Raw genomic sequence first — 144179 nt, 5'->3', positions numbered from 1 at the left:
ATAGAGAGGGGTCACACATAGTGATATAGAGGGGGTCACACATAGTGATATAGAGGGGGGTCACACATAGTGATATAGAGAGGGGTCACACATAGTGATATAGAGAGGGGTCACACATAGTGATATAGAGAGGTCACACATAGTGATATAGAGAGGGGTCACACATAGTGATATAGAGAGGTCACACATAGTGATATAGAGAGGTATAGTCTGGGCTGGGGGTATATACACCGGGTATAGTCTGGGCTGGGGGTATATACTCTGTTACACCGGGTATAGTCTGGGCTGGGGGTATATACACCGGGTATAGTCTGGGCTGGGGGTATATACACCGGGTATAGTCTGGGCTGGGGGTATATACTCTGTTACACCGGGTATAGTCTGGGCTGGGGGTATATACACTGGGTATAGTCTGGGCTGGGGGTATATACTCTGTTACACCGGGTATAGTCTGGGCTGGGGGTATATACTCTGTTACACCGGGTATAGTCTGGGCTGGGGGTATATACTCTGTTACACCGGGTATAGTCTGGGCTGGGGGTATATACACCGGGTATAGTCTGGGCTGGGGGTGTATACTCTGTTACACCGGGTATAGTCTGGGCTGGGGGTATATACTCTGTTACACCGGGTATAGTCTGGGCTGGGGGTATATACACCGGGTATAGTCTGGGCTGGGGGTGTATACTCTGTTACACTGGGTATAGTCTGGGCTGGGGGTATATACTCTGTTACACCGGGTATAGTCTGGGCTGGGGGTATATACTCTGTTACACCGGGTATAGTCTGGGCTGGGGGTATATACACCGGGTATAGTCTGGGCTGGGGGTATATACTCTGTTACACCGGGTATAGTCTGGGCTGGGGGTATATACTCTGTTACACCGGGTATAGTCTGGGCTGGGGGTATATACACCGGGTATAGTCTGGGCTGGGGGTATATACTCTGTTACACCGGGTGTAGTCTGGGCGGGGGGTATATACTCTGTTACACCGGGTATAGTCTGGGCTGGGGGTATATACTCTGTTACACCGGGTATAGTCTGGGCTGGGGGTATATACTCTGTTACACCGGGTATAGTCTGGGCTGGGGGTATATACACCGGGTATAGTCTGGGCTGGGGGTGTATACTCTGTTACACCGGGTATAGTCTGGGCTGGGGGTATATACACCGGGTATAGTCTGTGCTGGGGGTATATACACCAGGTATAGTTTGGGCTGGGGGTATATACTCTGTTACACCGGGTATAATCTGGGCTGGGGGTATATACTCTGTTACACCGGGTATAGTCTGGGCTGGGGGTATATACTCTGTTACACCGGGTATAGTCTGGGCTGGGGGTATATACACCGGGTATAGTCTGGGCTGGGGGTATATACTCTGTTACACCGGGTATAGTCTGGGCTGGGGGTATATACACCGGGTATAGTGTGGGCTGGGGGTATATACTCTGTTACACCGGGTATAGTCTGGGCTGGGGGTATATACTCTGTTACACCGGGTATAGTCTGGGCTGGGGGTATATACTCTGTTACACCGGGTATAGTCTGGGCTGGGGGTATATACTCTGTTACACCGGGTATAGTCTGGGCTGGGGGTATATACACCGGGTATAGTCTGGGCTGGGGGTATATACTCTGTTACACCGGGTATAGTCTGGGCTGGGGGTATATACTCTGTTACACCGGGTATAGTCTGGGCTGGGGGTATATACACCGGGTATAGTCTGGGCTGGGGGTATATACTCTGTTACACGGGTGTAGTCTGGGCGGGGGGTATATACTCTGTTACACCGGGTATAGTCTGGGCTGGGGGTATATACTCTGTTACACCGGGTATAGTCTGGGCTGGGGGTATATACTCTGTTACACCGGGTATAGTCTGGGCTGGGGGTATATACACCGGGTATAGTCTGGGCTGGGGGTATATACACCGGGTATAGTCTGGGCTGGGGGTATATACACTGGGTATAGTCTGGGCTGGGGGTATATACTCTGTTACACCGGGTATAGTCTGGGCTGGGGGTATATACTCTGTTACACCGGGTATAGTCTGGGCTGGGGGTATATACTCTGTTACATCGGGTATAGTCTGGGCTGGGGGTATATACTCTGTTACACCGGGTATAGTCTGGGCTGGGGGTATATACTCTATTACATCCGGTATAGTCTGGGCTGGGGGTATATACACCGGGTATAGTCTGGGCTGGGGGTATATACTCTGTTACATCGGGTATAGTCTGGGCTGGGGGTATATACACCGGGTATAGTCTGGGCTGGGGGTATATACACCGGGTATAGTCTGGGCTGGGGGTATATACTCTGTTACACCGGGTATAGTCTGGGCTGGGGGTATATACTCTGTTACACCGGGTATAGTCTGGACTGGGGGTATATACACCGGGTATAGTCTGGGCTGGGGGTATATACACCGGGTATAGTCTGGGCTGGGGGTATATACACCGGGTATAGTCTGGGCTGGGGGTATATACACCGGGTATAGTCTGGGCTGGGAGTATATACTCTGTTACACCGGGTATAGTCTGGGCTGGGGTATATACTCTGTTACACTGGGTATAGTCTGGGCTGGGGGTATATACACCGGGTATAGTCTGGGCTGGGGGTATATACACCGGGTATAGTCTGGGCTGGGAGTATATACTCTGTTACACCGGGTATAGTCTGGGCTGGGGGTATATACACCGGGTATAGTCTGGGCTGGGGGTATATACTCTGTTACACCGGGTATAGTCTGGGCTGGGGGTATATTCTCTGTTACACCGGGTATAGTTTGGGCTGGGGGTATATACTCTGTTACACCGGGTATAGTCTGGGCTGGGGGTATATACTCTGTTACACCGGGTATAGTCTGGGCTGGGGGTATATACACCGGGTATAGTCTGGGCTGGGGGTATATACTCTGTTACACCGGGTATAGTCTGGGCTGGGGGTATATACTCTGTTACACCGGGTATAGTCTGGGCTGGGGGTATATACTCTGTTACACCGGGTATAGTCTGGGCTGGGGGTATATACTCTGTTACACCGGGTATAGTCTGGGCTGGGGCTATATACTCTGTTACACCGGGTATAGTCTGGGCTGGGGGTATATACTCTGTTACACCGGGTATAGTCTGGGCTGGGGGTATATACCCCCGGTATAGTCTGGGCTGGGGGTATATACTCTGTTACACCGGGTATAGTCTGGGCTGGGGGTATATACTCTGTTACACCGGGTATAGTCTGGGCTGGGGGTATATACTCTGTTACACCGAGTATAGTCTGGGCTGGGGGTATATACTCTGTTACACTGGGTATAGTCTGGGCTGGGGATATATACTCTGTTACACCGGGTATAGTCTAGGCTGGGGGTATATACTCTGTTACACCGGGTATAGTCTGGGCTGGGGGTATATACTCTGTTACACCGGGTATAGTCTAGGCTGGGGGTATATACTCTGTTACACCGGGTATAGTCTGGGCTGGGGGTATATACTCTGTTACACCGGGTATAGTCTGGGCTGGGGGTATATACATCGGGTATAGTCTGGGCTGGGGATATATACTCTGTTACACCGGGTATAGTCTGGGCTGGGGGTATATACACCGGGTATAGTCTAGGCTGGGGGTATATACTCTGTTACACCGGGTATAGTCTGGGCTGGGGGTATATACACCGGGTATAGTCTGGGCTGGGGGTATATACCCCCGGTATAGTCTGGGCTGGGGGTATATACTCTGTTACACCGGGTATAGTCTGGGCTGGGGGTATATACCCCCGGTATAGTCTGGGCTGGGGGTATATACTCTGTTACACCGGGTATAGTCTGGGCTGGGGGTATATACTCTGTTACACCGGGTATAGTCTGGGCTGGGGGTATATACTCTGTTACACCGGGTATAGTCTGGGCTGGGGGTATATACACCGGGTATAGTCTGGGCTGGGGGTATATACTCTGTTACATCGGGTATAGTCTGGGCTGGGGGTATATACACCGGGTATAGTCTGAGCTGGGGGTATATACACCGGGTATAGTCTGGGCTGGGGGTATATACTCTGTTACACCGGGTATAGTCTGGGCCGGGGGTATATACTCTGTTACACCGGGTATAGTCTGGGCTGGGGGTATATACACCGGGTATAGTCTAGGCTGGGGGTATATACTCTGTTACACCGGTATAGTCTGGGCTGGGGGTATATACACCGGGTATAGTCTGGGCTGGGGGTATATACTCTGTTACACCGGGCATAGTCTGGGCTGGGGGTATATACTCTGTTACACCGGGTATAGTCTGGGCTGGGGGTATATACACCGGGTATAGTCTGGGCTGGGGGTATATACTCTGTTACACCCGGTATAGTCTGGGCTGGGGGTATATACTCTGTTACACCGGGTATAGTCCGGGCTGGGGGTATATACTCTGTTATACCGGGTATAGTCTGGGCTGGGGGTATATACTCTGTTACACCGGGTATAGTCTGGGCTGGGGGTATATACTCTGTTACACCGGGTATAGTCTGGGCTGGGGGTATATACTCTGTTACACTGGGTATAGTCAGGGCTGGGGATATATACTCTGTTACACCGGGTATAGTCTGGGCTGGGGGTATATTCTCTGTTACACCGGGTATAGTCTGGGCTGGGGGTATATACACCGGGTATAGTCTGGGCTGGGGGTATATACTCTGTTACACCGGGTATAGTTTGGGCTGGGGGTATATACTCTGTTACACCGGGTATAGTCTGGGCTGGGGGTATATACACTGGGTATAGTCTGGGCTGGGGGTATATACTCTGTTACACCGGGTATAGTCTGGGCTGGGGGTATATACATCGGGTATAGTCTGGGCTGGGGGTATATACTCTGTTACACCGGGTATAGTCTGGGCTGGGGGTATATACACCGGGTATAGTCTGGGCTGGGGGTATATACACCGGGTATAGTCTGGGCTGGGGGTATATACTCTGTTACACCGGGTATAGTCTGGGCTGGGGGTATATACACCGGGTATAGTCTGGGCTGTGGGTATATACTCTGTTACACCAGGTATAGTCTGGGCTGGGGGTATATACACCGGGTATAGTCTGGGCTGGGGGTATATACACCGGGTATAGTCTGGGCTGGGGGTATATACTCTGTTACACCGGGTATAGTCTGGGCTGGGGGTATATACACCGGGTATAGTCTGGGCTGGGGGTATATACTCTGTTACACCGGGTATAGTCCGGGCTGGGGGTATATACACCGGGTATAGTCTGGGCTGGGGGTATATACTCTGTTACACCGGGTATAGTCTAGGCTGGGGGTATATACTCTGTTACACCGGTATAGTCTGGGCTGGGGGTATATACTCTGTTACACCGGGTATAGTCTGGGCTGGGGGTATATACTCTGTTACACCGGGTACAGTCTGGGCTGGGGGTATATACTCTGTTACACCGGGTATAGTCTGGGCTGGGGGTATATACACCGGGTATAGTCTGGGCTGGGGGTATATACTCTGTTACACCGGGTATAGTCTGGGCTGGTGGTATATACTCTGTTACACCGGGTATAGTCTGGGCTGGGGGTATATACTCTGTTACACCGGGTATAGTCTGGGCTGGGGTTATATACACCGGGTATAGTCTGGGCTGGGGGTATATACTCTGTTACACCGGGTATAGTCTGGGCTGGGGGTATATACTATGTTACACCGGGTATAGTCTGGGCTGGTGGTATATACTCTGTTACACCGGGTATAGTCTGGGCTGGGGGTATATACACCGGGTATAGTCTGGGCTGGGGGTATATACTCTGTTACACCGGGTATAGTCTGGGCTGGGGGTATTTACACCGGGTATAGTCTGGGCTGGGGGTATATACACCGGGTATAGTCTGGGCTGGGGATATATACTCTGTTACACCGGGTATACTCTGGGCTGGGGATATATACTCTGTTACACCGGGTATAGTCTGGGCTGGAGGTATATACACCGGGTATAGTCTGGGCTGGGGGTATATACTCTGTTACACCGGGTATAGTCTGGGCTGGGGGTATATACACCGGGTATAGTCTGGGCTGGGGGTATATACTCTGTTACACCAGGTATAGTCTGGGCTGGGGGTATATACACCGGGTATAGTCTGGGCTGGGGTATATACTCTGTTACACCGGGTATAGTCTGGGCTGGGGGTATATACTCTGTTACACCGGGTATAGTCTGGGCTGGGGGTATATACTCTGTTACACCGGGTATAGTCCGGGCTGGGGGTATATACACCGGGTATAGTCTGGGCTGGGGGTATATACTCTGTTACACCGGGTATAGTCTAGGCTGGGGGTATATACTCTGTTACACCGGTATAGTCTGGGCTGGGGGTATATACTCTGTTACACCGGGTATCGTCTGGGCTGGGGGTATATACTCTGTTACACCGGGTATAGTCTGGGCTGGGGGTATATACACCGGGTATAGTCTGGGCTGGGGGTATATACTCTGTTACACCGGGTATAGTCTGGGCTGGGGGTATATACACCGGGTATAGTCTGGGCTGGGGGTATATACTCTGTTACACCGGGTATAGTCTGGGCTGGTGGTATATACTCTGTTACACCGGGTATAGTCTGGGCTGGGGGTATATACTCTGTTACACCGGGTATAGTCTGGGCTGGGGGTATATACACCGGGTATAGTCTGGGCTGGGGGTATATACACCGGGTATAGTCTGGGCTGGGGGTATATACTCTGTTACACCGGGTATAGTCTGGGCTGGGGGTATATACTCTGTTACACCGGGTATAGTCCGGGCTGGGGGTATATACACCGGGTATAGTCTGGGCTGGGGGTATATACTCTGTTACACCGGGTATAGTCTAGGCTGGGGGTATATACTCTGTTACACCGGTATAGTCTGGGCTGGGGGTATATACTCTGTTACACCGGGTATAGTCTGGGCTGGGGGTATATACTCTGTTACACCGGGTATAGTCTGGGCTGGGGGTATATACACCGGGTATAGTCTGGGCTGGGGGTATATACTCTGTTACACCGGGTATAGTCTGGGCTGGTGGTATATACTCTGTTACACCGGGTATAGTCTGGGCTGGGGGTATATACTCTGTTACACCGGGTATAGTCTGGGCTGGGGTTATATACACCGGGTATAGTCTGGGCTGGGGGTATATACTCTGTTACACCGGGTATAGTCTGGGCTGGGGGTATATACTATGTTACACCGGGTATAGTCTGGGCTGGTGGTATATACTCTGTTACACCGGGTATAGTCTGGGCTGGGGGTATATACACCGGGTATAGTCTGGGCTGGGGGTATATACTCTGTTACACCGGGTATAGTCTGGGCTGGGGGTATATACACCGGGTATAGTCTGGGCTGGGGGTATATACACCGGGTATAGTCTGGGCTGGGGATATATACTCTGTTACACCGGGTATACTCTGGGCTGGGGATATATACTCTGTTACACCGGGTATAGTCTGGGCTGGAGGTATATACACCGGGTATAGTCTGGGCTGGGGGTATATACTCTGTTACACCGGGTATAGTCTGGGCTGGGGGTATATACTCTGTTACACCGGGTATAGTCTGGGCTGGGGGTATATACTCTGTTACACCGGGTATAGTTTGGGCTGGGGGTATATACTCTGTTACACCGGGTATAGTCTGGGCTGGGGGTATATACACCGGGTATAGTCTGGGCTGGGGGTATATACTCTGTTACACCGGGTATAGTCTGGGCTGGGGGTATATACACCGGGTATAGTCTGGGCTGGGGGTATATACACCGGGTATAGTCTGGGCTGGGGGTATATACTCTGTTACACTGGGTATAGTCTGGGCTGGGGGTATATACTCTGTTACACCGGGTATAGTCTGGGCTGGGGGTATATACTCTGTTACACCGGGTATAGTCTGGGCTGGGGGTATATACTCTGTTACACCGGGTATAGTCTGGCCTGGGGGTATATACTCTATTACACCGGGTATAGTCTGGGCTGGGGGTATATACTCTGTTACACCGGGTATAGTCTGGGCTGTGGGTATATACACCGGGTATAGTCTGTGCTGGGGGTATATACTCTGTTACAGCGGGTATAGTCTGGGCTGGGGGTATATACTCTGTTACACCGGGTATAGTCTGGGCTGGGGGTATATACACCGGGTATAGTCTGGGCTGGGGGTATATACTCTGTTACACCGGGTATAGTCTGGGCTGGGGGTATATACTCTGTTACACCGGGTATAGTCTGGGCTGGGGGTATATACTCTGTTACACCGGGTATAGTCTGGGCTGGGGGTATATACTCTGTTACACCGGGTATAGTCTGGGCTGGGGGTATATACACCGGGTATAGTCTGGGCTGGGGGTATATACACCGGGTATAGTCTGGGCTGGGGGTATATACATCGGGTATAGTCTGGGCTGGGGGTATATACTCTATTACACCGGGTATAGTCTGGGCTGGGGGTAAATACACCGGGTATAGTCCGGGCTGGGGGTATATACACCGGGTATAGTCTGGGCTGGGGATATATACTCTGTTACACCGGGTATAGTCTGGGCTGGGGATATATACTCTGTTACACCGGGTATAGTCTGGGCTGGGGGTATATACTCTGTTACACCGGTATAGTCTGGGCTGGGGGTATATACTCTGTTACACCCGGTATAGTCTGGGCTGGGGGTATATACTCTGTTACACCCGGTATAGTCTGGGCTGGGGGTATATACTCTGTTACACCGGGTATAGTCTGGGCTGGGGGTATATACTCTGTTACACCGGTATAGTCTGGGCTGGGGGTATATACTCTGTTACACCCGGTATAGTCTGGGCTGGGGGTATATACTCTGTTACACCGGGTATAGTCTGGGCTGGGGGTATATACACCGGGTATAGTCTGGGCTGGGGGTATATACTCTGTTACACCAGGTATAGTCTGGGCTGGGGGTATATACTCTGTTACACTGGGTATAGTCTGGGCTGGGGGTATATACACCGGGTATAGTCTGGGCTGGGGGTATATACTCTGTTACACCGGGTATAGTCTAGGCTGGGGGTATATACTCTGTTACACCGGGTATAGTCTGGGCTGGGGGTATATACACCGGGTATAGTCTAGGCTGGGGGTATATACTCTGTTACATCGGGTATAGTCTGGGCTGGGGGTATATACTCTGTTACACTGGGTATAGTCTGGGCTGGGGGTATATACTCTGTTACACCGGGTATAGTCTGGGCTGGGGGTATATACTCTGTTACACCGGGTATAGTCTGGGCTGGGGGTATATACTCTGTTACACCGGGTATAGTCCGGGCTGGGGGTATATAGTCCGGGCTGGGAGTATATAGTCCGGGCTGGGGGTATATAGTCCGGGCTGGGGGTATGTAGTCCGGGCTGGGGGTATGTAGTCCGGGCTGGGGGTATGTAGTCCGGGCTGGGGGTATGTAGTCCGGGCTGGGGGTATGTAGTCCGGGCTGGGGGTATGTAGTCCGGGCTGGGGGTATATAGTCCGGGCTGGGGGTATGTAGTCCGGGCTGGGGGTATATAGTCCGGGCTGGGGGTATATAGTCCGGGCTGGGGGTATATAGTCCGGGCTGGGGGTATATAGTCCGGGCTGGGGGTATATAGTCCGGGCTGGGGGTATATAGTCCGGGCTGGGGGTATATAGTCCGGGCTGGGGGTATATAGTCCGGGCTGGGGGTATATACACCGGGTATAGTCTGGGCTGGGGGTATATACACCGGGTATAGTCTGGGCTGGGGGTATATACTCTGTTACACCGGGTATAGTCTGGGCTGGGGGTATATACTCTGTTACACCGGGTATAGTCTGGGCTGGGGGTATATACACCGGGTATAGTCTGGGCTGGGGGTATATACTCTGTTACACCGGGTATAGTCTGGGCTGGGGGTATATACTCTGTTACACCGGGTATAGTCTGGGCTGGGGGTATATACACCGGGTATAGTCTGGGCTGGGGGTATATACACCGGGTATAGTCTGGGCTGGGGGTATATACTCTGTTACACCGGGTATAGTCTGGGCTGGGGGTATATACTCTGTTACACCGGGTATAGTCTGGGCTGGGGGTATATACTCTGTTACACCGGGTATAGTCTGGGCTGGGGGTATATACTCTGTTACACCGGGTATAGTCTGGGCTGGGGGTATATACACCGGGTATAGTCTGGGCTGGGGGTATATACACCGGGTATAGTCTGGGCTGGGGGTATATACACCGGGTATAGTCTGGGCTGGGGGTATATACTCTGTTACACCTGGTATAGTCTGGGCTGGGGGTATATACTCTGTTACACCGGGTATAGTCTGGGCTGGGGGTATATACTCTGTTACACCCGGTATAGTCTGGGCTGGGGGTATATACTCTGTTACACCGGGTATAGTCTGGGCTGGGGGTATATACTCTGTTACACCGGGTATAGTGTGGGCTGGGGGTATATACTATGTTACACCGGGTATAGTCTGGGCTGGGGGTATATACACCGGGTATAGTCTGGGCTGGGGGTATATAGTCCGGGCTGGGGGTATGTAGTCCGGGCTGGGGGTATATAGTCCGGGCTGGGGGTATATAGTCCGGGCTGGGGGTATATAGTCCGGGCTGGGGGTATATAGTCCGGGCTGGGGGTATATAGTCCGGGCTGGGGGTATATAGTCCGGGCTGGGGGTATATAGTTCTCCTCTCAACAGCTGAATTCTCACCTAATTTGTCCCTCACCGCTCGCAGTAGAGAACATTATTTCGTTCATATCTACCCGTCCTCTCCCCTCATACCTCACACTATGAACGTCCTCTCCCCTCATACCTCACACTATGAACGTCCTCTACTCTCATACCTCACACTATGAACGTCCTCTCCCCTCATACCTCACACTGTGAACGTCCTCTCCCCTCATACCTCACACTATGAACGTCCTCTACTCTCATACCTCACACTATGAACGTCCTCTCCCCTCATACCTCACACTGTGAACGTCCTCTCCCCTACCTCACACTATGAACGTCCTCTTCTCTCATACCTCACACTGTGAACGTCCTCTCCCCTCATACCTCACACTATGAACGTCCTCTACTCTCATACCTCACACTGTGAACGTCCTCTCCCCTCATACCTCACACTGTGAACGTCCTCTCCCCTCATACCTCACACTATGAACGTCCTCTCCCCTCATACCTCACACTATGAACGTCCTCTACTCTCATACCTCACACCGCACACTATGAACGTCCTCTCCCCTCATACCTCACACTGTGAACGTCCTCTCCCCTCATACCTCACACTATGAACGTCCTCTACTCTCATACCTCACACTATGAACGTCCTCTCCCCTCATACCTCACACTGTGAACGTCCTCTCCCCTCATACCTCACACCGCACAGTATGAACGTCCTCTCCCCTCATACCTCACACTATGAACGTCCTCTCCCCTCATACCTTACACCGCACACTATGAACGTCCTCTACCCTCATACCTTACACCGCACAGTATGAACGTCCTCTCCCCTCATACCTCACACTATGAACGTCCTCTCCCCTCATACCTCACACTATGAACGTCCTCTCCCCTCATACCTCACACCGCACAGTATGAACGTCCTCTCCCCTCATACCTCACACTGTGAACGTCCTCTCCCCTACCTCACACTATGAACGTCCTCTTCTCTCATACCTCACACTGTGAACGTCCTCTCCCCTCATACCTCACACTATGAACGTCCTCTACTCTCATACCTCACACTGTGAACGTCCTCTCCCCTCATACCTCACACTGTGAACGTCCTCTCCCCTCATACCTCACACTATGAACGTCCTCTCCCCTCATACCTCACACTATGAACGTCCTCTACTCTCATACCTCACACTATGAACGTCCTCTCCCCTCATACCTCACACTATGAACGTCCTCTACTCTCATACCTCACACTGTGAACATCCTCTCACCTCATACCTCACACTATGAACGTCCTCTCCCCTCATACCTCACACTATGAATGTCCTCTCCCCTCATACCTCACACTGTGAACGTCCTCTCCCCTCATACCTCACACTATGAACGTCCTCTACTCTCATACCTCACACTATGAACGTCCTCTCCCCTCATACCTCACACTGTGAACGTCCTCTCCCCTCATACCTCACACTATGAACGTCCTCTACTCTCATACCTCACACTATGAACGTCCTCTCCCCTCATACCTCACACTGTGAACGTCCTCTCCCCTCATACCTCACACCGCACAGTATGAACGTCCTCTCCCCTCATACCTCACACTATGAACGTCCTCTCCCCTCATACCTTACACCGCACACTATGAACGTCCTCTACCCTCATACCTTACACCGCACAGTATGAACGTCCTCTCCCCTCATACCTCACACTATGAACGTCCTCTCCCCTCATACCTCACACTATGAACGTCCTCTCCCCTCATACCTCACACCGCACAGTATGAACGTCCTCTCCCCTCATACCTTACACCGCACACTATGAACGTCTTCTCCCCTCATACCTTACACCGCACAGTATGAACGTCCTCTCCCCTCGTACCTTACATGGCACACTATGAACGTCCTCCAACCTCATACCTCACACCGCACAGTATGAACGTCCTCTCCCCTCATACCTTACACCGCACACTATGAACGTCCTCTCCCCTCATACCTTACACCGCACACTATGAACGTCCTCTCCCCTCATACTATGAACGTCCTCTCCCCTCATACCTCACACTGCACACTATGACACCGCACACTGTGAACGTCCTCTCACCTCACCTCACACTCTGAACGTCCTCTCCCCTCATACCTTACACCGCACAGTATGAACGTCCTCTCCCCTCATACCTTACACCGCACACTATGAACGTCCTCCACCCTCATACCTCACACCGCACAGTATGAACGTCCTCTACTCTCATACCTTACACCGCACATTATGAACGTCCTCTCCCCTCATACCTCACACTATGAACGTCCTCTCCCCTCATACCTCACACTGTGAACGTCCTCTCCCCTCATACCTCACACTATGAACATCCTCTCCCCTCATACCTCACACTATGAACATCCTCTTCCCTCATACCTCACACTATGAACATCCTCTCCCTTCATACCTCACACTATGAACGTCCTCTCCCCTCATACCTCACACTATGAACACCCTCTCCCCTCATACCTCACACCGCACACTATGAACGTCCTCTCCCCTCATACCTTACACCGCACACTATGAACGTCCTCTCCCCTCATACCTCACACTATGAACGTCCTCTCCCCTCATACCTTACACCGCACACTATGAACGTCCTCTCCCCTCATACCTTACACCGCACAGTATGAACGTCCTCTCCCCTCATACCTTACACCGCACACTATGAACGTCCTCTCCCCTCATACCTCACAGTATGAACGTCCTCTCCCCTCATACCTCACACCGCACACTATGAACGTCCTCTACTCTCATACCTTACACCGCACACTATGAACGTCCTCTCCCCTCATACCTCACACCGCACACTATGAACGTCCTCTCCCCTCATACCTCACACATACACAGCTCTCTCCTGCCCTGTCTTGGCTACTGATCCATGATCTGATGTCATCATTACCTTGTACATATTTTCACGAGACTTTCCCGGTGAGGTATCAGTATCATTGTTTTCCTTCTCATACACAGGGCAGAGAGAGGAGCAGGGGATGGGCCTAGACAGAAGAATGCGGCTTCATTCCAGGGGCTGTGAGTCACAGCGAGAGTCCCACACCTTGCCCAGGTATGTCATACCTGTCTGACACAGTCATTGTCTGTGGGGAACAACACCGCTCCAGAACCCGCACCAGGCAGAGTCCTCTGCATCCACCGCTCCAGAACCCACACCAAGCAGAGTCCTCTGCATCCACCGCTCCAGAACCCGCACCAAGCAGAGTCCTCTGCATCCACCGCTCCAGAACCCACACCAGGCAGAGTCCTCTGCATCCACCGCTCCAGGACCCACACCAAGCAGAGTCCTCTGCATCCACCGCTCCAGAACCCGCACCAAGCAGAGTCCTCTGCATCCACCGCTCCAGGACCCACACCAAGCAGAGTCCTCTGCATCCACCGCTCCAGAACCCACACCAGGCAGAGACCTCTGCATCCACCGCTCCAGAACCCGCACCAAGCAGAGTCCTCTGCATCCACCGGCTCCAGAACCCACACCAAGCAGAGTCCTCTGCATCCACCGCTCCAGGACCCACACCAAGCAGAGTCCTCTGCATCCACCGGCTCCAGAACCCGCACCAAGCAGAGTCCTCTGCATCCACCGCTCTGCACCTGCAGGATGAGAGAACATGACTGAGGCACAGGAGCCAAAGGTACGGGGGGCAGGGATGTCGCCTGTACTATACCTTCTCCTATCAGGCTGGAGTGCGGCACCACTGGCTATAAGGCAGGATTCTCACCCGGAGAAGGGGCACACGTACCTGGCTCAGGTATTTTATGATAGGAGGATGGGGAGCCGGCCCGGGTGCAGCATTGTCGGCTCTTGTTGTGGGGGTAGATGGGGAGCCGGCACGGGGTGCAGCATTGTCGGCTCTTGTTGTGGGGGTAGATGGGGAGCCGGCCCGGGTGCAGCATTGTCGGCTCTTGTTGTGGGGGTAGATGGGGAGCCTGCCCGGGGTGCAGCATTGTCGGCTCTTGTTGTGGGGGTAGATGGGGAGCCGGCCCGGGTGCAGCATTGTCGGCTCTTGTTGTGGGGGTAGATGGGGAGCCTGCCCGGGGTGCAGCATTGTCGGCTCTTGTTGTGGGGGTAGATGGGGAGCCTGCCCGGGGTGCAGCATTGTCGGCTCTTGTTGTGGGGGTAGATGGGGAGGCGGCCCGGGGTGCAGCATTGTCGGCTCTTGTTGTGGGGGTAGATGGGGAGCCTGCCCGGGGTGCTGCAATATCAGCTCTTGTTGTGGGGGTAGATGGGGAGGCGGCCCGGGGTGCAGCATTGTCGGCTCTTGTTGTGGGGGTAGATGGGGAGCCTGCCCGGGGTGCAGCATTGTCGGCTCTTGTTGTGGGGGTAGATGGGGAGCCGGCCCGGGGTGCAGCATTGTCGGCTCTTGTTGTGGGGGTAGATGGGGAGCCTGCCCGGGGTGCTGCATTGTCGGCTCTTGTTGTGGGGGTAGATGGGGAGCCTGCCCGGGGTGCTGCATTGTCGGCTCTTGTTGTGGGGGTAGATGGGGAGCCTGCCCGGGGTGCAGCATTGTCGGCTCTTGTTGTGGGGGTAGATGGGGAGCCGGCCCGGGTGCAGCATTGTCGGCTCTTGTTGTGGGGGTAGATGGGGAGCCTGCCCGGGGTGCAGCATTGTCGGCTCTTGTTGTGGGGGTAGATGGGGAGGCGGCCCGGGGTGCAGCATTGTCGGCTCTTGTTGTGGGGGTAGATGGGGAGCCTGCCCGGGGTGCAGCATTGTCGGCTCTTGTTGTGGGGGTAGATGGGGAGCCTGCCCGGGGTGCAGCATTTTTGGCTCTTGTTGTGGGGGTAGATGGGGAGCCGGCCCGGGGTGCAGCATTGTCGACTCTTGTTGTGGGGGTAGATGGGGAGCCTGCCCGGGTGCAGCATTGTCGGCTCTTGTTGTGGGGGTAGATGGGGAGCCGGCACGGGGTGCTGCATTGTCGGCTCTTGTTGTGGGGGTAGATGGGGAGCCTGCCCGGGGTGCTGCAATATCAGCTCTTGTTACAATGTAATTTGTAGTGGAACGTGTCCTGGAATCCTACATTTTGCCCTCTGGTCCCATCACAGGATCGGCCAATCTCTACTGAGGAGAAACTTAAAAATGGAGCAAAAGAGGAGGAATTCAAGGTCCTGGTCAGCGCCCCCCTGCGCCCCCCAAACTCCAAGCACAACAGAAGGAAGGACTGTGGGTTTTTCCCCTCCTGCAGCCTGCGGAGATTGGCCATAGTGAGCATCGTGTGTGGAGTCTCCTGTGTGGGGATCAAGGCTCTAATCCTGGCTCTGCAGGTAAGTGCTGACCCCCAAGGTCTGTCCTCTGCCCCTCGCTCTCGCTCTGTCCCGCGCCCACCCCTCTGTCGATCTGTCCCGCGCCCACCCCACTGTCGATCTGTCCCGCGCCCACCCCTCTGTCGATCTGTCCCGCGCCTACCCCACTGTCGATCTGTCCCGCGCCCACCCCACTGTCTATCTGTCCCGCGCCCACACCTCTCTCAATCTCACTCTCCCGCGCCCATCCCTCTCTCGATCTCTGTCCCGTGCCCACACCTCTCGATCTCACTGTCCCGCGCCCACCCCTCTCGCTCTCTCTCTGTCCCGTGCCCACACCTCTCTCGATCTCACTGTCCCGCGCCCACCCCTCTCGCTCTCTCTCTGTCCCGTGCCCACACCTCTCTCGATCTCACTGTCCCGCGCCTACCCCTCTCGATCTCTATCCCGTGCCCACACCTCTCTCGATCTCTGTCCCGTGCCCACACCTCTCGATCTCACTGTCCCGCGCCCACCCCTCTCTCTCTGTCCCGTGCCCACACCTCTCTCGATCTCACTGTCCCGCACCCACCCCTCTCGATCTCTATCCCGTGCCCACACCTCTCTCGATCTCTGTCCCGTGCCCACACCTCTCGATCTCACTGTCCCGCGCCCACCCCTCTCTCTCTGTCCCGTGCCCACCCCTCTCGATCTCTATCCCGTGCCCACACCTCTCTCGATCTCTGTCCCGTGCCCACACCTCTCGATCTCACTGTCCCGCGCCCACCCCTCTCTCTCTGTCCCGTGCCCACACCTCTCTCGATCTGTCCTGTGCCCACACCTCTCGATATCACTGTCCCGCGCCCACCCCTCTCTCGATCTCACTGTCCCGCGCCCATCCCTCTCACTCTCTCTCTGTCCCGTGCCCACCCCTCTCTCTCTGTCCCGTGCCCACACCTCTCTCGATCTCACTGTCCCGCGCCTACCCCTCGATCTCTGTCCCGTGCCCACACCTCTCTCTATCTCTGTCCCGTGCCCACGCCTCTCTCGATCTCACTGTCCCGCGCCTACCCCTCGATCTCTGTCCCGTGCCCACACCTCTCTCTATCTCTGTCCCGTGCCCACACCTCTCTAGTTCTCACTGTCCCGCGCCTACCCCTCTCGATCTCTGTCTCGTGCCCACACCTCTCTCTATCTCTGTCCCGTGCCCACGCCTCTCTCGATCTCACTGTCCCGCGCCTACCCCTCGATCTCTGTCCCGTGCCCACACCTCTCTCTATCTCTGTCCCGTGCCCACACCTCTCTCGTTCTCACTGTCCCGCGCCTACCCCTCTCGATCTTATTGGCATAACAAGTGCAGTATGTACAGGAGACAGAGATACGGCCGGCGAGCCTCAGCCGGCAGCTTCACAGTATCTAGAGGAGCGCATCACAGGAATGGTGAGTTCGGTTATAAGGACAAGTCATATGACTTGTCCTTAAAACCGAACTCACCATTCCTGTGATGCGCTCCTCTAGATACTGTGAAGCTGCCGGCTGAGGCTCGCCGGCCGTATCTCTGTCTCCTGTACATACTGCACTTGTTATGCCAATAAAATAGCAGAAACCTACCTGATGTGTGCCGGGATTGACTCTCTCACCTATACTTGGGATAACTCCTACCACGTGCACCATCGCTACCACAGAGTGCCGTCTTCTATCAATACACCGTACCCCTCTCGATCTGTCCCGTCCCCACACCTCTCGATCTCACTGTCCCGCGCCCACCCCTCTCTCGATCTCACTGTCCCGCGCCCACCCCTCTCGCTCTCTCTCTGTCCCGTGCCCACACCTCTCTCGATCTCACTGTCCCGCGCCTACCTCTCTCGATCTCTGTCCCGTGCCCACACCTCTCTCGATCTCACTATCCCGCGCCCACACCTCTCGCTCTCTCTCTGTCCCGTGCCCACCCCTCTCGCTTTCTGTCTTGCACCCTCCCCTCTGGCTCTCTCTCTCTTTCTGTGTTCAGCACTCACCCCTCCTAACCAATGTTTTGTCCGGCAGGCAGAGCAGGCATGTGACCAGGAGTTGAGGGGCACCCTCTCTCGCCGCTCTCGGAGATTCTCCATCCTGAGTATCCTGTTGTTCGTGGGCGTTCTGGTGTCTCTGCCCGTTCTTCTGGTTCTGGCATCATATGTGATGACTCTGATAGAGTGATGTCATTAGTGGAAGATCTCCCCCGCCGCTCTATATACAATGTTTTATACTGATGTCTATTTAACCCTTTGAGGACCAGGCCCAAAATGACCCAGTGGACCGCGCAAATTTTGATCTTAGTGTTTCCGTTTTTCCTTCCTCCCCTTCTAAGAGCTCCAGCACTCTCAGTTTTCTATCTACAAGCCATGTAAGTGCTTATTTGTTACAGGAATAGTTGTACTGTGTAATGGCGTCATTCATTCTACCGTAACATGTATGATGGAAGCCCAAATATATTATTTATGATGGAACCCCAAATATATTATGTATGATGGAACCCCAAATATATTATGTATGATGGAACCCCAAATATATTATGTATGATGGAACCCCAAATATATTATGTATGATGGAACCCCAAATATATTATGTATGATGAAACCCCCCAAATATATTATGTATGACGGAACCCCAAATATATTATGTATGATGGAACCCCCCAAATATATTATGTATGACGGAACCCCAAATATATTATGTATGATGGAACCCCAAATATATTATGTATGATGGAATTCCAAATATATTATGTATGATGGAACCCCCCAAATATATTATGTATGAAGATATAAATAGGTGAAATCGTAAAAAAGAGCAATATGGTAACGTTTGGGGGGTTCCTGTGTCTACGTAATGCACTATATGGTAACAGCGACATGATACCATTACTCTATAGGTCAGTCTGAACACATCCATATGCAGGTTACACAGATTCTCTAATGTTATATATGTATTTTTTTGGGCAATTAAATATTAATAAAATGGGCCTATTGTGACGCTTATAACGGTTTTATTTTTTCACCTACGGGGCTGTATGGGGTGTCATTTTTCCCGCCATGATCTCTAGTTTTTATTAATACCATATTTGTGAAGATCGGACATTTTGATCACTTTTTATTAATTTTTTTTTCTATATAATGTAACATAAAATCGGTAATCCGCGCACTTTTCCCCCTCTTTTCGTGTACGCCGTTTACCGATCACAATGACGCTTGTTATATTTTAATAGATCGGACAATTACGCACGCTACGGTATATTATATGTTTATCTATTTATTTTTATATGTTTTATTTATATAATAGGAAAGGGGGGTGATTTAGACTTTTATTGGGGGAGGGGCTTTGGGGTAGTGTAATAGTGTTTTGAACTTTTTTTTTTTTTTACACATTTGAAGTCCCTTTGGGGGACTTGTACATAGACTAGTTTGATTTCTACACTGATGAATGCTATGCCATAGGCATAGCATTGATCAGTGTTATCGGCGATCTGCTCATTGAGCCGGCCTGTGCAGGCTCAGTGTAGCAGATCGCCGATCGGACCGCACGGAGGCAGGTGAGAGACCTCCGGCGGCCCGTTTGAACGATCGGGACCCCCGCAGTCCCGATCAGTAAGTGACCGCGGCATTTAAGGGGTTAATGACACGTGGCAGCGCAATCGCTGCAGCGTGTCATTACCAGTGGGGTCCCGGCTGCTGATTGCAGCCGGCCCCCACCTCCTATGAGGCGCGCTCTGCTCCGGAGCGCGCTTCATAGCGGGAGAAACACCCAGGGCGTAGAGTTACGTCATGGGTCGTCTGGGGGTTAATAAAGTGAAACGAACTGGAAAAAAAAGACACAATGTAATGTAAGCAGAACGTGAGACGCTGCTGACTGCACGAGGCTGCCGACCAGCCAGTGACCACTGACCGCCTGAGGATAATGACTGCCAGTGACTACTGACCGCCAGTGACTGGCAATCCCTTCTCCTGGGCTAACAATAAAGCCCCTATTACACAGGGCAATGCAGTGGAGCTGTCAGCGCTCACTTGTTCCTCGTTCCATATTACACGTGTCAGCAGCAAGTGGGTAAAAGCCAGGGGAGCTGCCCGGGTGATCACTAGAACGTCCGGGCAGAACATTGAAGATAGCCACGGTCTGCTGAAGTCCTTTTTCTTTTAACATGTTGAAAGATAACGACAGACAACGATCAGAACATCGTTCGTGTCAGCTAATTGTTGTCTTCTATTACACCAGACACATGGACATAGGAGCCAAATCTCTATTTATAGCACCCGCAAGACATGGCGGTGGAGTGCAAGCCAACAGGAGCCAGACCCCACCCCCCTTCATACACCAGGAGGAGGCCGCATCCCCCCCCCACACACACACACACACCAGATGGTGGACACACCCCTCACATATACCAGGAGGCGCCCCCCCCAATGCATACACGAGCAGGAAGCCAGCCCCCCACATAAATCAGGAGGAGCCCCCCCCCCGCAGTAATGTAGAAGAAGCCATCGGTAAGAGGAGAGGACTGGGCTTGTGGATGTCAGTGATGGAGGAGAAGCCATCGCTCAGAGGAGAGGACTGGGCTTGTGGGTGTCAGTGATGGATGAGAAGCCATCGCTCAGAGGAGGAGAGGAGAGGACTGGGCTTGTGGATGTCAGTGATGGAGGAGAAGCCATCGCTCAGAGGAGGAGAGGAGAGGACTGGTCTTGTGGGTGTCAGTGATGGAGGAGAAGCCATCGCTCAGAGGAGGAGAGGAGAGGACTGGGCTTGTGGGTGTCAGTGATGGAGGAGAAGCCATCGCTCAGAGGAGGAGAGGACTGGGCTTGTGGATGTCAGTGATGGAGGAGAAGCCATCGCTCAGAGGAGAGGAGAGGACTGGGCTTGTGGGTGTCAGTGATGGAGGAGAAGCCATCGCTGAGAGGAGGAGAGGAGAGGACTGGGCTTGTGGGTGTCAGTGATGGAGGAGAAGCCATCGCTCAGAGGAGGAGAGGAGAGGAGAGGACTGGGCTTGTGGGTGTCAGTGATGGAGGAGAAGCCATCGCTCAGAGGAGAGGAGAGGACTGGTCTTGTGGGTGTCAGTGATGGAGGAGAGGAGAGGACTGGGCTTGTGGATGTCAGTGATGGAGGAGAAGCCATCGCTCAGAGGAGGAGAGGAGAGGACTGGGCTTGTGGGTGTCAGTGATGGAGGAGAAGCCATCGCTCAGAGGAGGAGAGGAGAGGACTGGGCTTGTGGATGTCAGTGATGGAGGAGAAGCCATCGATCAGAGGAGAGGACTGGGCTTGTGGGTGTCAGTGATGGAGGAGAAGCCATCGCTCAGAGGAGAGGAGAGGACTGGGCTTGTGGATGTCAGTGATGGAGGAGAAGCCATCGCTCAGAGGAGAGGACTGGGCTTGTGGATGTCAGTGATGGAGGAGAAGCCATCGCTCAGAGGAGAGGAGAGGACTGGGCTTGTGGATGTCAGTGATGGAGGAGAAGCCATCGCTCAGAGGAGAGGACTGGGCTTGTGGGTGTCAGTGATGGAGGAGAAGCCATCGCTCAGAGGAGGAGAGGAGAGGACTGGTCTTGTGGGTGTCAGTGATGGAGGAGAAGCCATCGCTCAGAGGAGGAGAGGAGAGGACTGGGCTTGTGGGTGTCAGTGATGGAGGAGAAGCCATCGCTCAGAGGAGGAGAGGAGAGGACTGGTCTTGTGGGTGTCAGTGATGGAGGAGAAGCCATCGCTCAGAGGAGGAGAGGAGAGGACTGGGCTTGTGGGTGTCAGTGATGGAGGAGAAGCCATCGCTCAGAGGAGGAGAGGACTGGGCTTGTGGATGTCAGTGATGGAGGAGAAGCCATCGCTCAGAGGAGAGGAGAGGACTGGGCTTGTGGGTGTCAGTGATGGAGGAGAAGCCATCGCTGAGAGGAGGAGAGGAGAGGACTGGGCTTGTGGGTGTCAGTGATGGAGGAGAAGCCATCGCTCAGAGGAGGAGAGGAGAGGAGAGGACTGGGCTTGTGGGTGTCAGTGATGGAGGAGAAGCCATCGCTCAGAGGAGAGGAGACGACTGGGCTTGTGGATGTCAGTGATGGAGGAGAGGAGAGGACTGGGCTTGTGGATGTCAGTGATGGAGGAGAAGCCATCGCTCAGAGGAGGAGAGGAGAGGACTGGGCTTGTGGGTGTCAGTGATGGAGGAGAAGCCATCGCTCAGAGGAGGAGAGGAGAGGACTGGGCTTGTGGATGTCAGTGATGGAGGAGAAGCCATCGATCAGAGGAGAGGACTGGGCTTGTGGGTGTCAGTGATGGAGGAGAAGCCATCGCTCAGAGGAGAGGAGAGGACTGGGCTTGTGGATGTCAGTGATGGAGGAGAAGCCATCGCTCAGAGGAGAGGACTGGGCTTGTGGATGTCAGTGATGGAGGAGAAGCCATCGCTCAGAGGAGAGGAGAGGACTGGGCTTGTGGATGTCAGTGATGGAGGAGAAGCCATCGCTGAGAGGAGGAGAGAACAGGACTGGGCTTGTGGATGTCAGTGATGGAGGAGAAGCCATCGCTCAGAGGAGAGGAGAGGACTGGGCTTGTGGATGTCAGTGATGGAGGAGAAGCCATCGCTCAGAGGAGAGGAGAGGACTGGGCTTGTGGATGTCAGTGATGGAGGAGAAGCCATAGCTCAGAGGAGGAGAGGAGAGGACTGGGCTTGTGGATGTCAGTGATGGAGGAGAAGCCATCGCTCAGAGGAGGAGAGGAGAGGACTAGGCTTGTGGATCTCAGTGATGGAGGAGAAGCCATCGCTCAGAGGAGGAGAGGACTGGGCTTGTGGATGTCAGTGATGGAGGAGAAGCCATCGCTCAGAGGAGAGGAGAGGACTGGGCTTGTGGGTGTCAGTGATGGAGGAGAAGCCATCGCTCAGAGGAGAGGAGAGGACTGGGCTTGTGGATCTCAGTGATGGAGGAGAAGCCATCGCTCAGAGGAGGAGAGGAGAGGACTGGGCTTGTGGGTGTCAGTGATGGAGGAGAAGCCATCGCTCAGAGGAGAGGAGAGGAGAGGAGAGGAGAGGACTGGGCTTGTGGATCTCAGTGATGGAGGAGAAGCCATCGCTCAGAGGAGAGGAGAGGAGAGGAGAGGACTGGGCTTGTGGATCTCAGTGATGGAGGAGAAGCCATCGCTCAGAGGAGAGGACTGGGCTTGTGGATGTCAGTGATGGAGGAGAAGCCATCGCTCAGAGGAGAGGAGAGGACTGGGCTTGTGGGTGTCAGTGATGGAGGAGAAGCCATCGCTCAGAGGAGAGGAGAGGACTGGGCTTGTGGGTGTCAGTGATGGAGGAGAAGCCATCGCTCAGAGGAGAGGAGAGGACTGGGCTTGTGGGTCTCAGTGATGGAGGAGAAGCCATCGCTCAGAGAAGAGGAGAGGAGAGGACTGGGCTTGTGGATGTCAGTGATGGAGGAGAAGCCATCGCTCAGAGGAGAGGAGAGGACTGGGCTTGTGGATGTCAGTGATGGAGGAGAAGCCATCGCTCAGAGGAGAGGAGAGGACTGGGCTTGTGGGTGTCAGTGATGGAGGAGAAGCCATCGCTCAGAGGAGAGGAGAGGACTGGGCTTGTGGATGTCAGTGATGGAGGAGAAGCCATCGCTCAGAGGAGGAGAGGAGAGGAGAGGACTGGGCTTGTGGATGTCAGTGATGGAGGAGAAGCCATCGCTCAGAGGAGAGGAGAGGACTGGGCTTGTGGGTGTCAGTGATGGAGGAGAAGCCATCGCTCAGAGGAGAGGAGAGGACTGGGCTTGTGGATCTCAGTGATGGAGGAGAAGCCATCGCTCAGAGGAGGAGAGGACTGGGCTTGTGGGTGTCAGTGATGGAGGAGAAGCCATCGCTCAGAGGAGAGGAGAGGACTGGGCTTGTGGGTGTCAGTGATGGAGGAGAGGAGAGGACTGGGCTTGTGGGTGTCAGTGATGGAGGAGAAGCCATCGCTCAGAGGAGGAGAGGAGAGGACTGGGCTTGTGGGTGTCAGTGATGGAGGAGAAGCCATCGCTCAGAGGAGGAGAGGAGAGGACTGGGCTTGTGGGTGTCAGTGATGGAGGAGAAGCCATCGCTCAGAGGAGGAGAGGACTGGGCTTGTGGGTGTCAGTGATGGAGGAGAAGCCATCGCTCAGAGGAGAGGAGAGGACTGGGCTTGTGGGTGTCAGTGATGGAGGAGAAGCCATCGCTCAGAGGAGAGGAGAGGACTGGGCTTGTGGGTGTCAGTGATGGAGGAGAAGCCATCGCTCAGAGGAGAGGAGAGGACTGGGCTTGTGGGTGTCAGTGATGGAGGCAGTGGCGTCGCTAGGCATTAAGATTCGGGGCCAGTGCCCCGGCTAGGAAGATCACTGCCCCGAATCTTTTGCCTCATGACATCAAGCTACCCGGTGCAGGGCCGTTTCTAGGAGCTCCCCCGCACTCAGCGCATCACCCATCTCCCTCCCCCTATCCCCTCTCTCCCCCGAGGCTGGACCCCAACGCACGCTGGGGACACGCTGCTGTGACGTCGTCCGGCCCTTCATTCATTGGACGGACGTCCGCAGCGGCTCCACACTCCTGCGGCGCCTCTCTCCTGCTTCCACACAGGCAGCCACAGAGGTTAAAATGACATCCCCCGGCGGTTGTTCAAGTCGCCGCCTGTGTAGCTGCCTGTGTGGAAGCAGGGGAGAGGCGCCGCAGGAGTGTGGAGCCGCTGCGGACGTCCGTCCAATGAATGAAGGGCCGGACGACGTCACAGCAGCGTGTCCCCAGCGTGCGTTGGGGTCCAGCCTCGGGGGAGAGAGGGGATAGGGGGAGGGAGATGGGTGATGCGCTGAGTGCGGGGGAGCTCCTAGAAACGGCCCTGCACCGGGTAGCTTGATAAAGATACCGGCACCCATCTGGTGAGTATGTAAACCGGGCTGGTGCGGCCAGTATGTGGGATGGGGGCCAGGTGGGGCAGTGAGTGTGTGTATGGGTCAGGTGGGATAGAGTGTGTGTGTGTGTGGGGGGGGGGGAGTCAGGTGGGATATAGTGTGTCTAGGGGTAGTCAGGTGGGATATAGTGTGTCTAGGGGTAGTCAGGTGGGATATAGTGTGTCTAGGGGTAGTCAGGTGGGATATAGTGTGTCTAGGGGTAGTCAGGTGGGATATAGTGTGTCTAGGGAAAGTCAGGTGGGATATAGTGTGTCTAGGGGTAGTCAGGTGGGATATAGTGTGTCTAGGGGTAGTCAGGTGGGATATAGTGTGTCTAGGGGTAGTCAGGTGGGATATAGTGCGTCTAGGGGTAGTCAGGTGGGATATAGTGCGTCTAGGGGGAGTCAGGTGGGATATAGTGCGTCTAGGGGGAGTCAGGTGGGATATAGTGCGTCTAGGGGGAGTCAGGTGGGATATAGTGCGTCTGAGGGGAGTCAGGTGGGATATAGTGTGTCTAGGGAAAGTCAGGTGGGATATAGTGTGTCTAGGGGTAGTCAGGTGGGATATAGTGTGTCTAGGGATAGTCAGGTGGGATATAGTGTGTCTAGGGGTAGTCAGGTAGGATATAGTGTGTCTAGGGGTAGTCAGGTGGGATATAGTATGTCTAGGCGTAGTCAGGTGGGATATAGTGTGTCTAGGGGTAGTCAGGTGGGATATAGTGTGTCTAGGGGTAGTCAGGTGGGATATAGTGTGTCTAGGGGTAGTCAGGTGGGATATAGTGTGTCTAGGGAAAGTCAGGTGGGATATAGTGTGTCTAGGGGGGGGTCAGGTGGGATATAGTGTGTGTAGGGGTAGTCAGGTGGGATATAGTGTGTCTGGGGGGAGTCAAGTGGAATATAGTGTGTCTAGGGGGAGTCAGGTGGGATATAGTGTGTGTAGGAGGGGTCAGGTTTATTGCAGGCAGAAGGGGGAATTTTATTACTATGGTGGGTACAGCAACCACATTATTATTATATAGGAGGCACAGCAGGTACATTATTACTATATAAGAGGATCAGCAGGGGGCATTTTTACTATAGGGGGCACAGTAGGGGCATTTTATAATGTGGAGTAGCACAGCATGGGGCATTATTACTATATGAGGCACAGCAGGAGACATTATTACTATATGGGGGTACAGCAGGAGGCATTATTACTTATATGGGGGCACAGCAGGAGGCATTATTACTATATGAGACCATAGCAAGGGACATGATTACTATATGGAGGGCACAGCAGATAACATTATTACTATATTGAGGGCACAGCAGTGACATTATTACTATATGGAGGGCACAGCAGTGACATTATTACTATATGGGGGGCACAGCAGGGGACATTATTACTATATGGGGGACACAGCAGGGGACATTATTACTATATGGAGGCACAGTAGGAGACATTGTTACTATATGGGGCCACAGCAAGGGACATTATTACTATATGGAGGGCACAGCAGTGACATTATTACTATATGGGGGGCACAGCAGGGGACATTATTACTATATGGGGGACACAGCAGGGGACATTATTACTATATGGAGGCACAGTAGGAGACATTGTTACTATATGGGGCCACAGCAAGGGACATTATTACTATATGGAGGGCACAGCAGAGGAGATTATTACTATATAGAGGGCACAGCATGGCCATTATTACTATATGGGGGACACAGCAGGGGACATTATTACAATATGGGTGCACAGCAGGGGACATTATTACTATATGGGGCCATAGTAAGGGACATTATTACTATATGGAGGGCACAGCAAAGGACATTACTACTATATTTGGCTGCCCAGCAGGAGGTATTCTATATGAGAATGCTGCACAACAGGGGGGATATGCTATATGGGGATGCTGCACAGCAGGAGGGGCTGTTCTATATGGTGATGCTGCACAGCTGGGGGGGATATTTTATATTGGGATGCTGCACAGAAGAGGGGGCATATACTATATGTGGTTTGATGCACGGGGGGCATATACTATACAGGGTGTGTTGAACAGGTGGCCATATATTACATAAGGACTGCTGCATAGGGACATATACTATATGGAGGCACAGACACAGAGGGAAGGGGGGCTACTACTATGTGGGGATAGAGAGAAGGCCTATACTATATGGGAGCACAGATAGGACACAGAGGAGACCTAATTACTGTGTGTGCTGGAGCAAGGAGCCTAAAATGTTTTTCCTGGCAGATTCTGAAGAGAGAGAAGGCTTATGGCTTGGACCGAATGGAAAAGAGAAAAGTGAGCGACTCTGATCAGAGGAGACGTCAACTGTGAGTCACAAGTCACTATTTCAAATGCTAGCCTATATGACCATCTGTTTAAAAATATATATATACATATATATTTATATACGCACACACACACACACATAATATAAAGTGTGTGTAACCGTCAGTGCAGAAGTCAGCTCAGGGGGCCCGTGCCCCGGATGTTTTAGGACCCTAGCAACGCCCCTGGATGGAGGAGAAGCCATCGCTCAGAGGAGAGGAGAGGACTGGGCTTGTGGATCTCAGTGATGGAGGAGAAGCCATCGCTCAGAGGAGAGGAGAGGAGAGGAGAGGACTGGGCTTGTGGATGTCAGTGATGGAGGAGAAGCCATCGCTCAGAGGAGAGGAGAGGACTGGGCTTGTGGATGTCAGTGATGGAGGAGAAGCCATCGCTCAGAGGAGAGGAGAGGACTGGGCTTGTGGATGTCAGTGATGGAGGAGAAGCCATCGCTCAGAGGAGAGGAGAGGACTGGGCTTGTGGATGTCAGTGATGGAGGAGAAGCCATCGCTCAGAGGAGAGGAGAGGACTGGGCTTGTGGATGTCAGTGATGGAGGAGAAGCCATCGCTCAGAGGAGAGGAGAGGACTGGGCTTGGAGATCTCAATGAGGATATGACAATCTAAGCTCTTATAGGACCCCAGGGCTGATAGACTGTGGAGTTGGATCACTGGGTGGTGCCCCAGACGTTCTTTTTCTGCTTGTTATTGTTAAATTTAATAAATTTTATTCCTTTTTAATAAGTTGCTTCATCCCTGTGTGTTCTGTGATAATTGCCCCGTCCCAGAGAGATATATACAACAGGGTATATACAGGTATCAAGCAGAGTATACAGAGGGGTATATACAGGTAATGAGTGGGATGAAAATATATATATATGAAAGAGAGTCAGTGAGGTATACTCACCGGCCACTTTATTAGGTACACCATGCTAGTAACGGGTTGGACCCCCTTTTGCCTTCAGAACTGCCCCAATTCTTGGTGGCATAGATACAACAAGGTGCTGGAAGCTTCCTCAGAGATTTTGGTCCATAGTGACATGATGGCATCACACAGTTGCCGCAGATTTGTCGGCTGCACATCCATGATGCCAATCTCCCGTTCCACCACATCCCAAAGATGCTCTATTGGATTGAGATCTGGTGACTGTGGAGGCCATTGGAGTACAGTGACCTCATTGTCATGTTCAAGAAACCAGTCTGAGATGATTCTAGCTTTATGACATGGCGCATTATCCTGCTGAAAGTCGCCATCAGATGTTGGGTCCATTGTGGTCATAAAGGGATGGACATGGTCAGCAACAATACTCAGGTAGGCTGTGGCGTGGCAACCATGCTCAATTGGTACCAAGGGGCCCAAAGAGTGCCAAGAAAATATTCCCCACACCATGACACCACCACCACCAGCCTGAACCGTTGATACAAGGCAGGATGGATCCATGCTTTCATGTTGTTGACGCCAAATTCTGACCCTACCATCCGAATGTCGCAGCAGAAATCGAGACTCATCAGACCAGGCAACGTTTTTCCAATCTTCTACTGTCCAATTTCGATGAGCTTGTGCAAATTGTAGCCTCAGTTTCCTGTTCTTAGCTGAGCGGAGTGGCACCCGGTGTGGTCTTCTGCTGCTGTAGCCCATCTGCCTCAGAGTTGGCCGTACTGTGCGCTCAGAGATGCTCTTCTGCCTACCTTGGCTGTAACGGTTGGCTATTTGAGTCACTGTTGCCTTTCTATCAGCTGGAACCAGTCTGCCCATTCTCCTCTGACCTCTGGCATCAACAAGGCATTTCCGCCCACAGAACGGCCGCTCACTGGATGGTTTTTCTTTTTCGGACCATTCTCTGTAAACCCTAGAGATGGTTGTGCGTGAAAATCCCAGTAGATCAGCAGTTTCTGAAATACTCAGACCAGCCCTTCTGGCACCAACAACCATGCCACGTTCAAAGGCCTCACATCACCTTTCTTCCCCATACTGATGCTCGGTTTGAACTGCAGGAGATTGTCTTGACCATGTGTATATAGTCAGTGCTGGCCAAAAGTATTGGCCCGCCTGCAATTCTGTCAGATAATACTCAATATCTTCCAGAAAATGATTGCAATCACAACTACTTTGGTAATAATCTCTTCATTTAATTTGTCTTCAATGGAAAACCACAAAAAGAATTGTCAAAAAGCCAAATTGGATATAATTCCACACCAATCATAAAAAGGGGGTGGACATAAGTATTGGCTCCCCTAGAAAACCCCTGTGCTGCCTCTGTAATGTGTGTAATTCCCAGCAGCTGTTACTTCCCTGCGGCACATACCAGGTGGTGGCAATAACTAATCCCACTCGCCGCCACCTCTGTCCTGACCACATGGAGCATGGAGAGAAGGAAGAAGCCAAAGAGCTGAGGACGTGTGAGGAAGCAGGAACAATCTCACGGCCACACGTCCATCTCCAAAGAGCTGAATGTTCCTCTATCTACCATGCGCAGTGTTATATATATATATACACACACACACAGGTAGTGAGGTGTGTATATATATTATATATATATATAATATATATATAGAAACAAGACAAAAATAAGCGGCACTGCTCTTCAAACACATTGGGTGCCAGCGGTCCAAGTCCTGATCAGGACCGATATAAATAGCAGAAGATAGTCCACGGCACACCAAGTAGCGGTAAAAAAGAGTTCAGTGTTTATTCAAAGCAAATTCATGTTACAGCACTCCAGTGACGCGACGTTTCAGCAGCCTCGCGCTGCCTTTTTCGAGCATGAAATGTGAAACTTATTCAGAGACTAAATACATCTTAGTGACAAAGTGATTGGTTGCAACAAATTACAAATTAATTACACATGTGTTACAAAGTGATGATGTCAGTGTTGTTGGGAAAGCACTGCCCACACATGGGCGTGTATACTCCGATGCATGTGATAAGTCATGTGAACACCTCAGTTCCACCCACTGTGTTTTGGAAAATCTGTGTATCCCAGTGTCCGTGTTCAATTAAAGGTTTCTATATACAAAGTCCACTTGAACAAGGATGGCGCTTCTGTATAGTCCTTTTACAGTAATATATGTCAACAAAAATCATAAAATTTGTATTTCATGCTATAGCCGGATTCGGTTCCAACATTCCACTCGATAAGATGCAGTCAGTCGGCACATGCGTAAAAAACATGGCACCCACGTCCTGTGTTGTCATGGCGAATGAGCTCTGCGCGCAACTGGAGGATCACCGCTTGGTTATTAACCTGCAAGTTTGCACATGGATTGAGCACGGCCCCGGGATGTCACTTACCCCGTCAGGTTATGTATCATCCCGTGTCATCTGGAAGGGACGTCCAGCTCGATCAGGAAGTTATCCCAATCAAAAGTCCATCCCCTATCCTTCAGACCAGGCCAGTGTTCACGGACCTCTCCAGGTCCATTTTTGGAACGCACCATTACTGCTGCATGTGAAAACCTCCCAACAGAAACTTCTCGCTCCACAGGTACCATTGGGTCCACGGAAAGAAAGAAAGCCGACTGTTTGAGTGTGCAGTATGTTGGAAACCGTCCGGCAGCAGGATATGTAATCTGAAATAAGCAGAAAGGATGGTAAGTATATAAAATTGGTATGTATATTGTTTCACTAATTGCCAAACTGTACCAAGTGTGGACATGACTAGGCACGTGTATGACTAGCTCATCTCAGCATCTCATTGCTGACTTTAAAATCTACAGATGTGGTGCTGTGGTCGTCATGGACAAGTCTGTATACTTACAGGAAATACAGCGTCAATTGAGTGATGAGGAGGTATATAGGGTAGCCCCTTCAGATCCAAAACCCATGATTATGAGAAGACTAAAATTACTTGTTGATGATGCATTTGCCAGTGATGTGATCGATGAGGGTCTACATGATTTCCTATTGCCTGATTACCCTATTACACCCCTGATATACTGCTTGCCTAAAATCCATAAATCGTTGGAGAAACCCCCAGGTCGGCCCATTGTCTCCGGTACCTATTCGATTTTTAATCCAGCTGCTGTACTCATAGACAAGGTCCTTAGACAATATGCGGTGGGGGCCAGATCATATATACGTGACACATCAGACTTTTTACAGAGGATCAAACAAATGGAGGTCCCTAGTGATGTACTGTTGGCATCGTTTGATGTCACCAGTTTATACACATGTATTGACCATGAACGTGGGCTTAACAGTGTAAGAAAAGTGTTGACAGACTCCCCATACACTATGGAATGTAAGGAATTTTTGGTCAGTTTACTTGAAGTTTTACTCACATGTAACTACTTTTTGTTTAATGACAAATTCTATATCCAATCGAAGGGAACAGCGATGGGGTCCAATATGGCGCCCACGTATGCAAACATTGTTATGGCCGACTTTGAGGAGACGGTCGTCTATGTGTCCCACCACTACAGCAAGGTGCTGGGGTGGTGGAGATACATAGACGACGTCTTTCTCATTTGGCAGGGGACACAGACAGAGTTGGAGGACTTTTTTCAATTTTTAAATCAGAGTGACAGGGATATCAAGTTCACAATGACATGCTCTGACACTGGTGTACAGTTTCTGGACACATGGGTGTATATTCAGAATGGGAGACTGAGGTCTGATATTTACTTAAAACCTGCTGATAAAAATAACCTACTACGGTATGATAGCCTACACCCTAGAAAGATGGTGGAATCACTACCATATAGCCAGCTATTACGTGTTAAACGTATTGTTGATGATCCCATACTATATGAGAAACGACTTGAGGAGATGGGTGACAAGTTCAGAAAGAGAGGATATGCGAATAGACTGGTTAAGAGGAGTGTAGATAGGGTGGAAGGTAATGTTACTGAACGGGTTAACAAGGGAATGACAAGTAATGAGAGGATACCATTTGTATCCCGACATTGCAGCCATTGTCAGAAAACACTGGGGTATCCTTGCACGATACTATCCTGAGATACCATTACTACAATCTCCTCCTCTGTTCTCGTATAAAAGAGCCCCATCATTACGAGATAAATTGGTACATGCTGACTGCTCCTCCAAGAAATTGGATTTGGCGTCTTCCTTGAAGCCAGGTAGCTATCCATGTGGGAGATGTGAAAACTGTGAGCGGATGGTGAAAGGGGATACCTTTATACACCCCAACACACAGAAACGGTATAAATGACAATTTCATCTAACATGTAAATCTGACCATATCATTTATGTATTACAGTGCCCCTTCATTTATGTAGGACAAGATTAAATAATCACAAGTCATCGATTAGAACAGAGAAGTGTGAACTACCCGTACCCCGTCATTTCAAAAGCTGTAAACACACTGTTCAACAAATGAGATTCTGCATTGTAGACCATGTCCCCCCCCCCCCCTCCGTAGGGGAGGCGATCGTCAGAAAATGCTCAAAAGACGTGAAGCCCAGTGGTTAAATAAATTAAATTCACTACACCCCAATGGGCTAAATATTGATTTTTCTTTGAGGGCCTTTATGTAATCTGTACCCCAACCCCCGCCGGGGATGTACCCGCCTCCATCCTGGGTGACAGGTTTTTGATCTGAATATATTTGTACATAATTTCTTTATTTAGCACTTTTTTTGTGACGGCTGTAGCCAAGATGTATTTGAGTAATTTTCATTCTCTTATTTCAGATCTTGGTTGATGGAGCGGAGTTTGACATACTCACCCTTTAGTTAGAACCATGCTTTTTTATATGGGAAGGATCTATGGAGGCATCTCGAAATATGACCGTACCGGTACCGCATCGGAACCACAAGGCTTCCACGGAGAGTGCAGGAGCAGAGATGGGTAATTTCTGACGGGGGACGACAGGGGATCGAGATCACCATTGGCGGAATGAACTGCAGAGATTGGAAGACCCCGACCGGGATGGCTGTGCTATGCTATAGTATAGGCTGGGAGTCGACCTGTCCAACTGTGCCCTGAGTGACACCGGCTGGGTGCTGGGCTACACAGTGGGACATCCTGCATTATTTCTGCAACTAGGCACAAGCTCTCTATATCCCCGACAGCCTCCCTGATATACCCACTGCCGTCCTTGTTGCTCCGGACAACCTGCAGAGGTACAGTACGATGAGGGCAAACTTTACCTCTTTTAAGATGGCACCCGTGGAGCCTGATGGACCAAGATCCGGATCCTATGACGCCACCAGATCTGACCCACTCTATGTGCGTTCACCTCACGCATGCTCTGTGCAGTTGTTTACAAACACCGTTACGGCATGGACTGGAGAGAGTGAACAGCTGATTGGTAGAACTCTGGGTGAGTGGCGATCCGCCTCCATTAACCTTTGATTAACTGGACTTTATATTTGGTTATGATTTGGACTTTATACTATCCGGATTGACGATCAGCCTCACTTTATCACTTGAATGGGGTATACTTATCTGTATCACGCCTATATTTCACTAATTTATATTGTGTTTAATATGAAAAGAGTTTGTTTATATATGCAGAACAGAATGATATCACTAATTTGGGGGCGTGTAGTGGGAGGATCTTGTTATATACCCGCCATGTATTATGTTGTATTACTGCTTGAAAAAGATCTCATGGAGTAGATCGAAACGTCGCAACTGATGGGTGAATAAAACACTTTGCTTTTTCACTTTAACCCTGGAGTGCCGTCTCATTACAAGTTTTTCTGTGAATTTCGGGAGCCTTGGATCTGGCAACCTGGGACTTGTGCACCCACCTGAGCCTTGAGCCACACAGTGCCGTTCAGCAACCCACCATTCTACATGTACTGTATAGATGGAGTAGGGGGCCCTGTATACATGTACTGTATAGATGGAGTAGGGGGCCCTGTATACATGTACTGTATAGATGGAGTAGGGGGCCCTGTATACATGTACTGTATAGATGGAGTAGGGGGCCCTGTATATACATGTACTGTATAGATGGAGTAGGGGGCCCTGTATACATGTACTGTATAGATGGAGTAGGGGGCCCTGTATACATGTACTGTATAGATGGAGTAGGGGGCCCTGTATACATGTACTGTATAGATGGAGTAGGGGGTCCTGTATATACTTGTACTGTATAGATGGAGTAGGGGGTCCTGTATATACATGTACTGTAAGGATGGAGTAGGGGGCCCTGTATAACTGTACTGTATAGATGGAGTAGGGGGTCCTGTATACATGTACTGTATACATGGAGTAGGGGGTCCTGTATACCTGTACTGTATAGATGGAGTAGGGGGTCCTGTATACACATGTACTGTATAGATGGAGTAGGAGGTCCTGTATATACATGTACTGTATAGATGGAGTAGGGGGCCCTGTATATACATGTACTGTATAGATGGAGTAGGGGGTCCTGTATATACATGTACTGTATAGATGGAGTGGGGGGCCCTCTATACATGTACTGTACAGATGGAGTAGGAGGTCCTGTATATACATGTACTGTATAGATAGAGTAGGGGGCCCTGTATATACATGTACTGTATAGATGGAGTAGGGGGCCCTGTATACATGTACTGTATAGATGGAGTAGAAGGCCTTGTATACATGTACTGTATAGATGGAGTAGGGGGTCCTGTATACATGTACTGTATAGATGGAGTAGGGGGTCCTGTATATACATGTACTGTATAGATGGAGTAGGGGGTCCTGTATGCATGTACTGTATAGATGGAGTAGGGGGGTCCTGTATACATGTACTGTATAGATGGAGTAGGGGGTCCTGTATACATGTACTGTATAGATGGAGTAGGGGGCCCTGTATATACATGTACTGTATAGATGGAGTAGGGGGTCCTGTATACATGTACTGTATAGTTGGAGTATGGGGTCCTGTATATACATGTACTGTATAGATGGAGTAGGGGGCCCTGTATATACATGTACTGTATAGTTGGAGTAGGGGGTCCTGTATACATGTACTGTATAGATGGAGTAGGGGGTCCTGTATACCTGTACTGTATAGATGGAGTAGGGGGTCTACCAGTTATTACTGTGGATGTTGTGAGGCAGCTTCCCTAGCAACCATTGCTCCCTGTGAAAATGAAAGCAGTAATCCTATTGGTTGCTAAGGCTCCAACTGCCGTGTCTGCTGCAGCTAATTATATCACCTGTGTGTGCAGTGAGGAGATTTTCCCATTCATCTCTATGGGGCGCCGCTCTTCCCCTCCCCCTCACCTCCTGTACATCTGGTGGGGACGGGACCTTCGCAATAACCTTCCCGGGCACCCAATGTATCTGTGTGCCAAATTTGGGGTCAAACGGTTCAGGCGTTTGGAAGTCTATAGAGGACAGACGGACAGACAGACAGAAGGACAGACAGACAGACTTTGATTTTTATTATATAGATATATATATACAGGTAGTGAGGTATATATACAGGTAGGGTGATATATATATACAGGTAGGGTGATATATATATATACAGGTAGTGAGGTATATATACAGGTAGGGTGATATATATACATACAGGTAGTGAGGTATATATACAGGAAGGGTGATATATATATATATATACAGGTAGTGAGGTATATATACAGGTAGGGTGATATATATATATACAGGTAGTGAGGTATATATAAAGGTAGGGTGATATATATATATACAGGTAGTGAGGTATATATATACAGGTAGTGAGGTATATATACAGGTAGGGTGATATATATATACAGGTAGTGAGGTATATATACAGGTAGGGTGATATATATATATATATACACAGGTAGTGAGGTATATATACAGGTAGTGAGATATATATATACAGGTAGTGAGGTATATATACAGGTAGGGTGATATATATATATATATATATATATATATATACAGGTAGTGAGGTATATATACAGGTAGGGTGATATATATATATAGAGAGGTAGTGAGGTATATATACAGGTAGTGAGGTATATATACAGGTAGGGTGATATATATATATTTATATACAGGTAGTGAGGTATATATACAGGTAGGGTGATATATATACAGGTAGGGTGATATATATATATATATATATATATATACAGGTAGTGAGGTATATTTACAGGTAGTGAGGTATATATACAGTTAGTGAGATATATATACAGGTAGTGAGGTATATATACAGGTAGGGTGATATATATATATATATATATATATACACACAGGTAGTGAGGTATATATACAGGTAGGGTGATATATATATATATACAGGTAGTGAGGTATATATACAGGTAGGGTGATATATATATATATATATACAGGTAGTGAGGTATATATATACAGGTAGTGAGGTATATATACAGGTAGGGTGATATATATATATATATATATATATATATACAGGTAGTGAGGTATATATAAAGGTAGGGTGATATATATATATATATATATACAGGTAGGGTGATATATATATATACAGGTAGTGAGGTATATATACAGGTAGGGTGATATATATATATATATATATATATATACACACAGGTAGTGAGGTATATATACAGGTAGGGTGATATATATATATATACAGGTAGTGAGGTATATATACAGGTAGGGTGATATATATATATATATATATACAGGTAGTGAGGTATATATATACAGGTAGTGAGGTATATATACAGGTAGGGTGATATATATATATATATATATATATATATACAGGTAGTGAGGTATATATAAAGGTAGGGTGATATATATATATATATATATATCACCCTACCTTTATATATACCTCACTACCTGTATATATATATATATATATATATATCACCCTACCTGTATATATACCTCACTACCTGTATATATATACCTCACTACCTGTATATATATATATATATATATCACCCTACCTGTATATATACCTCACTACCTGTATATATATATATATCACCCTACCTGTATATATACCTCACTACCTGTGTGTATATATATATATATATATATATATCACCCTACCTGTATATATACCTCACTACCTCTATATATATATATATATATATCACCCTACCTGTATATATACCTCACTACCTGTATAAATATATATATATATATATATCACCCTACCTTTATATATACCTCACTACCTGTATATATATATATATATAATATATATATATATATATATTATACAGGTAGTGAGGTATATATACAGGTAGTGAGATATATATATACAGGTAGTGAGGTATATATACAGGTAGGGTGATATATATATACAGGTAGTGAGGTATATATACAGGTAGGGTGATATATATATAGAGAGAGGTAGTGAGGTATATATACAGGTAGTGAGGTATATATACAGGTAGGGTGATATATATATATATTTATATACAGGTAGTGAGGTATATATACAGGTAGGGTGATATATATACAGGTAGGGTGATATATATATATATATATATATATATATATACAGGTAGTGAGGTATATATACAGGTAGGGTGATATATATACAGGTAGTGAGGTATATTTACAGGTAGTGAGGTATATATACAGTTAGTGAGATATATATACAGGTAGTGAGGTATATATACAGGTAGGGTGATATATATATATATATATATATATATATATATATACACAGGTAGTGAGGTATATATACAGTTAGTGAGATATATATACAGGTAGTGAGGTATATATACAGGTAGGGTGATATATATATATATACAGGTAGGGTGATATATATATATATATATATATATATATATACAGGTAGTGAGGTATATATAAAGGTAGGGTGATATATATATATATATATATACAGGTAGGGTGATATATATATATACAGGTAGTGAGGTGTATATATACAGGTAGTGAGGTATATATAAAGGTAGTGAGGTATATATACAGGTAGTGAGATATATATACAGGTAGTGAGGTATATATATACAGGTAGTGAGGTATATATACAGGTAGGGTGATATATATATATATATATATATATATATATACAGGTAGTGAGGTATATATAAAGGTAGGGTGATATATATATATATCACCCTACCTTTATATATACCTCACTACCTGTATATATATATATTATATATATATCACCCTACCTGTATATATACCTCACTACCTGTATATATATACCTCACTACCTGTATATATATCTCACTACCTGTATATATACCTCACTACCTTTATATATACCTCACTACCTGTATATATACACCTCACTACCTGTATATATATATATATCACCCTACCTGTATATATATATATATATATATCACCCTACCTGTATATATACCTCACTACCTTTATATATACCTCACTACCTGTATATATATATATATATATATATATATATATCACCCTACCTGTATATATACCTCACTACCTTTATATATACCTCACTACCTGTATATATATATATCACCCTACCTGTATATATACCTCACTACCTGTATATATATATATATATATCACCCTACCTGTGTATATATATATATACAGGTAGTGAGGTATATATACAGGTAGGGTGATATATATATACAGGTAGTGAGGTATATATATATATATATATATATATATATATATATATACAGGTAGTGAGGTATATATACAGGTAGGGTGATATATATATATACAGGTAGTGAGGTATATATACAGGTAGGGTGATATATATATATACACAGGTAGTGAGGTATATATACAGGTAGTGAGGTATATATACAGGTAGGGTGATATATATATACAGGTAGTGAGGTATATATACAGGTAGGGTGATATATATATATATATATACAGGTAGTGAGGTATATATACAGGTAGGGTGATATATATATATATACACAGGTAGTGAGGTATATATACAGGTAGGGTGATATATATATATATACAGGTAGTGAGGTATATATACAGGTAGGGTGATATATATATACAGGTAGTGAGGTATATATACAGGTAGGGTGATATATATATATATATATACAGGTAGTGAGGTATATATACAGGTAGTGAGGTATATATACAGGTAGTGAGGTATATATACAGGTAGGGTGATATATATACATACAGGTAGTGAGGTATATATACAGGTAGTGAGGTATATATATATATATATATATATATATATATATATATATATACAGGTAGTGAGGTATATATACAGGTAGGGTGATATATATATATATATACAGGTAGTGAGGTATATATACAGGTAGGGTGATATATATATATATATATATATATATATACAGGTAGTGAGGTATATATACAGGTAGGGTGATATATATATACAGGTAGGGTGATATATATATATACAGGTAGGGTGATATATATATACAGGTAGTGAGGTATATATAAAGGTAGGGTGATATATATATACAGGTAGTGAGGTATATATACAGGTAGGGTGATATATATATACAGGTAGTGAGGTATATATAAAGGTAGGGTAATATATATATACAGGTAGTGAGGTATATATACAGGTAGGGTGATATATATATATATATATATACAGGTAGTGAGGTATATATACAGGTAGTGAGGTATATATAAAGGTAGGGTGATATATATATACAGGTAGTGAGGTATATATACAGGTAGGGTGATATATATATACAGGTAGTGAGGTATATATAAAGGTAGGGTGATATATATATACAGGTAGTGAGGTATATATACAGGTAGTGAGGTATATATAAAGGTAGGGTGATATATATATACAGGTAGTGAGGTATATATACAGGTAGGGTGATATATATATATACAGGTAGTGAGGTATATATACAGGTAGTGTGATATATATATATATATATATACAGGTAGTGAGGTATATATACAGGTAGGGTGATATATATATATATACAGGTAGTGAGGTATATATACAGGTAGGGTGATATATATATATACAGGTAGGGTGATATATATATACAGGTAGTGAGGTATATATACAGGTAGTGAGATATATATATACAGGTAGGGTGATATATATACAGGTAGGGTGATATATATATATACAGGTAGTGAGGTATATATACAGGTAGGGTGATATATATATATACAGGTAGTGAGGTATATATACAGGTAGTGAGGTATATATACAGGTAGTGAGGTATATATACAGGTAGTGAGGTATATATACAGGTAGGGTGATATATATATATACAGGTAGTGAGGTATATATACAGGTAGGGTGATATATATATATACAGGTAGTGAGGTATATATACAGGTAGGGTGATATATATATACAGGTAGTGAGGTATATATACAGGTAGGGTGATATATATACATACAGGTAGTGAGGTATATATACAGGTAGGGTGATATATATATATATATATATATACACAGGTAGTGAGGTATATATACAGGCAGGGTGATCTATATATATACAGGTAGTGAGGTATATATACAGGTAGGGTGATATATATATATATATATAGAGGTAGTGAGGTATATATACAGGTAGGGTGATATATATAGTATATATATATTATATATAAGAGGTAGTGAGGTATATATACAGGTAGGGGGATATAATATATCTATATATATAGAGGTAGTGAGGTATATATACAGGTAGGGTGATATATATATATATACAGGTAGTGAGGTATATATACAGGTAGGGTGATATATATATATATATATATTTATACAGGTAGTGAGGTATATATACAGTTAGGGTGATATATATATATATATATATATATATATAGAGGTAGTGAGGTATATATACAGGTAGGGTGATATATATACATACAGGTAGTGAGGTATATATACAGGTAGGGTGATATATATATATATACACAGGTAGTGAGGTATATATACAGGCAGGGTGATCTATATATATATACACAGGTAGTGAGGTATATATACAGGTAGGGTGATATATATATATACAGGTAGTGTGATATATACAGGTAGTGAGATATATATATACAGGTAGTGAGGTATATATACAGGTAGGGTGATATATATATACAGGTAGTGAGGTATATATACAGGTAGGGTGATATATATATAAAGGTAGGGTGATATATATATATACAGGTAGGGTGATATATATATATATATATATATACAGGTAGTAAGGTATATATACAGGTAGGGTGATAAGTATATATATACAGGTAGTGAGGTATATATACAGGTAGTGAGGTATATATACAGGTAGGGTGATAAGTATATATATACAGGTAGTGAGGTATATATACAGGTAGTGAGGTATATATACAGGTAGTGAGGTATATATACAGGTAGGGTGATATATATATATACAGGTAGTGAGGTATATACAGGTTAGGGTGATATATATATATCTATATATATATATACAGGTAGTGAGGTATATATACAGGTAGGGTGATATATATATACAGGTAGTGAGGTATATATACAGGTAGGGTGATATATATATCATACAGGTAGTGCGGTATATATCCAGGTAGGGTGATTCTATATATACAGGTAGTGAGGTATATATCAGGTAGGGTGATATATATATATACAGGTAGTGAGGTATATATACAGGTAGGGTGATATATATAGAGGTAGTGAGGTTATATACAGGTAGGGAGATATATATATACACAGGTAGTGAGGTATTATACAGGTAGGGTGATATATATATACCAGGTAGTGCGGTATATATACAGGTAGGGTGATATATATTATATATATATATACAGGTAGTGAGGTATATATACAGGTAGGGGTGATATATATATATATATATACAGGTAGTGAGGTATATATACAGGTAGGGTGATATATATATATACAGGTAGTGAGGTATATATACAGGTAGGGTGAGATATATATATATATATATATATATATATATATAGAGGTAGTGAGGTATATATACAGGTAGGGTGATATATATATATATATATATATATATATATACACGTAGTGAGGTATATATACAGTAGGGTGATATATATATAGAGGTAGTGAGGGTATATACAGGTAGGGTGATATATATCTACAGGTAGTGAGGTATATATACAGGTAGGGGTGATATATATATATACAGGTAGTGAGGTATATATACAGGTAGGGTGATATATATATATACAGGTAGTGAGGTATATACAGGTAGGGTGATATATATATAGATGTAGTGAGGTAGATATACAGGTAGGGAGATATATATATAACACAGGTATGAGGTATATATACAGGTAGGGTGATATATTATATCAGGTAGTGAGGTATATAATACAGGTAGGGTGATATATATATTATATATATATATCTATATATATATATACACAGGTAGTGAGGTATAATACAGTAGGGTGATATATATATATACAGGGTAGTGAGTATATATACAGTAGGGTGATATATTATTATTATATATATATAGAGGTAGTGAGGTATATATACAGATAGGGTGATATATATATACAGGTAGTGAGGTATATATACAGGTAGGGTGATATATATATATATACAGGTAGTGAGGTATATATACAGGTAGGGTGATATATATATATACACAGGTAGTGAGGTATACATACAGGTAGGGTGATATATATATATATACAGGTAGTGAGGTATATATACAGGTAGGGTGATATATATATACAGGTAGTGAGGTATATATACAGGTAGGGTGATATATATATATATATATATATATATAGAGGTAGTGAGGTATATATACAGATAGGGTGATATATATATACAGGTAGTGAGGTATATATACAGGTAGGGTGATATATATATATATACAGGTAGTGAGGTATATATACAGGTAGGGTGATATATATATATACAGGTAGGGTGATATATATATACAGGTAGTGAGGTATATATACAGGTAGGGTGATATATATATAGAGGTAGTGAGGTATATAAACAGGTAGGGTGATATATATATACAGGTAGTGAGGTATATATACAGGTAGGGTGATATATATATACAGGTAGTGAGGTATATATACAGGTAGGGTGATATATATATATACAGGTAGTGAGGTATATATACAGGTAGGGTGATATATATATACAGGTAGTGAGGTATATATACAGGTAGGGTGATATATATATAAACAGGTAGTGAGGTATATATACAGGTAGGGTGATATATATATACAGGTAGTGAGGTATATATACAGGTAGTGAGGTATATATACAGGTAGGGTGATATATATATACAGGTAGTGAGGTATATATACAGGTAGGGTGATATATATACAGGTAGTGAGGTATATATACAGGTAGGGTGATATATATATACACAGGTAGTGAGGTATATATATAGGTAGTGAGGTATATATACAGGTAGGGTGATATATATACAGGTAGTGAGGTATATATACAGGTAGTGAGGTATATATACAGGTAGGGTGATATATATATATATATATACAGGTAGTGAGGTATATATACAGGTAGGGTGATATATATATATACAGGTAGTGAGGTATATATACAGGTAGGGTGATATATATATACACAGGTAGTGAGGTATATATATAGGTAGTGAGGTATATATACAGGTAGGGTGATATATATACAGGTAGGGTGATATATATATATATATATATACAGGTAGTGAGGTATATATACAGGTAGGGTGATATATATACAGGTAGGGTGATATATATATATACAGGTAGTGAGGTATATATACAGGTAGGGTGATATATATACAGGTAGGGTGATATATATATATACAGGTAGTGAGGTATATATACAGGTAGGGTGATATATATATACACAGGTAGTGAGGTATATATATAGGTAGTGAGGTATATATACAGGTAGGGTGATATATATATATATACAGGTAGTGAGGTATATATATAGGTAGTGAGGTATATATACAGGTAGGGTGATATATATATACACAGGTAGTGAGGTATATATACAGGTAGTGAGGTATATATACAGGTAGGGTGATATATATATATATACAGGTAGTGAGGTATATATACAGGTAGGGTGATATATATATATACAGGTAGTGAGGTATATATACAGGTAGGGTGATATATATATACAGGTAGTGAGGTATATATATAGGTAGTGAGGTATATATACAGGTAGGGTGATATATATACAGGTAGGGTGATATATATATATATATATACAGGTAGTGAGGTATATATACAGGTAGGGTGATATATATACAGGTAGGGTGATATATATATATATACAGGTAGTGAGGTATATATACAGGTAGGGTGATATATATACAGGTAGGGTGATATATATATATACAGGTAGTGAGGTATATATACAGGTAGGGTGATATATATATACACAGGTAGTGAGGTATATATACAGGTAGGGTGATATATATATATACAGGTAGTGAGGTATATATATAGGTAGTGAGGTATATATACAGGTAGGGTGATATATATATATACAGGTAGTGAGGTATATATACAGGTAGGGTGATATATATACAGGTAGGGTGATATATATATATACAGGTAGTGAGGTATATATACAGGTAGGGTGATATATATATACACAGGTAGTGAGGTATATATACAGGTAGGGTGATATATATATATACAGGTAGTGAGGTATATATATAGGTAGTGAGGTATATATACAGGTAGGGTGATATATATATATATATATATATATATATACAATTTTTTTGACTACATTAATTCCATTGATTCAGATATCAAATTCACAATGGTCAGCTCGACTGTAGGTGTCCAATTTTTGGATACATGGGTCTATGCAGAGGGAGATGTGCTCCGGACTGACATTTACCTTAAGCCAACTGACCGAAACAATTTGTTAAGGTTCAATAGTATGCATCCCAGGAGGATGGTTGAGTCACTCCCCCGTAGTCAATTATTGAGGGTCCACAGAATTGTAGACGATGTGTCCAAACTTGATCACAGATTGCAAGAAATGGGACACCGTTTTGTACAACGGGGATACCCCAAGAAACTTGTCCTTAAAAGCATCACTGAGGTTCGATCACAACGGGATTCCCCCATGGTAGTAAAGAAAAAAACACTTGAAAGAATTCCATTCATTACAACCTTTAATGAGCAGAGCCAACATATAGCTCAGATAATCCGTCGCCATTGGAATATTGTAGCTGACTTCCATAACAATGTTCCTGTATTAAACACTTTACCTCTCTTTTCATATAGGAGGTCAACTAGTATCAGAGATAAACTAGTACGTGCAGAGTGTCAAAAAAAGAAGCTTGATCTTCCCTCATCACTTAAACCAGGCAGTTACCCATGTCTAGGTTGCGAGAGTTGTGGTCTAATGATGAAGGGTGATGTATTTTGCCATCCAACTACTGATCGCAGATATAAACTGAGGTATTATGCGACTTGCAGGACTGACCATGTAATTTATGTCTTGCAGTGTCCCTGTCCTTATATTTATGTTGGCAAGACCACTAATGAGTGCCGTATACGGCTTAATAACCACAAGTCCTCCATTCGTAGATCTCCCTGTTTCCAGACATTTTGTAGAGGCGGGGCACACTGTCCAACAATTGAGATTTATGGTTATTGATCATATACCAGTACCACGCCGAGGTGGTAACAGACAGAAAATGCTAAAACAAAGAGAAGCACAATGGATCACTCGCCTTAATGCCTTACAGCCATTAGGGCTTAATGTGGATTTTTCACTGAAAGCCTTCTTATGAGCATTACCGCTGTGCTACCTACTTGTTGCTGCTGTTAGAAAAGAGTACTAAGTTTTATTGTATATAAATTTATCACACTTCACCAATATCTAATTTGTCCCTTTTTTCTCTATTATTTTAGATGGAGCAAGGACTGATACTCACCTAACCCGTTGAACCCTGTCTAAATCCGCTTAATCCTACTCAATATTCTATCCTGATACAACCGTTATTCAATCTTTTGGTGAAGCAATCGATGTCAATCTGAGGGGAAGAGAGACAGATGTGCCCCAGAGAATGGTCATATTAGGCGTCTGGCAGCTAAGATGACAAGGACGGAGTCCGATGCTCATGAAGAGTGAAAGTTCACCAAATAAGAGTGGGACTACGTCTATGCTGCTGTGTACGCTCCGTGTGACAATCTCAGAAACTGGGAGGCACGTCCTGCTTTATCTCTCATTCCCTCTAGTCTTTTCCATTATTCACCTTTACCCAGTTCGGGCACCGGAGAGTTTTTCCCTACTCCAAGATGGCGCTCCGGCAGGGGATGATGTTATAGCGCATGCGCGCAGTGTGTCACGGGATCGCAAATGGTCACGTGGAGCCGTAACATTGCGTACATCCTGTTCTGCGCACTTCGCTTGTTTACACGCTGAATGAAGCATGGCCACGGCTGAATAGGATTGGCGGCACAGGAGGGTGGTGAGTTTAGTCCGACCTCCGGATTAACCATTACTAAGATGGACAATTGCTATTTTTGTATATTTGAGGACTTTGAAGGGATTTTCTATGCACAATGGATTTCTCACTAGGATCGCTATGTAACATAATGTATACTTATGCATATATTTTTCACGTGATTGCACTAGATGAGTGTATTTATGTATATAATTTTCCATTGTTTATGTATGACATCATTGATTGAGAGACATACCCCTCTGGGTGTTACCTTTTGTATAAATACCACATGTATGACACTTTGTACTTGCTTGAGAAAGACTCAACTGGTGAGTCGAAACGTCGCTGTACGTATACGGGTGAATAAACCTGCACTTATTTACTTTATTGGAGTGCCGTCTACCTTCTTCATTTTATTGCATTATCTGTGGAGTCGGGGGTCGACTGCCAAGGACGTGCACCCATCGGCTGGAAGCCATTTGACTTTAAGTCTGCACAGTGCCGTTCAACCCAATCATTTTTTTATATATATATACAGGTAGTGAGGTATATATACAGGTAGGGTGATATATATATATATATACAGGTAGTGAGGTATATATACAGGTAGGGTGATATATATATATATATATACAGGTAGTGAGGTATATATACAGGTAGTGAGGTATATATACAGGTAGTGAGGTATATATACAGGTAGGGTGATATATATATATATATATACAGGTAGTGAGGTATATATACAGGTAGGGTGATATATATATATATACAGGTAGTGAGGTATATATACAGGTAGGGTGATATATATATATACAGGTAGTGAGGTATATATACAGGTAGGGTGATATATATATATATATATATATATATACAGGTAGTGAGGTATATATACAGGTAGGGTGATATATATATATACAGGTAGTGAGGTATATATACAGGTAGTGAGGTATATATACAGGTAGTGAGGTATATATACAGGTAGGGTGATATATATATATACAGGTAGTGAGGTATATATACAGGTAGTGAGGTATATATATATACAGGTAGTGAGGTATATATACAGGTAGGGTGATATATATATATATACAGGTAGTGATATATATATACAGGTAGGGTGATATATATATATATACAGGTAGTGAGGTATATATACAGGTAGTGAGGTATATATACAGGTAGGGTGATATATATATATATATACAGGTAGTGAGGTATATATACAGGTAGGGTGATATATATATACAGGTAGGGTGATATATATATATATACAGGTAGTGAGGTATATATACAGGTAGGGTGATATATATATACAGGTAGGGTGATATATATATATATACAGGTAGTGAGGTATATATACAGATAGGGTGATATATATATATACAGGTAGTGAGGTATATATACAGGTAGGGTGATATATATATATATATACAGGTAGTGAGGTATATACAGGTAGGGTGATATATATATATATACAGGTAGTGAGGTATATATACAGGTAGGGTGATATATATATATATACACAGGTAGTGAGGTATATATACAGGTAGGGTGATATATATATATATATATACAGGTAGTGAGGTATATATACAGGTAGGGTGATATATATATACAGGTAGTGAGGTATATATACAGGTAGGGTGATATATATATACAGGTAGTGAGGTATATACAGGTAGTGTGATATATATATATATACAGGTAGTGAGGTATATATACAGGTAGGGTGATATATATATATATATATATAGAGGTAGTGAGGTATATATACAGGTAGGGTGATATATATATATATATATACAGGTAGTGAGGTATATATACAGGTAGGGTGATATATATATATATATATACAGGTAGTGAGGTATATATACAGGTAGGGTGATATATATATATATATACAGGTAGTGAGGTATATATACAGGTAGGGTGATATATATATACAGGTAGTGAGGTATATATACAGGTAGGGTGATATATATATATACAGGTAGTGAGGTATATATACAGGTAGGGTGATATATATATATATATATATACAGGTAGTGAGGTATATATACAGGTAGGGTGATATATATATATATATATATATATATACAGGTAGTGAGGTATATATACAGGTAGTGAGATATATATATACAGGTAGTGAGGTATATATACAGGTAGGGTGATATATATATACAGGTAGTGAGGTATATATACAGGTAGGGTGATATATATATATATATACAGGTAGTGAGGTATATATAAAGGTAGGGTGATATATATATATATATACAGGTAGGGTGATATATATATACAGGTAGTGAGGTATATATACAGGTAGGGTGATATATATATATATAGAGGTAGTGAGGTATATATACAGGTAGGGTGATATATATATATATATATATAGAGGTAGTGAGGTATATATACAGGTAGGGTGATATATATATAGAGGTAGTGAGGTATATATACAGGTAGGGTGATATATATATACAGGTAGTGAGGTATATATACAGGTAGGGTGATATATATATATATATACAGGTAGTGAGGTATATATACAGGTAGGGTGATATATATATATATACAGGTAGTGAGGTATATATACAGGTAGGGTGATATATATATACAGGTAGTGAGGTATATATACAGGTAGGGTGATATATATATATATATACACAGGTAGTGAGGTGTATATATACAGGTAGGGTGATATATATATATACAGGTAGTGAGGTATATATACAGGTAGTGAGGTATATATACAGGTAGGGTGATATATATATATATACACAGGTAGTGAGGTATATATACAGGTAGGGTGATATATATATACAGGTAGTGAGGTATATATACAGGTAGGGTGATATATATATACAGGTAGTGAGGTATATATACAGGTAGGGTGATATATATATACAGGTAGTGAGGTATATATAGAGGAAGGGTGAATATATATATATATACAGGGTAGTGAGGTTATATAAAAGGTAGGGATGATATATATATATATATATACAGGTAGGGTGATATATATATACAGGTAGTGAGGTATATATACAGGTAGGGTGATATATATATATATAGAGGGTAGTGAGGTAATATATACAGGTAGGGTGGATATATATATATATATATATAGAGGTAGTGAGGTATATATACAGGTAGGGTGATATATATATACAGGTAGTGAGGTATATATACAGGTAGGGTGATATATATATACAGGTAGTGAGGTATATATACAGGTAGGGTGATATATATATATATATACAGGTAGTGAGGTATATATACAGGTAGGGTGATATATATATATATACAGGTAGTGAGGTATATATACAGGTAGGGTGATATATATATACAGGTAGTGAGGTATATATACAGGTAGGGTGATATATATATATATATACACAGGTAGTGAGGTGTATATATACAGGTAGGGTGATATATATATATACAGGTAGTGAGGTATATATACAGGTAGTGAGGTATATATACAGGTAGGGTGATATATATATATATACACAGGTAGTGAGGTATATATACAGGTAGGGTGATATATATATACAGGTAGTGAGGTATATATACAGGTAGGGTGATATATATATACAGGTAGTGAGGTATATATACAGGTAGGGTGATATATATATACAGGTAGTGAGGTATATATACAGGAAGGGTGATATATATATACAGGTAGTGAGGTATATATACAGGTAGGGTGATATATATATACAGGTAGTGAGGTATATATACAGGAAGGGTGATATATATATACAGGTAGTGAGGTATATATACAGGTAGGGTGATATATATATATATACAGGTAGTGAGGTATATATACAGGTAGGGTGATATATATATATATATATACAGGTAGTGAGGTATATATACAGGTAGGGTGATATATATATACATACAGGTAGTGAGGTATATATACAGGTAGGGTGATATATATATATATATATATACAGGTAGTGAGGTATATATACAGGTAGGGTGATATATATATACAGGTAGTGAGGTATATATACAGGTAGGGTGATATATATATATATATATATACAGGTAGTGAGGTATATATACAGGTAGGGTGATATATATATATATACAGGTAGGGTGATATATATATATACACAGGTAGTGAGGTATATATACAGGTAGTGAGGTATATATACAGGTAGTGAGGTATATATACAGGTAGTGAGGTATATATATATATACAGGTAGTGAGGTATATATACAGGTAGGGTGATATATATATATATATATATACAGTTAGTGAGGTATATATACAGGTAGGGTGATATATATATATATATACAGGTAGTGAGGTATATATACAGGTAGGGTGATATATATATACAGGTAGGGTGATATATATATATACACAGGTAGTGAGGTATATATACAGGTAGTGAGGTATATATACAGGTAGGGTGATATATATATATATACAGGTAGTGAGGTATATATACAGGTAGGGTGATTATATATATATATATATATATATATATATATATACAGGTAGTGAGGTATATATACAGGTAGGGTGATATATATATATATATATATACAGGTAGGGTGATATATATATATATATATACAGGTAGTGAGGTATATATACAGGTAGGGTGATATATATATATATATATATATACAGGTAGTGAGGTATATATACAGGTAGTGAGGTATATATACAGGTAGGGTGATATATATATACAGGTAGTGAGGTATATATACAGGTAGTGAGGTATATATACAGGTAGGGTGATATATATACAGGCTCGGACTGGGCCACCGGGGAGCCGGGGGATTCCCCGGTGGGCCCCGCCTCCTCCCCCCTCCTTGCTGGGCCCTGTCCCTGAGCCAGAGAGGGGCCTACCATTTGATAGGGAGCGCAAGGGGGCCCCTGCTTGTTCCCACACTGCTGAACAGGCGGCATCAGGGCCCGTTCTTAATGTAAACTAATCATGGGCCCTCCCTCCCCCTGCACTCAGTGTGTCCCAGCTCCCAGCCTCGGCCCTGCCCTCTTCCTACCTGTCATGAGGAAGATGCGGAGAGCAGCAGCAGCAGCAGGGCCCTCCATCCCCCCTCCCCTCTGCCCCTCCCCTCTGCAGTCATGTGACTCTCCTGTTGCTATGTGTGCAGTCGGTGCACAGGAGATGGGGAGAGGCTGCCGGCTGCCGGGCCTGGCTGGGAGAAGAGGAGGGAAAGATGGAGACTCCATGGAGCTTCCTGCCCTGCTGAACATGTGAGTTTGTTAACTGTATATTTGTCTGTCTTTGTAATCTGTGTGTGTTTGTACATCTGTGTCATGTGTTATGCATGCGTTGGTGTGTGTGTGTGTGTGTGTGCGGGCATCTATCATGTATATAGTGTATATTATGTAATGTAGTACTATAGATATTTTACTGTATATATATAATCTGCATGCTTTTGTATCTGTGTATATATGTTTGTGTGTCTGTCATGTGTCTGTGTGTGTGTGTTAGTATGCTTAGATGTAGGTATATATGTAAGGTGTGTTGTGTCTATTTGTGTGTGTGTTAGTATGATTAGATGTAGGTATATATGTAAGGTGTGTTGTGTCTATTTGTGTGTGTGTTAGTATGATTAGATGTAGGTATATATGTAAGGTGTTGTGCATATTTGTGTATGTCTGCAGTATGTCATTTTGTGTGTATATATTTGTATGTGATGATAAACAGTTTGCACCCTGGGGGTCCAGTTGTGCAGGAGATCCCTGAGGCTTAGGGGCTGATCGGCTGATTCAGTATTATAGGAGTGATGGTAGGATGATAGGAGTAGTAGTAGACATAACAGTAAGACTTTCATCAATGGATGAGGCGTTTTGAGGGGAACCCTCTTTGTCAGATCTATTGAGGGTTTTCTACAAAAAATGTCATCCATTAATTAAAGTCTTACTGTTACTTCTACTAAAACTCCTATCATCTTTGATGTGAGAATCCTGAATCAGCTGATCAGCGCCTAAGCCTTACGGATCTCCTGCACAACTGGGACCTCCAGAGTGCAAACTTCTTCTCAATTATTGCACCAACTCAAAAAATAAAGATATAAGCAGTAGCATCAGACACAGGTAGTATAAGGGCTCGTTCCCACTGAGGAAAGGTAGCGGAATTCCGCGACGGAATTGTCCGCCGCGGAATGCCGTTAGCCTCCCGCTCATAATGGGACTCTATGGGAGACGCGCGCTCCTGCCCTGTCCGCGCTGAAGAATGAACATGTTCATTCTTCAGCGCGGACAGGGCAGGAGCGCGCGTCTCCCATAGAGTCCCATTATGAGCGGGAGGCTAACGGCATTCCGCGGCGGACAATTCCGTCGCGGAATTCCGCTACCTTTCCTCAGTGGGAACGAGCCCTAATGCCCCCCTCATCTGACTCCCCCCCCTCCAGACACAGGTAGTATAATGCCCCCCTCATCTGACTGCCCCCCCTCCAGACACAGGTAGTATAATGCCCCCTCATCTGACTGCACCCCCTCCAGACACAGGTAGTATAATGCCCCCTCATCTGACTGCCCCCCCTCCAGACACAGGTAGTATAATGCCCCCCTCATCTGACTGCACCCCTCCAGACACAGGTAGTATAATGCCCCCTCATCTGACTGCCCCCCCTCCAGACACAGGTAGTATAATGCCCCCCTCATCTGACTGCCCCCCCTCCAGACACAGGTAGTATAATGCCCCCTCATCTGACTGCACCCCCTCCAGACACAGGTAGTATAATGCCCCCTCATCTGACTGCACCCCCTCCAGACACAGGTAGTATAATGCCCCCTCATCTGACTGCCCCCCCTCCAGACACAGGTAGTATAATGCCCCCCTCATCTCACTGCACCCCCTCCAGACACAGGTAGTATAATGCCCCCTCATCTGACTGCCCCCCCTCCAGACACAGGTAGTATAATGCCCCCTCATCTGACTGCCCCCCCTCCAGACACAGGTAGTATAATGCCCCCCTCATCTGACTGCACCCCTCCAGACACAGGTAGTATAATGCCCCCCTCATCTGACTGCACCCCTCCAGACACAGGTAGTATAATGCCCCCCTCATCTGACTGCACCCCCTCCAGACACAGGTAGTATAATGCCCCCCCTCATCTGACTGCACCCCTCCAGACACAGTATAATGCCCCCTCAACTGACTGCCCCCCCCTCCAGACACAGGTAGTATAATGCCCCCCTCATCTGACTGCACCCCTCCAGACACAGTTAGTATAATGCCCCCCTCATCTGACTGCACCCCCTCCAGACACAGGTAGTATAATGCCCCCCCTCATCTGACTGCACCCCCTCCAGACACAGGTAGTATAATGCCCCCCCCCTCATCTGACTGCACCCCCTCCAGACACAGGTAGTATAATGCCCCCCCTCATCTGACTGCACCCCTCCAGACACAGGTAGTATAATGCCCCCCTCATCTGACTACACCCCTCCAGACACAGGTAGTATAATGCCCCCCTCATCTGACTGCCCCCCCTCCAGACACAGGTAGTATAATGCCCCCCTCATCTGACTGCCCCCCTCCAGACACAGGTAGTATAATGCCCCCTCATCTGACTGCCCCCCCTCCAGACACAGGTAGTATAATGCCCCCTCATCTGACTGCACCCCCTCCAGACACAGGTAGTATAATGCCCCCTCATCTGACTGCCCCCCCTCCAGACACAGGTAGTATAATGCCCCCCTCATCTCACTGCACCCCCTCCAGACACAGGTAGTATAATGCCCCCTCATCTGACTGCACCCCTCCAGACACGGGTAGTATAATGCCCCCCTCATCTGACCACCCCCTCCAGACACAGGTAGTATAATGCCCCCTCATCTCACTGCACCCACTCCAGACACGGGTAGTATAATGCCCCCCTCATCTGACTGCACCCCCTCCAGACACAGGTAGTATAATGCCCCCTCATCTGACTGCACCCCTCCAGACACAGGTAGTATAATGCCCCCCTCATCTGACTGCACCCCCTCCAGACACAGGTAGTATAATGCCCCCCTCATCTGACTGCACCCCCTCCAGACACAGGTAGTATAATGCCCCCCTCATCTGACTGCACCCCCTCCAGACACAGGTAGTGTAATGCCCCCTCATCTGACTGCACCCCTCCAGACACAGGTAGTATAATGCCCCCCCTCATCTGACTGCACCCCCTCCAGACACAGTTAGTATAATGCCCCCCTCATCTGACTGCCCCCCCCTCCAGACACAGGTAGTATAATGCCCCCTCATCTGACTGCCCCCCCTCCAGACACAGGTAGTATAATGCCCCCCCTCATAATATAATGCTCCGGCTGCACGCTCCATTGTGTGCATCTGGGAATTCAGATGCGGGTGCACACGGGTGTGCCTGAATCACAATTCAACAGAGATGAAGACCATCCGTTTGGGATATTCTGGTAAAAGAGGTATTCTGGTGAAAAATTTTTTTTCAAATTAACTGGTGTGAGGAAGTTATAGGAATTTGTAAATTACTTCTAATTAAAAATCTCCAGTCTTCCAATACTTATCAGCTGCTGTATGTATTGCAGGAAGTGGTGTATTCTCTCCAGTCTGACACAGTGCTCTCTGCTTCCACCTCTGTCCATGTCAGGAACTGCCCAGAGCAGGAGAGGTTTTCTATGGGGATTTGCTACTGCTCTGGACAATTCCTGACATGGACAGAGGTGGCAGCAGAGAACACTGTGTCAGACTGGAGAGAATACACCACTTCCTGCAGGACATACAGCAGCTGATAAGTACTGGAAGACAAAGTAATTTACTGATCTGTAACTTCTGACAGATTTGAAATTTTTTTTTATTTACCTGAGTACCCCTTTAACGCTTTAATGACCACTGATATGCCTTTCATGAAGGTCCTTAAAAGTCTTATTCTAGCCCAACACCTTGTGGTGAGGCTAGAATAAACCATTATTGGTCTCCTCTGCTGGAGATTGTAATATAAGAATAGACTAGATGGACATTTTCTCCTTCATCGTTTATGTTTCTAAGTCTGTGTTCACACATGACATTTTTCATGTGTTTTTGCAGCAATATTAAAGAGAACCTGTCACCTCCCGTGCCGGGTCAGAGCCCGGCCGACCCCCGCTAGAGCCCCTTAAAGTCACCTCAATCCCGAAGTCCCGCTTCTTCAGCCGGTGCGGGGACAGAGATATCACCGTGGGAAGCCCGGAGCGCGCGCTGCTGAGATGAGAATGACTGCTCCATTCATTCTCTATGAGCGTCGGACTCATCTCAGCCGCGCTCACCAGGCTTCCCACGGTGATATCTCCGTCCCCGCACCGGCTGAAGAAGCGGGACTTCGGGAATGAGGTGACTATAAGGGGCTCTAGCGGGGGTCGGCCGGGCTCTGACCCGGCACGGGAGGTGACAGGTTCTCTTTAAGTTTCTACCTAAATGGTGCAGTTTTACCACAACTGCATCAATCAGTAACAACTGTATAAGTGACTGGCAGTGCACTAGTATTGCTGCTCACATACACAGCTCTATGCAAAATCGCTGTTCTAACGTGAAAGGTTTGGTGCTGATTATGTCTTTATATGTTGGGTGGGCCCCAAGAATCAATTTCCCTGGTGGGCCAAGGTACCCCAGTCCGACACTGTATATATATACAGGTAGTGAGGTATATATACAGGTAGGGTGATATATATATACAGGTAGTGAGGTATATATACAGGTAGGGTGATATATATATACAGGTAGTGAGGTATATATACAGGTAGGGTGATATATATATACAGGTAGTTACTCGCCTCCTGCGGACAAAACTGCTATGCTATCCCACGTCCTCTACGTCGCATCACATGACTGTACGGCTGGTCACATGACCACAATGCAGTCGGATTATTGGCTGAGCCGTTGCTTGGTGACGGAGCTCGGAATGACTGAGGGGCGGGGTTAGGGCAGTTCACTTCCGGCTGGGCAGCGGTGCAGGTGCTGTTCGGTTACTCGGTGTTCTTCGTTCTGCTTTGGATTTCCATCCGTTTCACCGCGTTATGACACGTGACGCAGAGACACGTGATGAGCTGCCGGATTGGGCCGGTGCCAAGGAGTTCTACCAGAAATATGACCCCAAGGAGATCATCGGCAGGTAGTGGGCGGGGCCAGAGGAAGGGGGCGGGGTGAGGGTTATGCGAACAATATTATCTCCTGGGACCTTCTCACTGACCCCTGACCTCCTAACCTCACAGTCACGGAGCCCGGATCTCCCAGTTACTACCTTCTAATCTCTGACCTCCCAGTCACTGACCCCTGAACTCCTAACCTCTGACCTCCCAGTCATTGTCTGACTGACCCCTGACCTCCTAACCTATGACCTCCCAGTCATTGACCTCCTAACCTCTGACCCCTAACCTCCTAACCTCTGAACTCCCAGTGACAGACCCCTGACCTCCTAACCTCTGAACTCCCAGTGACAGACCCCTGACCTCCTAACCTCTGACCTCCCAGTCATTGTCTGACTGACCCCTTACCTCCTAACCTCTGACCTCCCAGTAACTCAACCCTGACCTCCTAATCTCTGTCCTCCCAGCCACTGACCTCCTAACCTCTGACCTCTTAGTCATTGACCCCTGACATCCCAGTCATTGACCTCCTAACCTCTTTCCTCCCAGTCATTGACCTCCTAACCTCTGACCTCCCAGTGACAGACCCCTGACCTCCTAACCTCTGACCTCCCAGTCATTGTCCGACTGACCCCTAACCTCCTAACCTCTGACCTCCCAGTCAGTGACCTCCTAACCTCTGACCTCCCAGTGACAGACCCCTAACCTCCTAACCTCTGACCTCCCAGTGACAGACCCCTAACCTCCTAACCTCTGACCTCCCAGTGACAGACCCCTAACCTAACCTCTGACCTCCCAGTGACAGACCCCTAACCTCCTAACCTCTGACCTCCCAGTGACAGACCCCTAACCTCCTAACCTCTGACCTCCCAGTGACAGACCCCTAACCTCCTAACCTCTGACCTCCCAGTGACAGACCCCTAACCTCCTAACCTCTGACCTCCCAGTGACAGACCCCTAACCTCCTAACCTCTGACCTCCCAGTGACAGACCCCTAACCTCCTAACCTCTGACCTCCCAGTCAGTGACCTCCTAACCTCTGACCTCCCAGTGACAGACCCCTAACCTCCTAACCTCTGACCTCCCAGTCAGTGACCTCCTAACCTCTGACCTCCCCGTCACTGATCAGTATAAGCAGTGGGGAGAAGCATTATGCTGAGTGCTTCCTGTACAGTCTAGCTGGGGGCTTCTCCCGGCTCGCTCTGGTGCTCCATGGGGTGTAGGATCAGTGTTGTGGCATGCTGGGAGCTCCAGGTCTTACTGCAGGATGAGGAGCCAGGGTTTGGGGGGATCAGAGCCCCCCACATGGCATCCTGCAGGGTGGAGTCCGTGTGATTGTAGGACGTGACGTAATGTTCTGTGCGACCTCAGGGGGGTCTCCAGCACGGTGCGGCGCTGCATCCACCGAGAGACCGGCCGTCAGTACGCCGTGAAGATCATCGAGGTGACGCCCGAAAGGATGAGTCCCGAACAGCTGCAGGAGGTGCGACTATCTACTGCCAAAGAGCTGGAGATCCTGCACCACGTGTCCCAGCACCCCTCCATTAGTGGGTATCCCCCCCCCCCCCGCAAACCCCCCCCCCCCCCCCGAGGACCCCGACATAAAGACTTCTCTCACTTCTCTTCTAGTCACACTGATCGACTCCTATGAATCCTCCACATTCATCTTCCTGGTGTTTGACCTGTGAGTATGAGACCTGTGGTGGTCCGGGCATCGTCCTGGTGTCTGACCTGTGAGTATGAGACCCTGTGGTGGTCCGGGCATCGTCCTGGTGTCTGACCTGTGAGTATGAGATGAGACCTGTGGTGGTCCGGGCATCGTCCTGGTGTCTGACCTGTGAGTATGAGATGAGACCTGTGGTGGTCCGGGCATCGTCCTGGTGTCTGACCTGTGAGTATGAGACCCTGTGGTGGTCCGGGCATCGTCCTGGTGTCTGACCTGTGAGTATGAGACCCTGTGGTGGTCCGGGCATCGTCCTGGTGTCTGACCTGTGAGTATGAGACCTGTGGTGGTCCGGGCATCGTCCTGGTGTCTGACCTGTGAGTATGAGATGAGACCCTGTGGTGGTCCGGGCATCGTCCTGGTGTCTGACCTGTGAGTATGAGACCTGTGGTGGTCCGGGCATCGTCCTGGTGTCTGACCTGTGAGTATGAGATGAGACCCTGTGGTGGTCCGGGCATCGTCCTGGTGTCTGACCTGTGAGTATGAGATGAGACCTGTGGTGGTCCGGGCATCGTCCTGGTGTCTGACCTGTGAGTATGAGACCTGTGGTGGTCCGGGCATCGTCCTGGTGTCTGACCTGTGAGTATGAGACCCTGTGGTGGTCCGGGCATCGTCCTGGTGTCTGACCTGTGAGTATGAGACCTGTGGTGGTCCGGGCATCGTCCTGGTGTCTGACCTGTGAGTATGAGATGAGACCCTGTGGTGGTCCGGGCATCGTCCTGGTGTCTGACCTGTGAGTATGAGACCTGTGGTGGTCCGGGCATCGTCCTGGTGTCTGACCTGTGAGTATGAGACCTGTGGTGGTCCGGGCATCGTCCTGGTGTCTGACCTGTGAGTATGAGACCTGTGGTGGTCCGGGCATCGTCCTGGTGTCTGACCTGTGAGTATGAGACCTGTGGTGGTCCGGGCATCGTCCTGGTGTCTGACCTGTGAGTATGAGATGAGACCTGTGGTGGTCCGGGCATCGTCCTGGTGTCTGACCTGTGAGTATGAGATGAGACCCTGTGGTGGTCCGGGCATCGTCCTGGTGTCTGACCTGTGAGTATGAGACCCTGTGGTGGTCCGGGCATCGTCCTGGTGTCTGACCTGTGAGTATGAGACCTTTGGGGGTCCGGGCATCGTCCTGGTGTCTGACCTGTGAGTATGAGACCTGTGGTGGTCCGGGCATCGTCCTGGTGTCTGACCTGTGAGTATGAGACCCTGTGGTGGTCCGGGCATCGTCCTGGTGTCTGACCTGTGAGTATGAGATGAGACCCTGTGGTGGTCCGGGCATCGTCCTGGTGTCTGACCTGTGAGTATGAGATGAGACCTGTGGTGGTCCGGGCATCGTCCTGGTGTCTGACCTGTGAGTATGAGACCTGTGGTGGTCCGGGCATCGTTCCTGGTGTCCTGACCTGTGAGTATGAGATGAGACCTGTGGTGGTCCGGGCATCGTCCTGGTGTCTGACCTGTGAGTATGAGACCTGTGGTGGTCCGGGCATCGTCCTGGTGTCTGACCTGTGAGTATGAGACCTGTGGTGGTCCGGGCATCGTCACTGGTGTCTGACCCTGTGAGTATGAGATGAGACCTGTGGTGGTCCGGGCATCGTCCTGGTGTCTGACCTGTTGAGTATGAGATGAGACCCTGTGGTGGTCCGGGCATCGTCCTGGTGTCTGACCTGTGAGTATGAGATTGAGACCTGTGGTGGTCCGGGCATCGTCCTGGTGTCTGACCTGTGAGTATGAGATGAGACCTGTGGTGGTCCGGGCATCGTCCTGGTGTCTGACCTGTGAGTATGAGATGAGACCGGTGGTGGTCCGGGCATCGTCCTGGTGTCTGACCTGTGAGTATTATACCTGTGGTGGTCCGGGCATCGTCCTGGTGTCTGACCTGTGAGTATGAGACCTGTGGTGGTCCGGGCATCGTCCTGGTGTCTGACCTGTGAGTATGAGACCTGTGGTGGTCCGGGCATCGTTTTGGTGTCTGACCTGTGAGTATGAGATGAGACCTGTGGTGGTCCGGGCATCGTCCTGGTGTCTGACCTGTGAGTATGAGATGAGACCTGTGGTGGTCCGGGCATCGTCCTGGTGTCTGACCTGTGAGTATGAGATGAGACCTGTGGTGGTCCGGGCGTCGTCCTGGTGTCTGACCTGTGAGTATGAGATGAGACCTGTGGTGGTCCGGGCATCGTCCTGGTGTCTGACCTGTGAGTATGAGACCCTGTGGTGGTCCGGGCATCGTCCTGGTGTCTGACCTGTGAGTATGAGACCTGTGGTGGTCCGGACATCGTCCTGGTGTCTGACCTGTGAGTATGAGACCTGTGGTGGTCCGGGCATCGTCCTGGTGTCTGACCTGTGAGTATGAGATGAGACCTGTGGTGGTCCGGGCATCGTCCTGGTGTCTGACCTGTGAGTATGAGATGAGACCCTGTGGTGGTCCGGGCATCGTCCTGGTGTCTGACCTGTGAGTATGAGATAAGATCTGTGGTGGTCCGGGCATCGTCCTGGTGTCTGAACCTGTGAGTATGAGACCTGTGGTGGTCCGGGCATCGTCCTGGTGTCTGACCTGTGAGTATGAGATGAGACCTGTGGTGGTCCGGGCATCGTCCTGGTGTCTGACCTGTGAGTATGAGATGAGACCTGTGGTGGTCCGGGCATCGTCCTGGTGTCTGACCTGTGAGTATGAGATGAGACCTGTGGTGGTCCGGGCATCGTCCTGGTGTCTGACCTGTGAGTATGAGATGAGACCTGTGGTGGTCCGGGCATCGTCCTGGTGTCTGACCTGTGAGTATGAGACCCTGTGGTGGTCCGGGCATCGTCCTGGTGTCTGACCTGTGAGTATATGAGACCTGTGGTGGTCCGGGCATCGTCCTGGTGTCTGACCTGTGAGTATGAGACCTGTGGTGGTCCGGGCATCGTCCTGGTGTCTGACCTGTGAGTATGAGATGAGACCTGTGGTGGTCCGGGCATCGTCCTGGTGTCTGACCTGTGAGTATGAGATGAGACCCTGTGGTGGTCCGGGCATCGTCCTGGTGTCTGACCTGTGAGTATGAGATAAGATCTGTGGTGGTCCGGGCATCGTCCTGGTGTCTGACCTGTGAGTATGAGACCTGTGGTGGTCCGGGCATCGTCCTGGTGTCTGACCTGTGAGTATGAGATGAGACCTGTGGTGGTCCGGGCATCGTCCTGGTGTCTGACCTGTGAGTATGAGATGAGACCTGTGGTGGTCCGGGCATCGTCCTGGTGTCTGACCTGTGAGTATGAGATGAGACCCTGTGGTGGTCCGGGCATCGTCCTGGTGTCTGACCTGTGAGTATGAGACCTGTGGTGGTCCGGGCATCGTCCTGGTGTCTGACCTGTGAGTATGAGACCTGTGGTGGTCCGGGCATCGTCCTGGTGTCTGACCTGTGAGTATGAGATGAGACCTGTGGTGGTCCGGGCATCGTCCTGGTGTCTGACCTGTGAGTATGAGATGAGACCCTGTGGTGGTCCGGGCATCGTCCTGGTGTCTGACCTGTGAGTATGAGATGAGACCTGTGGTGGTCCGGGCATCGTCCTGGTGTCTGACCTGTGAGTATGAGATGAGACCTGTGGTGGTCCGGGCATCGTCCTGGTGTCTGACCTGTGAGTATGAGATGAGACCTGTGGTGGTCCGGGCATCGTCCTGGTGTCTGACCTGTGAGTATGAGATGAGACCCTGTGGTGGTCCGGGCATCGTCCTGGTGTCTGACCTGTGAGTATGAGATGAGACCCTGTGGTGGTCCGGGCATCGTCCTGGTGTCTGACCTGTGAGTATGAGACCTGTGGTGGTCCGGGCATCGTCCTGGTGTCTGACCTGTGAGTATGAGATGAGACCCTGTGGTGGTCCGGGCATCGTCCTGGTGTCTGACCTGTGAGTATGAGATGAGACCCTGTGGTGGTCCGGGCATCGTCCTGGTGTCTGACCTGTGAGTATGAGATGAGACCTGTGGTGGTCCGGGCATCGTCCTGGTGTCTGACCTGTGAGTATGAGATGAGACCTGTGGTGGTCCGGGCATCGTCCTGGTGTCTGACCTGTGAGTATGAGATGAGACCCTGTGGTGGTCCGGGCATCGTCCTGGTGTCTGACCTGTGAGTATGAGATGAGACCTGTGGTGGTCCGGGCATCGTCCTGGTGTCTGACCTGTGAGTATGAGACCTGTGGTGGTCCGGGCATCGTCCTGGTGTCTGACCTGTGAGTATGAGATGAGACCCTGTGGTGGTCCGGGCATCGTCCTGGTGTCTGACCTGTGAGTATGAGACCTGTGGTGGTCCGGGCATCGTCCTGGTGTCTGACCTGTGAGTATGAGATGAGACCCTGTGGTGGTCCGGGCATCGTCCTGGTGTCTGACCTGTGAGTATGAGACCTGTGGTGGTCCGGGCATCGTCCTGGTGTCTGACCTGTGAGTATGAGACCCTGTGGTGGTCCGGGCATCGTCCTGGTGTCTGACCTGTGAGTATGAGACCTGTGGTGGTCCGGGCATCGTCCTGGTGTCTGACCTGTGAGTATGAGATGAGACCCTGTGGTGGTCCGGGCATCGTCCTGGTGTCTGACCTGTGAGTATGAGATGAGACCTGTGGTGGTCCGGGCATCGTCCTGGTGTCTGACCTGTGAGTATGAGACCTGTGGTGGTCCGGGCATCGTCCTGGTGTCTGACCTGTGAGTATGAGATGAGACCTTTGGGGGTCCGGGCATCGTCCTGGTGTCTGACCTGTGAGTATGAGATGAGACCTTTGGGGGTCCGGGCATCGTCCTGGTGTCTGACCTGTGAGTATGAGACCTGTGGTGGTCCGGGCATCGTCCTGGTGTCTGACCTGTGAGTATGAGATGAGACCTGTGGGGGTCCGGGCATCGTCCTGGTGTCTGACCTGTGAGTATGAGATGAGACCCTGTGGTGGTCCGGGCATCGTCCTGGTGTCTGACCTGTGAGTATGAGACCCTGTGGTGGTCCGGGCATCGTCCTGGTGTCTGACCTGTGAGTATGAGACCTTTGGGGGTCCGGGCATCGTCCTGGTGTCTGACCTGTGAGTATGAGACCTGTGGTGGTCCGGGCATCGTCCTGGTGTCTGACCTGTGAGTATGAGACCCTGTGGTGGTCCGGGCATCGTCCTGGTGTCTGACCTGTGAGTATGAGATGAGACCCTGTGGTGGTCCGGGCATCGTCCTGGTGTCTGACCTGTGAGTATGAGATGAGACCTGTGGTGGTCCGGGCATCGTCCTGGTGTCTGACCTGTGAGTATGAGACCTGTGGTGGTCCGGGCATCGTCCTGGTGTCTGACCTGTGAGTATGAGATGAGACCTGTGGTGGTCCGGGCATCGTCCTGGTGTCTGACCTGTGAGTATGAGACCTGTGGTGGTCCGGGCATCGTCCTGGTGTCTGACCTGTGAGTATGAGACCTGTGGTGGTCCGGGCATCGTCCTGGTGTCTGACCTGTGAGTATGAGATGAGACCTGTGGTGGTCCGGGCATCGTCCTGGTGTCTGACCTGTGAGTATGAGATGAGACCCTGTGGTGGTCCGGGCATCGTCCTGGTGTCTGACCTGTGAGTATGAGATGAGACCTGTGGTGGTCCGGGCATCGTCCTGGTGTCTGACCTGTGAGTATGAGATGAGACCTGTGGTGGTCCGGGCATCGTCCTGGTGTCTGACCTGTGAGTATGAGATGAGACCTGTGGTGGTCCGGGCATCGTCCTGGTGTCTGACCTGTGAGTATGAGATGAGACCTGTGGTGGTCCAGGCATCGTCCTGGTGTCTGACCTGTGAGTATGAGACCTGTGGTGGTCCGAGCATCGTCCTGGTGTCTGACCTGTGAGTATGAGACCTGTGGTGGTCCGGGCATCGTCCTGGTGTCTGACCTGTGAGTATGAGACCTGTGGTGGTCCGGGCATCGTCCTGGTGTCTGACCTGTGAGTATGAGATGAGACCTGTGGTGGTCCGGGCATCGTCCTGGTGTCTGACCTGTGAGTATGAGATGAGACCTGTGGTGGTCCGGGCATCGTCCTGGTGTCTGACCTGTGAGTATGAGATGAGACCTGTGGTGGTCCGGGCATCGTCCTGGTGTCTGACCTGTGAGTATGAGACCCTGTGGTGGTCCGGGCATCGTCCTGGTGTCTGACCTGTGAGTATGAGACCTGTGGTGGTCCGGACATCGTCCTGGTGTCTGACCTGTGAGTATGAGACCTGTGGTGGTCCGGGCATCGTCCTGGTGTCTGACCTGTGAGTATGAGATGAGACCTGTGGTGGTCCGGGCATCGTCCTGGTGTCTGACCTGTGAGTATGAGATGAGACCCTGTGGTGGTCCGGGCATCGTCCTGGTGTCTGACCTGTGAGTATGAGATAAGATCTGTGGTGGTCCGGGCATCGTCCTGGTGTCTGACCTGTGAGTATGAGACCTGTGGTGGTCCGGGCATCGTCCTGGTGTCTGACCTGTGAGTATGAGACCTGTGGTGGTCCGGGCATCGTCCTGGTGTCTGACCTGTGAGTATGAGACCTGTGGTGGTCCGGGCATCGTCCTGGTGTCTGACCTGTGAGTATGAGACCTGTGGTGGTCCGGGCATCGTCCTGGTGTCTGACCTGTGAGTATGAGATGAGACCTGTGGTGGTCCGGGCATCGTCCTGGTGTCTGACCTGTGAGTATGAGATGAGACCCTGTGGTGGTCCGGGCATCGTCCTGGTGTCTGACCTGTGAGTATGAGACCTGTGGTGGTCCGGGCATCGTCCTGGTGTCTGACCTGTGAGTATGAGACCTGTGGTGGTCCGGGCATCGTCCTGGTGTCTGACCTGTGAGTATGAGATGAGACCTGTGGTGGTCCGGGCATCGTCCTGGTGTCTGACCTGTGAGTATGAGATGAGACCCTGTGGTGGTCCGGGCATCGTCCTGGTGTCTGACCTGTGAGTATGAGATGAGACCTGTGGTGGTCCGGGCATCGTCCTGGTGTCTGACCTGTGAGTATGAGACCTGTGGTGGTCCGGGCATCGTCCTGGTGTCTGACCTGTGAGTATGAGATGAGACCTGTGGTGGTCCGGGCATCGTCCTGGTGTCTGACCTGTGAGTATGAGATGAGACCTGTGGTGGTCCGGGCATCGTCCTGGTGTCTGACCTGTGAGTATGAGATGAGACCTGTGGTGGTCCGGGCATCGTCCTGGTGTCTGACCTGTGAGTATGAGATGAGACCCTGTGGTGGTCCGGGCATCGTCCTGGTGTCTGACCTGTGAGTATGAGACCTGTGGTGGTCCGGGCATCGTCCTGGTGTCTGACCTGTGAGTATGAGATGAGACCCTGTGGTGGTCCGGGCATCGTCCTGGTGTCTGACCTGTGAGTATGAGATGAGACCTGTGGTGGTCCGGGCATCGTCCTGGTGTCTGACCTGTGAGTATGAGACCCTGTAGTGGTCCGGGCATCGTCCTGGTGTCTGACCTGTGAGTATGAGATGAGACCTTTGGGGGTCCGGGCATCGTCCTGGTGTCTGACCTGTGAGTATGAGACCTGTGGTGGTCCGGGCATCGTCCTGGTGTCTGACCTGTGAGTATGAGATGAGACCCTGTGGTGGTCCGGGCATCGTCCTGGTGTCTGACCTGTGAGTATGAGACCTGTGGTGGTCCGGGCATCGTCCTGGTGTCTGACCTGTGAGTATGAGACCTGTGGTGGTCCGGGCATCGTCCTGGTGTCTGACCTGTGAGTATGAGACCTGTGGTGGTCCGGGCATCGTCCTGGTGTCTGACCTGTGAGTATGAGATGAGACCTGTGGTGGTCCGGGCATCGTCCTGGTGTCTGACCTGTGAGTATGAGATAAGATCTGTGGTGGTCCGGGCATCGTCCTGGTGTCTGACCTGTGAGTATGAGATGAGACCTGTGGTGGTCCGGGCATCGTCCTGGTGTCTGACCTGTGAGTATGAGACCTGTGGTGGTCCGGGCATCGTCCTGGTGTCTGACCTGTGAGTATGAGATGAGACCTGTGGTGGTCCGGGCATCGTCCTGGTGTCTGACCTGTGAGTATGAGACCCTGTGGTGGTCCGGGCATCGTCCTGGTGTCTGACCTGTGAGTATGAGACCCTGTGGTGGTCCGGGCATCGTCCTGGTGTCTGACCTGTGAGTATGAGACCCTGTGGTGGTCCGGGCATCGTCCTGGTGTCTGACCTGTGAGTATGAGACCTGTGGTGGTCCGGGCATCGTCCTGGTGTCTGACCTGTGAGTATGAGATGAGACCTGTGGTGGTCCGGGCATCGTCCTGGTGTCTGACCTGTGAGTATGAGATGAGACCTGTGGTGGTCCGGGCATCGTCCTGGTGTCTGACCTGTGAGTATGAGATGAGACCCTGTGGTGGTCCGGGCATCGTCCTGGTGTCTGACCTGTGAGTATGAGACCTGTGGTGGTCCGGGCATCGTCCTGGTGTCTGACCTGTGAGTATGAGATGAGACCCTGTGGTGGTCCGGGCATCGTCCTGGTGTCTGACCTGTGAGTATGAGACCCTGTAGTGGTCCGGGCATCGTCCTGGTGTCTGACCTGTGAGTATGAGATGAGACCTTTGGGGGTCCGGGCATCGTCCTGGTGTCTGACCTGTGAGTATGAGACCTGTGGTGGTCCGGGCATCGTCCTGGTGTCTGACCTGTGAGTATGAGATGAGACCCTGTGGTGGTCCGGGCATCGTCCTGGTGTCTGACCTGTGAGTATGAGATGAGACCTGTGGTGGTCCGGGCATCGTCCTGGTGTCTGACCTGTGAGTATGAGATGAGACCTGTGGTGGTCCGGGCATCGTCCTGGTGTCTGACCTGTGAGTATGAGACCCTGTGGTGGTCCGGGCATCGTCCTGGTGTCTGACCTGTGAGTATGAGATGAGACCTGTGGTGGTCCGGGCATCGTCCTGGTGTCTGACCTGTGAGTATGAGATGAGACCTGTGGTGGTCCGGGCATCGTCCTGGTGTCTGACCTGTGAGTATGAGATGAGACCTGTGGTGGTCCGGGCATCGTCCTGGTGTCTGACCTGTGAGTATGAGATGAGACCTGTGGTGGTCCGGGCATCGTCCTGGTGTCTGACCTGTGAGTATGAGATGAGACCCTGTGGTGGTCCGGGCATCGTCCTGGTGTCTGACCTGTGAGTATGAGATGAGACCTGTGGTGGTCCGGGCATCGTCCTGGTGTCTGACCTGTGAGTATGAGATGAGACCTGTGGTGGTCCGGGCATCGTCCTGGTGTCTGACCTGTGAGTATGAGACCTGTGGTGGTCCGGGCATCGTCCTGGTGTCTGACCTGTGAGTATGAGATGAGACCTGTGGTGGTCCGGGCATCGTCCTGGTGTCTGACCTGTGAGTATGAGATGAGACCTGTGGTGGTCCGGGCATCGTCCTGGTGTCTGACCTGTGAGTATGAGACCTGTGGTGGTCCGGGCATCGTCCTGGTGTCTGACCTGTGAGTATGAGACCTGTGGTGGTCCGGGCATCGTCCTGGTGTCTGACCTGTGAGTATGAGACCCTGTGGTGGTCCGGGCATCGTCCTGGTGTCTGACCTGTGAGTATGAGATGAGACCCTGTGGTGGTCCGGGCATCGTCCTGGTGTCTGACCTGTGAGTATGAGACCTGTGGTGGTCCGGGCATCGTCCTGGTGTCTGACCTGTGAGTATGAGACCTGTGGTGGTCCGGGCATCGTCCTGGTGTCTGACCTGTGAGTATGAGATGAGACCTGTGGTGGTCCGGGCATCGTCCTGGTGTCTGACCTGTGAGTATGAGACCTGTGGTGGTCCGGGCATCGTCCTGGTGTCTGACCTGTGAGTATGAGACCTGTGGTGGTCCGGGCATCGTCCTGGTGTCTGACCTGTGAGTATGAGATGAGACCTGTGGTGGTCCGGGCATCGTCCTGGTGTCTGACCTGTGAGTATGAGATGAGACCCTGTGGTGGTCCGGGCATCGTCCTGGTGTCTGACCTGTGAGTATGAGATAAGATCTGTGGTGGTCCGGGCATCGTCCTGGTGTCTGACCTGTGAGTATGAGACCTGTGGTGGTCCGGGCATCGTCCTGGTGTCTGACCTGTGAGTATGAGATGAGACCTGTGGTGGTCCGGGCATCGTCCTGGTGTCTGACCTGTGAGTATGAGATGAGACCTGTGGTGGTCCGGGCATCGTCCTGGTGTCTGACCTGTGAGTATGAGATGAGACCCTGTGGTGGTCCGGGCATCGTCCGGGTGTCTGACCTGTGAGTATGAGATGAGACCCTGTGGTGGTCCGGGCATCGTCCTGGTGTCTGACCTGTGAGTATGAGACCTGTGGTGGTCCGGGCATCGTCCTGGTGTCTGACCTGTGAGTATGAGATGAGACCTGTGGTGGTCCGGGCATCGTCCTGGTGTCTGACCTGTGAGTATGAGATGAGACCCTGTGGTGGTCCGGGCATCGTCCTGGTGTCTGACCTGTGAGTATGAGACCTGTGGTGGTCCGGGCATCGTCCTGGTGTCTGACCTGTGAGTATGAGATGAGACCTTTGGGGGTCCGGGCATCGTCCTGGTGTCTGACCTGTGAGTATGAGACCCTGTGGTGGTCCGGGCATCGTCCTGGTGTCTGACCTGTGAGTATGAGACCTGTGGTGGTCCGGGCATCGTCCTGGTGTCTGACCTGTGAGTATGAGACCTGTGGTGGTCCGGGCATCGTCCTGGTGTCTGACCTGTGAGTATGAGATGAGACCTGTGGTGGTCCGGGCATCGTCCTGGTGTCTGACCTGTGAGTATGAGACCTGTGGTGGTCCGGGCATCATCCTGGTGTCTGACCTGTGAGTATGAGATGAGACCTGTGGTGGTCCGGGCATCGTCCTGGTGTCTGACCTGTGAGTATGAGATGAGACCTGTGGTGGTCCGGGCATCGTCCTGGTGTCTGACCTGTGAGTATGAGATGAGACCTGTGGTGGTCCGGGCATCGTCCTGGTGTCTGACCTGTGAGTATGAGATGAGACCCTGTGGTGGTCCGGGCATCGTCCTGGTGTCTGACCTGTGAGTATGAGACCTGTGGTGGTCCGGGCATCGTCCTGGTGTCTGACCTGTGAGTATGAGACCTGTGGTGGTCCGGGCATCGTCCTGGTGTCTGACCTGTGAGTATGAGATGAGACCCTGTGGTGGTCCGGGCATCGTCCTGGTGTCTGACCTGTGAGTATGAGACCTGTGGTGGTCCGGGCATCGTCCTGGTGTCTGACCTGTGAGTATGAGATGAGACCTGTGGTGGTCCGGGCATCGTCCTGGTGTCTGACCTGTGAGTATGAGACCCTGTGGTGGTCCGGGCATCGTCCTGGTGTCTGACCTGTGAGTATGAGATGAGACCTGTGGTGGTCCGGGCATCGTCCTGGTGTCTGACCTGTGAGTATGAGACCCTGTGGTGGTCCGGGCATCGTCCTGGTGTCTGACCTGTGAGTATGAGATGAGACCTGTGGTGGTCCGGGCATCGTCCTGGTGTCTGACCTGTGAGTATGAGATGAGACCTGTGGTGGTCCGGGCATCGTCCTGGTGTCTGACCTGTGAGTATGAGATGAGACCTGTGGTGGTCCGGGCATCGTCCTGGTGTCTGACCTGTGAGTATGAGATGAGACCTGTGGTGGTCCGGGCATCGTCCTGGTGTCTGACCTGTGAGTATGAGACCCTGTGGTGGTCCGGGCATCGTCCTGGTGTCTGACCTGTGAGTATGAGACCCTGTGGTGGTCCGGGCATCGTCCTGGTGTCTGACCTGTGAGTATGAGATGAGACCTGTGGTGGTCCGGGCATCGTCCTGGTGTCTGACCTGTGAGTATGAGACCTGTGGTGGTCCGGGCATCGTCCTGGTGTCTGACCTGTGAGTATGAGACCTGTGGTGGTCCGGGCATCGTCCTGGTGTCTGACCTGTGAGTATGAGACCTGTGGTGGTCCGGGCATCGTCCTGGTGTCTGACCTGTGAGTATGAGATGAGACCCTGTGGTGGTCCGGGCATCGTCCTGGTGTCTGACCTGTGAGTATGAGATGAGACCTGTGGTGGTCCGGGCATCGTCCTGGTGTCTGACCTGTGAGTATGAGACCTGTGGTGGTCCGGGCATCGTCCTGGTGTCTGACCTGTGAGTATGAGATGAGACCCTGTGGTGGTCCGGGCATCGTCCTGGTGTCTGACCTGTGAGTATGAGACCTGTGGTGGTCCGGGCATCGTCCTGGTGTCTGACCTGTGAGTATGAGATGAGACCCTGTGGTGGTCCGGGCATCGTCCTGGTGTCTGACCTGTGAGTATGAGATGAGACCTGTGGTGGTCCGGGCATCGTCCTGGTGTCTGACCTGTGAGTATGAGATGAGACCTGTGGTGGTCCGGGCATCGTCCTGGTGTCTGACCTGTGAGTATGAGATGAGACCTGTGGTGGTCCGGGCATCGTCCTGGTGTCTGACCTGTGAGTATGAGACCCTGTGGTGGTCCGGGCATCGTCCTGGTGTCTGACCTGTGAGTATGAGATGAGACCTGTGGTGGTCCGGGCATCGTCCTGGTGTCTGACCTGTGAGTATGAGATGAGACCCTGTGGTGGTCCGGGCATCGTCCTGGTGTCTGACCTGTGAGTATGAGATGAGACCTGTGGTGGTCCGGGCATCGTCCTGGTGTCTGATTTGTGAGTATGAGATGAGACCCTGTGGTGGTCCGGGCATCGTCCTGGTGTCTGACCTGTGAGTATGAGACCCTGTGGTGGTCCGGGCATCGTCCTGGTGTCTGACCTGTGAGTATGAGATGAGATCTGTGGTGGTCCGGGCATCGTCCTGGTGTCTGACCTGTGAGTATGAGATGAGACCCTGTGGTGGTCCGGGCATCGTCCTGGTGTCTGACCTGTGAGTATGAGATGAGACCCTGTGGTGGTCCGGGCATCGTCCTGGTGTCTGACCTGTGAGTATGAGACCCTGTGGTGGTCCGGGCATCGTCCTGGTGTCTGACCTGTGAGTATGAGACCTGTGGTGGTCCGGGCATCGTCCTGGTGTCTGACCTGTGAGTATGAGACCTGTGGTGGTCCGGGCATCGTCCTGGTGTCTGACCTGTGAGTATGAGATGAGACCTGTGGTGGTCCGGGCATCGTCCTGGTGTCTGACCTGTGAGTATGAGATGAGACCTGTGGTGGTCCGGGCATCGTCCTGGTGTCTGACCTGTGAGTATGAGATGAGACCTGTGGTGGTCCGGGCATCGTCCTGGTGTCTGACCTGTGAGTATGAGACCCTGTGGTGGTCCGGGCATCGTCCTGGTGTCTGACCTGTGAGTATGAGACCTGTGGTGGTCCGGGCATCGTCCTGGTGTCTGACCTGTGAGTATGAGACCCTGTGGTGGTCCGGGCATCGTCCTGGTGTCTGACCTGTGAGTATGAGATGAGACCCTGTGGTGGTCCGGGCATCGTCCTGGTGTCTGACCTGTGAGTATGAGATGAGACCCTGTGGTGGTCCGGGCATCGTCCTGGTGTCTGACCTGTGAGTATGAGATGAAACCCTGTGGTGGTCCGGGCATCGTCCTGGTGTCTGACCTGTGAGTATGAGACCCTGTGGTGGTCCGGGCATCGTCCTGGTGTCTGACCTGTGAGTATGAGACCTGTGGTGGTCCGGGCATCGTCCTGGTGTCTGACCTGTGAGTATGAGATGAGACCTGTGGTGGTCCGGGCATCGTCCTGGTGTCTGACCTGTGAGTATGAGACCTGTGGTGGTCCGGGCATCGTCCTGGTGTCTGACCTGTGAGTATGAGACCTGTGGTGGTCCGGGCATCGTCCTGGTGTCTGACCTGTGAGTATGAGATGAGACCTGTGGTGGTCCGGGCATCGTCCTGGTGTCTGACCTGTGAGTATGAGACCTGTGGTGGTCCGGGCATCGTCCTGGTGTCTGACCTGTGAGTATGAGACCTGTGGTGGTCCGGGCATCGTCCTGGTGTCTGACCTGTGAGTATGAGATGAGACCTGTGGTGGTCCGGGCATCGTCCTGGTGTCTGACCTGTGGTGGTCCGGGCATCGTCCTGGTGTCTGACCTGTGAGTATGAGACCTGTGGTGGTCCGGGCATCGTCCTGGTGTCTGACCTGTGAGTATGAGATGAGACCTGTGGTGGTCCGGGCATCGTCCTGGTGTCTGACCTGTGAGTATGAGATGAGACCCTGTGGTGGTCCGGGCATCGTCCTGGTGTCTGACCTGTGAGTATGAGACCTGTGGTGGTCCGGGCATCATCCTGGTGTCTGACCTGTGAGTATGAGATGAGACCCTGTGGTGGTCCGGGCATCGTCCTGGTGTCTGATCTGTGAGTATGAGACCTGTGGTGGTCCGGGCATCGTCCTGGTGTCTGACCTGTGAGTATGAGACCTGTGGTGGTCCGGGCATCGTCCTGGTGTCTGACCTGTGAGTATGAGATGAGACCCTGTGGTGGTCCGGGCATCGTCCTGGTGTCTGACCTGTGAGTATGAGACCCTGTGGTGGTCCGGGCATCGTCCTGGTGTCTGACCTGTGAGTATGAGATGAGACCCTGTGGTGGTCCGGGCATCGTCCTGGTGTCTGACCTGTGAGTATGAGACCTGTGGTGGTTCGGGCATCGTCCTGGTGTCTGACCTGTGAGTATGAGATGAGACCTGTGGTGGTCCGGGCATCGTCCTGGTGTCTGACCTGTGAGTATGAGATGAGACCTGTGGTGGTCCGGGCATCGTCCTGGTGTCTGACCTGTGAGTATGAGACCTGTGGTGGTCCGGGCATCGTCCTGGTGTCTGACCTGTGAGTATGAGATGAGACCTGTGGTGGTCCGGGCATCGTCCTGGTGTCTGACCTGTGAGTATGAGACCCTGTGGTGGTCCGGGCATCGTCCTGGTGTCTGACCTGTGAGTATGAGATGAGACCCTGTGGTGGTCCGGGCATCGTCCTGGTGTCTGACCTGTGAGTATGAGACCCTGTGGTGGTCCGGGCATCGTCCTGGTGTCTGACCTGTGAGTATGAGACCTGTGGTGGTCCGGGCATCGTCCTGGTGTCTGACCTGTGAGTATGAGATGAGACCTGTGGTGGTCCGGGCATCGTCCTGGTGTCTGACCTGTGAGTATGAGATGAGACCCTGTGGTGGTCCGGGCATCGTCCTGGTGTCTGACCTGTGAGTATGAGATGAGACCTGTGGTGGTCCGGGCATCGTCCTGGTGTCTGACCTGTGAGTATGAGACCTGTGGTGGTCCGGGCATCGTCCTGGTGTCTGACCTGTGAGTATGAGATGAGACCATGAGACCTGTGGTGGTCCGGGCATCGTCCTGGTGTCTGACCTGTGAGTATGAGATGAGACCTGTGGTGGTCCGGGCATCGTCCTGGTGTCTGACCTGTGAGTATGAGACCTGTGGTGGTCCGGGCATCGTCCTGGTGTCTGACCTGTGAGTATGAGACCCTGTGGTGGTCCGGGCATCGTCCTGGTGTCTGACCTGTGAGTATGAGACCCTGTGGTGGTCCGGGCATCGTCCTGGTGTCTGACCTGTGAGTATGAGACCTGTGGTGGTCCGGGCATCGTCCTGGTGTCTGACCTGTGAGTATGAGATGAGACCCTGTGGTGGTCCGGGCATCGTCCTGGTGTCTGACCTGTGAGTATGAGACCTGTGGTGGTCCGGGCATCGTCCTGGTGTCTGACCTGTGAGTATGAGACCTGTGGTGGTCCGGGCATCGTCCTGGTGTCTGACCTGTGAGTATGAGACCTTTGGGGGTCCGGGCATCGTCCTGGTGTCTGACCTGTGAGTATGAGATGAGACCTGTGGTGGTCCGGGCATCGTCCTGGTGTCTGACCTGTGAGTATGAGATGAGACCCTGTGGTGGTCCGGGCATCGTCCTGGTGTCTGACCTGTGAGTATGAGACCCTGTGGTGGTCCGGGCATCGTCCTGGTGTCTGACCTGTGAGTATGAGATGAGACCCTGTGGTGGTCCGGGCATCGTCTGGTGTCTGACCTGTGAGGTATGAGATGAGACCTGTGGTGGTCCGGGCATCGTCCTGGTGTCTGACCTGTGAGTATGAGACCTGTGGTGGTCCGGGCAGCGTCCTGGTGTCTGACCTGTGAGTATGAGATGAGACCTGTGGTGGTCCGGCATCGTCCTGGTGTCTGACCTGTGAGTATGAGACCTGTGGTGGTCCGGGCATCGTCCTGGTGTCTGACCTGTGAGTATGAGATGAGACACTGTGGTGGTCGGGCATCGTCCTGGTGTCTGACCTGTGAGTATGAGACCTGTGGTGGTCCGGGCATCGTCCTGGTGTCTGACCTTGAGTATGAGACTAGGACCTGTGGTGGGGTCCGGGCATCGGTCCTGTTTCGACTGTGAGGTATGAGATGAGACCCTTTGGGGGTCCGGGCATCGTCCTGGTGTCTGACCTGTGAGTATGAGATGAGACCCTGTGGTGGTCCGGGCATCGTCCTGGTGTCTGACCTGTGAGTATGAGACCTGTGGTGGTCCGGGCATCGTCCTGGTGTCTGACCTGTGAGTATTATACGAGACCTTTGGGGGTCCGGGCATCTTCATGCTTCTCACTGGCTCTTCTTTTCTGGTCAGGATGAAGAGGGGGGAGCTGTTTGACTATCTGACTGAGAAGGTTACGCTGAGTGAGAAGGAGACCAGGTGGGTTCCTCAGGATTATGGAGATTATGGGGTTACTGGGGATATGTAGAGATTACAGTGGGGAAGATGTAGAAAATACAGGGGGGTTTAAATGCATAACATTAGGTGGAGGATAAAGGGATGGGGGGGGGGGGTTGCTATGTGTGAATAACAGTGGGGAGGTATGTAGAGGTAGGGATAACAGTGTGGGTATGTAGAGGTAGGGATAACAGTGGGGGGTATGTAGATGTAATGATAACAGTGGGGGTATGTAGATGTAATGATAACAGTGGGGGGGTATGTAGATGTAGCGATTACAGGGAGGTATGTAGGGATAACAGTGGGGGGGTATGTAGAGGTAGGGATAACAGTGGGTGGGGGTATGTAGATGTAGGGATAACTGGGGGGGTATGCAGAGGTAGGGATAACAGTGGGTGGGGGTATGTAGATGTAGGGATAACAGTGGGGGTATGCAGATGTAGGGATAACAGTGGGGGTATGTAGGTATAGTAGTGGGTGGGTATGTAGTGATAACAGTGGGGGGTATGTAGGGATAACAGTGGGGGGTATGTAGATGTAGGGATAACAGAGGAGGGGTATATAGATGTAGGGATAACAGTGGGGGGGTTTGTAGAGGTAGGGATAACAGTGGGGGGGGGGGGGTATGTAGAGGTAAGGATAACAGTGGGGGGGTTTGTAGAGGTAGGGATAACAGTGGGGGTATGTAGAGGTAGGGACAACAGTGGGGGGTATGTAGAGGTAGGGATAACAGTGGGGGTATGTAGAGGTAGGGATAACAGTGGGGGGTATGTAGAGGTAGGGATAACAGTGGGGGGGTTTGTAGAGGTAGGGATAACAGTGGGGGGGTATGTAGAGGTAGGGATAACAGTGGGGGGGTTCGTAGAGGTAGGGATAACAGTGGGTGGGGGTATGTAGAGGTAGGGATAACAGTGGGGGGTATGTAGAGGTAGGGATAACAGTGGGGGGGTATGTAGAGATAGGGATAACAGTGGGGGGTATGTAGAGGTAGGGATAACAGTGGGTGGGGGTATGTAGATGTAATGATAACAGTGTGGGGGTATGTAGATGTAATGATAACAGTGTTGGGGGTATGTAGGGATAACAGTGGGGTGGTATGTAGAGGTAGGGATAACAGTGGGGGGGTTTGTAGAGGTAGGGATAACAGTGGGGGTATGTAGAGGTAGGGATAACAGTGGGGGTATGTAGAGGTAGGGATAACAGTGGGGGTATGTAGAGGTAGGGATAACAGTGGGGGTATGTAGAGGTAGGGATAACAGTGGGGGGTATGTAGACGTAGGGATAACAGTGGGAGGGTTTGTAGAGGTAGGGATAACAGTGGGGGGGTATGTAGAGGTAGGGATAACAGTGGGGGGGTTCATAGAGGTAGGGATAACAGTGGGGGGTTTGTAGAGGTAGGGATAACAGTGTGGGGGGGGGGGTATGTAGAGGTAGGGATAACAGTGTGGGGGGGGGTATGTAGAGGTAGGGATAACAGTGGGGGGGGTTTGCAGAGGTAGGGATAACAGTGGGGGGGGGATGTAGAGGTAGGGATAACAGTGGGGGGTATGTAGAGGTAGGGATAACCAGTAGGGGGGTATGTAGAGGTAGGGATAACAGTGGGGGGGGTATGTAGAGGTAAGGATAACAGTGGGGGGTATGTAGAGGTAGGGATAACAGTGGGGGGGGGGTATGTAGAGGTAGGGATAACAGTGGGTGGGGGTATGTAGAGGTAGGGATAACAGTGGGGGGTATGTAGAGGTAGGGATAACAGTGGGGGGGTATGTAGAGGTAGGGATAACAGTGGGGGGGGGTATGTAGAGGTAGGGATAACAGTGGGGGGTATGTAGAGGTAGGGATAACAGTGGGTGGGGGTATGTAGAGGTAGGGATAACAGTGTGGGGGGGGTATGTAGAGGTAGGGATAACAGTGGGGGGGTATGTAGAGGTAGGGATAACAGTGGGGGGTATGTAGAGGTAGGGATAACAGTGGGGGGTATGTAGAGGTAGGGATAACAGTGGGGGTATGTAGAGGTAGGGGATAACAGTGGGGGGGTATGTAGAGGTAGGGATAACAGTGGGGGGGTTATGTATAGGTAGGGATAACAGTGGGGGGTATGTAGAGGTAGGGATAACAGTGGGGGGGTTTGTAGAGGTAGGGATAACAGTGGGGGGTATGTAGAGGTAGGGATAACAGTGGGTGGGGGTATGTAGATGTAGGGGTATGTAGAGGTAGGGATAACAGTGTGGGGGGGGTATGTAGAGGTAGGGATAACAGTGGGGGGTATGTAGAGGTAGGGATAACAGTGGGGGGGTATGTAGAGGTAGGGATAACAGTGGGTGGGGGTATGTAGAGGTAGGGATAACAGTGGGGGGGTATGTAGAGGTAGGGATAACAGTGGGTGGGGGTATGTAGAGGTAGGGATAACAGTGGGGGGTATGTAGAGGTAGGGATAACAGTGGGTGGGGGTATGTAGAGGTAGGGATAACAGTGGGGGGTATGTAGAGGTAGGGATAACAGTGGGGGGTATGTAGAGGTAGGGATAACAGTGGGGGGTATGTAGAGGTAGGGATAACAGTGGGGGGTATGTAGAGGTAGGGATAACAGTGGGGGGGGGTATGTAGATGTAAGGATAACAGTGGAGTGGGGGTATGTAGAGGTAGGGATAACAGTGGGGGGTATGTAGAGGTAGGGATAACAGTGGGGGGGGGTATGTAGATGTAAGGATAACAGTGGGGGGGTATGTAGAGGTAGGGATAACAGTGGAGGGGGGTATGTAGAGGTAGGGATAACAGTGGGGGGGGGTATGTAGATGTAATGATAACAGTGGGGGTATGTAGATGTAGCGATTACAGGGAGGTATGTAGGGATAACAGTGGGGTGGTATGTAGAGGTAGGGATAACAGTGTGTGTGGGGGGTATGTAGATATAGGGATAACTGGGGGGTATGCAGAGGTAGGGATAACAGTGGGGGTATATAGATGTAGGGATAACAGTGGGGGTATATAGATGTAGGGATAACAGTGGGGGTATGTAGGTATAGTAGTGGGTGGGTATGTAGTGATAACAGTGGGGGGGTATATAGATGTAGGGATAACAGTGGGGGGTTTGTAGAGGTAGGGATAACAGTGGGGGGGGTATGTAGAGGTAAGGATAACAGTGGGGGGGGGTATGTAGAGGTAGGGATAACAGTGGGGGGGGGTATGTAGAGGTAGGGATAACAGTGGGGGGGTATGTAGAGGTAGGGATAACAGTAGGGGGGTATGTAGAGGTAGGGATAACAGTGGGGGGTATGTAGAGGTAGGGATAACAGTGGGGGGTATGTAGAGGTAGGGATAACAGTGGGGGGGTATGTAGAGGTAGGGATAACAGTGGGGGGGTGTAGGGATGACAATAGGGGTATGTAGGGATAATAGTGGTGGGGTATGTGGATGTAGGGATAACCGTGGAGGGTATGTAGGGATAACAGTGGGGGCTATGTAGGGATTACAGTGGGGGGTATGTAGGGATAACAGTGGGGTGGTATGTAGATGTAGGGATAACAGTGGGGGGTATGTAGGGATAACAGTGGGGGGGTATGTAGATGTAGGGATAACAGTGGGGGGTATGTAGGGATAACAGTGGGGGTATGTAGATGTAGGGATAACAGTGGGGGGTATGTAGGGATAATAGTGGGGGGGGTATGTAGATGTAGGGATAACAGTGGGGGGTATGTAGGGATAACAGTGGGGGGTATGTAGATGTAGGGATAACAGTGGGGGGTATGTAGGGATAACAGTTTGGGGTATTTAGATGTAGGGATTACAGGAAAGTATGTAGGGATAACAGTGGGGGTATGTAGAGGTAGGGATTACAGTGGGGGGTATGTAGAGGTAGGGATTACAGTGGGGGGTATGTAGATGTAGGGATAACAGTGGAGGTATGTAGGGATAACAGTGGGGGGGTATGTAGAGGTAGGGATAACAGTGGAGGTATGTAGGGATAACAGTGGGGGAGTTTGTAGATGTAGGGATAACAGTGGAGGTATGTAGGGATGACAGTGGTGCGGAGGTAAGTAGGGATAACATTGGTGGGCAGGTATGTAAGTATAGTAGTGGGTGGGTATATAGGGATAACAGTGGTTGGGAGATATGTAGGGATAACAGTGGGTGGGATATGTAGGGCTAACAGTGGGGGGGTGTAGGGATAACAATAAGGGGGTATGTAGGAATAAAAATGGGGGGTATGCAGATGTGGGCAATACAGAGGAGTATGTAGGGATAACAGTGGGTGGTATGTAGATGTAGGCATTACAGGGGGGTATGTAGGGATAACAGTGGGGGGGTATGTAGAGGTAGGGATAACAGTGGGGGGGTATGTAGAGGTAGGGATAACAGTGGGGGGTATGTAGAGGTAGGGATTACAGGAAGGTATGTAGGGATAACAGTGGCGGGGTATGTAGAGGTAGGGATAACAGGGGGGGGGTATGTAGAGGTAGGGATAACAGTGGGGGGGGGTATGTAGTGGTAGGGATAACAGTGGGGGGGTATGTAGAGGTAGGGATAACAGTGGGGGGGGTATGTAGTGGTAGGGATAACAGTGGGGGGGTATGTAGAGGTAGGGATAACAGTGGGGGGTATGTAGAGGTAGGGATAACAGTGGGGGGGGTATGTAGAGATAGGGATAACAGTGGGGGGGTATGTAGCGATAGGGATAACAGTGGGGGGTATGTAGAGGTAGGGATAACAGTGGGGGGTATGTAGAGGTAGGGATAACAGTGGGGGGGTATGTAGAGATAGGGATAACAGTGGGGGGTATGTAGCGATAGGGATAACAGTGGGGGGTATGTAGAGGTAGGGATAACAGTGGGGGGTATGTAGAGGTAGGGATAACAGTGGGGGGGTATGTAGAGATAGGGATAACAGTGGGGGGTATGTAGAGATAGGGATAACAGTGGGGGGTATGTAGAGGTAGGGATAACAGTGGGATGGTATGTAGAGGTAAGGATAACAGTGGGGGGTATGTAGAGATAGGGATAACAGTGGGGGGTATGTAGAGATAGGATAACAGTGGGGGGTTATGTAGAGGTAGGGATAACAGTGGGGGGGGGGGGGTATGTAGAGGTAGGGATAACTGGGGGGTATGTAGAGGTAGGGATAACAGTGGGGGGTATGTAGAGGTAGGGATAACAGTGGGGGGTATGTAGAGGTAGGGATAACAGTGGGGGGATGTAGAGGTAGGGATAACAGTGGGGGGGGGGTATGTAGAGGTAGGGATAACAGTGGGGGGTATGTAGAGATAGGGATAACAGTGGGGGGTATGTAGAGATAGGGATAACAGTGGGGGGTATGTAGAGGTAGGGATAACAGTGGGGGGGTATGTAGAGATAGCGGATAACAGTGGGGGGTATGTAGAGGTAGGGATAACAGTGGGGGGGTATGTAGAGATAGGGATAACGTGGGGGGTATGTAGAGTAGGGATCACAGTGGGGGGTATGTAGAGGTAGGGATAACAGTGGGGGGGTATGTAGAGATAGGGATAACAGTGGGGGGTATGTAGAGGTAGGATAACAGTGGGGGGTGTATGTAGAGATAGGGATAACAGTGGGGGGTATGTAGAGGTAGGGATAACAGTGGGGGGGTATGTAGATGTAGCGATTACAGGAGAAATAACAGTAGGGGGGTTTGCGGATGCAGGGATAATAGTGGGGGGTATATAGATGTAGGCATTACAGGGGGGTATGTAGACGTAGGGATAGCAGTAGAGTGGTATGTAGGGATTACGGGAGTTATGTAGCCCCCTTGCCTCAGCACGTCATTGGGTCCACAGGACTGGTGCCCATCCGGCTCTCCCATGACCTGTCACTGGTAATGTATGTTGTGTATTCTAGGTGTATCATGCGTTCCCTGCTTGAGGCGGTCTCCTATCTACACGCCAATCACATTGTACACCGCGACCTAAAGCCGGAGAACATCCTGATGGACGACTGTCTGAACATCAAACTCTCTGACTTTGGCTTCAGTTGTGTCCTGAATCCTCCGGAGAAGCTGCGAGGTGCCGACATGGACCAGGGCGGCTCTTTGCATGTTAATGTTGCCTGTTGTGTGTAGCTTGTTAGTAGTATTATGTTGTCTGTTGTGTGTGTGTGTGTGTAGCTTGTTAGTAGTATTATGTTGTCTGTTGTGTGTGTGTGTGTGTAGCTTGTTAGTAGTATTATGTTGTCTGTTGTGTGTGTGTGTGTGTGTAGCTTGTTAGTAGTATTATGTTGTCTGTTGTGTGTGTGTGTGTGTGTGTAGTTTGTTAGTAGTATTATGTTGCATGTTTGTGTGTGTGTGTAGCTTGTTAGTAGTATTATGTTGCCTGTTGTGTGTGTGTGTGTAGCTTGTTAGTAGTAGTATGTTGCCTGTTGTGTGTGTGTGTGTAGCTTGTTAGTAGTATTATGCTGCCTGTTGTGTGTGTGTGTGTGTAGCTTGTTAGTAGTATTATGTTGCCTGTTTGTGTGTAGCTTGTTAGTAGTATTATGTTGCCTGTTGTGTGTGTGTGTGTAGCTTGTTAGTAGTATTATGTTGCCTGTTTGTGTGTAGCTTGTTAGTAGTATTATGTTGCCTGTTGTGTGTGTGTGTGTGTGTGTGTAGCTTGTTAGTAGTGTTATGTTGCCTGTTGAGTGTGTGTGTGTGTAGCTTGTTAGTAGCATTATGATGCCTGTTGTGTGTGTGTGTGTGTGTGTGTAGCTTGTTAGTAGTGTTATGTTGCCTGTTTGTGTGTAGCTTGTTAGTAGTATTATGTTGCCTGTTGTGTGTGTGTGTGTGTAGCTTGTTAGTAGTATTATGTTGCCTGTTGTGTGTGTGTGTGTGTGTGTAGCTTGTTTGTGTGTGTGTAGCTTGTTAGTAGTATTATGTTGCCTGTTGTGTGTGTGTAGCTTGTTAGTAGTATTATGCTGCCTGTTGTGTGTGTGTGTGTGTGTGTAGCTTGTTAGTAGTGTTATGTTGCCTGTTGCTAACACTACTAACACACTACACACTAACAACAGGAAACATAACACTACTAACACCCTTTGCACAAACTAACAGGAGACAACACTACTAACACGCTACACACACTAACAGGAAACATAACACTACTAGCACGCTACACATTAACTGGAAACATAACACTACTGACACACTAAATACACTAACAGGAAACCTAACACTATTAACACGCTACACAAACTAACTGGAAACATAACGCTACTAACATGCTACACACTAACAACTGGAAACAACACTACTAACACCCTATACACTAACAACAGGAAACATAACACTACTGACACACTAAATACACTAACATGAAACCTAACACTACTAACACGCTACACACTAACAACAGGAAACAACACTACTAACACACTACCTACTACACACTAACAACAGGAAACATAACACTACTAACACACTACACACACTAACAGGAAACATAACACTACTAACACACTACACACACTAACAACAGGAAACATAACACTACTGACACACTACACACACTAACAACAGGAAACATAACACTACTGACACACTACACACACTAACAACAGGAAACATAACACTACTAACAGGCTACATACACTAACAGGAAACATAACACTACTAACACACTAGACACACTAACAGGAAACATAACACTACTAACACGCTACACACTAACAACAGGAAACAACACTACTAACACACTACCTACTACACACTAACAACAGGAAACATAACACTACTAACACACTACACACACTAACAGGAAACATAACACTACTAACACACTACACACACTAACAACAGGAAACATAACACTACTGACACACTACACACACTAACAACAGGAAACATAACACTACTGACACACTACACACACTAACAACAGGAAACATAACACTACTGACACACTACACACACTAACAACAGGAAACATAACACTACTAACAGGCTACATACACTAACAGGAAACATAACACTACTAACACACTAGACACACTAACAGGAAACATAACACTACTAACACACTACACACACTAACAACAGGAAACATAACTACTGACACACTACACACACTAACAACAGGAAACATAACCTGTATTATGTTGCCTGTTTGTGTGTAGCTTGTTAGTAGTATTATATTGCCTGTTTGTGTGTGTGTAGCTTGTTAGTAGTATTATGTTGTCTGTTTGTGTGTAGCTTGTTAGTAGTATTATGTTGCCTGTTGTGTGTGTGTGTAGCTTGTTAGTAGTATTATGCTGCCTGTTGTGTGTGTGTGTGTGTAGCTTGTTAGTAGTGTTATGTTGCCTGTTGCTAACACTACTAACACACTACACACTAACAACAGGAAACATAACACTACTAACACGCCACACACACTAACAGGAAACATAACACTACTAACACGCTACACAAACTAACAACAGGAAACATAACACTACTAACACACTACACACTAACAACAGGAAACATAACACTACTAACACGCTACACACACTAACAGGAAACATAACACAACTAACACCCTTTACACAAACTAACAGGAAACAACACTACTAACACGCCACACACACTAACAGGAAACATAACACTACTAACACGCTACACAAACTAACTGGAAACATAACACTACTAACATGCTACACACTAACAACTGGAAACAACACTACTAACACCCTATACACTAACAACAGGAAACATAACACTACTAACACGCTACACACACTAACAGGAAACATAACACTACTAACACCCTATACACTAACAACAGGAAACATAACACTACTAACACGCTACACACACTAACAGGAAACATAACACTACTAACACCCTATACACTAACAACAGGAAACATAACACTACTAACACCCTATACACTAACAGGAAACATAACACTACTAACACGCTACACAAACTAACTGGAAACATAACACTACTGACACACTACACAAACTAACTGGAAACCTAACACTACTAACATGCTACACACTAACAACTGGAAACAACACTACTAACCCTGGGAGTACTTACCTCTACTTGATATAGAGCATAGTATGATACAATATTACTTCAATTGTATGTTAGAGCAATAATTGGTTGCTTTGTTTGTTTTAATGATTTGTTATATTTATTTATATAATTTTATATAAGTCTACTGACTTGTCATAGTTTATCTATTATATGATTGTTCTTATCACTTTGTATTTATGTATAACTTCAATAAAATATTGTAAATACAAAAAAACAAAAAACACTACTAACACACTACACACACTAACAACAGGAAACATAACACTACTAACACGCTACACACACAGGAAACATAACACTACTAACACGCTACACACACTAACAGGAAACATAACACTACTAACACGCTACACACACTAACAGGAAACATAACACTACTAACACACTAGACACACTAACAACTGGAAACATAACACTACTAACACACTACACACACTAACAACAGGAAACATAACACTACGGACACACTACACACACTAACAACAGGAAACATAACTACTGACACACTACACACACTAACAACCGGAAACAACACTACTAACACACTACATACACTAACAGGAAACATAACACTACTAACACGCTACACACTAACAACAGGAAACATAACACTACTGACACACTACACACACTAACAACAGGAAACATAACACTACTAACACGCTACACACACAGGAAACATAACACTACTAACACGCTACACACTAACAACAGGAAACATAACACTACTAACACGCTACACACTAACAACAGGAAACATAACACTACTGACACACTACACACACTAACAACAGGAAACATAACACTACTAACACGCTACACACACTAACAGGAAACATAACACTACTAACACGCTACACAAACTAACTGGAAACATAACACTACTAACACGCTACACACACTAACAGGAAACATAACACTACTAACACGCTACACACACTAACAGGAAACATAACACTACTAACACGCTACACACACTAACAGGAAACATAACACTACTAACACGCTACACAAACTAACAGGAAACATAATACTACTAACACCCTATACACACTAACAGCAGCAAACATAATACTACTAACACCCTATACACACTAACAGGAAACTTAACACTACTAACATGCTACACACACTAACAGGAAACATAACACTACTAACACGCTACACACTAACAACAGGAAACAACACTACTAACACGCTACACACACTAACAGGAAACATAACACTACTAACACGCTACACACACCATGTTTCCTCCTGTTAGTGTGTGTAGTGTTATGTTTCCTGTTGTTAGTGTGTGTAGCGTGTTAATAGTGTTATGTTTCCTGTTGTTAAGTGTGTGTATCATGTTAGTAGTGTGATATTCTCTGTTGTTGGTGTGTAGCGTTATGTTTCCTGTTAGTAGTGTTATGTTGCCTGTTGTTAATGTGTGTAGCGAGTTAGTATTGTTATGTTGCCTGTTGTTAGTGTGTTAGTAGTGTTATGCTGCCTATCGTTAGTGTGTTAGTAGTGTTGTTTCCTGTTGTTAATGTGTTAGTAGTGCTATGTTTCCTGTTGTTAGTGTATTACTAGTGTTTTTTTCCTGTTATTAGTGTGTTAGTAGTGTGATGTTTCCTGTTATTAGCGTGTAGCATTATGTTACCTGTTGTTAGTGTTATTTTGCCTGTTAATGTGTGTAGCAAGTTAGTAGTATTGTTTCCTGTTGTTAGTGTTATGTTGCAATGTTAGTGTGTAGTGTTATGTTTCATGTTGTTAGTAGTATTGTTTCCTGTTGTTAGTAGTGATATGTTGCCTGTTGTTAGTGTGTAGTGTTATTTTCTGTTGGTAGCATTATTTTGCCTGTTGTTAGTGTGTAGTGTGTTATTTCCTGTTGTTAGTGTGTTATGTTGCCTGTTGTTAGTGTGTAGTGTTATTTCCTGTTGGTAGTGTGTTATTTTCTGTTGGTAACATTATGTTGCCTGTTGTTAGGGTGTAGTGTTATTTTCTGTTGCTAGCATTATATTGCCTGTTGTTAGTGTGTTATTTCCTGTTGTTAGTGTTATGTTGCCTGTTGTTAGTGTGTAGTGTTACTTCCTGTTGTTAGTGTATAGCGTTATGTTGCCTGTTGTTAGTGTGTAGTGTTATTTCCTGTTGGTAGTGTGTTATTTTCTGTTGGTAGCATTATGTTGCCTGTTGGTAGTGTGTTATTTCCTGTTGTTAGTGTGTTATGTTGCCTGTTGTTAGTGTGTTATGTTGCCTGTTGTTAGTGTGTAGTGTTATTTCCTGTTGGTAGTGTGTTATTTTCTGTTGGTAGCATTATTTTGCCTGTTGTGTGTAGTGTGTTATTTCCTGTTGTTAGTGTGTTATGTTGCCTGTTGTTAGTGTGTAGTGTTATTTTCTGTTGCTAGCATTATATTGCCTGTTGTTAGTGTGTAATGTTGTTTCCTGTTGTTAGTAGTGTTATGTTGCCTGTTGTTTATTGTGTAGCGTTTTGTTTCCTGTTGTTAGTGTGTAGTGTGTTATTTCCTGTTGTTAGTGTGTTATGTTGCCTGTTGTTTGTGTGTAGTGTTACTTCCTGTTGTTAGTGTATAGCGTTATGTTGCCTGTTGTTAGTGTGTAATTTCCTGTTGTTAGTGTGTTATGTTGCCTGTTAGTGTGTAGTGTAATTTCCTGTTGGTAGTGTGTTATTTCCTGTTGTTAGCATTATGTTGCCTGTTGTTAGTATGTAGTGTGTTATTTCCTGTTGGTAGCGTGTTATGTTGCCTGTTGTTAGTGTGTAATTTCCTGTTGTTAGTGTGTTATGTTGCCTGTTAGTGTGTAGTGTGTTATGTTGCCTGTTGTTAGTGTTTAGTGTTATTTTCTGTTGGTAGCATTATATTGCCTGTTGTTAGTGTGTTATTTCCTGTTGTTAGCATTATGTTGCCTGTTGTTAGTATGTAGTGTGTTATGTTGCCTGTTGTTAGTATGTAGTGTGTTATGTTGCCTGTTGTTAGTGTGTAGTGCTATTTCCTGTTGGTAGTGTTATTTTCTGTTGGTAGCATTATATTGCCTGTTGTTAGTGTGTAGTGTGTTATTTCCTGTTGTTAGTGTATAGCATTATGTTGCCTGTTGTAAGTGTGTAGTGGGTTATGTTGCCTGTTGTTAGTGTGTAGTGTTATTTTCTGTTGGTAGCATTATTTTGCCTGTTGTTAATGTGTAGTGTGTTATTTCCTGTTGTTAGTGTGTTATGTTGCCTGTTGTAGGGTGTAGTGTTATTTCCTGTTGGTAGTGTGTTATTTTCTGTTGGTAACATTATGTTACCTGTTGTTAGTGTGTAGTGTTATTTTCTGTTGCTAGTGTTATATTGCCTGTTGTTAGTGTGTAGTGTGTTATTTCCTGTTGTTAGTGTTATGTTGCCTGTTGTTAGTGTGTAGTGTTCCTGTTGTTTGTGTATAGCGTTATGTTGCCTGTTGTTAGTGTGTAGTGTTATTTCCTGTTGGTAGTGTGTTATTTTCTGTTGGTAGCATTATGTTGCCTGTTCTAAGTGTGTAGTGTTATTTTCTGTTGCTAGCATTATATTACCTGTTGTTAGTGTGTTATGTTGCCTGTTGTTAGTGTGTAGTGTTATTTCCTGTTGGTAGTGTGTTATTTTCTGTTGGTAGCATTATTTTGCCTGTTGTGTGTAGTGTGTTATTTCCTGTTGTTAGTGTGTTATGTTGCCTGTTGTTAGTGTGTAGTGTTATTTTCTGTTGCTAGCATTATATTGCCTGTTGTTAGTGTGTAGTGTTATTTCCTGTTGTTAGTGTGTTATGTTGCCTGTTGTTAGTGTGTAGTGTTATTTCCTGTTGTTAGCATTATGTTGCCTGTTGTTAGTGTGTAGTGTTATTTCCTGCTGGTAGCATTATATTGCCTGTTGTTAGTGTGTAGTGTTATTTCCTGTTAGTGTATAGCATTATGTTGCCTGTTGTTAGTGTGTAGTGTTATTTCCTGTTGTTAGTGTGTTATGTTGCCTGTTGTTAGTGTGTAGTGTTATTTCCTGTTAGTGTATAGCGTTATGTTGCCTGTTAGTGTGTAGTGTTATTTCCTGTTGTTAGCATTATGTTGCCTGTTGTTAGTGTGTTATGTTGCCTGTTGTTAGTGTGTAGTGTAATTTCCTGTTGGTAGTGTTATTTCCTGTTAGCATTATGTTGCCTGTTGTTAGTGTGTTATTTCCTGTTGTTAGTGTTATGTTGCCTGTTGTTAGTGTGTAGTGTTACTTCCTGTTGTTAGTGTATAGCGTTATGTTGCCTGTTGTTAGTGTGTAGTGTTATTTCCTGTTGGTAGTGTGTTATTTTCTGTTGGTAGCATTATGTTGCCTGTTGTTAGTGTGTTTTTTTCTTGTTGTTAGTGTGTTATGTTGCCTGTTGTTAGTGTGTAGTGTTATTTTCTGTTGGTAGCATTATTTTGCCTGTTGTGTGTAGTGTGTTATTTCCTGTTGTTAGTGTGTTATGTTGCCTGTTATTGTGTAGTGTTATTTCCTGTTGGTAGCATTATATTGCCTTTTGTTAGTGTGTAATGTTATTTCCTGTTAGTGTATAGCGTTATGTTGCCTGTTGTTAGTGTGTAGTGTTATTTCCTGTTGTTAGCATTATGTTGCCTGTTGTTAGTGTGTTATTTCCTGTTGTTAGTGTTATGTTGCCTGTTGTTAGTGTGTAGTGTTACTTCCTGTTGTTAGTGTATAGCGTTATGTTGCCTGTTGTTAGTGTGTAGTGTTATTTCCTGTTGGTAGTGTGTTATTTTCTGTTGGTAGCATTATGTTGCCTGTTGTTAGTGTGTTATTTCCTGTTGTTAGTGTGTTATGTTGCCTGTTGTTAGTGTGTAGTGTTATTTCCTGTTGGTAGTGTTATTTTCTGTTGGTAGCATTATTTTGCCTGTTGTGTGTAGTGTGTTATTTCCTGTTGTTAGTGTGTTATGTTGCCTGTTATTGTGTAGTGTTATTTCCTGTTGGTAGCATTATATTGCCTTTTGTTAGTGTGTAATGTTATTTCCTGTTAGTGTATAGCGTTATGTTGCCTGTTGTTAGTGTGTAGTGTTATTTCCTGTTGTTAGCATTATGTTGCCTGTTGTTAGTGTGTTATGTTGCCTGTTGTTAGTGTGTTATGTTGCCTGTTGTTAGTGTGTAGTGTAATTTCCTGTTGGTAGTGTTATTTCCTGTTAGCATTATGTTGCCTGTTGTTAGTATGTAGTGTATTTCCTGTTGTTAGCGTGTTATGTTGCCTGTTGTTAGTGTTATGTTGCCTGTTGTTAGTGTGTAATTTCCTGTTGTTAGTGTATAGCGTTGTTGCCTGTTGTTAGTGTGTAATTTCCTGTTAGTGTATAGCGTTATGTTGCCTGTTGTTAGTGTGTAATTTCCTGTTGTTAGTGTGTTATGTTGCCTGTTGTTAGTGTGTAGTTATTTAGTTGTTAGTGTATAGCGTTGTTTCCTGTTGTTAGTGTGTAGTGTGTTATTTCCTGTTGTTAGTGTGTTATGTTGCCTGTTGTTAGTGTGTAGTTATTTCCTGTTGTTAGTGTATAGCATTATGTTGCCTGTTGTTAGTGTGTAATTTCCTGTTGTTAGTGTGTTATGTTGTCTGTTGTATAGTGTTGTTTCCTGTTGTTAGTGTGTTATTTCCTGTTGTTAGTGTGTAGTGTAATTTCCTGTTGGTAGTGTTATTTCCTGTTGTTAGTGTGTAGTGTAATTTCCTGTTGGTAGTGTTATTTCCTGTTAGCATTATGTTGCCTGTTGTTAGTATGTAGTGTATTTCCTGTTGTTAGCGTGTTATGTTGCCTGTTGTTAGTGTGTAATTTCCTGTTGTTAGTGTATAGCGTTGTTGCCTGTTGTTAGTGTGTAATTTCCTGTTAGTGTATAGCGTTATGTTGCCTGTTGTTAGTGTGTAATTTCCTGTTGTTAGTGTGTTATGTTGTCTGTTGTATAGTGTTGTTTCCTGTTGTTAGTGTGTTATTTCCTGTTGTTAGTGTGTTATGTTGTCTGTTGTATAGTGGTTTCCTGTTGTTAGTGTGTTATTTCCTGTTGTTAGTGTGTTATGTTGTCTGTTGTATAGTGGTTTCCTGTTGTTAGTGTGTTATTTCCTGTTGTTAGTGTGTTATGTTGTCTGTTGTATAGTGGTTTCCTGTTGTTAGTGTGTTATTTCCTGTTGTTAGTGTGTTATGTTGTCTGTTGTATAGTGTTGTTTCCTGTTGTTAGTGTGTTATTTCCTGTTGTTAGTGTGTTATGTTGTCTGTTGTATAGTGGTTTCCTGTTGTTAGTGTGTTATTTCCTGTTGTTAGTGTGTTATGTTGTCTGTTGTATAGTGGTTTCCTGTTGTTAGTGTGTTATTTCCTGTTGTTAGTGTGTTATGTTGTCTGTTGTATAGTGTTGTTTCCTGTTGTTAGTGTGTTATTTCCTGTTGTTAGTGTGTTATGTTGTCTGTTGTATAGTGGTTTCCTGTTGTTAGTGTGTTATTTCCTGTTGTTAGTGTGTTATGTTGTCTGTTGTATAGTGTTGTTTCCTGTTGTTAGTGTGTAGTTATTTCGTTGTTAGTGTATAGCGTTGTTTCCTGTTGTTAGTGTGTAGTTATTTCCTGTTGTTAGTGTATAGCATTATGTTTCCTGTTGTTAGTGTGTAATTTCCTGTTGTTAGTGTGTTATGTTGTCTGTTGTATAGTGTTGTTTCCTGTTGGTAGCATTATATTGCCTGTGTGTTAGCATGTGTTGTCCCGTTAGACATCTCTAGTTTCTTCCCGTCAGAGCTGTGCGGGACACCGGGATATTTGGCCCCAGAAATCCTGAAGTGCTCGATGGATGAGACGCACCCCGGATACGGGAAGGAGGTGGACCTGTGAGTATGGATGCCATGGGGAAGATACTCCTGTATGTTGGGCTGGCTTGGTCACCGCTTGGCCTGTTTTGTAGGTGGGCGTGTGGGGTGATCATGTTCACCCTCCTGGCCGGCTCGCCCCCGTTCTGGCATCGGAGACAGATGTTAATGCTGCGGATGATTATGGATGGTCGCTATCAGTTCAGTTCTCCAGAGTGGGATGACCGCTCTGCCACAGCCAAAGACCTGGTAAGGCCTCCGGAGATGGGATCGGTGATACACAGACACTCGGCGTATCTCGGTACCTCAGCTCTTCTTACATCTTCTTAGATCTCACGGCTCCTGGAGGGGTCTCCAGAGAAGCGTCTGACCGCAGACCAGGCTCTCCAGCATCCATTTTTCCAAAGTCATCAGCGGGAGCGTGGCTCTGCCGTCACTCCGTATCACCGCTTCCGGGTCAGTCTGCCCTCCGTCTTGCTTTGTGTCTGGGGATTAGGGGGCTTACTTCATCAGGGGAAGTCATGAGAAGTGGTAGTATGGTGACAGGTAGCGGCGGCTGCAGGGGATCCAGGACGGTGAGCGGCGGTGCTCTATGCACCTCGTCTCTTGTAGATGGGACGTGTCCTAACAGAAGGGGTAGTATGGTGACAGGTAGCGGCAGCGGCAGGGGATCCAGGACGGTGAGCGGCGGTGCTCTATGCCCCTCGTCTCTTGTAGATGGGACGTGTCCTGACAGAAGCGGTAGTATGGTGACAGGTAGCGGCGGCTGCAGGGGATCCAGGACGGTGAGCGGCGGTGCTCTATGCACCTCGTCTCTTGTAGATGGGACGTGTCCTAACAGAAGGGGTAGTATGGTGACAGGTAGCGGCAGCGGCAGGGGATCCAGGACGGTGAGCGGCGGTGCTCTATGCCCCTCGTCTCTTGTAGATGGGACGTGTCCTGACAGAAGCGGTAGTATGGTGACAGGTAGCGGCAGCTGCAGGGGATCCAGGACGGTGAGCGGCGGTGCTCTATGCCCCTCGTCTCTTGTAGATGGGACGTGTCCTGACAGAAGCGGTAGTATGGTGACAGGTAGCTGCAGGGGATCCAGGACGGTGAGCGGCGGTGCTCTATGCCCCTCGTCTCTTGTAGATGGGACGTGTCCTGACAGAAGCGGTAGTATGGTGACAGGTAGCTGCAGGGGATCCAGGACGGTGAGCGGCGGTGCTCTATGCCCCTCGTCTCTTGTAGATGGAACGTGTCCTGACAGAAGCGGTAGTATGGTGACGGGTAGCTGCAGGGGATCCAGGACGGTGAGCGGCGGTGCTCTATGCCCCTCGTCTCTTGTAGATGGGACGTGTCCTGACAGAAGCGGTAGTATGGTGACAGGTAGCGGCGGCTGCAGGGGATCCAGGACGGTGAGCGGCGGTGCTCTATGCACCTCGTCTCTTGTAGATGGGACGTGTCCTAACAGAAGCGGTAGTATGGTGACAGGTAGCAGCGGCTGCAAGGGATCCAGGACGGTGAGCGGCGGTGCTCTATGCCCCTCGTCTCTTGTAGATGGGACGTGTCCTAACAGAAGTGGTAGTATGGTGACAGGTAGCAGCGGCTGCAGGGGATCCAGGACGGTGAGCGGCGGTGCTCTATGCACCTCGTCTCTTGTAGATGGGACGTGTCCTGACAGAAGCGGTAGTATGGTGACAGGTAGCAGCGGCTGCAGGGGATCCAGGACGGTGAGCGGCGGTGCTCTATGCCCCTCGTCTCTTGTAGATGGGACGTGTCCTAACAGAAGCGGTAGTATGGTGACAGGTAGCTGCAGGGGATCCAGGACGGTGAGCGGCGGTGCTCTATGCCCCTCGTCTCTTGTAGATGGGACGTGTCCTGACAGAAGTGGTAGTATGGTGACGGGTAGCTGCAGGGGATCCAGGACGGTGAGCGGCGGTGCTCTATGCCCCTCGTCTCTTGTAGATGGGACGTGTCCTGACAGAAGCGGTAGTATGGTGACAGGTAGCGGCGGCTGCAGGGGATCCAGGACGGTGAGCGGCGGTGCTCTATGCACCTCGTCTCTTGTAGATGGGACGTGTCCTGACAGAAGCGGTAGTATGGTGACAGGTAGCTGCAGGGGATCCAGGACGGTGAGCGGCGGTGCTCTATGCCCCTCGTCTCTTGTAGATGGGACGTGTCCTAACAGAAGCGGTAGTATGGTGACAGGTAGCGGCAGCTGCAGGGGATCAAGGACGGTGAGCGGCGGTGCTCTATGCCCCTCGTCTCTTGTAGATGGGACGTGTCCTAACAGAAGCGGTAGTATGGTGACAAGTAGCGGCAGCTGCAGGGGATCCAGGACGGTGAGCGGCGGTGCTCTATGCACCTCGTCTCTTGTAGATGGGACGTGTCCTAACAGAAGGGGTAGTATGGTGACAGGTAGCCGCAGCTGCAGGGGATCCAGGACGGTGAGCGGCGGTGCTCTATGCACCTCGTCTCTTGTAGATGGGACGTGTCCTAACAGAAGCGGTAGTATGGTGACAGGTAGCAGCGGCTGCAGGGGATCCAGGACGGTGAGCGGCGGTGCTCTATGCCCCTCGTCTCTTGTAGATGGGACGTGTCCTAACAGAAGTGGTAGTATGGTGACAGGTAGCTGCAGGGGATCCAGGACGGTGAGCGGCGGTGCTCTATGCCCCTCGTCTCTTGTAGATGGGACGTGTCCTAACAGAAGGGGTAGTATGGTGACAGGTAGCGGCAGCTGCAGGGGATCCAGGACGGTGAGCGGCGGTGCTCTACACACCTCGTCTCTTGTAGATGGGACGTGTCCTGACAGAAGCGGTAGTATGGTGACAGGTAGCGGCGGCTGCAGGGGATCCAGGACGGTGAGCGGCGGTGCTCTATGCACCTCGCCTCTTGTAGATGGGACGTGTCCTAACAGAAGCGGTAGTATGGTGACAGGTAGCGGCGGCTGCAGGGGATCCAGGACGGTGAGCGGCGGTGCTCTATGCCCCTCGTCTCTTGTAGATGGGACGTGTCCTAACAGAAGCGGTAGTATGGTGACAGGTAGCGGCAGCTGCAGGGGATCCAGGACGGTGAGCGGCGGTGCTCTATGCCCCTCGTCTCTTGTAGATGGGACGTGTCCTAACAGAAGCGGTAGTATGGTGACAGGTAGCGGCAGCTGCAGGGGATCAAGGACGGTGAGCGGCGGTGCTCTATGCCCCTCGTCTCTTGTAGATGGGACGTGTCCTGACAGAAGTGGTAGTATGGTGACAGGTAGCGGCGGCTGCAGGGGATCCAGGACGGTGAGCGGCGGTGCTCTAGGCACCTCGTCTCTTGTAGATGGGACGTGTCCTGACAGAACTTCTCTCTTCTCCCACAGATTGCAGCCTGGACAGCTTTGGCGTGTGTCCGTATATTGGTGAGGTGGCGACGGGCTCGCCCCGTCACCCGAGAACTTCTCATAAGAGACCCTTACGGGGTAAAGGGCATCCGCAGACTTATTGATGCTTGTGCTTTCCGGATCTATGGCCACTGGGTGAAGAAGGGAGAAAGACAGAATCGGGCAGCGTTATTTCAGAACCAGCCCAAAGCCCTTCTATTGACTATGGGGGATGATGAGGACCATGATGGAGACTTATAGCCTGCTGCCTGGACGTGCTGTCAGAGTGGATTCCAGAGGGGAGATGGTTAGTACGAGCGCGGCAGCGGGGCACATGCTGGAGGACACCAGCGCTATACACACATGTATCCACCCCTCATGGTGCAATAAGGCATGCAGCAGCCCGGAGCAGATACATCCGCTGCCACCCACGACCCGGCCCCTCTGAGGGGTGAGCACATGGATGAGCCAGTCCCAGGAAGGGGCAGATCGATTCCAGAACTATCTCCTGTATACGTCTTATGTATTGGTCACACGGCTGAGGATGTAATAAAGGATTCCAACATCCAGAGTGCACGTCCGGCTGTCCCAGTGGCAGCATGTGTTATTATAGAGAACCCACTGCCCCCATAGTGTACAGGACCCCGAGGAGGAGGGGCCTTCTCTTACCTGCCCCCATAGTGTACAGGACCGAGGAGGAGGGGCCTTCTCTTACCTGCCCCCATAGTGTACAGGACCCCGAGGAGGAGGGGCCTTCTCATACCTGCCCCCATAGTGTACAGGACCCCGAGGAGGAGGGGCCTTCTCTTACCTGCCCCCATAGTGTACAGGACTGAGGAGGAGGGGCCTTCTCTTACCTGCCCCCATAGTGTACAGGACCCCGAGGAGGAGGGGCCTTCTCATACCTGCCCCCATAGTGTACAGGACCGAGGAGGAGGGGCCTTCTCTTACCTGCCCCCATAGTGTACAGGACCCTGAGGAGGAGGGGCCTTCTCTTACCTGCCCCCATAGTGTACAGGACCTCGAGGAGGAGGGGCCTTCTCTTACCTGCCCCCATAGTGTACAGGACCCTGAGGAGGAGGGGCCTTCTCTTACCTGCCCCCATAGTGTACAGGACCCCGAGGAGGAGGGGCCTTCTCTTACCTGCCCCTATAGTGTACAGGACCCCGAGGAGGAGGAGTCTTCTCTTACCTGCCCCCATAGTGTACAGGACCCCGAGGAGGAGGAGCCTTCTCTTACCTGCCCCCATAGTGTACAGGACCCCGAGGAGGAGGAGCCTTCTCTTACCTGCCCCCATAGTGTACAGGACCCCGAGGAGGAGGGGCCTTCTCTTACCTGCCCCCATAGTGTACAGGACCCTGAGGAGGAGGGGCCTTCTCTTACCTGCCCCCATAGTGTACAGGACCCCGAGGAGGAGGGGCCTTCTCTTACCTGCCCCCATTGTGTACAGGACCCCGAGGAGGAGGGGCCTTCTCTTACCTGCCCCCATAGTGTACAGGACCCCGAGGAGGGGGGGAATTCTCTTACCTGCCCCCATAGTGTACAGGACCCCGAGGAGGAGGGGCCTTCTCTTACCTGCCCCCATAGTGTACAGGACCCCGAGGAGGAGGGGCCTTCTGTTACCTGCCCCCATAACATATGGGACCCCAAGGAGAAGGAGGAGCATTCTCTTACCTGCCCCCATAATGTACAGGACCCAAAGGAGGAGAAGCATTCTGTTACCTGCCCCCATAACGTATGGGACCCCACGGAGGAGGGGCATTCTCTTACCTGCCCCCATAGCGTACGGGACCCCAAAGAGGAGGGGCATTCTCTTACCTGCCCTCATAGCGTATGGGACCCCAAAGAGGGAGGCATTCTCTTACCTGCCCCATAGTATACAGGACCCCAAGGAGGAGCATTCTGTTACCTGCTTCCATAGTGTACTGGACTCCAAGGAGGAGGAGGGGCCTTGTGTTACCTGCCCCCATAGCGTACAGGACCCTGGAGGGGTGTGAATCCCTACTAAACTGGCTAATTTACATATTTATGAAAGATTTAGTGGCCATGGTGCTCCTCCTCCTCCAGGTCAGGTACTGGTTAGTCAGGTGAGAGACCCCTGCAGCATCATCAGTCACTTTATAACAGCTTATTATATTATAATACAGGGTGTTATAAAACATGAGAGAATCGGACATCTTAAAGGGGTGGTCTACATCCAGAGGTGCTGCTCCCAGACCAGTATAACGTCTTTGGGCCGAGGCCCATTCTGCAGGCTGCTGATTGGCTTAAGGGCACAGACAGGAGGATCGGTGGTGTTGTCTTGGAGCGATGGTTGGAATAGATGGGGTGACACCCATCAGGTGCTTGATCCAGGCCCATGTCCCACATCAGGAACTGCTCAGTATCTCCCTGAGGATAGAGGAGGAAATTACCAACAGGAAGCTGAATATACAGTCCAGGAGAGCCTTCAGAGCAGAACTCCCCACTTACCCTGTGCCATGTGCACTGCCATCAGGGCCATACTTCTCTACTGCAGCTGAAAGTGACAACCGTACCACGTGTTACCATAGTGCCACAGCCTGGCCCTGCTGTGCTTACCTATAGCTGCCCCGCCTGTGCTGCACGACCTACTGCTGCCTCACCTCTGCTGTGCTACCCACTGCTGCGATACCTACACTGTTGCCCCACCTGTGCCACACTACCTACTGCTGCTTCACCTCTGCTGTGCTACTCACTGCTGCCTCACCTATGCTGTGCTACCCACTGCTGCCTCACCTCTGCTGTGCTACCCACTGCCGCCTCACCTCTGCTGTGCTACATACTGCTGCTCCGCCCACTGCCGTGCTACCAACTGCTGCCCCGCCCACTGCTGTGCTACCTACTGCTGCTCCGCCTGTGCCACACTACCTACTGGTGTGCTGCACTACCTACTGCTGCCTCACCTCCGTTGTGCTACCTACTGCTGCCCCGCCTGTGCCACACTACCTACTGCTGCTTCACCTCTGCTGTGCTACATTCTGCTGCCCCGCCCACTGCTGTGCTGCCTAACCTCTGCTGTTCTACCTACTGCTGACCCACCTGTGCCACGCTACCTACTGCTGCCTCACCTCTGCTGTGCTACATACTGCTGCCCTGCCCATTGCCATGCTACCCACTGCTGTTCTACCTACTGCTGCCCCACCTGTGCCACGGTACCTACTGCTCCTCCAGGCAATGTGCTGTCCTAGTACTCCCCTGACTGCTACCCCAGTACCCAGCACTGCCTCCTCTCTGCTGCTCAGTCACTGCACCTTCATCACTTGTCCTTGTATCCTCGGTCTCAGCAATTCCACTGTACGTGACTGAGAGATCTAAATGAACCTGCAAGGAAACACAAGTGTACTCAGCACTGCTGCAGAAGAATGTCCACAGGTACCATAGCAACCCCACCTACATCCTCCAGAGCTGAAATCTGGTTGCTAAGAAAGAGGTAATGATCAGATGGCCTCCATCGCCCTCCTTACCTGAGGGGTGAACACGTATTTATACAGCTTGAAATGGCGAAAATAGGTCTCCACAACATAGTGCGTCACCTGCAGAAGCTGCTGCGGGGAGAAGATGGTGCTGCTGAAGGGAGGACGCTGCAAAAGAGAACGGGGGACAGTGACCGGAACACGTAGGGGGGAGACATGGACCACAACACGTGGGGGGGGACAGGGGTGACAGTGACCGGAACACGTGTGTGTGTGTGGGGGGGGGGGGGGGGGGGTCAGGGTGACAGTGACCGGAACACGTGGGGGGAGACAGGGGTGACAGTGACCGGAACACGTGTGTGTGTGTGTGGGGGGGGGGGGGGGGTCAGGGTGACAGTGACCGGAACACGTGGGGGGAGACAGGGGTGACAGTGACCGGAACACGTGGGGGGAGACAGGGGTGACAGTGACCGGAACACGTGTGTGTGGGGGGGGGGCAGGGTGACAGTGACCGGAACACGTGGGGGGAGACAGGGGTGACAGTGACCGGAACACATAGGGGGGAGACATGGACAGGAACACGTGAGGGGAGACAGGGGTGACAGTGACCGGAACACGTGGGGGGAGACAGGGGCGACAGTGACCGGAACACGTGGAGGGAGACAGGGGCGACAGTGACCGGAACACGTGGAGGGAGACAGGGGCGACAGTGACCGGAACACGTGGGGGGAGACAGGGGCGACAGTGACCGGAACACGTGGAGGGAGACAGGGGCGACAGTGACCGGAACACGTGGGGGGAGACAGGGGTCACAGTGACCGGAACACGTGGGGGGAGACAGGGGTCACAGTGACCGGAACACATGGGGGGAGACAGGGGTCACAGTGACCGGAACACATGGGGGGAGACAGGGGTCACAGTGACCGAACACGTGGGGGGGGAGACATGGACCGGAACACGTGGGGGAGACAGGGGTCACAGTGACCGGAACACGTGGGGGGAGACAGGGGTCACAGTGACCGGAACACGTGGGGGGAGACAGGGGTCACAGTGACCGGAACACGTGGGGGGAGACAGGGGTCACAGTGACCGGAACACGTGGGGGGAGACAGGGGTCACAGTGACCGGAACACGTAGTGGGGGGGGGGGGGGGAGACATGGACCGGAACACGTGGGAGGAGACAGGGGTCACAGTGACCGGAACACGTGGGGGGAGACAGGGGTCACAGTGACCGAACACGTGGGGGGAGACATGGACCGGAACACGTGGGGGAGACAGGGTCACAGTGACCGGAACACGTAGGGGGGGAGACAGGGGTCACAGTGACCGGAACACGTAGGGGGGGGGGGGGGGGGGGGAGACAGGGACGACAGTGACGAAACACGTGGGGGGGGGGGGGGGGGGGGAGACATGGACCGGAACACGTGGGGGGAGACAGGGGTGACAGTGACCGGAACACGTGGGGGGAGACAGGGGTGACACTGACCGGAACACGTGGGGGGGGAGACAGGGGTGACACTGACCGGAACACGTGGGGGGGGAGACAGGGGTGACACTGACCGGAACACGTGGGGGGAGACAGGGGTGACACTGACCGGAACACGTAAGGGGGAGACAGGGGTCAAAGTGACCGGAACACGTAGGGGGGAGACATGGACAGGAACACGTGAGGGGAAACAGGGGTGACAGTGACCGGAACACGTGTGGGGGGGGGGGGGAGACAGGGGTGACAGTGACCGGAACACATGGGGGGAGACAGGGGTGACACTAACCGGAACACGTGGGGGGAGACAGGGGTGACAGTGACCGGAACACATGGGGGGAAACAGGGGTCACAGTGACCGGAACACATGGGGGGAAACAGGGGTCACAGTGACCGGAACACGTAGGGGGGAGACAGGGGTCAAAGTGACCGGAACACGTAGGGGGGAGACATGGACAGGAACACGTGAGGGGAGACAGGGGTGACAGTGACCGGAACACGTGGGGGAAGACAGGGGTGACACTGACCGGAACACATGGGGGGAAGACAGGGGTGACACTGACCGGAACACGTGGGGGGAAGACAGGGGTCACAGTGACCGGAACACGTGGGGGGGAGACATGGGTCACAGTGACCGGAACATGTAGGGGGGAGACATGGGTCACAGTGACCGGAACACGTAGGGGGGAGACATGGGTCACAGTGACCAGAACACGTAGGGGGGAGACATGGGTCACAGTGACCGGAACACATGGGGGGAGACAGGGGTGACAGTGACCGGAACACGTGGAAGAGACAGGGGTGACAGTGACCGGAACACGTGGGGAGGGGGGGGGGGGTCAGGGTGACAGTGACCAGAACGTGGTGAAACTTACATGGACAGCGTGACAGAGGAGCATCTCCTGAAGGTGGTGGTAACACTGTGCGACATTGCTCAGGGGTGACCCTAGACAGATAAAGGGGTACAGGGGTATAAGGGGGTAGAGGGGGTGTATAGCCTGCAGCCCCACCACTCCAAATAATGATCAGACATCAGGGGTCTCACCTACACAAGCCACGTGGGTCTCCTTCACAATGGACAGAACACAGGACGTCTGCTCCCTGGTGAAGCCGCAGTCTCTGCAAAACCTGACTGCGTAGTAATAGAGATCCAGCAGAGCCGAGGAGCGAGGATCAGCCCAGTCACTGCTCCCATCTAGCCAATCACACAGGGCCCTGCCCGAAGAAAGGTGACACTGTCATCTATCATCTCCCGGAGCTGTATACAGGAGAGGACACATGGGGGGGGGGGGGGTGTTACACTGTCATCTATCATCCCCCGGAGCTGTATACAGGAGAGGACACATGATGGGGGGGGGGGGGGGTTACACTGTCATCTAACATCCCCCGGAGCTGTATACAGGAGAGGACACATGATGGGGGGGGGGGGGGGGGGGGGGGGGGGGTACACTGTCATCTATCATCCCCGGAGCTGTATACAGGAGAGGACACATGATGGGGGGGGGGAGGGTTACACTGTCATCTATCATCCCCCGGAGCTGTATACAGGAGAGGACACATGATGGGGGGGGAGGGGGGGTACACTGTCATCTATCATCCCCCGGAGCTGTATACAGGAGAGGACACATGATGGGGGGGAGGGGGTTACACTGTCATCTATCATCCCCCGGAGCTGTATACAGGAGAGGACACATGATGGGGGGGAGGGGGGGTACACTGTCATCTATCATCCCCCGGAGCTGTATACAGGAGAGGACACATGGGGGGGGGGGGGGGGTTACACTGTCATCTATCATCCCCCGGAGCTGTATACAGGAGAGGACACATGATGGGGGGGGGGTTACACTGTCATCTATCATCCCCCGGAGCTGTATACAGGAGAGGACACATGATGGGGGGGGGGGGGTACACTGTCATCTATCATCCCCCGGAGCTGTATACAGGAGAGGACACATGATGGGGGGGAGGGGGGGTACACTGTCATCTATCATCCCCCGGAGCTGTATACAGGAGAGGACACATGATGGGGGGGAGGGGGGGTACACTGTCATCTATCATCCCCCGGAGCTGTATACAAAAGAGGACACATGATGGGGGGGAGGGGGGGTACACTGTCATCTATCATCCCCCGGAGCTGTATACAGGAGAGGACACATGATGGGGGGGGGGGAGGGTTACACTGTCATCTATCATCCCCCGGAGCTGTATACAGGAGAGGACACATGGGGGGGGGGGGGGGGGGTTACACTGTCATCTATCATCCCCCGGAGCTGTATACAGGAGAGGACACATGATGGGGGGGGGGTTACACTGTCATCTATCATCCCCCGGAGCTGTATACAGGAGAGGACACATGATGGGGGGGGGTTACACTGTCATCTATCATCCCCCGGAGCTGTATACAGGAGAGGACACATGATGGGGGGGGGTTACACTGTCATCTATCATCCCCCGGAGCTGTATACAGGAGAGGGACACATGATGGGGGGGGGGGGGTACACTGTCATCTATCATCCCCCGGAGCTGTATACAGGAGAGGACACATGATGGGGGGGAGGGGGGGTACACTATCATCTATCATCCCCCGGAGCTGTATACAGGAGAGGACACATGATGGGGGGGGGGAGGGTTACACTGTCATCTATCATCCCCCGGAGCTGTATACAGGAGAGGACACATGATGGGGGGGGGTACACTGTCATCTATCATCCCCCGGAGCTGTATACAGGAGAGGACACATGATGGGGGGGAGGGGGGGTACACTGTCATCTATCATCCCCCGGAGCTGTATACAGGAGAGGACACATGATGGGGGGGGGTACACTGTCATCTATCATCCCCCGGAGCTGTATACAGGAGAGGACACATGATGGGGGGGGTACACTGTCATCTATCATCCCCCGGAGCTGTATACAGGAGAGGACACATGATGGGGGGGAGGGGGGGTACACTGTCATCTATCATCCCCCGGAGCTGTATACAGGAGAGGACACATGGGGGGGGGGGGTTACACTGTCATCTATCATCCCCCGGAGCTGTATACAGGAGAGGACACATGATGGGGGGGGGGGTTACACTGTCATCTATCATCCCCCGGAGCTGTATACAGGAGAGGACACATGATGGGGGGGGGGGGGGTACACTGTCATCTATCATCCCCCGGAGCTGTATACAGGAGAGGACACATGATGGGGGGGGGGGGGTACACTGTCATCTATCATCCCCGGAGCTGTATACAGGAGAGGACACATGATGGGGGGGGGGGGGGTTACACTGTCATCTATCATCCCCCGGAGCTGTATACAGGAGAGGACACATGATGGGGGGGAGGGGGGGTACACTGTCATCTATCATCCCCCGGAGCTGTATACAGGAGAGGACACATGATGGGGGGGAGGGGGGGGTACACTGTCATCTATCATCCCCCGGAGCTGTATACAGGAGAGGACACATGATGGGGGGGGGGGGGGGGGGTACACTGTCATCTATCATCCCCCGGAGCTGTATACAGGAGAGGACACATGGGGGGGGGGGGGGGGGGTTACACTGTCATCTATCATCCCCCGGAGCTGTATACAGGAGAGGACACATGATGGGGGGGGGTTACACTGTCATCTATCATCCCCCGGAGCTGTATACAGGAGAGGACACATGATGGGGGGAGGGGGGGTACACTGTCATCTATCATCCCCCGGAGCTGTATACAGGAGAGGACACATGGGGGGGGGGGGGGGGTTACACTGTCATCTATCATCCCCCGGAGCTGTATACAGGAGAGGACACATGATGGGGGGGGGTTACACTGTCATCTATCATCCCCCGGAGCTGTATACAGGAGAGGACACATGATGGGGGGGGGGGTACACTGTCATCTATCATCTCCCGGAGCTGTATACAGGAGAGGACACATGATGGGGGGGGGTACACTGTCATCTATCATCTCCCGGAGCTGTATACAGGAGAGGACACATGATGGGGGGGGGGGGGTACACTGTCATCTATCATCCCCCGGAGCTGTATACAGGAGAGGACACATGATGGGGGGGGGGGGTACACTGTCATCTATCATCTCCCGGAGCTGTATACAGGAGAGGACACATGATGGGGGGGGGTACACTGTCATCTATCATCCCCCGGAGCTGTATACAGGAGAGGACACATGATGGGGGGGGGTACACTGTCATCTATCATCCCCCGGAGCTGTATACAGGAGAGGACACATGATGGGGGGGGGGGGGGGGGGTACACTGTCATCTATCATCCCCCGGAGCTGTATACAGGAGAGGACACATGATGGGGGGGGGTTACACTGTCATCTATCATCCCCCGGAGCTGTATACAGGAGAGGACACATGATGGGGGGGGGGGGGGGGGTACACTGTCATCTATCATCCCCCAGTGTACTACACTAACCGCAGATAATACTACCTGCAGATATCCTCACTGCTTTGGGAGTGTTCCAGCCTTTCCAGGTCGCTCACTGTCAAATCTCTCCTAAAAGACCAAAATCTGTAAGATGTGGAGGAGGAGACACGCAGCAGGGGAGGGGCTAAGGAGGCAGCAGGGGAGGGGCTAAGGTAACAGCAGAGGAGGAGACACAGCAGGGGAGGAGCTAAGGGAACAGCAGAGGAGGAGACACAGCAGGAGAGTGGCTAAGGGAACAGCAGAGGAGGGGATAAGGGGACAGCAGAGGAGAAAACACAGCAGGGGAGGGGACACAGCAGGGGAGGGGCTAAGGGAACAGCAGAGGAGGAGACACAGCAGGAGAGTGGCTAAGGGGACAGCAGAGGAGGGGATAAGGGGACAGCAGAGGAGAAAACACAGCAGGGGAGGGGACACAGCAGGGGAGGGGCTAAGGAGGCAGCAGAGGAGGAGACACGCAGCAGGGGAGGGGCTAAGGAGGCAGCAGAGGAGGAGACACAGCAGGGGAGGGGCTAAGGTAACAGCAGAGGAGGAGACAGCAGGGGAGGAGCTAAAGAAAAAAGCAGAGGAGGAGACACAGCAGGGGAGGGGCTAAGGGAACAGCAGAGGAGGAGACACAGCAGGAGAGGGGCTAAGGGAACAGCAGAGGAGGAGACACAGCAGGAGAGTGGCTAAGGGAACAGCAGAGGAGGAGACACAGCAGGAGAGTGGCTAAGGGAACAGCAGAGGAGGAGACACAGCAGGAGAGGGGCTAAGGGACAGCAGAGGAGAAAACACAGCAGGAGAGGGGCTAAAGGGAAGTAGGGAAGGGGACACAGCAGGAGAGGGACTAAGGGGACAGCAGAGGAGGGGAAACAGCAGGGGAGGAGACACAGCAGGGGAGGGGCTAAGGGAACAGCAGAGAAGGGGACACAGCAGGGGAGGGGCTAAAGTAACAGCAGAGAAAGGGAAAACAGAAGAGGAGGGGCTAAGGGAACAGTAGAGAAGGAGACACAGCAGGTGAGGGGCTAAAGGGACAGCATGGGAATGGGCTAAGGGGATAGCAGGGGAGGAGACACAGCAGGGGAGGGGCTAAGGAGGCAGCAGAGGAAGAGACATAGCAGGGGAGGGGCTAAGGGGACAGCAGGGGAGGAGACAGCAGGGGAGGGGCTAAGGGGACAGCAGGGGAGGGGCTAAGGGAACAGCTTATACGTATATATAAGGCTACAGACATACACACACACACACACAGGGGGAGGGATACAGATATACACACACACACACACACACACACACGGGAAGGGCTACATACAGTATGTACACACACAGGGGAAGGGCTACATACAGTATATACACATAGGGGCGGGACAGTATACACGGTATATACACATAGGGTCGGGACAGTATACACAGTATATACACATAGGGGCGGGGAAGTATACACAGTGTATACACATAGGGGCGGGGCAGTATACACAGTATATACACAAAGGGGCGGGGCAGTATACACGGTATATACACGAAGGGGCGGGACAGTACACACAGTATATACACAAAGGGGGCGGGACAGTATACACGGTATATACACATAGGGGCGGGACAGTATACACAGTACACACACATAAGGGCGGGGCAGTTTACACACTCACCACAGAGACACTTTGGCTTCTTTAATTTTTACCTAGAACATAATGAAGCGTTGATTACTCTGGGGTTACGTCACTTCCCGGTCAGAGTACAGTACTGTAGACCCCGCTATGCAGACCATGCCTCTCCCCCATCCAGAGGTACACCTCTCTCCCACTCTCCTCACATCACGTCTCCAGGTACACCTCTCTCCCACTCTCCTCACATCACGTCTCCAGGTACACCTCCCCTTGCTCTAATCACGTCACGTCTCCTGGTACACCTCCCCTCGCTCTAATCACATCACGTCTCCTGGTACACCTCCCCTCGCTCTAATGACGTCACGTCTCCCGACACACCTCTCTCCCACTGTCCTCACGTCACGTCTCCCGATACACCTCTCCTCGCTCTCCTCACATCACGTCTCCCGGGACACCTCCCCTCGCTCTAATCACGTCACGTCTCCCGATACACCTCCCCTTCATCTCCTCACATCACGTCTCACGATACATCTCTCCTCACTCTCCTCCCATCACGTCTCCTGGTACATCTCTCCTCACATCACGTCTCCCGATACACCTCTCCTCGCTCTCCTCCCATCACGTCTCCTGGTACATCTCCCCTCGCTCTCCTCACATTACGTCTCCCGATACACCTCCCCTCGCTCTCCTCACATCACGTCTCCCGATACACCTCTCCTCGCTCTCCTCCCATCACGTCTCCTGGTACATCTCCCCTCGCTCTCCTCACATTACGTCTCCCAATACACCTCCACTCGCTCTCCTCAAATCAAGTCTCCATATATACCTCCCCTCGCTCTCCTCAAATCAAGTCTCCCGATACACCTCCCCTTGCTCTCTTCACATCACGTCTCCTGGTACATCTCTCCTCACGTCACATCTCCCGATACACCTCCCCTCGCTCTCCTTACATCACGTCTCCCGGTACACCTCCCCTCGCTCTCCTCACGTCACGTCTCCCGGTACAACTCCCCTCACTCTCCTCAAGTCCCCCCCCCCCTCACATCTCCCGGTACACCTCCCCTTAGTCTCCCGGTACACCTCCCCTTGATCTCCTCACATCACGTCTCCTGGTACATCTCTCCTCGCATTACGTCTCCAAATACACCTCTCCTCGCTCTCCTCACATCACGTCTCCTGGTACATCTCCCCTCGCTCTCCTCACATCACGTCTCCCGATACACCTCTCCTCGCTCTCCTCACATCACGTCTCCTGGTACATCTCCCCTCGCTCTCCTCACATTACGTCTCCCAATACACCTCCACTCGCTCTCCTCAAATCAAGTCTCCATATATACCTCCCCTTGCTCTCCTCAAATCAAGTCTCCCGATACACCTCCCCTTGCTCTCTTCACATCACGTCTCTTGGTACATCTCTCCTCACGTCACATCTCCCGATACACCTCCCCTCGCTCTCCTTACATCACGTCTCCCGGTACACCTCCCCTCGCTCTCCTCACGTCACGTCTCCCGGTACAACTCCCCTCACTCTCCTCAAGTCCCCCCCCCCCTCACATCTCCCGGTACACCTCCCCTTAGTCTCCCGGTATACCTCCCCTTGATCTCCTCACATCACGTCTCCTGGTACATCTCTCCTCGCATTACGTCTCCAGATACACCTCTCCTCGCTCTCCTCACATCACGTCTCCTGGTACATCTCTCCTCGTATTACGTCTCCAGATACACCTCTCCTCGCTCTCCTCACATCACGTCTCCTGGTACATCTCCCTTCGCTCTCTTCACATCACGTCTCCCAAAACACCTCCCCTCGCTCTCCTCACATTACGTCTCCTTATACACCTCCACTTGCTCTACTCAAATCAAGTCTCCCGATACACCTCCCCTCGCTCTATTTACGTAACGTCTCCCGGTACACCTCCCCTCGCTCTCCTTACATAACGTCTCCTGGGACACCTCCCCTCGATCTCCTCACATCACGTCTCCCGGTACAACTCCCCTCGCTCTCCTCACGTCACCCCCCCCACATCTCCCGATACACCTCCCCTTAGTCTCCTCAAGTCTCCCGGTACACCTCCCCCCACTCTCCACACGTCTCCTGGTCCACCTCCCCCCAGTCCTCTCCTGGTACACCTCACCCTCGGCACTCTCCCAATACACCCCCCCTTTCCGCTCTCCTTGAGTCTACTGGCACACCTTCCCTCCTCCACTCTCCTCGTGTCTCCAGGTACACCTCCCCCCCTCCGCTCTCTTCACGTCTCCCGGTACACCTCCTCACATCTTCCGGTACATCTCCGATCCCACTCTCCTCACATCTTCCAGTACACCTCCCCCCTCCTCACGTCTCCCGTTACTCCTCCCCCCACGTCTCCCGGTACACCTTCCCCTCCGTCCTCCTCACGTCTCTTGGTACAACCCCCCCCTCCCATGTCTTCCGTTACACCTCCGCTCTACTCCTCCCCCTCCGCTTTCCTCACGTGTCCTTGTACACCTCCGCTCTCCCAGTACACCCCCACCCCTCAAGTCTCCCGGCACAACTCCCCCCACACGTTTCCCGGTACACCCTCTCCCCTCACGTCTCCCAATACACCTCCCATCTTCGCTCTCCTCACGTCTCCCAGTACACCCCCCCCCTCTGCTCTTCTCACGTCTCCTGGTACACACTACCCCTCCGCTCACATCATGTCTCCCGGTACACCTCCCCCTGGTCTCCTCACGTATCTCGATACACCTCCCACCCTCCACTTTCCTTACGTCTCCCAGCACACTTCCCCCCCTCACGTCTCCCAATACACCTCCCCCCTCCACTCTCCTCACATCTCCTGGTACACCTCCCCCCTCCACTCTCCTCACGTCTCCCCCCACCCCTGCTTTCGTCACGTCTCCCGGTACACCTCCCCCCTCCTCACGTCTCCCGGTACACCTCCCCCTCCTCACGTCTCCCGCTACACCTCCTCCCTCCTCACGTCTCCTGCTACACCTCCCCCCTCCGCTCTCCTCACGTCTCCCGGTACACCTCCCCCCTCCTCATGTCTCCCGCTACACCTCCCCCTCCTCACGTCTCCCGCTACACCTCCTCACGTCTCCCGGTACACCTCCCCCTCCCGGTACACCTCCCCCCTCCGCTCACCTCACGTCTCCCGGTACACCTCCCCCTCCTCACGTCTTCGGTACACCTCCCCCTCCTCACGTCTCCCAGTACACCTCCCCCCTCCTCACGTCTCCCGGTACACCTCCCCCTCCTCACGTCTCCCGGTACACCTCCCCCCTCCTCACGTCTCCCGGTACACCTCCCCCCTCCTCACGTCTCCCGGTACACCTACCCCCTCCTCACGTCTCCCGGTACACCTCCTCACGTCTCCCGGTACACCTCCTCACGTCTCCCGGTACACCTCCTCACGTCTCCCGGTACACCTCCTCACGTCTCCCAAAACACCTTCCCCCTCGGCTCTCCTCACGTCTCCCGGTACACCTCCCCCCTCCTCACGTCTCCCGGTACACCTCCCCCCTCCTCACGTCTCCCGGTACACCTCCCCCTCCTCACGTCACCCGCTACACCTCCCCCCTCCGCTCTCCTAACGTCTCCCGATACACCTCCCCCCTCCGCTCTCCTCACGTCTCCCGGTACACTTCCCCCCTCCGCTCTCCTCACGTCTCCCGGTACACCTCCCCCCTCCGCTCTCCTCACGTCTCCCGGTACACCTTCCCCCTCCGCTCTCCTCACGTCTCCTGGTACACCTCCCCCCTCCTCACGTCTCCCGGTACACCTCCCCCCTCCTCACGTCACCCGCTACACCTCCCCCCTCCTCACGTCTCCCGGTACACCTCCCCCCTCTTCACGTCTCCCGATACACCTCCCCCCTCCTCCTCAAGTTTCCCGGTACACCTCCTCCTTCGGCTCTCCTCACGTTTCCCGGTACACCTCCCCCCTCGGCTCTCCTCACGTCTCCCGGTACACCTCCCCCCTCTGCTCTCCTCACGTCTCCCGGTACACCTCCCCCCTCCTCCTCACGTCTCCCGGTACACCTCCCCCCCTCGGCTCTCCTCAACGTCTCCGGTACACCTCCCCCCTCCTCCTCACGTCTCCCGGTACACCTCCCCCTCGGTTCGCCTCACGTCTCCCGGTACACCTCCCCCCTCGCTCTCCTCACGTCTCCCAATACACCTCCCCCCTCGGCTCTCCTCACGTACTCCCGGTACACCTCCACCTCCTCACGTCTCCCGGTACACCTCCCCCCTCGGCTCTCCTCACGTCCTCCGGTACCACCTCCCCCCTCGGCTCTCCTCACGTCTCCCGGTACACCTCCCCCCTCGGCTTCCTCACGTCTCCCGGTACACCTCCCCCTCCTCACGTCTCCCGGTACACCTCCCCCCTCGGCTTACTCACGTCTCCGGTACCACCTCCCCACCTCGGCTCTCCTCAAGTCTCCACGTTACACCTCCCCCTCCTCACGTCTCCGGTACACCTCCCCCCTCGGCTCTCCTCACGTCTCCCGGTACACCTCCCACCTCGGCTCTCCTCACGTCTCCCGGTACACCTCCCCCCCTCGGCTCTCCTCAACGTCTCCAATACACTCCCCCTCGGCTCTCCTCACGTCTCCCGGTACAACCTCCACCTCCTCACGTCTCCGGTACACCTCCCCCTCGGCTCTCCTCACGTCTCCCGGTACCCTTCCCCCCTCGGCTCTCCTCACCGTCTCCACGGTACACCTCCCCCTCGGCTCTACTCACGTCTCCCGGTACACCTCCCCCCCTCCGGCTCTCCTCACGTCTCCCGGTACACCTCCCCCTCGGCTCTCCCCTCTACGTTTCTCCCGGTTACACCTCCCCCCTCGGCTCTCCTCACGTTCTCCCGGTACACCTCCCCCTCGGCTCTCCTCACGTCTCCCGGTACACCTCCCCCTCCTCACGTCTTCCCGGTACACCTCCCCCCTCGGCTCTCCTCACGTCTCCCGGTACACCTCCCACCTCGGCTCTCCTCACGTCTCCCGGTACACCCACCCCTCCTCACGTCTCCCGATACACCTCCCCCTCGGCTCTCCTCACGTCTCCCGGTACACCTCCCCCCTCCTCACGTCTCCCGGTACACCTCCCCCCTCGGCTCTCCTCACGTCTCCCGGTACACCTCCCCCCTCGGCTCTCCTCACGTCTCCCGGTACACCTCCCCCCTCGGCTCTCCTCACGTCTCCCCGGTACACCTCCCCTCCTCCTAACGTCTCTCGGTAAACCTCCCCCTCCTCCTCCACGTCTCCCGGTACAACCTCCCCCTCCTCACGTCTCCCGGTACACCTCCCCACTCTCACGTCTCCCGGTACACCCTCCCCCCTCGGCTCTCCTCACGTCTCCCGGTACACCTCCCCCTCCTCCTCACGTCTCCCGGTACACCTCCCCTCTCCTCACGTCTCCCGGTACACCTCCCCCTCCTCCTCACGTCTCCCCGGTACACCTCCCCCTCCTCTCACGTCTCCCGGTACACCTCCCCCCTCCTTCCTCACGTCTCCCGGTACACCTCCCCCTCCTCCTCACGTCTCCCGGTACACCTCCCCCCTCCTCACGTCTCCCGGTACACCTCCCCCTCCTCCTCACGTCTCCCGGTACACCTCCCCCTCATCTCAGTCTCCGGTACACCTCCCCCTCCTCCTCAACGTCTCCCGGTACACCTCCCCCTCGGCTCTCCTCACGTCTTCCGGTACACCTCCCCCTCCTCCCTCACGTCTCCCGGTACACCTCCCCCCTCCCTCCTCACGGTCCTCCCGGTACACCTCCCCCTCCTCCTCACGTCTTCCAGGTACACCTCCCCCTCCTCCTCACGTCTCCCGGTACACCTCCCCCCTCGGCTCTCCTCACGTTCTCCCCGTACACCTCCCCCTCCCTCACGTCTCCCGATACACCCTCCCCCCTTCGGCTCTCCTCACGTCTCTCGGTACACCTCCCCCCTCCTCACGTCTCCCGGTACACCTCCCCCCTCCTCACGTCTCTCGGTACACCTCCCCCCCTCCTCACGTCTCCCTGTACACCCTCCCCTCCTCCAGTCTCCCGGTACACCTCCCCCCTCGGCTCTCCTCACGTCTCCCGGTACACCTCCCCCTCCTCACGTCTCCCGGTACACCTCCCCCCTCGGCTCTCCTCACGTCTCCCGGTACACCTCCCCCCTCGGCTCTCCTCACGTCTCCCGGTACACCTCCCCTCCTCACGTCTCCCGGTACACTCCCCCTCGGCTCTCCTCACGTCTCCCGGTACACCTCCCCCCTCGGCTCTCCTCACGTCTCCCGGTACACCTCCCCCTCCTCACGTCTCCCGGTACACCTCCCCCCTCGGCTCTCCTCACGTCTCCCGGTACACCTCCCACCTCGGCTCTCCTCACGTCTCCCGGTACACCTCCCCCCTCGGCTCTCCTCACGTCTCCCAATACACCTCCCCCCTCGGCTCTCCTCACGTCTCCCGGTACACCTCCACCTCCTCACGTCTCCCGGTACACCTCCCCCCTCGGCTCTCCTCACGTCTCCCGGTACACTTCCCCCCTCGGCTCTCCTCACGTCTCCCGGTACACCTCCCCCCTCGGCTCTACTCACGTCTCCAGGTACACCTCCCCCCTCGGCTCTCCTCACGTCTCCCGGTACACCTCCCCCTCCTCACGTCTCCCGGTACACCTCCCCCCTCGGCTCTCCTCACGTCTCCCGGTACACCTCCCCCCTCGGCTCTCCTCACGTCTCCCGGTACACCTCCCCCCTCCTCACGTCTCCCGGTACACCTCCCCCCTCGGCTCTCCTCACGTCTCCCGGTACACCTCCCACCTCGGCTCTCCTCACGTCTCCCGGTACACCTCCCCCCTCCTCACGTCTCCCGATACACCTCCCCCCTCGGCTCTCCTCACGTCTCCCGGTACACCTCCCCCTCCTCACGTCTCCCGGTACACCTCCCCCCTCGGCTCTCCTCACGTCTCCCGGTACACCTCCCCCCTCGGCTCTCCTCACGTCTCCCGGTACACCTCCCCCCTCGGCTCTCCTCACGTCTCCCGGTACACCTCCCTCCTCCTCACGTCTCTCGGTACACCTCCCCCTCCTCCTCACGTCTCCCGGTACACCTCCCCCTCCTCACGTCTCCCGGTACACCTCCCCCTCCTCACGTCTCCCGGTACACCTCCCCCCTCGGCTCTCCTCACGTCTCCCGGTACACCTCCCCCTCCTCCTCACGTCTCCCGGTACACCTCCCCCCTCCTCCTCACGTCTCCCGGTACACCTCCCCCTCCTCCTCACCGTCTCCCGGTACACCTCCCCCTCCTCCTCACGTCTCCCGGTACAACCTCCCCCTCCTCCTCACGTCTCCCGGTACACCTCCCCCTCCTCCTCCCGTTCTCCCGGTACACCTCCCCCCCCTCCTCACGTCTCCCGGTACACCTCCCCCTCCTCCTCACGTCTCCCGGTACACCTCCCCCTCCTCCTCACGTCTCCCGGTACACCTCCCCCTCCTCCTCACGTCTCCCGGTACACCTCCCCCCTCGGCTCTCCTCACGTCTCCCGGTACACCTCCCCCCTCGGCTCTCCTCACGTCTCCCGGTACACCTCCCCCTCCTCCTCACGTCTCCCGGTACACCTCCCCCTCCTCCTCACGTCTCCCGGTACACCTCCCCCTCCTCCTCACGTCTCCCGGTACACCTCCCCCTCCTCCTCACGTCTCCCGGTACACCTCCCCCCTCGGCTCTCCTCACGTCTCCCCGTACACCTCCCCCCTCCTCACGTCTCCCGATACACCTCCCCCCTCGGCTCTCCTCACGTCTCTCGGTACACCTCCCCCCTCCTCACGTCTCCCGGTACACCTCCCCCCTCCTCACGTCTCTCGGTACACCTCCCCCCTCCTCACGTCTCCCGGTACACCTCCCCCTCCTCACGTCTCCCGGTACACCTCCCCCCTCGGCTCTCCTCACGTCTCCCGGTACACCTCCCCCTCCTCACGTCTCCCGGTACACCTCCCCCCTCCTCCTCACGTCTCCCGGTACACCTCCCCCCTCCTCCTCACGTCTCCCGGTACACCTCCCCCTCCTCCTCACGTCTCCCGGTACACCTCCCCCTCCTCCTCACGTCTCCCGGTACACCTCCCCCTCCTCCTCACGTCTCCCGGTACACCTCCCCCCTCCTCCTCACGTCTCCCGGTACACCTCCCCCCTCCTCCTCACGTCTCCCGGTACACCTCCCCCCTCCTCCTCACGTCTCCCGGTACACCTCCCCCCTCCTCCTCACGTCTCCCGGTACACCTCCCCCCTCCTCCTCACGTCTCCCGGTACACCTCCCCCCTCGGCTCTCCTCACGTCTCCCCGTACACCTCCCCCCTCGGCTCTCCTCACGTCTCCCGGTACACCTCCCCCTCCTCCTCACGTCTCCCGGTACACCTCCCCCTCCTCACGTCTCCCGGTACACCTCCCCCCTCCTCCTCACGTCTCCCGGTACACCTCCCCCTCCTCCTCACGTCTCCCGGTACACCTCCCCCCTCCTCCTCACGTCTCCGGTACACCTCCCCCCTCGGCTCTCCTCACGTCTCCCGGTACACCTCCCCCTCCTCCTCACGTCTCCCGGTAACCTCCCCCTCCTCACGTCTCCCGGTACACCTCCCCCCTCGGCTCTCCTCACGTCTCCCGATACACCTCCCCCTCCTCCTCACGTCTCCCGGTACACCTCCCCCTCCTCACGTCTCCCGGTACACCTCCCCCCTCCTCCTCACGTCTCCCGGTACACCTCCCCCTCCTCACGTCTCCCGGTACACCTCCCCCTCCTCACGTCTCCCGGTACACCTCCCCCCTCGGCTCTCCTCACGTCTCTCACCCGGTTCCATCCGCCGTTCTCTGCTTCGTCACACATCCTGCTCGGCGTCTGGTTTCCTGGACAACCGGTTACCATGGGTAACTGATTCTGGTCGCGCTTAACATACAGCAGCCAATTGTAGCTGAGCGTCACATGACTGACATCTACGACAGCTAATAACTGTAGAGGAGGTGGGACACAGGTAGAAGTGACGCGTATCCTTTGACCTCAGTACGCATGCGCGGATATCTCACAATCACTTCCGGCTGTCGTGAAGGATGGCGGCGGAGAAGGTAAGAGAGAAGTGTTATAATTCTCCTGTGTAATGTGTGTCCGGTCACCCGTGTGCACGGGAGCTCTACTGAGGCTGCGGTATCTGTGCAGGATGATCAGTGCGGTATCATCTACGGGGAAGAGATCAGTAATAATATAATGGGAGGAGGAGGAGGATCAGTAATAATATAATGTCTGCAGGAGGAGGAGGAGGATCAGTAATAATATAATGTCTGCAGGAGGAGGAGGAGGATCAGTAATAATATAATGTCTGCAGGAGGAGGAGGAGGATCAGTAATAATATAATGTCTGCAGGAGGAGGATCAGTAATAATATAATGTCTGCAGGAGGAGGAGGAGGAGGAGGATCAGTAATAATATAATGTCTGCAGGAGGAGGATCAGTAATAATATAATGTCTGCAGGAGGAGGATCAGTAATAATATAATGTCTGCAGGAGGAGGATCAGTAATAATATAATGGCTGCAGGAGGAGGAGGATCAGTAATAATATAATGGCTGCAGGAGGAGGAGGATCAGTAATAATATAATGGCTGCAGGAGGAGGAGGAGGATCAGTAATAATATAATGTCTGCAGGAGGAGGAGGATCAGTAATATAATGTCTGCAGGAGGAGGAGGATCAGTAATAATATAATGGCTGCAGGAGGAGGATCAGTAATAATATTATGTCTGCAGGAGGAGGAGGAGGATCAGTAATAATATAATGGCTGCAGGAGGAGGAGGAGGATCAGTACAGACGAGGAGGAGGATCAGTAATAATATAATGTCTGCAGGAGGAGGAGGATCAGTAATAATATAATGGCTGCAGGAGGAGGAGGATCAGTAATAATATAATGGCTGCAGGAGGAGGAGGAGGATCAGTAATAATATAATGTCTGCAGGAGGAGGATCAGTAATAATATAATGTCTGCAGGAGGAGGAGGAGGAGGATCAGTAATAATATAATGTCTGCAGGAGGAGGAGGAGGATCAGTAATAATATAATGTCTGCAGGAGGAGGAGGATCAGTAATAATATAATGTCTGCAGGAGGAGGAGGAGGATCAGTAATAATATAATGTCTGCAGGAGGAGGAGGATCAGTAATATAATGTCTGCAGGAGGAGGAGGATCAGTAATATAATGTCTGCAGGAGGAGGAGGATCAGTAATAATATAATGTCTGCAGGAGGAGGAGGAGGATCAGTAATAATATAATGTCTGCTGGAGGAGGAGGAGGATCAGTAATAATATAATGGCTGCAGGAGGAGGAGGAGGATCAGTAATAATATAATGGCTGGAGGAGGAGGAGGATCAGTAATAATATAATGGCTGCAGGAGGAGGATCAGTAATAATATAATGTCTGCAGGAGGAGGATCAGTAATAATATAATGGCTGCAGGAGGATCAGTAATAATATAATGGCTGCAGGAGGAGGAGGATCAGTAATATAATGTCTGCAGGAGGAGGAGGATCAGTAATAATATAATGTCTGCAGGAGGAGGAGGATCAGTAATATAATGTCTGCAGGAGGAGGAGGATCAGTAATAATATAATGTCTGCAGGAGGAGGAGGATCAGTAATAATATAATGTCTGCTGGAGGAGGAGGAGGATCAGTAATAATATAATGGCTGCAGGAGGAGGAGGAGGAGGATCAGTAATAATATAATGGCTGCAGGAGGATCAGTAATAATATAATGGCTGCAGGAGGAGGAGGAGGATCAGTAATAATATAATGGCTGCAGGAGGAGGAGGATCAGTAATAATATAATGGCTGCAGGAGGAGGAGGAGGAGGATCAGTAATAATATAATGTCTGCAGGAGGAGGAGGATCAGTAATAATATAATGTCTGCAGGAGGAGGAGGATCAGTAATAATATAATGTCTGCAGGAGGAGGAGGATCAGTAATAATATAATGGCTGCAGGAGGAGGAGGAGGAGGAGGATCAGTAATAATATAATGTCTGCAGGAGGAGGAGGATCAGTAATAATATAATGGCTGCAGGAGGAGGAGGATCAGTAATAATATAATGGCTGCAGGAGGAGGAGGAGGATCAGTAATAATATAATGTCTGCAGGAGGAGGAGGAGGAGGATCAGTAATAATATAATGGCTGCAGAAGGAGGAGGAGGATCAGTAATAATATAATGTCTGCAGGAGGAGGAGGAGGAGGATCAGTAATAATATAATGGCTGCAGGAGGAGGAGGAGGATCAGTAATAATATAATGTCTGCAGGAGGAGGAGGATCAGTAATAATATAATGTCTGCAGGAGGAGGAGGATCAGTAATATAATGTCTGCAGGAGGAGGAGGATCAGTAATAATATAATGTCTGCAGGAGGAGGAGGATCAGTAATAATATAATGGCTGCAGGAGGAGGAGGATCAGTAATAATATAATGGCTGCAGGAGGAGGAGGAGGATCAGTAATAATATAATGTCTGCAGGAGGAGGAGGAGGATCAGTAATAATATAATGTCTGCAGGAGGAGGAGGAGGATCAGTAATAATATAATGTCTGCAGGAGGAGGAGGAGGATCAGTAATAATATAATGTCTGCAGGAGGAGGAGGAGGATCAGTAATAATATAATGTCTGCAGGAGGAGGAGGAGGATCAGTAATAATATAATGTCTGCAGGAGGAGGAGGAGGATCAGTAATAATATAATGTCTGCAGGAGGAGGAGGAGGAGGATCAGTAATAATATAATGTCTGCAGGAGGAGGAGGAGGAGGATCAGTAATATAATGGCTGCAGGAGGAGGAGGAGGATCAGTAATAATATAATGTCTGCAGGAGGAGGAGGAGGATCAGTAATAATATAATGTCTGCAGGAGGAGGAGGAGGATCAGTAATACTATAATGGCTGCAGAGGAGGGGGAGGATCAGTAATAATATAATTGGCTGCAGGAGGAGGGGAGAGGATCAGTAATAATATAATGTCTGCAGGAGGAGGGAGGATCAGTAATAATATAATGTCTGCAGGAGGAGGAGGATCAGTAATATATATGTCTGCAGGAGGAGGAGGATCAGTATAATATAATGTCTGCAGGAGGAGGAGAGAGGATCAGTAATAATATAATGTCTGCAGGAGGAGGAGGATCAGTAATCATAAATGGCTGCAGGAGGAGGAGGGATCAAGTAATAATATAATGTCTGCAGGAGGAGGAGGAGGATCAGTAATAATATAATGTCTGCAGGAGGAGGAGGAGGATCAGTAATAATATAATGTCTGCAGGAGGAGGAGGAGGATCAGTAATAATATAATGTCTGCAGGAGGAGGAGGATCAGTAATAATATAATGGGAGGAGGAGGAGGATCAGTAATAATATAATGGGAGGAGGATCAGTAATAATATAATGTCTGCAGGAGGAGGAGGAGGATCAGTAATAATATAATGGCTGCAGGAGGAGGAGGAGGATCAGTAATAATATAATGTCTGCAGGAGGAGGAGGATCAGTAATAATATAATGTCTGCAGGAGGAGGATCAGTAATAATATAATGGGAGGAGGAGGAGGAGGAGGATCAGTAATAATATAATGTCTGCAGGAGGAGGAGGATCAGTAATAATATAATGTCTGCAGGAGGAGGATCAGTAATAATATAATGTCTGCAGGAGGAGGAGGAGGAGGATCAGTAATAATATAATGGGAGGAGGAGGAGGATCAGTAATAATATAATGTCTGCAGGAGGAGGAGGATCAGTAATAATATAATGGCTGGAGGAGGAGGAGGATCAGTAATAATATAATGGCTGGAGGAGGAGGAGGATCAGTAATAATATAATGGCTGCAGGAGGAGGAGGAGGATCAGTAATAATATAATGTCTGCAGGAGGAGGAGGATCAGTAATAATATAATGTCTGCAGGAGGAGGATCAGTAATAATATAATGGCTGCAGGAGGAGGAGGATCAGTAATAATATAATGGCTGCAGGAGGAGGAGGAGGAGGATCAGTAATAATATAATGTCTGCAGGAGGAGGAGGAGGATCAGTAATATAATGTCTGCAGGAGGAGGAGGATCAGTAATAATATAATGTCTGCAGGAGGAGGAGGAGGATCAGTAATAATATAATGTCTGCAGGAGGAGGAGGATCAGTAATAATATAATGGCTGCAGGAGGAGGAGGATCAGTAATAATATAATGTCTGCAGGAGGAGGAGGATCAGTAATAATATAATGTCTGCAGGAGGAGGAGGATCAGTAATAATATAATGGGAGGAGGAGGAGGAGGATCAGTAATAATATAATGTCTGCAGGAGGAGGAGGATCAGTAATAATATAATGTCTGCAGGAGGAGGAGGATCAGTAATATAATGTCTGCAGGAGGAGGAGGATCAGTAATAATATAATGTCTGCAGGAGGAGGAGGAGGATCAGTAATAATATAATGTCTGCAGGAGGAGGAGGAGGATCAGTAATATAATGTCTGCAGGAGGAGGAGGAGGATCAGTAATATAATGTCTGCAGGAGGAGGAGGAGGATCAGTAATAATATAATGTCTGCAGGAGGAGGAGGAGGATCAGTAATAATATAATGTCTGCAGGAGGAGGAGGATCAGTAATAATATAATGTCTGCAGGAGGAGGAGGAGGATCAGTAATAATATAATGGCTGCAGGAGGAGGAGGATCAGTAATAATATAATGTCTGCAGGAGGAGGAGGATCAGTAATAATATAATGTCTGCAGGAGGAGGAGGAGGATCAGTAATAATATAATGTCTGCAGGAGGAGGAGGAGGATCAGTAATAATATAATGTCTGCAGGAGGAGGAGGAGGATCAGTAATAATATAATGGCTGCAGGAGGAGGAGGATCAGTAATAATATAATGGCTGCAGGAGGAGGAGGAGGATCAGTAATAATATAATGTCTGCAGGAGGAGGAGGAGGATCAGTAATAATATAATGGCTGCAGGAGGAGGAGGAGGAGGAGGATCAGTAATAATATAATGTCTGCAGGAAGAGGAGGAGGATCAGTAATAATATAATGGCTGCAGGAGGAGGAGGAGGAGGATCAGTAATAATATAATGTCTGCAGGAAGAGGAGGAGGATCAGTAATAATATAATGGCTGCAGGAGGAGGAGGATCAGTAATAATATAATGTCTGCAGGAGGAGGAGGAGGATCAGTAATAATATAATGGGAGGAGGATCAGTAATAATATAATGGGAGGAGGAGGAGGATCAGTAATAATATAATGGCTGCAGGAGGAGGAGGATCAGTAATAATATAATGGCTGCAGGAGGAGGAGGATCAGTAATAATATAATGGCTGCAGGAGGAGGAGGATCAGTAATAATATAATGGCTGCAGGAGGAGGAGGAGGAGGATCAGTAATAATATAATGTCTGCAGGAGGAGGAGGAGGATCAGTAATAATATAATGGGAGGAGGAGGAGGATCAGTAATAATATAATGGGAGGAGGAGGAGGATCAGTAATAATATAATGGCTACAGGAGGAGGAGGATCAGTAATAATATAATGGCTGGAGGAGGAGGATCAGTAATAATATAATGGCTGGAGGAGGAGGATCAGTAATAATATAATGGCTGCAGAAGGAGGAGGAGGATCGGTAATAATATAATGGCTGCAGAAGGAGGAGGAGGATCAGTAATAATATAATGTCTGCAGGAGGAGGAGGATCAGTAATAATATAATGTCTGCAGGAGGAGGAGGATCAGTAATAATATAATGTCTGCAGGAGGAGGAGGATCAGTAATAATATAATGTCTGCAGGAGGAGGAGGATCAGTAATAATATAATGGCTGCAGGAGGAGGAGGATCAGTAATAATATAATGGCTGCAGGAGGAGGAGGATCAGTAATAATATAATGTCTGCAGGAGGAGGAGGATCATCAGTAATAATATAATGTCTGCAGGAGGAGGAGGATCAGTAATGTAATGTCTGCAGGAGGAGGAGGAGGATCAGTAATAATATAATGGCTGCAGGAGGAGGAGGATCAGTAATAATATAATGGCTGCAGGAGGATCAGTAATAATATAATGGCTGCAGGAGGAGGAGGAGGAGGATCAGTAATAATATAATGTCTGCAGGAGGAGGAGGATCAGTAATAATATAATGTCTGCAGGAGGAGGAGGATCAGTAATAATATAATGTCTGCAGGAGAGGAGGATCAGTAATAATATAATGTCTGAAAGGAGGAGGAGGATCAGTAATAATATAATGTCTGCAGGAGGAGGAGGATCAGTAATAATATAATGTCTGCAGGAGGAGGAGGATCAGTAATAATATAATGTCTGCAGGAGGAGGAGGATCAGTAATAATATAATGTCTGCAGGAGGAGGAGGATCAGTAATAATATAATGTCTGCAGGAGGAGGAGGATCAGTAATAATATAATGTCTGCAGGAGGAGGAGGAGGAGGAGGAGGATCAGTAATAATATAATGTCTGCGGGAGGAGGATCAGTAATAATATAATGTCTGCAGGAGGAGGATCAGTAATAATATAATGTCTGCAGGAGGAGGAGGATCAGTAATAATATAATGGCTGCAGGAGGAGGAGGAGGATCAGTAATAATATAATGGCTGCAGGAGGAGGAGGAGGATCAGTAATAATATAATGGCTGCAGGAGGAGGAGGAGGATCAGTAATAATATAATGGCTGCAGGAGGAGGAGGAGGATCAGTAATAATGGCTGCAGGAGGAGGAGGAGGATCAGTAATAATATAATGTCTGCAGGAGGAGGAGGAGGAGGAGGATCAGTAATAATATAATGGCTGCAGGAGGAGGAGGATCAGTAATAATATAATGGCTGCATTAGGAGGAGGAGGATCAGTAATAATATAATGTCTGCAGGAGGAGGAGGAGGATCAGTAATAATATAATGTCTGCAGGAGGAGGATCAGTAATAATATAATGGCTGCAGGAGGAGGAGGATCAGTAATAATATAATGTCTGCAGGAGGAGGATCAGTAATAATATAATGGCTGCAGGAGGAAGAGGAGGATCAGTAATAATATAATGTTTGCAGGAGGAGGAGGAGGATCAGTAATAATATAATGTCTGCAGGAGGAGGAGGATCAGTAATAATATAATGGCTGCAGGAGGAGGAGGAGGATCAGTAATAATATAATGGCTGCAGGAGGAGGAGGAGGTTAGCTTATTACCTCGGGGCCGTGTGTTCTGTATTATCCATGTTCTGGACACATTGAGGGGTGTTTGTATAACTGGACCCCCTTGTGGTATAACTCACAGCTGTATATCTTCCGCTGCTCCGGACCTCCCTTTCTCACCTTCTTTCTGTCATCTGTAGATGTGAGACGTCTGGAGTGTGAAGGAGAGGTATCTTCTGTGAGCGTCTACAATGTCTGCCTCTGGTAGTAAGAGAGCCTCCAGCGATGGAGCATTGGGTCCCCCAGAGAAGAAGCCCAACCATGAAGAGAAGACCACCACAACACTCATCGAGCCCATACGGCTGGGTGGCATCTCCTCTACGGTCAGTGTCACCAGGGTTGGGTGTCGTAGTCATCGCTGTTAACTATTGTCTTACATCCTGGTGCCATTTCTTCTCCACAGGAGGAGATGGACATGAAGGTCTTACAATTCAAAAACAAGAAACTGGCGGAACGGCTGGAGCAGCGTCAGGGGGTGGAGGACGAGTTGCGAGAGAAGATAGAGAAGCTGGAGAAACGGCAAGCCACCGATGACGCCACGCTTCTCATTGTAAACCGCTATTGGAGTAGGGTGAGGGAAACAAACAAAATGAAAAGTACTGGGACCACCGACAAACGCAGGAATGGGGGAACTACAGCGCTGTACAGATTCACAGGAACACCATTAAAGGCTGGGAGGTTAGGGTGTGGGGATAAGGATCAGGGCTGGTAGGAGGACATTGAGGAGATGATGTCCAGGGATGGTAGATGAGGAGGAGATGATGTCCAGGGATGGTAGATGAGGAGGAGATGATGTCCAGGGATGGTAGATGAGGAGGAGATGATGTCCAGGGATGGTAGATGAGGAGGACATTGAGGAGATGATGTCCAGAGATGGTAGATGAGGACATTGAGGAGATGTTGTCCAGGGATGGTAGATGAGGAGATGATGTCCAGGGATGGTAGATGAGGAAGACATTGAGGAGATGATGTCCAGGGATGGTAGATGAGGAAGACATTGAGGAGATGATGTCCAGGGATGGTAGATGAGGAGGAGATGATGTCCAGGGATGGTAGATGAGGAGGACATTGAGGAGATGATGTCCAGAGATGGTAGATGAGGAGGAGATGATGTCCAGGGATGGTAGATGAGGAGGACATTGAGGAGATGATGTCCAGAGATGGTAGATGAGGACATTGAGGAGATGTTGTCCAGGGATGGTAGATGAGGACATTGTGGAGGTGATGTCCAGGGATGGTAGATGATGAGGTGATGTCCAGGGATGGTAGATGATAAGGTGATGTCCAGGGATGGTAGATGAGGGGGAGGATATTGAAGAGATGATGTCCAGGGATGGTAGATGAGGAGGACATTGAGGAGATGATGTCCAGGGATGGTAGATGTGGAGGAGATGATGTCCAGGGATGATAGATGAGGAGGACATTGAGGAGATGATGTCCAGGGATGGTAGATGAGGAGGACATTGAGGATATGTTGTCCAGGGATGGTAGATGAGGAGGTGATGTACAGGAATGGTAGATGAGGAGGAGGACATTGTGGAGGTGATGTCCAGGGATGGTAGATGAGGAGATGATGTCCAGGGATGGTAGATGAGGAGGACATTGAGGATATGTTGTCCAGGGATGGTAGATGAGGAGGAGGACATTGTGGAGGTGATGTCCAGGGATGGTAGATGAGGAGATGATGTCCAGGGATGGTAGATGAGGAGGACATTGAGGATATGTTGTCCAGGGATGGTAGATGAGGAGGAGGACATTGTGGAGGTGATGTCCAGGGATGGTAGATGAGGAGATGATGTCCAGGGATGGTAGATGAGGAGGACATTGAGGATATGTTGTCCAGGGATGGTAGATGAGGAGGAGGACATTGTGGAGGTTATGTCCAGGGATGGTAGATGAGGACATTGAGGAGATGTTGTCCAGGGATGATAGATGAGTAGGTGATGTACAGGAATGGTAGATGAGGAGGAGGACATTGTGGAGGTGATGTCCAGGGATGGTAGATGAGGAGGAGATGATGTCCAGGGATGGTAGATGAGGAGGACATTAAGGGGATGTTGTCCAGGGATGGTAGATGAGGACATTGAGGAGATGTTGTCCAGGGATGGTAGATGAGGAGGTGATGTACAGGAATGGTAGATGAGGAGGAGGACATTGTAGTAGTGATGTCCAGGGATGGTAGATGAGGAGATGATGTCCAGGGATGGTAGATGAGGAGGACATTAAGGGGATGTTGTCCAGGGATGGTAGATGAGGAGGACTGTTTTGCTAACTCTTTAGCAAAAGGTTCAGATACGTATTTAGAGAAGGCAATCAATTAAGATACAACGCAATTTTATTAAACAAATGATTGAGAAGATGATAGAAACCTATAAAAGGATTCTATACAGATGGTATATCAGAAATACAATAACCAGGTTTTCTTAGTATGAGATTGCGAACACTTTTGCATAGACATTAATACAAAGGTTAAGTACTTACAATATCACTAGTGCATAGTCACATCATCTGTCCTTCTAGTATCAGCCACAAGCAAAGCCGCAAGTGGCCAAAACCAAACATCAGCCGCAAATCGGCGCAGGACAGAGAACAAATCACTACCAGGAACATAACGATACTTCATCTGTCATAGAACTTCAACTGGGGAGAGTTCCAACTGACAGAGACCAAGTTCTGGGCCTACACTATGAAAGCGCCCCGGGCCTACACTATGGAAGTGTCCCGGGCCTACACTATGGAAGCCTCCCGGGCCTACACTATGGAAGCGTCCCGGGCCTACACTATGGAAGTGTCCCGGGCCTACACTATGGAAGCGTCCCGGGCCTACACTATGGAAGCCTCCCGGACCTACACTATGAAAGCGTCCCGGGCCTACACTATGAAAGCGTCCCGGGCCTACACTATGAAAGCGTCCCGGGCCTACACTATGAAAGCGTCCCGGGCCTACACTATGAAAGCGTCCCGGGCCTACACTATGGAAGCGTCCCGGGCCTACACTATGGAAGCGTCCCGGGCCTACACTATGGAAGCGTCCCGGGCCTACACTATGGAAGCGTCCCGGGCCTACACTATGGAAGCGTCCCGGGCCTACACTATGAAAGCGCCCCGGGCCTACACTATGGAAGCGTCCCGGGCCTACACTATGGAAGCGTCCCGGGCCTACACTATGGAAGCGTCCCGGGCCTACACTATGGAAGCGTCCCGGGCCTACACTATGGAATATGGAAGCGTCCCGGGCCTACACTATGGAATATGGAAGCGTCCCGGGCCTACACTATGGAAGCGTCCTGGGCCTACACCATGGAAGCGTCCCGGGCCTACACTATGGAAGCGTCCCGGGCCTACACTATGGAAGCGTCCCGGGCCTACACTATGGAAGCGTCCCGGGCCTACACTATGGAAGCGTCCCGGGCCTACACTATGGAATATGGAAGCGTCCCGGGCCTACACTATGGAAGCGTCCCGGGCCTACACTATGGAAGCGTCCCGGGCCTACACTATGGAAGCGTCCCGGGCCTACACTATGGAAGCGTCCCGGGCCTACACTATGGAATATGGAAGCGTCCTGGGCCTACACCATGGAAGCGTCCCGGGCCTACACTATGGAAGCGTCCCGGGCCTACACTATGGAAGCGTCCCGGGCCTACACTATGGAAGCGTCCCGGGCCTACACTATGGAAGCGTCCCGGGCCTACACTATGGAAGCGTCCCGGGCCTACACTATGGAAGCGTCCCGGGCCTACACTAGGGAAGCGTCCCGGGCCTACACTATGGAAGCGTCCTGGGCCTACACCATGGAAGCGTCCTGGGCCTACACTATGGAATATGGAAGCGTCCCGGGCCTACACTATGGAAGCGTCCTGGGCCTACACCATGGAAGCGTCCCGGGCCTACACTATGGAAGCGTCCCGGGCCTACACCATGGAAGCGTCCCGGGCCTACACTATGGAATATGGAAGCGTCCCGGGCCTACACTATGGAAGCGTCCTGGGCCTACACCATGGAAGCGTCCTGGGCCTACACTATGGAAGCGTCCCGGGCCTACACTATGGAAGCGTCATTACCACAGGTCCAAACCTCTCTACCACATGGCTGCAGCTCTCAGGTTTTTTACACACTTAGAATCAATAACTTTATACACTTTAGTGCTGCACTAAGTTTACAATACACAGATCTCTGTCCTGTTTGTTTGTATTACCTCATGTTATAGAATAGAATGGCCAGGTCTAATCCTTCAGAGGACAATACTCACACAATGGGACAATGCACAGATTAATCCTAAAGCAATGATATGAGGTTTTCTTGTTTAGATGATACTATGCGCTATACTATATTCTGTTGAATCACTGAGGCTGGTCAAACGTTCTGTTAGTTCGGCAAACTATCTCCATTGGATCAGTAAAAGCCTTCAAACTTGTTGGATGACCTAGAAGTCTCATGTATACTGTCATCTGGGTCATCCATCAGTGAAGGACCTTTAAAGATGTGAAATGGAGAATGACACATAAAATGGCCGCCAATATACTTCATTTATACCTAGCATTACAAGGACATTGAGGTGGTGTTGTCCAGGGATGGTAGATGAGTAGGAGGACATTGAGGTGGTGTTGTCCAGGGATGGTAGATGAGTAGGAGGACATTGAGGTGGTGTTGTCCAGGGATGGTAGATGAGTAGGAGGACATTGAGGTGGTGTTGTCCAGGGATGGTAGATGAGGAGGAGATGATGTCCAGTGATGGTAGATGAGTAGGAGGACATTGAGGAGATGATGTCCAGTGATGGTAGATGAGGAGGAGATGATGTCCAGTGATGGTAGATGAGGAGGACATTGAAAAGGTGATGTCCAGGGATGGTAGATGAGGAGGTGATGTCCAGGGATGGTAGATGAGGAGGACATTGAGGAGGTGATGTCCAGGGATGGTAGATGAGGAGGACATTGAGGAGGTGATGTCCAGGGATGGTAGATGAGGAGGACATTGAGGAGGTGATGTCCAGGGATGGTAGATGAGGAGGACATTGAGGAGGTGATGTCCAGGGATGGTAGATGAGGAGGACATTGAGGAGGTGATGTCCAGGGATGGTAGATGAGGAGGACATTGAGGAGGTGATGTCCAGGGATTGGTAGATGAGGAGGACATTGAGGAGGTGATGTCCAGGGATGGTAGATGAGGAGGACATTGAGGAGGTGATGTCCAGGGATGGTAGATGAGGAGGACATTGAGGAGGTGATGTCCAGGGATGGTAGATGAGGAGGACATTGAGGAGGTGATGTCCAGGGATGGTAGATGAGGAGGTGATAGTAGATGAGGAGATGATGTCCAGGGATGGTAGATGAAGAGGAAATTGAGAAGGTGATGTCCAGGGATGGTAGATGAGGAGGACGTTGAGGAGGTGATGTCCAGGGATGGTAGATGAGGAGGTGATAGTAGATGATGAGGAGATGATGTCCAGGGATGGTAGATGAAAAGGAAATTGAGAAGGTGATGTCCAGGGATGGTAGATGAGGAGGTGATGGTAGATGAGGTCCAGGGATGGTAGATGAGTAGTAGGACATGAGGAGGAGGACATTGAGGCGGTGATGTCCAGGGATGGTAGATGAGGAGGAGATGATGTCCAGGGATGGTAGATGAGGAGGACATTGAGGAGGAGATGATGTCCAGAGATGGTAGATGAGGAGGACATTGAGGAGGTCATGCTAGATGATTGGGGTTAGTCCCTCCGATATAATGGCACTCTTTTGTTTTCGTATCTATAGCTGGATGAGAATGTGCAGCAGTTGTTGAAGCGATACGACTCTGAGCCAGGTGTGCAGAGTGTGGCTACAGATGTGCCCCCCGTAAACAAGGAGATCCCCCCAGACCCTGAGGCTGCGGGGGAGACACCCACGGAGGCCACTGATAGTAAAGGTAGGGGTCACAGGCTTCACACCTGTGAGGGGCACTATGTTTCTATCACGATGACCTGCCCTGTGCGTGCTGGCGAGGCTCCTGGCGGGCAGCTGCGTGTGCTGGCGAGGCTCCTGGCGGGCGGCTGCGTGTGCTGTCTGAAGCTCCTGGCGGGCGTGTGCTGGCGAGGCTCCTGGCGGGCGGCTACGGGTGCTGGCCGAAGCTCCTGGCGGGCGTGTGCTGGCGAGGCTCCTGGCGGACGGCTGGCGTGCTGGCGAGTCCTGTCCTATCACCAGTGAGCGGGGTCCATGTTCCTGGGAGGTAATTTGTCTTCTCTTGTCTGCAGACTCATGTGGGGCACCTCCCGTGGCTCCGCCATCTCTCACCCCGTTGGGCGTTCTCCCAGAATCCTCTCTCACCTTTCTGGCCACTCTGGCCAGCAGCACCCCCGAGGAGATTGAGCTGCAGCTACAGGAGCGCATGGAGTTTAGCAAGCGCGCAGTGTCCTGCATCCTGGAGACCTCCAACAAGTTGCATGGCCGCATGCAGGAGCTGTGCCAGCGTGGTCACAGCATTGGTAAGTACCAGGAGGGCCGAGAGGCTTATGGGAGGGATCAGCATGATGTCACAGTGTCTGTGTCCCCCGTAGACTCTGAGCAGGTGGACGAGGCTCTGCGGACCATGAGTAAGGATCTGTTCAGTGAGAATCACCGGCTGCAGGACCTGGCCACCGTCCTGCAGGAGAAGCACCACCGCATCTCCTTACAGGTGAGCCGCCTCCTGGGTCCTTGTGTCCTCCATGTCTCCCCCATCACTGTCTGATCCCCCAGCATCATGAGCTGCAGGACCGGGTCACTCCTGGGTCCCCGTGTCCTCCATGTCTCCCCCATCACTATGTGACATGAGCTTCTGTCTGATCCCCCAGCATCATGAGCTGCAGGACCGGGTCACGTCATCAGAGACCAAAGTGTCTGAGATGGAGCGCAGCATTGAGGATCTGCAGTGGGATATAGAGAAGCTGCGCAAACACGAGCAAAAGCTGAACCGACACCTGGCAGAGGCCCTGGAACAGGTAGAGGCCACCCATTTCCCAATAGGGGTCCCCATGACTGTGCAGCTTCCCTGGCGGGGTCCCAGTGACTGCGCTCCCCTGGCAGGGGTCCCCGTAGCTGTGTGGTTCCCCTGGCGGGGGTCCCCGTAGCTGTGTGGCTCCCCTGGCGGGGGTCCCCGTAGCTTTGTGGTTCCCCTGGCGGGGGTCCCCGTAGCTGTGTGGCTCCCCTGGCGGGGGTCCCCGTAGCTGTGTGGTTCCCCTGGCGGGGGTCCCCGTAGCTGTGTGGCTCCCCTGGCGGGGGTCCCCGTAGCTGTGTGGCTCCCCTGGCGGGGGTCCCCGTAGCTTTGTGGTTCCCCTGGCGGGGGTCCCCGTAGCTTTGTGGTTCCCCTGGCGGGGGTCCCCGTAGCTGTGTGGCTCCCCTGGCGGGGGTCCCCGTAGCTGTGTGGTTCCCCTGGCGGGGGTCCCCGTAGCTGTGTGGTTCCCCTGGCGGGGGTCCCCGTAGCTGTGTGGTTCCCCTGGCGGGGGTCCCCGTAGCTGTGTGGTTCCCCTGGCGGGGGTCCCCGTAGCTGTGTGGCTCCCCTGGCGGGGGTCCCCGTAGCTGTGTGGCTCCCCTGGCGGGAGGTCCCCGTAGCTGTGTGGCTCCCCTGGCGGGGGTCCCCGTAGCTGTGTGGTTCCCCTGGCGGGGGTCCCCGTAGCTGTGTGGTTCCCCTGGCGGGGGTCCCCGTAGCTGTGTGGTTCCCCTGGCGGGGGTCCCCGTAGCTGTGTGGCTCCCCTGGCGGGGGTCCCCGTAGCTGTGTGGTTCCCCTGGCGGGGGTCCCCGTAGCTGTGTGGTTCCCCTGGCGGGGGTCCCCGTAGCTGTGTGGTTCCCCTGGCGGGGGTCCCCGTAGCTGTGTGGTTCCCCTGGCGGGGGTCCCCGTAGCTGTGTGGCTCCCCTGGCGGGGGTCCCCGTAGCTGTGTGGTTCCCCTGGCGGGGGTCCCCGTAGCTGTGTGGCTCCCCTGGCGGGAGGTCCCCGTAGCTGTGCGGCCCCTGATTTCTTGTTTCTTCTCCCGCAGCTCAATTCTGGACACCACATATCAGGGAGTTCTGGAAGTTTCCAGGGAGGACAGACAACGCTGACTGTGCAGAAGGTAGTGTGCTCCAGACTCCCTGCTCTCACTTGCAGACAGCTTCATTCTTACTAACAGCTTCCCTCCTTGCTGACGCCCTCTCTCTCTTACTTACACTCGTCTCTCCTTGCTGACGCCCTCTCTCTCTTACTTACACTCGTCTCTCCTTGCTGACGCCCTCTCTCTCTTACTTACACTCGTCTCTCCTTGCTGACGCCCTCTCTCTCTTACTTACACTCGTCTCTCCTTGCTGACGCCCTCTCTCTCTTACTTACACTCGTCTCTCCTTGCTGACGCCCTCCCTCTTACTGACGCTCGCCATTCCTTGCTGACCGCTTCCCTCTTACTGACAGCATCCCTCCTTGCTGACGCCCTCTCTCTCTTACTGACGCTCTTCACTCTGTGCTGACGGCCTCCCTGTTACTGACGGCATCCCTCCTTGCTGACGCCCTCTCTCTTACTGATGCTCGCCCCTCCTTGCTGACGCCTTGTCCCTTGCTGACGCCTTGTCCCTTGCTGACGGCCTTCCTCTTTTTTTTTTTTTTTTTTTTTGATGGTAAAAACTCTGCAGGGGGTATTTATTACACCTCTATAGCACATCAAGTAAAATGTTCCTCTAAAAGCAAAAAGTGCAGATCTAAAACTTCAGCATATACAGTAATTCTGTATGACATTGCTAGAAAGTGTTTAGTGTGATTGTAGACAGTTCTTTGTCAGTACATTTGCTGTAAAAATATAAATTGTGGCTCTGAATAGCTGCTGACTGATGTCCTCAGCAAAGCATCAGAAGAGAGACACTGGTTATCTGTTACAGGAAGCAACATCTGATGGTCCTCTGGGCCAATGTGGAGAGTGAGAGGCAAGAATAGCTCAGATGGCTTCAGATCCAGGCAGTCAGGAGCTGCACTATTCTTTGTAGTGTCTTCCTCAATGAGGCTTCCATCAGTAGGTTCTGCTTCCTCTGTCTCTTTATCTCCACTGTGCATTTTCAGCCTGTGCTTCTTCAAGTTTTTCACATCAGTATATGAGTTGCCACACACTTCACAGACAAAGGGCCTTTCTCCTGTGTGTGACCGAAAGTGTTTGTTAAGTTCTCCAGAAGAAATGAAACTCTTTCCACAAACTCCACAGATGTAAGGTTTCTCCCCTGTATGCTTCCTTGCATGAGTGATTAGAGAACTGGAGACAGCAAATGCTTTTCCACAGGTGTCACAGACATACGGTTTCTCTCCCGTGTGTCGCCGGACATGGTAGGTAAGGGTGCTCGCCTGTGCAAATCGCTGACCACACCTATCACAGACATATGGCTTTTCTCCACTGTGTTTTCTGACATGAATCTTCAAATTGCTGGAAGTTGCAAACTGTAGATTGCACATGTCGCATTTATAGGGTTTCTCCTCTCCATGATGCATCCGGCTATGAAAGACCAATTGGCATTTCTGGGCAAACCCCTTGTCACAGAGCTTGCACTGATATGGCTTTTCTCCTGTATGGGTCCTCACGTGCGTTTTTAGCTGGTTGCACTGAGTGAAAGCTTTTCCACATAAATGGCACACATAAGGTTTAACACCTTTGTGGATCCGCATGTGCCGCCGAAGACTGCTTGCTTCTGAGAAAATCTTTCCACAAGTATTGCACGTAGGTTTATTCTTGAAGTATTTCTGATCGATGTCTTTTACCAAGCCCTCCATCCTGCACACATTAGATGCACTTGTAATATTAGCCATACAGTGTTCCTTTAGAGCTCCATTTTGGGGAGATTTGGACTGTTTTTGCCTCACTGGTGCAGGCTGTGTAACAATCGCTTCAGGTAAAAAGCTTTCACAGTTCAGTACTGTAGTGAGTGGCGGTAAGCAGCTCTCATTCACAGCAGTGGGCTGCTCCCCTGAAGATTCTTGTGTTTTATCTACAGGCAGGCAGGACCCTGATGCAGATTTCTGTTGCTCTGCCACGTTTTTGGGAGTTTTTTGGGTCGATAATTTCTTCTTCTTCCATTTTTTGCTCCTAGCAGTTTTTCTGTTTGTAATCTTCTTAGATGGACATAAATGGTCTCTTTTCTCTGCTCTTTCTGTATGCTTTTCTGGGTCAGAACAATCCTCTGCAGCAGGCAGCTCTGCACTGCAGGCTTCCTCCATCAAAGCACAGTCCAATTTAGTTCTACATGTTAAAATTACTTCTTCAATCCTCAAGTATTCTGCCCCAGCAAGGATTTCTTCTAGACATCTGTCACAATGTAAGTCGCCACTATAAATAAAATCCAGCATTGTCTGGAAAGCAGCTGGGGTCACCTGCTTCTGGTCCAGGAGTATAGTACAGTCCAAGGTCTCCTTAAAAAGGGCTCGGAAGTATTCACTGAAAGAAGCCAATACATTCCTATGAGCTTTGTACTGGTAATCACCAACGACAATAGTGCAGTCACACAGGAAGCCTGCTTCTCGCTGTTTCTGTAACTTGTCTAGCAGTTGCTGACAGTGTTCAGCATGGGCCATGATAGCCAGGCCGGGAACTTCTTACCTCCCGGTGCTGAGCCCCACAGCGGTCATAGTAAGCCGAGCGCAGACGGGAATGAGGATCGGCCCGGTACCGGCACGCTGCTCCCCGTACATAGAGCTCCCCCGTCCAGCAGGGATGAGGCAGCGGCGCCGCTTTCTTCTCTAAGCAGCCATTGTTGTAGCCGGAATGACGGCCTTCCTCTTACTGACGGCATCCCTCCTTGCTGACGGCCTCCCTCTTATTGACAGCATCCCTCCTTGCTGATGGCCTCTCTCTTACTGACTGCCTCTCTTACTGACGCTCACCCCTCCTTGCTGACGCTTTGTCCCTTGCTGACGGCCTCTCTCTTACTGACGACATCCCTCCTTGCTGATACCCTGTCTCTTACTGACGCTTGCCCCTCCATGCTGACGACCTCCCTCTTACTGACGGCATCCCTCCTTGCTGATACCCTTTCTCTTACTGACGCTTGCCCCTCCTTACTGACGGCATCCCTCCTTGCTGATACCCTTTCTCTTACTGACGCTTGCCCCTCCTTACTGACAGCATCCCTCGTTGCTGATGTCCTCTTACTGACTGCATCCCTCCTTGCTGATGTCCTCTTACTGACTGCATCCCTTCTTGCTGACGGCCTCCCTCTTACTGACGTGTCTGGTCACAGTTTGAGATGCTGAATGCGGAGCTGGAGCAGAACCAGGAGCTGGCCAATAGCCGGATGTGTGAGCTGGAGAAGCTGCAGAACGAGCTGCAGGCTGCTGTGCGGCTGAAGGAGAAGCTAAAGGTAGATGGGGGAGAGTTGGGGGAGGGGGGGTGCGGGGGGGCCGGCCTCCTGACCGCTCTTCTCTCCTTCCAGCTGGATCTGCGGACCCTCCCGGAGGAGGCGGTCAGGTGCACGCAGGACTTCCGCTGTCTGCAGTCCCAGTTCTCTCTTCTCTACAACGAGTCCCTCCAGGTGAAGACCCAGCTGGACGAAGCGCGAGCTCTGCTGCTTAGCACCAAGAACAGCCACCTGCGGCAGATCGAGCGCATGGAGGTGGGCGCCACACCCGGGGGGGTCCCCTCTATATACTGGGGGGGGGGTCCCTTCTATATACTGGGGGGTTCCCCTCTATATTCTGGGGAGGGGGGGTCCCTTCTATATACTGGGGGGTCCCCTCTATATACCGGAAGGGGGGTCTTATTCTGGGCTGTCCCCCCTGCAGAGCGAGGAGCTGTCTGTGCAGAAGAAGCTCCGCACCGAGGTCATCCAGCTGGAGGACACACTCGCCCAGGTGCGCAAGGAGTACGAGATGCTAAGAATAGAGTTTGAGCAGAATTTGGCGGCCAATGAGCAAGCAGGTAACGGAGACTGTCAGCATGGTGACTGTTTGGGGGGTGAAGGGTTCTGGTGACTGGTCGAGGTGAGTGGCACTCCAGGAACTGGTCCGGGGGGAGGGGGGGGCTGTCTGATTAGTGGTTGGGAAGCTCTGGCGACTGGTTAACTAGTTTTGGGGCGGTGATTGGTGACTCTCTATGGGGCAGCCCTCTGGGGGGTGGGGGAGTTATGATGACTGGTTGGGGGCGGGGGCCTCTGGTGACTGGTTGGGGGCAGGGGCCTCTGGTGACTGGTTGGGGGCGGGGCCTCTGGTGACTGGTTGGGGGCGGGGGCCTCTGGTGACTGGTTGGGGGCGGGGGCCTCTGGTGACTGGTTGGGGGGGCGGGGGCCTCTGGTGACTGGTTGGGGGGGTGGGGGCCTCTGGTGACTGGTTGGGGGGGTGGGGGCCTCTGGTGACTGGTTGGGGGGGGTGGGGGCCTCTGGTGACTGGTTGGGGGGGTGGGGGCCTCTGGTGACTGGTTGGGGGGGTGGGGACCTCTGGTGACTGGTTGGGGGGGTGGGGGCCTCTGGTGACTGGTTGGGGGCCTCTGGTGACTGGTTGGGGGCGGGGGCCTCTGGTGACTGGTTGGGGGGGTGGGGGCCTCTGGTGACTGGTTGGGGGGGGTGGGGGCCTCTGGTGACTGGTTGGGGGGGTGGGGACCTCTGGTGACTGGTTGGGGGGGTGGGGGGCCTCTGGTGACTGGTTGGGGGCCTCTGGTGACTGGTTGGGGGGGTGGGGGCCTCTGGTGACTGGTTGGGGGGGTGGGGGCCTCTGGTGACTGGTTGGGGGCCTCTGGTGACTGGTTGGGGGGGTGGGGGCCTCTGGTGACTGGTTGGGGGGGTGGGGGCCTCTGCTGACTGGTTGGGGGGGTGGGGGCCTCTGCTGACTGGTTGGGGGGGTGGAGGCCTCTGGTGACTGTTGCGGGCGGGGGCCTCTGGTGACTGGTTGGGGGCGGGGGCCTCTGGTGACTGGTTGGGGGCGGGGGCCTCTGGTGACTGGTTGGGGGGTGGGGGCCTCTGGTGACTGGTTGGGGGCGGGGGCCTCTGGTGACTGGTTGGGGGGCTTTGCTGGATGTGAATTCTTCTGTTTTAGGTCCAATTAATCGTGAAATGCGTCATCTGATCGGAAGTCTCCAGAACCACAACCACCAGCTGAAGGGGGATGTCCAGCGGTACAAGCGCAAGGTGCGAGATGCCCAAGGAGAGGTGAGCAAGGTGAGGGAGGGGTGTGCCCACCATGACCCCTGTATACAGTGTGTGGGAGGAGGCTGGTGATGGAGCCCACCATTACCCTGTGATGTAGACCCCTGTATACAGTGTGTGGGAGGAGGCTGGTGATGGAGCCCACCATTACCCTTTGATGTAGACCCCCGTATACAGTGTGGGAGGAGGCTGGTGATGGAGCCCACCATTACCCTGTGATGTAGACCCCCGTATACAGTGTGGGAGGAGGCTGGTGATGGAGCCCACCATTACCCTGTGATGTAGACCCCCGTATACAGTGTGTGGGAGAAGGCTGGTGATGGAGCCCACCATTACTCTGTGATGTAAACCCCCGTATACAGTTTGGGAGGAGGCTGGTGATGGAGCCCCCCATTACTCTGTGATGTAAACCCCCGTATACAGTGTGTGGGAGGAGGCTGGTGATGGAGCCCCCCATTACTCTGTGATGTAGACCCCCGTATACAGTGTGTGAGGAGGCTGGTGATGGAGCCCCCCATTACTCTGTGATGTAAACCCCCGTATACAGTGTGGGAGGAGGCTGGTGATGAAGCCCACCATTACCCTGTGATGTAGACCCCCGTATACAGTGTGGGAGGAGGCTGGTGATGGAGCCCACCATTACCCTGTGATGTAGACCCCCGTATACAGTGTGTGGGAGAAGGCTGGTGATGGAGCCCACCATTACCCTGTGATGTAGACCCCCGTATACAGTGTGGGAGGAGGCTGGTGATGAAGCCCACCATTACCCTGTGATGTAGACCCCCGTATACAGTGTGGGAGGAGGCTGGTGATGGAGCCCCCCATTACCCTGTGATGTAGACCCCTGTATACAGTGTGTGGGAGGAGGCTGGTGATGGAGCCCACCATTACCCTGTGACCTCTGCCCCCTCTCTAGATGCGTCTCCAGGTCCCTCAGTGCCCGGGGTCCGTACTGTCCATTGCGGAGGTCACCCCTCCTGCCATTAAAGAGGAGGAATCGGTCGCTGTAGATGTGAAGGAGTCGTCTGTGGCTGTGATACGAGACCCCGAAACACCAACCACCCCAGAGGTGAAGAAAGAAGAGGAGGAGCAGAAGAAAGAGCTGGAACGGAGCAAGACACGTGAGCGAGAGCTAGAGCGGGAGCGCGAGAAAGAACGGGATCGGGAGAAGGAGCGAGATCGAGAGAGAGACAAACAGAAGGGGGAAGATTCCAAGAGAAAGGATTCAGACATCCTGAAACAGCTCCGGGCTGAGCTCAAGTAAGTGAGGCCTACCTCCTGGTCTATACCTCTAGGCCTAGCTTACCCCCTCTCCAGGCCTACGTTCTCCTCCAACTCCCCCTTTCCCAACCTGCACTCTCCTCCCCTCCCCCGACCTGCACTCTCCTCCCCCTCCCCCCTTTCCCGACCTGCACTCTCCTCCCCCTCCCCCCTTTCCCGACCTGCACTCTCCTCCCCCTCCCCCCTTTCCCGACCTGCACTCTCCTCTCCTCCCCCCTCTCCCGACCTGCACTCTCCTCCCCCTCCCCCCTCTCCCGACCTGTACTCTCCTCTCCTCCCCCTCCCCCCTCTCCCGGCCTGCACTCTCCTCCCCTCCCCCGACCTGCACTCTCCTCTCCTCCCCCTCCCCCCTCTCCCGACCTGCACTCTCCTCCCCTCCCCCGACCTGCACTCTCCTCCCCCTTCTCCCGGCCTGCACTCTCCTCCCCTTCTCCCGGCCTGCACTCTCCTCCCCTTCTCCCGGCCTGCACTCTCCTCCCCCTCCCCCCTCTCCCGGCCTGCACTCTCCTCCCCCTTCTCCCGGCCTGCACTCTCCTCCCCTCCCCCGACCTGCACTCTCCTCTCCTCCCCTCCCGCCTCTCCCGACCTGCACTCTCCTCCCCCTTCTCCCGGCCTGCACTCTCCTCCCCCTCCCCCCTCTCCCGGCCTGCACTCTCCTCCCCTCCCCCGACCTGCACTCTCCTCTCCTCCCCTCCCGCCTCTCCCGACCTGCACTCTCCTCCCCCTTCTCCCGGCCTGCACTATCCTCCCCTTCTCCCGGCCTGCACTATCCTCCCCCTCCCCCCTCTCCCGACCTGCACTCTCCTCCCCCCTCTCCCGGCCTGCACTCTCCTCCCCCCTCTCCCGGCCTGCACTCTCCTCCCCCCTCTCCCGGCCTGCACTCTCCTCCCCCCTCTCCCGGCCTGCACTCTCCTCCCTCCCCCGACCTGCACTCTCCTCTCCTCCCCTCCCGCCTCTCCCGACCTGCACTCTCCTCCCCTTCTCCCGGCCTGCACTATCCTCCCTTCTCCGGCCTGCACTATCCTCCCCCTCCCCCCTCTCCCGACCTGCACTCTCCTCCCCCCTCTCCCGGCCTGCACTCTCCTCCCCCCTCTCCCGGCCTGCACTCTCCTCCCCCCTCTCCCGGCCTGCACTCTCCTCCCCCCTCTCCCGGCCTGCACTCTCCTCCCCCTCCCCCCTCTCCCGGCCTGCACTCTCCTCCCCCTCCCCCCTCTCCCGGCCTGCACTCTCCTCTCCTCCCCTCCCCCCTCTCCCGACCTGCACTCTCCTCCCCCTCCCCCCTCTCCCGGCCTGCACTCTCCTCCCCCTCCCCCCCTCCCGGCCTGCACTCTCCTCCCCCTCCCCCCTCTCCCGGCCTGCACTCTCCTCCCCTCCCCCGACCTGCACTCTCCTCTCCTCCCCTCCCCCGACCTGCACTCTCCTCCCCTCCCCCGACCTGCACTCTCCTCCCCTCCCCCCTCTCCCGACCTGCACTCTCCTCCCCCTCCCCTCCCCCCTCTCCCGGCCTGCACTCTCCTCCCCCTCCCCCCTCTCCCGGCCTGCACTCTCCTCCCCCTCCCCCCTCTCCCGGCCTGCACTCTCCTCCCCTCCCCCGACCTGCACTCTCCTCTCCTCCCCTCCCCCCTCTCCCGACCTGCACTCTCCTCCCCCTCCCCCCTCTCCCGACCTGCACTCTCCTCCCCCTCCCCTCCCCCCCTCTCCCGACCTGCACTCCTCCTCCCCCTCCCCTCCCCCCCGACCTGCACTCTCCTCCCCCTCCCCCCCCCCCTCTCCCGGCCTGCACTCTCCTCCCCCTCCCCCCTCTCCCGGCCTGCACTCTCCTCCCCTCCCCCGACCTGCACTCTCCTCCCCCTCCCCTCCCCCCTCTCCCGACCTGCACTCTCTTTCCCCTCCCCTCCCCTCCCCCCTCTCCTCCCCTCCCCCCTCTCCTCCCCTCCCCCCTCTCCCGACCTGCACTCTCCTCCCCCTCCCCTCCCCCCTCTCCCGACCTGCACTCTCCTCCCCCTCCCCTCCCCCCCTCTCCCGACCTGCACTCTCTTTCCCCTCCCCTCCCCTCCCCCCTCTCCTCCCCTCCCCCCTCTCCTCCCCTCCCCCCTCTCCCGACCTGCACTCCCCCCCCCCCTCCCCCTCTCCTCCCCTCCCCCCTCTCCCGACCTGCACTCCCCCCCCCCCTCCCCCCTCTCCTCCCCTCCCCCCTCTCCTCCCCTCCCCCCTCTCCCGACCTGCACTCCCCCCCCCCCTCCCCCCTCTCCTCCCCTCCCCCCTCTCCCGACCTGCACTCCCCCCCCCCCCCTCCCCCCTCTCCTCCCCTCCCCCCTCTCCTCTCCTCCCCTCCCCCCTCTCCTCTCCTCCCCCTCCCCTCTCCTCCCCCCTCTCCTCCCCTCCCCCCTCTCCCGACTGCACTCCCCCCCCCCCCCCCCCCCCCCCTTGCCTCTCTGTGACCGGTCTCTTTGTGCAGGAAAGCCCAGGAGAGTCAGAAGGAGATGAAGCTGCTTCTTGATATGTATAAATCTGCACCCAAGGAGCAGCGGGACAAAGTGCAGCTGATGGCGGCTGAGAGGAAGACCAAGGCCGAGGTGTGTCCCCATGCTGTGACCCGCGGGGCCCTCACCTTTCACCCACGTTACGCCTCACACTGTATTATATGTCTGTCAGGTGGAGGAGCTGCGCTCTCGAGTTCAGGCTCTAGAAGAAAAGGATCGTAGAGAGCGGAAGAAGCTGGCGGATGAGGAGGCGCTCCGGAAGATTAAACTGGCTGAGGAGCAGATAGAACACCTGCAGCGGAAACTCAGTGCTACCAAACAGGCGAGTGGTGTGTGTGTGTGTGTGTGTGTGTGTGCTGGTGTGTGTGCGCCAGAGCGAGTGGTGTGTGTGTGTGCGCCAGAGCGAGTGGGGTGTGTGTGTGCTGGTGTGTGTGCGCCAGAGCAAGTGGTGTGTGTGTGCGCCAGAGCGAGTGGTGTGTGTGTGTGTGTGTGCGCCAGAGCGAGTGGGGTGTGTGTGTGTGCGCCAGAGCAAGTGGTGTGTGTGTGTGTGTGCTGGTGTGTGTGCGCCAGAGCAAGTGGTGTGTGTGTGTGTGTGCGCCAGAGCGAGTGGGGTGTGTGTGTGCTGGTGTGTGTGCGCCAGAGCAAGTGGTGTGTGTGTGCGCCAGAGCGAGTGGTGTGTGTGTGTGTGCTGGTGTGTGCGCCAGAGCGAGTGGTGTGTGTGTGTGTGTGCGCCAGAGCGAGTGGGGTGTGTGTGTGCTGGTGTGTGTGCGCCAGAGCAAGTGGTGTGTGTGTGTGTGCGCCAGAGCGAGTGGGGTGTGTGCTGGTGTGTGTGCGCCAGAGCAAGTGGTGTGTGTGTGCGCCAGAGCGAGTGGTGTGTGTGTGTGTGCTGGTGTGTGCGCCAGAGCGAGTGGTGTGTGTGTGTGTGCGCCAGAGCGAGTGGGGTGTGTGTGTGCTGGTGTGTGTGCGCCAGAGCAAGTGGTGTGTGTGTGTGTGCGCCAGAGCGAGTGGGGTGTGTGCTGGTGTGTGTGCGCCAGAGCAAGTGGTGTGTGTGTGCGCCAGAGCGAGTGGTGTGTGTGTGTGTGCTGGTGTGTGCGCCAGAGCGAGTGGTGTGTGTGTGTGTGCGCCAGAGCGAGTGGGGTGTGTGTGTGCTGGTGTGTGTGCGCCAGAGCAAGTGGTGTGTGTGTGTGTGCGCCAGAGCAAGTGGTGTGTGTGTGTGTGCTGGTGTGTGTGCGCCAGAGCGAGTGGGGTGTGTGTGTGCTGGTGTGTGTGCGCCAGAGCAAGTGGTGTGTGTGTGTGCGCCAGAGCAAGTGGTGTGTGTGTGTGCGCCAGAGCAAGTGGTGTGTGTGTGTGTGCGCCAGAGCAAGTGGTGTGTGTGTGTGTGTGTGCGCCAGAGCGAGTGGGGTGTGTGTGTGTGCTGGTGTGTGTGCGCCAGAGCAAGTGGTGTGTGTGTGTGTGCGCCAGAGCGAGTGGGGTGTGTGTGTGTGCGCCAGAGCAAGTGGGGTGTGTGTGTGTGTGTGCGCCAGAGCAAGTGGGGTGTGTGTGTGTGCGCCAGAGCAAGTGGTGTGTGTGTGTGTGCTGGTGTGTGTGCGCCAGAGCAAGTGGTGTGTGTGTGTGCGCCAGAGCGAGTTGGGTGTGTGTGTGCGCCAGAGCAAGTGGGGTGTGTGTGTGTGTGCCAGAGCAAGTGGGGTGTGTGTGTGCGCCAGAGCGAGTTGGGTGTGTGTGTGCGCCAGAGCAAGTGGGGTGTGTGTGTGTGCCAGAGCAAGTGGGGTGTGTGTGTGTGCACCAGAGCGAGTTGGGTGTGTGTGTGCGCCAGAGCAAGTGGGGTGTGTGTGTGTGCCAGAGCAAGTGGGGTGTGTGTGTGTGCCAGAGCGAGTGGGGTGTGTGTGTGCGCCAGAGCAAGTGGGGTGTGTGTGTGCGCCAGAGCAAGTGGGGTGTGTGTGTGTGCGCCAGAGCGAGTGGGGTGTGTGTGTGCGCCAGAGCAAGTGGGGTGTGTGTGTGTGTGTGTCGGGCCGAGTGGGTGGGGGGGGGGGGTGCGCGTGCTCGCCAGGGCTAATGGGTGTTTGTGCATGCGTGTGTCAGGCGAAGTGGTTGTGTTTGTGCGTGTGCCCAGCGACTGGGGTGGATGGGTGTTTGTGCCGGGGTGGGTGTCTCCACCATCCTCTCATGTACTGGCTGTCCAGGAGGAGGAGGCGCTGCTGTCGGAGATGGATGTCACCGGGCAGGCATTCGAGGACATGCAGGAGCAGAATATCCGCCTGATGCAGCAGCTTCGGGAGAAGGACGACGCCAACTTCAAGCTGATGTCAGAGCGAATCAAATCCAACCAGATCCACAAACTACTGCGCGAGGAGAAGGAGGAGCTGGCCGAGCAGGTGCAGGGCCTCAAGACTCAGGTGACTACCATGTGCCGTGCTGGAGTCTCTCTGCTCCGCCATGTGCCGTGCTGGGGTCTCACTGCTCCGCCATGTCCCATGATGTGGTCTCGCTGCTCCGCCATGTCCCATGATGTGGTCTCGCTGCTCCACCATGTGCCCTGCGGGGGTCTCTCTGCTCCGCCATGTACCGTGATTGGGGTCTCGCTGCTCCGCCATGTGCCGTGATTGGGGTCTCTCTGCTCCGCCATGTGCCATGCTGGGGTCTCTCTGCTCCGCCATGTGCCGTGCTGGGGTCTCTCTGCTCCGCCATGTGCCGTGCTGGGGTCTCTCTGCTCCGCCATGTGCCGTGCTGGGGTCTCTCTGCTCCGCCATGTGCCGTGCTGGGGTCTCTCTGCTCCGCCATGTGCCGTGCTGGGGTCTCGCTGCTCCGCCATGTGCCGTGCTGGGGTCTCTCTGCTCCGCCATGTGCCGTGCTGGGGTCTCTCTGCTCCGCCATGTGCCGTGCTGGGGTCTCGCTGCTCCGCCATGTGCCGTGCTGGGGTCTGGCTGCTCCGCCATGTGCCGTGCTGGGGTCTTGCTGCTCCGCCATGTCCCGTGATGGGGTCTCTCTGCTCCGCCATGTCCCGTGATGGGGTCTCTCTGCTCCGCCATGTGCCGTGATGGGGTCTCAGTGCTCCGCCATGTGCTGTGGTGGGGTCTCTCTGCTCCGCCATGTGCTGTGGTGGGGTCTCAGTGCTCCGCCATGTGCTGTGGTGGGGTCTCTCTGCTCCGCCATGTGCCGTGATAGGGTCTTGCTGCTTCTCCTTCGGCAGGTTGACGCTCAGCTCTTACAAGTGCAGAAGCTGGAGGAGCGGGAGCGGGTTCTGCACACCTCACTGGCCGCCATAGAGAAGGAGCTGACACTCAGGACACAGGCGTTAGAGATTCAGAAAAGGAAGGTGAGTGGGGGGGGGTATGGGGGTATGGGGGTATTATCATGCAATACATGGAGGGTGGATGGCAGGGGGTCTTATTATCCTATCAGTGGGGGGGAGGGGGGAGCTAGAGGGGTCCGTGCTGTTACTGACTGCATTCTAATCATAGGCGGTTGAAGCGGCTCAGTTAGCGGAGGACCTGAAGGTTCAGCTAGAACACATTGTCACTACGCTACGCGACACGCAGAGCTTTGTGTGCGACAACCGCTCTGCAAAGGAAAAGGAGTCGTTCAGCCTAAAGCGAGCACAGGTAATGTCTCCCTACCCTTATGTCCGTGTCCTCCTAACCCACTGCCAACTTCTCACCAACCTTCCCTCCCCGTACCAACGTCCTACCCCTCATAGGTTTAGGTATTTTCTTCCATCTAACGCTTGTGGTTTTCTATAGGAAGAGATCTCACGCTTGCGCAGAAAACTTGAAAAACAAAAGAAGATGGAAGTTTATGCTGATGCTGACCAGATCCTGCAGGAAGAGATAAAGGAGTACAGAGTAAGACAAGAGGGAAGGATGATGGCTGGGGAAACAGAGGAGCGGGGCCTGAGAGACAGAGGAGCGGGGCCTGAGAATGAGGAGGAGGAGGAGAGACAGAGGAGTGGGGCCTGAGAATCAGGAGGAGAAGAAGAGACAGAGGAGCGGGGCCGGAGAGACAGAGGAGCGGGGCCTGAGAATCAGGAGGAGGAGAAGAGACAGAGGAGCGGGGCCTGAGAATCAGGAGGAGGAGAAGAGACAGAGGAGCGGGGCCTGAGAATGAGGAGGAGGAAAGACAGAGGAGCGGGGCCGGAGAATCAGGAGGAGGAGAAGAGACAGAGGAGCGGGGCCTGAGGAGGAGAGACAGAGGAGCGGGGCCTGAGAATCAGGAGAAGGAGAAGAGACAGAGTAGCGGGGCCTGAGAATCAGGAGGAGGAGAAGAGACAGAGGAGCGGGGCCTGAGAATCAGGAGGAGGAGAAGAGACAGAGGAGCGGGGCCTGAGAATCAGGAGAAGGAGAAGAGACAGAGTAGCGGGGCCTGAGAATCAGGAGGAGGAGAAGAGACAGAGGAGCGGGGCCTGAGAATCAGGAGAAGGAGAAGAGAAGGAGTAGCGGGGCCTGAGAATCAGGAGGAGGGGAGAAAGAGGAGCAGGGCCTGAGAGTCAGGAGGAGGAGGAGAGACAGAGGAGCGGGGCCTGAGAATCAGGAGAAGGGGAGACAGAGGAGCAGGGCCTGAGAGTCAGGAGGAGGAGGAGAGACAGAGGAGCGGGGCCTGAGAGTCAGGAGGAGGAGGAAAGACAGAGGAGCGGGGCCTGACAATCAGGAGGAGAGAGAGGAGCGCGGGGCCTGAGAATCAGGAGGAGGAAGAGAGACAGAGGAGCGGGGCCTGAGAATCAGGAGGAGAAGACGAGACAGAGGAGCGGGGCCTGAGAATCAGGAGGAGAAGGCGAGACAAAGGAGCAGGCCTGAGAATCAGGAGGAGGAGAAGAGACAGAGGAGCGGGGCCTGAGAATGAGGAGGAGGAGGAGAGACAGGAGCGGGGCCCGAGAATCAGGAGGAGGAGATACAGAGGAGCGGGGCCTGAGAATCAGGAGGAGGAGGAGAGAGAGGAGTGGGGCCTGAGAATCAGGAGGAGAAGAGGAGACAGAGGAGCGGGGCCTGAGAATCAGGAGGAGGAGATACAGGGGAGCGGGGCCTGAGAATCAGGAGGAGAGAGGAGAGCGGGGCCTGAGAATCAGGAGGAGAGACAGAAGAGCGGGGCCTGAGAATGAGGAGGAGGAGGAGAGACAGGAGCGGGGCCCGAGAATCAGGAGGAGGAGAAGAGACAGAGGAGCGGGGCCTGAGAATGAGGAGGAGGAGGAGAGACAGGAGCGGGGCCCGAGAATCAGGAGGAGGAGATACAGAGGAGCGGGGCCTGAGAATCAGGAGGAGGAGGAGAGAGAGGAGTGGGGCCTGAGAATCAGGAGGAGAAGAGGAGACAGAGGAGCGGGGCCTGAGAATCAGGAGGAGGAGATACAGGGGAGCGGGGCCTGAGAATCAGGAGGAGAGAGGAGAGCGGGGCCTGAGAATCAGGAGGAGAGACAGAAGAGCGGGGCCTGAGAATGAGGAGGAGAGACAGAGGAGCGGGGCCTGAGAATCAGGAGGAGGAGGAGAGACAGAGGAGCAGGGCCTGAGAATCAGGAGGAGGAGGAGAGACAGAGGAGCGGGGCCTGAGAATCAGGAGGAGGAGGAGGAGACACAGAGGAGCGGGGCCTGAGAGACAGAGGAGCGGGGCCTGAGAATGAGGAGGAGGAGGAAAGACAGGAGCGGGGCCTGAGAATCAGGAGGAGGAGATACAGAGGAGCGGGGCCTGAGAATCAGGAGGAGGAGGAGAGACAGAGGAGCAGGGCCTGAGAATCAGGAGGAGGAGGAGAGACAGAGGAGCGGGGCCTGAGAATCAGGAGGAGGAGGAGAGACAGAGGGGCGGGGCCTTAGAATCAGGAGTAGGAGAGACAGAGGAGCGGGGCCTGAGAATCAGGAGGGGGAGGAGGAGAGACAGAGGAGCGGGGCCTGAGAATCAGGAGGGGGAGGAGGAGAGACAGAGGAGCAGGGCCTGACAATCAGGAGGAGGAGGAGAGACAGAGGAGCGGAGCCTGAGAATTAGGAGGAGGAGGAGAGACAGAGGAGCGGAGCCTGAGAATCAGGAGGAGTAGAAGGAGAGACAGAGGAGCGGAGCCTGAGAATCAGGAGGAGGAGGAGGAGAGACAGAGGAGAGGGGCCTGACAATCAGGAGGCGGAGGAGGAGAGTCAGAGGAGCGGGGTTGGAGAATCAGGAGGAGGAGGAGAGACAGAGGAGCGGGGCCTGAGAATCAGGAGGAGGAGAAACAGAGGAGCAGGGCCTGAGAATTAGGAGGAGGAGGAGAGGGGCCTGACAATCAGGAGGAGGAGGAGAGACAGAGGACCGGGGCCTGAGATTCAGGAGGAGCAGGAGGAGAGACAGAGGAGCGGGGCCTAA

General features: G+C 51.3%; 5 protein-coding genes and 1 long non-coding RNA gene across 11 annotated transcripts in view; 3 read left to right on the top strand and 3 right to left on the bottom strand.

Moving 5' to 3' along the window:
- Positions 1-13751: 13751 nt before the first annotated feature.
- Positions 13752-18984, top strand: TMEM265 (transmembrane protein 265). 2 transcript variants are annotated; one of them, XM_069982423.1, is made up of 3 exons: positions 13752-14379; positions 15788-16006; positions 18008-18984. In XM_069982423.1, exons 1-3 carry the CDS (start codon positions 14356-14358, stop codon positions 18158-18160), a joined length of 396 nt encoding a protein of 131 aa, XP_069838524.1. In that variant the 5' UTR covers positions 13752-14355; the 3' UTR covers positions 18161-18984. The 2 variants fall into 2 exon arrangements, with proteins under 2 accessions (XP_069838524.1, XP_069838523.1); XM_069982422.1 differs by lacking the exon at positions 13752-14379 and adding an exon at positions 14386-14496.
- A 10844-nt stretch (positions 18985-29828) lies between these two features.
- LOC138801694 (uncharacterized) lies at positions 29829-56209 on the bottom strand. The gene is made up of 2 exons (XR_011364645.1): positions 56163-56209; positions 29829-30733 (listed from the first exon to the last, which is right to left on the bottom strand). It is a non-coding gene; the product is annotated as an uncharacterized lncRNA (long non-coding RNA).
- On the top strand, positions 51539-94470 carry PHKG2 (phosphorylase kinase catalytic subunit gamma 2). 3 transcript variants are annotated; one of them, XM_069984763.1, is made up of 9 exons: positions 51539-51637; positions 57846-58021; positions 58104-58158; positions 74687-74752; positions 80619-80782; positions 90490-90580; positions 90655-90808; positions 90890-91015; positions 93900-94470. In XM_069984763.1, the coding sequence occupies exons 1-9, from the start codon at positions 51549-51551 to the stop codon at positions 94158-94160; spliced, it is 1182 nt and encodes a 393-aa protein (XP_069840864.1). In that variant the 5' UTR covers positions 51539-51548; the 3' UTR covers positions 94161-94470. The 3 variants fall into 3 exon arrangements, with proteins under 3 accessions (XP_069840864.1, XP_069840863.1, XP_069840865.1); XM_069984762.1 differs by lacking the exon at positions 51539-51637 and adding an exon at positions 56301-56500; XM_069984764.1 differs by lacking the exon at positions 51539-51637 and adding an exon at positions 56408-56496.
- A 1530-nt stretch (positions 94471-96000) lies between these two features.
- On the bottom strand, positions 96001-113799 carry CFAP119 (cilia and flagella associated protein 119). 2 transcript variants are annotated; one of them, XM_069984760.1, is made up of 9 exons: positions 113639-113795; positions 104868-104899; positions 103246-103311; positions 99863-100032; positions 99693-99763; positions 97385-97501; positions 97172-97241; positions 96372-96417; positions 96001-96290 (listed from the first exon to the last, which is right to left on the bottom strand). In XM_069984760.1, the coding sequence occupies exons 1-9, from the start codon at positions 113711-113713 to the stop codon at positions 96269-96271; spliced, it is 669 nt and encodes a 222-aa protein (XP_069840861.1). In that variant the 5' UTR covers positions 113714-113795; the 3' UTR covers positions 96001-96268. The 2 variants fall into 2 exon arrangements, with proteins under 2 accessions (XP_069840861.1, XP_069840862.1); XM_069984761.1 differs by lacking the exon at positions 96372-96417 and having other exon boundaries at positions 113639-113799.
- A 12-nt stretch (positions 113800-113811) lies between these two features.
- The window catches only part of RNF40 (ring finger protein 40), a 31983-nt gene continuing 1615 nt past the window's right edge, over positions 113812-144179 (top strand). The window contains exons 1-19 of one of the 2 annotated variants that reach the window (XM_069984758.1): positions 113812-113910; positions 121152-121334; positions 121415-121582; positions 126766-126916; positions 127242-127472; positions 127545-127663; positions 127821-127967; positions 129000-129074; positions 132208-132327; positions 132400-132579; positions 132749-132884; positions 133994-134106; positions 135020-135363; positions 137843-137960; positions 138040-138189; positions 140048-140260; positions 141055-141180; positions 141326-141466; positions 141605-141706. In XM_069984758.1, coding sequence (XP_069840859.1) covers positions 121203-121334; positions 121415-121582; positions 126766-126916; positions 127242-127472; positions 127545-127663; positions 127821-127967; positions 129000-129074; positions 132208-132327; positions 132400-132579; positions 132749-132884; positions 133994-134106; positions 135020-135363; positions 137843-137960; positions 138040-138189; positions 140048-140260; positions 141055-141180; positions 141326-141466; positions 141605-141706 — 2766 coding nt within the window. In that variant the 5' untranslated portion in view covers positions 113812-113910; positions 121152-121202. Of the gene's footprint in view, positions 113911-121151; positions 121335-121414; positions 121583-126765; positions 126917-127241; positions 127473-127544; positions 127664-127820; positions 127968-128999; positions 129075-132207; positions 132328-132399; positions 132580-132748; positions 132885-133993; positions 134116-135019; positions 135364-137842; positions 137961-138039; positions 138190-140047; positions 140261-141054; positions 141181-141325; positions 141467-141604; positions 141707-144179 lie in introns of both variants that reach the window. The other variant, XM_069984757.1, reaches the window with a different exon arrangement.
- Positions 129701-131715, bottom strand: LOC138801690 (myoneurin-like). Its single transcript, XM_069984759.1, has one exon. It carries the CDS (start codon positions 131540-131542, stop codon positions 129767-129769), a length of 1776 nt encoding a protein of 591 aa, XP_069840860.1. The 5' UTR covers positions 131543-131715; the 3' UTR covers positions 129701-129766.

This window comes from Dendropsophus ebraccatus, chromosome 9, assembly GCF_027789765.1.
Source record: "Dendropsophus ebraccatus isolate aDenEbr1 chromosome 9, aDenEbr1.pat, whole genome shotgun sequence".
NCBI classification, from domain to species: domain Eukaryota; kingdom Metazoa; phylum Chordata; class Amphibia; order Anura; family Hylidae; genus Dendropsophus; species Dendropsophus ebraccatus.
The sequence above is the reverse complement of the archived record's forward strand: the minus strand, read 5'-3'. Positions and strand labels throughout refer to the sequence as shown.

Bases quoted from the DNA above. Each gene is read 5' to 3' on its own strand.
- LOC138801690 (XM_069984759.1), bottom strand. From the start codon at position 131,542: ATGGCCCATGCTGAACACTGTCAGCAACTGCTAGACAAGTTACAGAAA.
- PHKG2 (XM_069984762.1), top strand. From the start codon at position 56,406: ATGACACGTGACGCAGAGACACGTGATGAGCTGCCGGATTGGGCCGGT. The intron at 74,753-80,618 runs GTGGGTTCCTCA...TGTGTATTCTAG, and splicing joins CTGAGTGAGAAGGAGACCAG to GTGTATCATGCGTTCCCTGC. The intron at 90,581-90,654 runs GTGAGTATGGAT...CCTGTTTTGTAG, and splicing joins TACGGGAAGGAGGTGGACCT to GTGGGCGTGTGGGGTGATCA.
- TMEM265 (XM_069982422.1), top strand. From the start codon at position 14,395: ATGTCGCCTGTACTATACCTTCTCCTATCAGGCTGGAGTGCGGCACCA. The intron at 14,497-15,787 runs GTATTTTATGAT...GTCCCATCACAG, and splicing joins GGCACACGTACCTGGCTCAG to GATCGGCCAATCTCTACTGA. The intron at 16,007-18,007 runs GTAAGTGCTGAC...TTTGTCCGGCAG, and splicing joins CTCTAATCCTGGCTCTGCAG to GCAGAGCAGGCATGTGACCA.
- CFAP119 (XM_069984760.1), bottom strand. From the start codon at position 113,713: ATGGTAACCGGTTGTCCAGGAAACCAGACGCCGAGCAGGATGTGTGAC. The intron at 100,033-103,245 runs GTAGTATTATCT...TTCTTCGGGCAG, and splicing joins AGCAGTGAGGATATCTGCAG to GGCCCTGTGTGATTGGCTAG. The intron at 96,418-97,171 runs GTGCAGTGACTG...TGTCACTTTCAG, and splicing joins TACAAGGACAAGTGATGAAG to CTGCAGTAGAGAAGTATGGC.